At 51.1% G+C, this 140,323-nt stretch overlaps 5 protein-coding genes across 6 annotated transcripts in view; 3 read left to right on the plus strand and 2 right to left on the minus strand.

Moving 5' to 3' along the window:
* Window positions 1-546: 546 nt before the first annotated feature.
* CR1 (complement C3b/C4b receptor 1 (Knops blood group)) lies at window positions 547-66,869 on the minus strand. The gene is made up of 80 exons (XM_074163525.1): window positions 66,860-66,869; window positions 66,219-66,318; window positions 65,464-65,549; window positions 64,854-65,066; window positions 64,115-64,297; window positions 63,363-63,551; window positions 61,533-61,715; window positions 61,003-61,191; window positions 60,665-60,844; window positions 60,360-60,529; window positions 60,009-60,154; window positions 58,591-58,697; window positions 56,836-57,015; window positions 55,202-55,384; window positions 54,425-54,613; window positions 53,894-54,073; window positions 53,207-53,406; window positions 52,800-52,954; window positions 50,215-50,366; window positions 49,540-49,731; window positions 48,795-48,894; window positions 46,677-46,759; window positions 45,986-46,180; window positions 40,024-40,215; window positions 39,175-39,366; window positions 37,987-38,157; window positions 37,339-37,410; window positions 36,735-36,761; window positions 36,037-36,100; window positions 35,747-35,857; window positions 35,310-35,501; window positions 34,402-34,497; window positions 32,858-33,152; window positions 32,066-32,194; window positions 30,936-31,134; window positions 30,295-30,480; window positions 29,716-29,812; window positions 28,913-28,995; window positions 27,727-27,918; window positions 27,383-27,565; window positions 26,629-26,814; window positions 26,397-26,490; window positions 25,497-25,579; window positions 24,470-24,892; window positions 24,066-24,089; window positions 21,038-21,139; window positions 18,963-19,145; window positions 18,088-18,270; window positions 17,792-17,971; window positions 17,441-17,623; window positions 16,628-16,810; window positions 16,332-16,511; window positions 16,026-16,208; window positions 15,181-15,405; window positions 14,703-14,894; window positions 14,345-14,444; window positions 13,943-14,028; window positions 12,813-13,007; window positions 11,842-12,021; window positions 11,544-11,735; window positions 11,280-11,379; window positions 11,028-11,113; window positions 9,736-9,918; window positions 9,224-9,403; window positions 8,512-8,694; window positions 8,175-8,357; window positions 7,807-7,989; window positions 7,353-7,535; window positions 6,930-7,121; window positions 6,574-6,670; window positions 5,944-6,029; window positions 5,021-5,200; window positions 4,220-4,393; window positions 3,875-4,048; window positions 3,170-3,352; window positions 2,688-2,870; window positions 1,358-1,537; window positions 1,104-1,133; window positions 900-975; window positions 547-628 (listed from the first exon to the last, which is right to left on the minus strand). Exons 1-80 carry the CDS (start codon window positions 66,867-66,869, stop codon window positions 547-549), a joined length of 12,321 nt encoding a protein of 4,106 aa, XP_074019626.1.
* Window positions 66,870-74,078: 7,209 nt separating this feature from the next.
* PFKFB2 (6-phosphofructo-2-kinase/fructose-2,6-biphosphatase 2) lies at window positions 74,079-87,380 on the minus strand. Of its 2 annotated transcripts, XM_074163128.1 has the most exons (15): window positions 86,405-86,531; window positions 86,173-86,269; window positions 85,700-85,766; window positions 85,196-85,270; window positions 85,004-85,060; window positions 84,410-84,534; window positions 83,879-84,086; window positions 83,546-83,692; window positions 82,451-82,555; window positions 81,660-81,789; window positions 80,931-80,993; window positions 80,369-80,442; window positions 78,359-78,550; window positions 76,956-76,978; window positions 74,079-76,317 (listed from the first exon to the last, which is right to left on the minus strand). In XM_074163128.1, exons 1-15 carry the CDS (start codon window positions 86,514-86,516, stop codon window positions 76,260-76,262), a joined length of 1,533 nt encoding a protein of 510 aa, XP_074019229.1. In that variant the 5' UTR covers window positions 86,517-86,531; the 3' UTR covers window positions 74,079-76,259. The 2 variants fall into 2 exon arrangements, with proteins under 2 accessions (XP_074019229.1, XP_074019228.1); XM_074163127.1 differs by lacking the exons at window positions 74,079-76,317; window positions 76,956-76,978 and adding an exon at window positions 87,305-87,380 and having other exon boundaries at window positions 77,950-78,550; window positions 86,405-86,530.
* Window positions 87,381-87,654: 274 nt separating this feature from the next.
* On the plus strand, window positions 87,655-89,035 carry YOD1 (YOD1 deubiquitinase). The gene is made up of 2 exons (XM_074163131.1): window positions 87,655-87,862; window positions 88,329-89,035. Exons 1-2 carry the CDS (start codon window positions 87,655-87,657, stop codon window positions 89,033-89,035), a joined length of 915 nt encoding a protein of 304 aa, XP_074019232.1.
* Window positions 89,036-97,149: 8,114 nt separating this feature from the next.
* Window positions 97,150-104,588, plus strand: C24H1orf116 (chromosome 24 C1orf116 homolog). Its single transcript, XM_074163129.1, is given in 6 exon segments — window positions 97,150-97,184; window positions 97,288-97,364; window positions 100,389-100,404; window positions 100,406-100,508; window positions 101,878-102,055; window positions 102,483-104,588. Coding segments are annotated over 6 exon segments (1,629 nt in total). The 3' UTR covers window positions 103,703-104,588.
* Window positions 104,589-134,162: 29,574 nt separating this feature from the next.
* PIGR (polymeric immunoglobulin receptor) overlaps window positions 134,163-140,323 on the plus strand; it is a 7,084-nt gene continuing 923 nt past the window's right edge. The window contains exons 1-9 of the mRNA XM_074163126.1: window positions 134,163-134,248; window positions 134,504-134,829; window positions 135,722-136,051; window positions 136,685-137,008; window positions 137,473-137,787; window positions 138,745-138,892; window positions 139,439-139,557; window positions 139,888-140,013; window positions 140,159-140,217. Coding sequence (XP_074019227.1) covers window positions 134,163-134,248; window positions 134,504-134,829; window positions 135,722-136,051; window positions 136,685-137,008; window positions 137,473-137,787; window positions 138,745-138,892; window positions 139,439-139,557; window positions 139,888-140,013; window positions 140,159-140,217 — 1,833 coding nt within the window. The remainder of the gene's footprint in view (window positions 134,249-134,503; window positions 134,830-135,721; window positions 136,052-136,684; window positions 137,009-137,472; window positions 137,788-138,744; window positions 138,893-139,438; window positions 139,558-139,887; window positions 140,014-140,158; window positions 140,218-140,323) is intronic.

Here is a 140,323-nt window from a genome sequence, read left to right on the forward strand (position 1 = left end):
AAAAAAAAAAAAAAAAAAAGAGCTGTCTACAGGTGCCATTTTGTAGTCAAAGCTGACGATGTTCAGAGTGCTGCCAGCAGTGGAAATTCATTGTTACCTGCAATCGATTCAGCATTCACCTGTAAGTAAAAATGGTGCTGCAGTAAGTGTAAAAGCAAGCAAAAACCCCCAAAGGCCCAGTTCAGTGCCCTTTTCTGACGCTGCTGCTCTCAAGGTAGATTTGTAGAGATCAAACTCTCCTGTAATCCTTACAACCAAACCAGCTTCATGTCAGAAACAAGACACAGGCTGGGAGTGACCCGGGAACACCATCTGTTCAGGTTATGGAAAAGGGAACACACACACCAAGGGTGGTGTTAGAAAGAAAAATAAGACGTTTATGTAAAAACCAACAGTATATTTAAACCAGTCTTTTATTCAGGAAAAGAAAGCATCTTGCCAGAAGATTGAAGGGAAGGAGTTTTCTACTTGAATGATTGTATTGGAACAACTTAATTTTGCAGCAATAACTGCTATTTTATGTTGAGGAATATAAATCCATACCTTCTATGGAAGACATGAACGTTTCTGTTCAGCTGGCTGGTTCAGAGGGGTTTGGGAACTGTCATTTTCATAGGTGTGATAGTAGCTAAGTGGAAAAAGAAGAAAACAGTGAGCTGTGTTGGTTTGTGAAAGAACACTCGGGTTGGGTTCCTCTTGGGAAGAGTCCTGAAATGAAACAGCATAATCACACCATCGATTCCAGGTTGCTGCGCCTTGTTCAGGTTGTAAGCGTGAGCTGAAGATAGAGAAACACAAGACCTGGGCACACTCGGATGAATATTTCAAGTGTATAAAGCGTATAAAACTTGGGACTTGTCAACAAAGGACATGGATGCGCACCCAGAAGACCGCCTTACCCTTGCTTCTGCTTAGAAATAATTTTCCAGACGATGCCCACGCCCAGGAGAAGCAGGAGTCCCGCAGCCGCCACTCCTGAGGGAGAAGAGCATGTTATTCTCACTGTATGTAAAGTATTCAAAGTAAGCAGAGGGGAACGGTGCCACGGAGGCCGCTGCGTGAAGTTAAAGACCCGGCCACAGAAATGCCTCCGAGCCCCTTACCTAGGCCTACGGACCCAGACTTCTGTGACCCTGGAGGGAAGAGAAAAAGAAAAATCAGCAAATTATTCTAACAAAATACAGTGTTTCTCAACTGGCGTTAATCACTTTATCGATAATTCGAGGCCTACAATATGGAATTTCTTTAAAACCACACCATTAGATACTTTCTTATAGATCTACAGAAAGACATTTGCGTGTTTAAAATGCATTTGCACGTTTCTGTTTGGCCTTCGCCTCGTTCCCATTGCCCTCACTCAGTTTGCAGGCTGGGACAGGAGGGTCCCAGCTGAAGTCCTCCTGGCACTGAATCCAACTGATGCCTTCCAGCGTGTAACCATCATCGCATTCCAGAGTGATGTTGGTCCCAGAGCGATACGTGCTTCCTTTTATGCCTTTCTTAACACCTTGAACTTCTGGGAACACACATCTGATCTCTGAAATTAGAAGTAACAAAAAAAAAAAAAAAAAAAGACCTTTAATGAGAGAGAATATAAAATACAAGAAATACAACTGTGAGTTATTTTAGATATTGTTCTTGAATTCTTTCAGAATGTAACCAGGGATTAATTCTTATTCCAGACAGCAATTACTTTCTTTGTGGTGTCTCACTCCCGCATGAGGGTATTTGTGAGATCAGCTCCTCCAGACTGACGTGGCAGATGGAAAATGGGGTGCAGTGGGGGCACCCTGGGAGAGGCCCGACAGAGAAAGAGATTTTTCCGATACTGGGCTACCAGAGCATTTGGAGAAGGAAGGGGTAGGAGGGAAGAATTCTGTGGGACCTTTAGAGCTAACTGCCTCTTGCCCACTTCTAGTCTGTGGAAGTCCTTTGCCCTTCAAAGATGTCACCAGCCATATTATTTATGAATAATTTATTAATTAGTCCAGCTATCTAAGCTATTTATACCACTGATTTCAGTGAAGTGAGTTAGTTGCTTCAATGTGTCTAATCACCTTTGACAGTCCAAGGCCAAGAATTCTGGAGGAGCAGGTTCTCGGTGGAGACCAAAGGGGTAACATCCATGTGTAACTTTCAACCTTTGTTAAACGTTTGGGTTTTTTTTTTTTATATATATTTATTTTTACTTTCACACATAATAGTTACTAAGGACGCTTCAAAACCACAAGAATGTGGAATGGCAGGGAGAATTTTTCTGTGAGACTGCTTCCTTAAAGAGCCTCTGATTTATTGACATAAGCATTGGGTACATTATTTCCTCTCATTGTTATCACAGCGTGTTTCAGCTCCTGAGTCACTGAGGTGGGGGCAACTCCACTGAGGAAGCACCCTGTGTGGATTATTAATTTATTCCAGTGAATGTCCAGTTTTCTGTGCAGGAACACCCACGCTAGGAATCTTGTGACATTTGTGACATTGCCTTTAGTGAAGTTTGCCGGTGACTGACCTTCACCATGAGCTGCACAGAGGGGTCAACTCACAGATCCAGGGGCATTTTCCCAGAGGGGAAGAGTCAGGCTCAGGGGTAATCTAGAGACCGTTCATCAGAGACAACTTCTCTGATATAATCACAGAATCACAGAATGATTTGGGGTTGAACATAAACAAACTAAGCACTAACACACCTTTGCACCAAGGAGGAGGCTGGCTCCAGGTTCCCGACAGCGTGCAGTTGATGAAAGCATTCCCAACCAGGGAATAACCGGGATTGCAGCTGTAGGATACAGATGCTCCATAGGAAAAGTTGTCAGAGATGTTGCCGTTGAGCTTCCCGTTGGCAATGCTTGGAGGACGGAGACACTTCACAACTGGAAGGCCTGGGAGAGACAAACAACAGTGTTGACATGAGGATCCTGATGGAGTGCCAGGGAGTAGCTAAGGCACCCTTCCTTTGCAGCCTCGATTGTTCCCTTTTAATTTCCGAAGGCTCAACCCCTGATTTTGTAACCTGTAACTCCATCAGGCTTTGGAAATGGATATAAACCTGATCTTGTTCTTATCGCTTGTTTTGTAGTAAAAGACTGATTTAGTCCTTATGCAAAGCTTTCCCTAAGGCAAGTCATGTTAAAAGTCCCTTTTTTCTTTGCTCTCTGCAACAAAAACACACCTTGACAGAGCGGAGGAGGATGGCTCCAGGTTCCAGACTGTGTGCAATAGATGGATGCTGCCCCAATGAGAGAGAAGCCAGGCTCACAGGTGTACCTTACAGATGTTCCAGGAGTGAAAAACGCTTCTGCTGGGCCACTGTGAAACCCGTGGGTGATGTCTGGAGGCTTGGAGCAGAGCGGCGCTAGAAAGAGAGAAGAGCAGATCAAAACAGGGCTCATAGAGGCAAGAGGGGAAGCTTTGGGGCAGCTGGGGGGGGCTGAATGCTCACCCCCCCAGCACTGAGCCAGCCCTGCCCAACCATCAGCACTGGCTTCACCCCAAATCATCCATAAAGCATATGGCATCATATACATTCCTTCTTGCACAAAGAAACGTTGCCCAGCATCATCTTTCCTCGTACATGAGATAAGAAGGGTGGTGAGTTCATATCTATAAAGGGAATTCCACACTTGTAAGACCACCTTGTTATGGCATCCGTCCAGGTTCCTTGTGGCCACAGAGCTGGCCCAAGCTCATTTTTAAGGTGTTCATACTGAGAAACCGAGGCACAAGATACAGCAGCAATAAGAATGGGAAAAATTAGAATAGATGGGTCTTCAGATCTAAACACGAGACTCTGGATTCCTCTCACCTCCTGAACATCTGACAACACACTACCAAGAGCGATATGGTCAGGAAGGATGGGCAGCTAAGGACAGATGACACACACTTTCCTCTATCATGGGATCCCATGTGCCCCCAGGCTGGCACTGGGGCTTGTGGAGCTCTTCAGGGATGTTATCAGTGTTGCATTGGGTTGTAATGATGTCTCCGGGCCTATAGAGGGACTCTAAGCTCCTGGCTTCTCCATTCCCAGCTCCCACAGCCAACACCGAAGGTATAGAGAACCCTCCAGACCATGAAACTTATGCAAGACAGAGGGGAGCGTTTGGCCACAGAGACCTCATTCTTTCTTTAGTCGTGGAGTTTGTTGAAGCAACGGCTTGTTTCAGCAAGTCCTTGGCCAAATACCACTACACGTTTAATGCCTTTAGAAAGCTGAGAAGATAAGGAAGGGGACGGCTCCAGACTCCGTATGTTGTACAACAAACAGGCTTATTCCTGATGAGGGAGAAGCCGTGTTTGCAGCGTTGGTGCACAAGTGCTGCTGCATCAAAAGTGTCAGAGAAACGACTGCTGTGTTCCCCGTTAGCAGTGCTTAGAGGAGGCAGAGACTTCACTACTGAAAGAGGAGAGGGAGAAGGTGAGAAGGTGATATTAAAGTGTAAGACAAAGTGATGATAAGAATGTAAAAAAGTGCAATTAAGCCTCTTCACCGCTAAAAGCAGGACAGGTTGGGAGGAGGAGTTAGTGTTTAGTAAATCTCGCCTCTTCTTACGATAGACCTACCTGGCTTCCTTGGGGTATCAGGATGATTATAGGATTCTGCCACTCCATCTAGATGCAACATGAAGAGTTCAAAATATACATTTTGTTGAGCAAATACAATGCAAATTTACCTTCATTTTCCACCATCCTGCCTTTATATTTCCAGGAAAAAAATTCACTCCTCTCTGACAGTCAGTGTCCTGCCCTGAAGCTACCAAATGTCTCACTGTGAGGAACTGAAGAGTACATGGATTATGATGAGAAAAGTGCAAATCATGCTTCTACTTACAGCATTACCCAAACCCTGGCTCATCTCCTGTGCGAGAAGAGAGGCATAAATAAAAGGAACAATTTCTGGTTTCTCCTTAAAGTAGTTGGTTGGAGCAAACAGGAAAATTAAAGCCAACTTTGGCTTCGGTGATGGGTAGGAATATTCGGGGAGGGATCTGCCACGGTAAGGAGTGAGAGCGCTGACGCTTACCCTGCTCGCAGACGGGTACTGGCGGGTCCCATGTTCTGTTGGCTTGGCACTGGGATGTGCTGTGGCCTCGCAAGGTGAAACCTTGATGGCACTTAAAGCCGACAACGTCTTTGTATGTGTAGCGATATTTGAGAACAAATACGCTCCCATTCTGGATCTGTGGGGCTGGGCATACCACCTCTGAAAAAGAAATTCTTTATCTCAAAGAGGGAGCCATAGGTTTGCTGTCATTGCTGCGGATCTAAAGTCCATGCTTAACATGCCACCGCTCAGAGAGGCTTCACAGGTAGTACTTGGAGACTCACATTTCAAGAATTGAGGGCTTTTTAGTTCCTTTAGGTCCCCTAGGGGTACCACATTATTGTTACCACATTATTGTAAACATAGTTTTGTGCCTGTAACCAGAATAATGCAAATACATTCCAATAAAGATATTAAATGGTGTAAAATCCCTAAGTGCTGTCGTTCTCAGACTGCGTTACAGTACCAAGCTCATGCCTCCCAGAGCAGTTCCATCTGAAGGAAAGACTAATTGCAGTGATCAACCCCTGCAAAACCACCTTGTGGCTCAGATGACGGTACAGTATTTGGAAGATCCCAGTTCAGTTTTACTCAATATCTCACTCCTGTACTGGAAGACACATTTTTTCCTTAATTTATTATTTATGTTTGTGCAACAAAAGGGACAACTCCCTGCAGGCATCTCACAGCTCTTCATTCTACGTAACTCTGAAAGATCAAAAGCTACCATCTCGAAAATTTTCAGAAGAAACCAAGCAAGCAAAGCAGAACAATCCTAGAGGAATATTATGTTTTAAAACTCTTATTCCTCTAGGTTTTATTTATTTTAAGGAAATTCCACTTTTTAATTTTAAGGACTTCATTTGGTGATTCTAGGCCAGATCTAGTCACAACCTACTTACTCCGACAAGTGGGAGGACGCCCACTCCATGCCACATCTGCTCCAAACACCTCACACCGCCTGTGAGACAGTCCAAGCAGTTGGTGCCTGCAGTTACACGGAAAGAAATACCAGTTGATACCGGGTCATTCAGCCTGGATTTCCCACTCCCACTCCGGTTTCCTTCTGCAGCCTCCTGATTCGGGCTGGTCCCCAGGTCTTTCTGTTGGTTTGACACATGGGAACAAAGGACACCGAGTTCCTTCTTCCCAGATCCAAGAGGAACAGCATCGATCCCAAATGATTGTGGGTTAGGTTGGTCGGGTGCTAACCCAGGACTCAGACCCAAATGATTTCCAAGCTGCTGGAGCCTCCTCGCAGCACTCGCTTGGGCTCGCGGCTCCTGCTGGGTGGCCATCTGAGAAGGGGGGCTGAAACTGAAGTTTGCAAAGTAATATATTGAGCACAGGCAGGGGAAAATGAGAGATGCTTCTCCCTTTCCTGAGCAGGCAACTGGGGCGTAACTGGAACCAAAATATAAATTCTGGCTTGCTGTGGGAGAATGGCCCACGCAGAGAGAGGGCTCTGAGCCTTTACTGTAAGTTGCCCAACACCAAGCTGAGAAAACTGGGAAAGGCAGCGTGAGACTTACCCTTCGTCACACGTGTAGCTCACGATTGACCCGAAAAGGAGATCTGCCAGAATAACTCTGCCGTTCTTTGGTGCTTCTGGGTATTTACACTGTTTTCCTGGGGAAGAACAAGGCTGAGTTTACACTCCTCTCTCCCAGTTTTGTGATGCGCTACGAGACGGTATCTTAAGGATCTGTCCACATTCAGGCACCAAAGATGTGATTTTTAGAAGGCCAATAGCTGCCTAAACTATGTGACTAGTGAAGCCATGTATGAACCTTTTTTTTTTTTTTTTTTAAAGAATTGCTTTAAGAAACCCACAAATGTAGCTTAGACAATTTTCAACAATCAACACCAAAGTGACGGAGCTATTCACTTTTACAGAACGCTAGCGCTTCAGACCACGTGTGGTTTTGGAGGCATGTCAGGGTTGGGGATGCTCCGGGGTGTCTGGCGTATCCCGGCCGGCAGCTGTATCGCACGGTGTCCCCAGCGCGAAACGCCGTCAGATTTTTGTGTGCCTTAGTTAGCTCAGCAAAGATTAAGTTTGGAGGGGCTCCGCAGCCACCTATCGGGAAAGAAAACACAGGGAAAAACAGGGATATCAAATATACAAAGTTGTTTTAAAACATATGGTGAGTACGCATAGATAAAAGGTTACAAGCAAGACTGAAAACAAGGGGGAGGGACTGAAGGATTCAAAATTTTGGAAAAAGTAAGGGAAAGGATGTGTCTCAGGCCTTCAATGGCAGAAATTCCTAGATTATCCGTAAGTCCCCCCCTTGGAACCAGACAGTACCTGCACACCGAGGAGGAGGGAGGCTCCAGTTGCCAGAGTCGGTGCAGTGAATCGATGCCTCTCCCAGGAGGCTGTAGCCAGGGTCACAGCTGTAATTCACAACCATCCCAGGGGGGAAAGCTTCCAAGCCCTGGCTGCTGTGGTTTCCATTGTCAATATTTGGAGGTGAAGGACATTGCAGCACTGGAGAGAGAGGACAAAACAATGAAAAAAGGGCATGGACAGGGAAACACGCAGGAAGGATGCACACACAAAGTCACCAAAATGAACACAGTGTCCAGCATGCCCTGGAAGGACACTTAGACCTGAGGGTCTTACTGGACATGCCATCCCCCCCTCCCCACACCAGTTCTGGGGGTGGGAAGGTTTGTGGGCTCCAGGATGAGCGGAGCAAGGGGAGGGATGCTGGGCCAGCCCCGGGTGGCTGGGGAGCCGCGGCAGCAGCCGGTCCCACCTGCGCAGCGCGGGTACGGGAGGCTCCAGTTCCCCGAGGCCGTGCAGGAGACAGAGGGGTCTCCGAGGAGGGAGAAGCCGGGCTGGCAGCGGTAGCTCACGGACATGCCGCTGGTGAAGTTTGCCCCCGGCTCGGCGCTGTGTGTGGCGTGGGCGATGACGGGAGGCGGAGGACAAGGCAGCACTAATGGGGCAGGAGCAGAGAACGGTGTTTTAGTGATTTTGCCCAATGGAGGAGCTCATGTAACATGGCAAAAGACTGTCACACCTGAAGTGACATGAGTCAGACAGATAGCATCACCTCAGGGCCCTTCCAGCCCAAGGATGTCCCTGAGCACCCTCTTTCTATCCCCCCCGTGCCCCACTCACCGGGCTCGCAGGTGGGGACAGCGGGCAACCAGCGGCCATCGGGCTGGCACTTGGCTTCTCGGCTGCCCTGCAGCACGTGGCCCGGGCGGCACTGGAAGGTGACATTGGCCCCGGGACGGTACACGGCGCTCTGTCCTTCAGCCACATCTCCATTCTGGATGTTGGGGCTTGTGCAGATGATCTCTGGAAGTGAGAAGCGGCAGAGGATGGGCTGGGGAAGCGGCTGCCAGAGCTGAGGGTTCCCCCGTTGTTTTTTTGAGGTTAAAATAATTCAGGGAGGGCCCTGCGATCCCGATGCTCTCCCTTTTCACGGTGGGTAACATCATTCCCGGCTCACCTTCGCACCGGGGGTAAGGCATGCTCCAGCTTCCAGATGACAAACAAGACACCGTGGTTTTCCCGGTGAGGACGTACCCGGGGTCGCAGTAGTACTTCACTGATATTCCAGGGATGAACACTTTCACATCCTTGCTCTCATGCTGGCCATTTTTGATGTTTGGAGGGGAAGGACACTGTAGCACTACAAGGAGGGGAAAAAAGTCATAACTGGTGAAGAGGAGGTGCCAGAAGCCCCCACTGTCGGGTTAGGCAACCTTTTCTCTTCTTGCTTTCACATTAACTTTTGCCAAATAGAAGGGATGTCCATGTATGCATTATTTTTCCGTCCTACTCTCACCTATCTTCCAGCCTTCCTGTTTTTTTGAGCTTATTGACGTCAAGAATTATCTTTTTCTCACTATTTTGGCATTTACAGTGGTTATTTTCCATCTGTGACCCTGACAGCTTGCTCTGATTGTTGTTGTACAAGGTCAGACACCGGCCTGGCTCGCTCTCTCTGTGGATTCATTTAAGGAGATGAAAGCCCTACGTAACAAGGGTCTGACTGGGGATTATGAAGATGGGGGGACAGATATTTACATGGTTTTCCTTTCCCATCCTGGCGAGTGGCCCCTTTACCTCCCCAGGTGAGGCGGTTGCCCCCTGCCAGGTGCCCTCACACAGCGGGTCAGAAGAAATCAGCTCCCACCCACCGCCCCATTGACACTTACTCTTTTCACAGATGGGGACAGGGGGGTCCCACGTGCCCCCAAACTGGCACTGAGACTCTTGAGAGCCCTTCAAGGCGTAGCCAAAATCGCATTCAAAGACAACGGTGTCTGTGAGTTTGTACACGGTCTCCAGCCCAGTCGTTCTTCCGTTCTTGATCTCTGGCCTCTTGCAGCCGGTTGCTGGAAGTGAAGAGCATGAGGAACTGCTGGGACACGAAGCCCAGCCTGGCTGTGGAGGGGCTCTGACCAGGGGCAGGACCTGCTGCTGAACCTGCCCATCGCTGTCACGGGCACGTCAACATTATTGACTCTTATTCTTATGCAAAATATCATTATTTGACTGCTCCCAAGAGCCTATCCTTACTGAGTGACAGAAAGGGAAACCCACAGAGGCAGACGGAGCTCTCCTGCTCATGGGACCTTTGGTCTCTGCCTCTCGCTGGAGATCAGACCAAGAGCCAAGAAGGAGGAAAGCACCCAGGGAAAGATAAAAGAAGGCAACACAAACAGACCTTCACATCGGGGCCGGGGCCGGCTCCACGTTCCGGCGGGGGTGCAGCTGATGGAGGCGTTCCCGACCAGGGAGTAGCCCTCCCTGCAGTGGTACCGCACAGCCGAGCCCGGGGGGAAGGTGGCCGAGGGCTGGCCACTGTGATTCCCGTTGGCAATGCCCGGAGGCGGAGGACACTTCGCCTCTATGAAGGAGAAGGAAAGACAGATGAGAAATATGGACAGGGGAAGAAAAGAATTTTAAAAATCCAACCTTCAAAAACCAAAGGAGGAAGGCAATTAATTCCATTAACTCATTCGAATGAATCTGCCATTTTTGCTCTCCTACTTTCAGGGGGTGCAGCCCCCACCACAGCCACGGTCATTCCTTCTGCCACTCATGACCAACCTTGCTGGGGGGGATGGACACCCACGCACCACAGAGCCCTACCTCTCACCACGGCAATGGGGACAGACACCCTCAAGCCCTACCTCCCACCAGATGACGGGGACAGACACCCCCAAGCCCTACCTTCTCACCATGGGGACGGACACCAGCCCTACCTCCACAGCGTGGTGGTGGCCCACTCCACACGCCATGCTCCCCGTCCACCGTGGTACAGACGATGGAGGGCTCTCCAGCCAGCAGGTGGCCGGGGTCGCAGGTGTAGTTGACCACGACAGCGTAGGAGAAGGTGTCCATCGAGTGCCCGCTGTGGCTCCCATGGGGGATGTCTGGAGGTGGATCGCAGACGATACCTGTGGGCAAGTATGAGGTGGTTTTAGCATCAGCGCTGCAGCAGCACCCGGGGTCTGCAGGACACACACGGTTCCCAGGAAGGGAACCGATGGGGATGGATCCATCTCAGCCATGATGCTCTCTGGGTACAATGACCCAAATTATCCAGAGACAAACCTTGTATGGAAAAAAAAAATCACATGTGGGTAGGAAAACCTGCAGCCTCCTGTGAGTCACTTCCTTGTTGCCCATGTCTGGAGGTGGTAGGACAATTCTAACCTCCCTTTCCATCACCATCAGTGACACATGCAGAGAGAGACTGGTGAGAAATACTTACCCCAGTAACAGAGACTTAAAAATATTAACGGTTTTACCAGTTTGGCCCAGGATAAACAAAAGACCTTTGGAATCATTTTCAGAAGCATCCAAAACAAAACAGAATTAAAAAAAAAAAATGGAAGATTTTACACATACAGTGACTTGAGAAATCTTTTCCAATAAAAATCTTTGTCTTGAAAGATGTGCCACTTTCTCTTGCAAGCCATCTCCAAGGACCTTTTCTTGTGGCCTACTTACGCTGGCAGAGAGGAGCGTCTCCACTCCACGAGACACGTGTGCCAGAGACCTCGCATGTTCTCTGGGAGCCTCCAACCAACTTGTACCTGGAGTCACACAGAAGGATTTATTAATTTACTTGAAGAGTCTTGAGATTTCTTTCCAACCCTTGTAAGCGGCAGCTGAGACTTCTGACTTGGGAACTGGGTTCCTTCGTGTAAAGCTGAGAACCTGCTTCCCTCTCAGCTGAACTCACTCCGTCGCGAGACTCACCCCTTGTCACAAGTGTAATTCACTTTGGACCCGAAGAGGAGGTCTGTCAGGACAAGAGCTCTGCCGTTCTCCGGATCCCCTGGGTTCGTGCATTGTTTCCCTGCAAGGGAACGGGGGCCATCATTACCCTCAGCTGCTCCCCCACATCCCACCCGGGGATGCGGGCACAGAGAGCAGACAGCGTAAAGGAACCATAAAGCTAGAAAAATGTGAAAATCCAGCCAAGCCTGGCACTTGCGGTTTTTTGGCACGGTCAGGACGTACTTTTACAGAATTCCAGCACCACAGACCACGTCCGATTCCCAAGGCATGTGATGGCCGTCAGCATCCCCGGGTGCTGAGTGTACCCGGGCCGGCACACGTATTCCACCGTGCTCCCCACGGGAAAGACGGTCTGGTTGCCATATGGCTCCTTCAGCTCAGCAAACGCCAGGCTGGTAGGTGCATCACAGCCGGCTACCGAGAAAGAAAAGCCAGCCCCGTTGTTAAAGGAGTCGAGAAAAAGCAGATTTGGGGAGAGCAGGGGGAAGGTGAACTTTCGGAGCGATGTGTGAACACTTGCCCTGCTCGCAGACTGGCACTGGTGGCTCCCAGGTGTTGTTTGGTTGGCACTGTACCACGCTGTGGCCACGCAGGACATAGCCTGGCTCACACTCAAAGGTGACGGTGTCCTTGTGTGTGTAGGCAGCCCTTGGTGACACTATTCTCCCATTCTGGACCCGCGGGACAGGACATCTTGCCTCTGGAAAAGAAGTCCAAGTCCTCAGAGCAGGCAGTTACTCAGCATGGAGAGCTCTGCCGCCGCGAAGCCACGTAGGGGTGCGATCCCTTTTAGGACACAAGTCTGAAAATAATTTTCCCATGGATGACGTACTGCCCGCATCCGGCGATGTCAAATGCTGAGGGGAGACCCAAGCTGGAATCATAGACTGGTTTGGGTTGGAAGGGACCTTAAAGCCCCCCCAGTGCCACCCGCTGCCCTGGGCAGGGACACCTCCCACCAGACCAGGTTGCTCCAAGCCCCCTCCAACCTGGCCTTGAACCCCTCCAGGGATGGGGCAGCCACAGCTTCTCTGGGCAACCTGGGCCAGGCTCTCACCACCCTCACTGCAAAGAATTGCTTCCCAATATCTCATCTCAATCTCCCCCCTTTCAGTTTTAAACCCTTCCCCCTCGTCCTATGGCTCCCCTCCCTGATCCAGAGTCCCTCCCCATCTCTCCTGTAGCCCCTTTTAGTTACTGGAAGGAGCTATAAGGTCTCCCTGGAGCCTTCTCATCTCCAGGCTGAACACCCCCAACTCTCTCAGCCTGTCTCTCCTGCCTAGAAGGTGAGGCTGGGGATGCTGGAGGCAGTGGGGTGGTCCTCCAGCCTCCCTCCTCTGCCTCCCCTCGGCTGGGAGGACGAACAGCCCACGCAAAGCAGCTCTTGGGCACGGGGTGCCATTGCCTGGAGGTTTCCCAGCCTTTCCGAAGTGGAAGCAGGGGGGTGGGAGGATTGCACCCCAGCATTTACACCTGCACCCCCAGCCCTACCTCCGCAGAGTGGCGGGGGCCCGCTCCACACGCCGTTCTTCCCGTCCCGGGTGGTGCAGTGGATGGAGGGCTCCCCGTGCAGCGGGTACCCGGGGGCGCAGCTGTATGTTACGGATGTGCCAAAGTGGAATTCATCCAGCAGCTTGCCCGTGTGCTTCCCGTTGGGAATGTCCGGAGGCGGCTCACAGGGGATACCTGCAGAGGTGCACAACAAGGCTTCCAAATTCAACAGCAGCACCAGAGTGCTTGAAATCCCTCAGTCTGTGGGGCATAAACACTTGTCCTAGAGATGGAGGAACTGCAGTGAAGTGACCTTCTAGCTGAGGGCAACTGGATCCCGTCTCCCTGGCCAGCTATTGCTGTGACGGGTAGAAAACAGACCAGTAAGACAAACCTCTGTGGAGGAAACGCCTACACGCTTTATCTTTTTCTACTGTTTAAAAAAATAGAAAACCCCAAATGTTTATTTTGTATCACCTGCGTAAAATCCTGACTTTTCAGCTGCACACAGTGCAAAGGCACGCACAGGCAGAAATTTGTATGTCACCTTGGGTTAATGTGTACCTGGAGAATCTGTAAAATGTTTTAAAATCCCATAGCATACCAGTAAGCGTTTCTTTCTTCATATGAAAGTGTCACCTAATCAGCAGCAGTACTTAATCAGCAGAGAAACACCCGGGTGTAACTGCTGAGGTGCGGCACGGCAGCTCTTTGGGTACAAATCTGTGCTCGTAGTGACAGAGAGAGTTTGGGACCCTGGGATTCCCCTTCTGCCACCCCCCAGCGCTCTGCCTCCCCTTAGGGTTGTGCCTGGGTCTCTCGGTGTCTGACAATAAGGTGAAGATAATATTTTCCCTTCCCTTGTGTAATGGGCTTGTGATAGTCAGAGACAGGACACCCAAGTACTGCTGGAAAAGCTCCAGCTGAGACACTGCTTCCTATAACCACTGCTTTGAGATCTTGTACCTTTTCCCAGAACATTGCCACGTGACACCAAAACCTTCTGATATTTTTCATGCCCACAGAGCAGAGAAATTCCCCCTGAAAGCTTTGATGGGAAAGATTTGGCAGTCTCTGCTGGAAAATATTTACGGAATCTACGCAACCCCCCGGCGCTGGAAGCTACTTACGCTGACACATGGGAATGGTGCCGCTCCACGCAACGCTTCCACCAGAAATCTCACACCGCCTGCTGGACTGTCCGATTAACCTGTGCCTGGGGTCAGAAGGATTGAACGTTCAGCCCAAGTCACGTCGGTCTGAGTTACCACCTCCCTCTGAGCACCTGGGACGGCACCATCAGCAAAGCTGTGGCCGTGAAGAAGTTCCCTTCCTTTGCCTGACTGTTTTTGGCATGTACATGTACACATAAGATAGGGAACACCTTATGTGTTATATAGGTACAGAGCTCTATATGGTGGCTTCTGGGTAGAATCCATTTATTGGGAGTGAATGAATAGGAGGCAAAAAGGGAGACTTACCCGATAGATCTCTCCTCGCTGTTCTAAGCAGTAGCCAAAACCAGGACTTACCCTTCTTCGCAGCCGTAGATCACTGTTGACCCAAACAGGAGATCTGTTAGGAAAATAATTTTCCCATTCTCTGGTTCACCAGGATGACGGCATTGTTTCCCTGGGGGAGGAAAAAACCCTCGTTTTAGGCTTCTGTACACCACGCAACAGACTCAAATATCACTCCAGTAATCTGTCCCCATTTCCAGTTACCCCCAAAACGGGTTTCGAATAGCATAAAGTTCCATGGCTTTACTAGTCACATATTATTTGAACACCAGATTGAACACCAGAGTAGCGTTAATGTTTTTGCAGCATGGACAGACCCCAGCACCTATTCCTTCTCGAACAACGGACACCAAATCAAGGAGCTATTCACTTTTACAGAACTCTAGTGCTTCTGACCACACTCCGCTCTCAAGGCATGTAATAGTAGGTGACATTCCTGGGTGTTTAGAATATCCGGGTCGGCAAGTGTATTGCACAGTCTTCCCAACAGAAAAATCAATCTCATTTTTGTGCTCCTCGTTTAGCTCAGCAAAGTGTAACCTTGGAGGAGCACCACAACCACCTATCGAGAGAGAAAACAGACATGAGAATCGGGCAGGACAGGTAGAAGCAGAGAAACAACACTGTGACGAGGAAAGGTGTTTGGTTTGCCTTGCAAAATAGTTTAATTTGAATAGAGCCATTATTAAGCAAATACAACATATTTTCCCAAAGGATTCCAGAGGATTAGGTTCTTATTCCCAGGATATAGTTAAACCTTCCACTCACAGGGTTTAACCACATTTTTTTAACGGGGTTAGGGGACATAAAATAGTGGTGTACCCCACGGCAGCCACGTCACGGTTTACCTGGGAGCTCAGGCCTGTTTGAGAGCTCCTGGCGATGGTAGAGTCTGCGGCAGAGGGGAGCAGGAGGGTGCCAGCTGCCGTCCTCCTGGCAGAGGACTTTAGCACTGCCTTGCAGGCTGTAACCCTCGTGACACTGAAATGTCACCGTTTGCCCAGGTGCAGAGAGAAGTCCTTGGCCACCAACAAGCCTTCCATTCTCTACCTCTGGATTTATGCAGACAGTCACTGGAAATGAGGATGTGCCAAAGTGATGTGCAAAAAGGGGTGGGAACAAAACAAAACAAAACAAAAAGCCCACAGCCTGTTAATATCACAACAACAACATCTAGGTGACATCTACATAAACCTCCCCAGCCCCACCTGCCCAACGGAAGGGCTTGAAATTAGTTCATAGAATCATCTAGGTTGGAAAAGACCCTTGGGATCATTGAGTCCAACCATCTACCCTACTCTACAAAGTTCTTCCCTACACCATATCCCCCAACACCACATCTAAGCAACTCTTAAACTCATCCAAGGATGGTGGCTCAACCACCTCCCTGGGCAGCCCGTTCCAGTGTCTGATCACTCTCACTGTGAAGAATTTCTTCCTAATGTCCAGTCTAAACCTACCCTGTTGCAGCTTGAATCCATTCCCTCTTGTTCTATCGCTATTTGCTTGTGAGAAGAGACCAGCACCAACCTCTCTACAACGTCCTTTCAAGTAGTTATAGAGAGTTTAGACCATGCAACACTTGAGCTGGGATTAACCTTCTCTGAGGATCTGGTAGCAATGGTCAGAGTCTCCCTTGTGCTCAGAGCCACACTGTGACCCTCTCACCCGAGGGGACGGGCCACAGACTCACCTTCACAGCGGGGCACGGGCCGGCTCCAGTTCCCTGATGCTCCACAAAACACAGCGGCCTTTCCCACTAGGTAGTAGCCGGGGTCACAGGTGTATGTTACAAACATTCCCATGGTAAAAAATGCTTTGCCCTGGCCGTTGTGATACCCGTTGTGGACCCCCGGAGGCATGGGGCACGGTCGGACTGCAAGAGGGAGACAGAAAGTTTAACTCAGCCAGAGAACATGTGAGGGGGCAGGAGCCAGCGTGATGCTGCGTTGATGGGTTAAAGCCCTTCACAGGAGGAAGCAGTGGGCACCGCACTCACCCCTCTTGCATACGGGCATCGGTGGGTCCCAGGTGCCCCCCGGCTGGCACCGGGTCTCATAGGCGTCCTCTGCGGCGTAACCGGTGTCACAGTCAAAGTGAAGCATCTCTCCAGCTTTGTAGGTGCTCTGCGGCTTGTAGACGTTCCCGTTCTGCACCTCGGGTGTCTTACATCCGATTGCTGCGGGGAACATGGGCAGCATCCTTTAAATGTCAATGCACGGGCCAGATCCTGCAGCCGGGACACGCAGCATCCTTTCTGCCAGCCCCACAGCCAGCAGCGCCGCAGCCACCCACCTTCGCAGCGGGGCAGGGGCTGGCTCCACAGCCCACCCTCCGCGCAGCTGATGGACACGTTCCCCACCAGCTCGTAGCCGTCCCTGCAGCTGTAGGACACGGTCGATCCCCGGGAAAACTTGTCCAAGGACTGTCCGCTGTGCAGCCCGTTGGCGATGTTTGGTGGCTGAGGACACATCACCTCTGGAGAGGGAGGGGAAAAGCCCATGAGAGTGTCTGGGAGAGGAGATGCCTGAGAGACAGCTCAGCTCAAACCTCTGGCACATCGGACATAGGGGGAGGCACAGGGTTACACCCCAGGTACTGCCGGGGCTGTCCTGACAGCCAGCCTTTGGGTGCCCTGCCTATCTTCCAACTTCTCTGGACAAAGAAGATTGAATTGATTCATAGAAATCCAGCTGGTTTTGCCCCAAAGGCCGTGTCACACCCCGTGCCAGGTCCCCAGCCCCGTCAACGGCTGGCTCTCCGTGGCCATGCTGCTGCCAGAGCACCGGGAGGAGGACGCTGGCTCTGGAGAACCCCTTCGTGGTTGGTCTCACATGAAGTGATGTGCCAGTCCCTGGACACGCACTGGGGGGTCACCAGCACCCAGCCCCCGTGTGAGAGGGACAGCACGTGCAGCCACAGTTACAGAAATACCTCACTCCAGACTCATGGATGTAACCTCATTCTTTACCTACTATAAAACTGTGTACTTCATTAAAGGAGAGTTTACTCCCTCACAGAAGGGCTCCGTGACAACAGTCAGGGTCTCCCCTGAGCTCAGAGCCACACTAGGACCCTCTTGTCCAAGGGGACAGGTCACAGACTCACCTTCACAGCGGGGGACGGGCCGGCTCCAGTTCCCGGACACTCTGCAAAAGACACGGGCATTTCCCACCAGGTAGTAGCCGGGGTCACAGCTGTATGTTACAAACATTCCCATGGTAAAAACTGCTTTGCCCTGGCCGTTGTGATTTCCGTTGGTGATCTCTGGAGGCACGGGACACGGTTGGACTGCAAGAGAGAGACAGAAAGTCTAACTCAGTGAGAGATAGGCGTGCAAGGGAGTGGGAGTTGATGTGATGCTGCGTTGCTGGGTTAAAGCCCATCGCAGGAACGGCTCCCCTGCAGACACTGTTCCTGCAGGGCTGCCCTCGGGGAAGCAGCGGGCACCACGCTCACCCTTCTTGCAGACAAGCACTGGCGGGTCCCAGGTCCCCCCCGGCTGGCACCGGGTCTCATAGGCGTCCTCTGCGGCGTAACCGGTGTCACAGTCAAAGTGAAGCATCTCTCCAGCTTTGTAGGTGCTCTGCGGCTTGTAGACGTTCCCGTTCTGCACCTCGGGTGTCTTACATCCGATTGCTGCGGGGAACATGGGCAGCATCCTTTAAATGTCAATGCACGGGCCAGATCCTGCAGCCGGGACACGCAGCATCCTTTCTGCCAGCCCCACAGCCAGCAGCGCCGCAGCCACCCACCTTCGCAGCGGGGCAGGGGCCGGCTCCACAGCCCACCCTCCGCGCAGCTGATGGACACGTTCCCCACCAGCTCGTAGCCGTCCCTGCAGCTGTAGGACACGGTCGATCCCCGGGAAAACTTGTCCAAGGACTGTCCGCTGTGCAGCCCGTTGGCGATGTTTGGTGGCTGAGGACACATCGCCTCTGGAGAGGGAAAAGAAATTGCCCTGTGGGTCTGCTGTTTGCCATTTTGTGTGCTGCTGGGACTGTTTGGGTAATATCAGGGTAATATCCTGAGTTCTGCTCGGCTTTTGGTTCCATTTGCTCTATCAATGTATTGGTTAACAAAAGGTTAACAGCAGCACCAAGATTACAATCGCACTGCTCCCAGAGGAAATTATTAATAATAAGGACAGTCCCAAGGGGAGAACTCACAGGCACATCATGGGATTTGGCAGAAGATGCACGTTGACATGGAAGCGGGAAGAGCAGTGAGAAGCTGTGATTACTTCCCGTTCCAGGAGGAAGATGAAAACATCCCACATCTGACCAGAAGCAGAGTCACAGAAATCCCCCCTGGGGCAGCAGGTCCTGCCCTCCCGGCGCTGCCCTGGGGAGGTTACAGCCTCCTGCCAGGCAGCAGCTCAGCCCCAGGGTTAACGTCTCCCCATCCCTCTGGCAGCCTCAGACAGGACAGGCTGCAGCCACCCCCGTGTCCCACCCCAGCTCCTTTCTCCTGCGCTGTTTCTGTCCCTCTGAGAGCCAAGCTGGCAGCACTTTGGTTTGGGAAGCGAAGCGAGGAGGACAGACGCAGCCCGGCTTTGCTTTCCCCCCAGTTTTGGGAAGGCACAGGAGGGAGCTTTCCCCCGTGGTTGTCACCGCGCTGGGACACTCACCCTTTTTGCATGTTGGCAGAGGTGGTCTCCATCTGAAGTCAGCTCCGCACGTGCTCGTGCGGGAGCCCTGCAGGGTGTACCCTGTGCTGCACACGAAGCTCACGGTGTCCCCCATCCTGTAGAAGGGACGAGCAATGGACACTCTCCTCCCATACTGGACACGTGGGAACGGGCACTGGGGAGCTGGAAAAGGCAGATAAATAAATCATTGTTTGCCTACACAGCTCTCAGGCTGTTCCTGCCTGCGATGGTTGCCGTGTTGACGGTCCACGCAGCCTGTTGGTCCCTGAGCAATGGGATGTGGTGGAGGATGCAGTGGGGGCAGGTGTCCCCAGGTTCTCCCTGGGCTGCCAGGGGACCTTGCTGCTCCCTCAGCTGGCAAGAACTGGGGGTCCAGGACTTCGTGTCACTCTTGACCCGGTGAGGTCAAGAGCCTTCCGTGGCCTTTCTGCATATTTCTGACCCACAGACTGGGAAGCACATCCCCTGGGTCCCATCCGACCTGGAGAAATGTTGGCAGCACCCTCCAAGACCGACTGTGGTCCAGGGGTCTGTGCTGTGGGGACGCGCAGCCAGGCGGGGGGGGGGGGTGCAGAGCGTGGGCTGGGGGTGCCGTGCCACGCTGCCCATGGCACCGCTGTGACAGTGTGGGGATGGACCCTCGCCAGTGAGGGCAAAACCTCTGCTGCTACAAAGAACCCGGCTGTGAACCTGCTGGTGTGTGGCCAGGGGTATCTGGGGGTTGTTTGCATTGAACCCCTGGAGAGAGAAAGAGAGAGGGAGAGGCAGAGATGAGAGAGGCGGGTGGGCAGGCAGACGTTCAGAACCAAAACCACAGAGAAACAGCTTCTTCCTTACTGGGCAAATATTTGCACTAGATATGGGAATGGAGAAAGAAGGTTAAAAAAAAAAAAAAAAAAAGCCTTTCACTGATAATATCTTTTGGGTTCCTGAGTCGGGGGCCACAGCTCCCTTCCTCTGAGCTGTTGGGGTGCAGCCTGTCCCTGCCGTGCCCCTCGCACCCCCCTGAGGTTGGCTTTGCTGAGAACCACAGCTCTGCGGCACCGAGCAGCACACGCGAGCAGTGGCAGTTACTGCCACACGGCTGGAGAACCCAACGCACATACGGCAGCTGAACACATCGGAAACCAAGTATAACAGAAGAAAATACGATTTAACCTTTTTGCAAAATGTTGACTTAATGATAATTATTTTTAAAAAAAAAAAAAACAACAACACATAACCCGGCCCTTCAGAGTCACTGATGCTTGACTCCCAGCCTGTCACCGAGCCACCTAAGGCAGGAGGGTCAGCCTTCGCTCCCCTAAGATGCCAGTGAACAATTAACACGATTGAGGACACGGGCAGAAGTTCTCCATACAGTACCGACACACATCTCAAACCTTGCCGGGGCAGCCAGGCTGCAGCACCTACACTTGCGAGGCAGAAAGGGGTGAACAAAACCATACTGCAGAGATGGAGCCAAGTTTCTGTTGATTTGGGCTACCCTGTCCAAGATGAAAGGTCACCGCGGGCTACCTGCCAGGCTTTCGTGCCCTGTGGGCTTTCAGACTTGTTTGCCGTTTTACTTTCCTGCCTCACCCCAGTGCATTTCTATTTGTCACAACAAATTTCAACTTGACAGAGCTCAAACACGAGCTGTTACCGGAACGGGCTCCTCGTCTCACTGCTGTGAGATGCTGTATCCGTAACCAGCTTTACTTGGGCAGTTCAAACACAGGGGTCAAGCCCCTTCTTACGAGAACCTGGGCAGGTTGTGAAAGACTCTCCATAGTCTTCCACAACGAGGTTTTACTTCCCTTTCCCGTGGCCACTGAAGGGCACGGGGTGGCCCCAGTCCTGTCCCAGAGGGTCTTTTTCATTAGGGGGCTCAGAGGCCCTGGGATGCTCAGGGTCTGGCATGCTGAGGTCCACCTGGGACCAGTGCAGGGCTCTTAACTATCTCCACAGGGAAAAGGAAAAGGATCAGCACAGAGAGGAGAGGAGCAGCGAGGAGGAGGAGGAGGGATGTGGGAGGAAGGCCCCGGAGGCGCAGAGCTGCCGGTCTCCCTTACCTCGAGCCCTAGCCACGGTGGCCGGGAGCAAAGCGGAGCTGCCCAGGAGGCAGAGGGTGAAGGCGAGCACCATGCTCCGGTCCCCAGCGCAGACTGTGGCTCCTGGGGGACTGCGGGAAGATATGGGGACCCCAGTTCCCCCTGTTGCCCCCTACATGCGGAAGGAGCCGCAGCTGTGGGGCTTCCCAGGGCCGCGGGACAGGAACCCATGGGCTCCCCAGCACAGGAGGGGTTCAGCCACCACCCCCGGGCGACGCTGCAGGTCCCACACACCACTTCTGCTGGTGCTTTTGGCTCCCAGAGCAGGGGAGGACGGGTCCCTGGGACCCACTGGCACCCGTGAAAGAGGGGAGGGCACAGGCACAGAGGTGCTACTAGCCAAATTGTGCCCTCCATGGAGAGCATCCTTGACCAGTAGTGGCCCGGGCTCTGGCCAAGTCCCCAGGCGGTGACAGCAGCTCTTCCCAGGAACCGGGGAAGGGCAGAGCAAGGCATTCCCTCCTCCCACACACCTGGTACTGGTAGCAGCTGGGGACACGTCTGTCCCTGGGGGCCGTGGGTGCAGCCCAGCCCCACACACACCCCTGCAGCCATGGACCCAAATCCTCCCGACCCGACCCTGGCTGCCCCAGGACTCATCCAAGCCAGCATCATCCCTGGGAGAATAAAAATCCACAGACAGGACTTCTTGATGTAGGAGCAGGCGCAGCAGCCTCAGCTCCCCACCTCACATGGCAGAGAATACTTCCTAAGCCTAGAACAACAGCAAGACGTGCGTTACTCAAGTCTTTGGATTCCTTTTATTGACAGAGAACTTCTAATATTTACACGTTCAACATTTCTACTTCAGAATTGCATTTGGCCGGTTACTCTCAGATTATAAAGTAAGATTATGTACAATGCAGTTACAAAGACACTAGATAAGCCCTCTTCACCAACGTTCTGCCGACCACCCCCGGAAGCTGTCACAGCATTCAAAATTCCTTCCGTTTTGTTGTGGGAGATCACTTCAAGCTGATCTCCAAAGCAGGCGGTAAAGCATTTGGAAAAACCACTCTCAACTATGGAGTAGGGATTAAAAATGACAAACCACAACACCAAGCCATGAGGCTTTACAGTTGTGTTTTTTTCCATCTAGGCACTCACATACCTTACCGTAAGAGATATATAAAAATGACCAACAATCTGCAAGTGCTTATTCTGCAAGACTGGCTTCCGAAAACAGCCTCTCACGGTGCCCCAGTGACAGCAGGAGAGAGCTCTGCGGGGAAGGGAGAACTTTGTGGGTCTGTCTGGAACAAGACTAACGTGTTGATGGAAATGGCTATTTGTGGTTTTCCCCTCTAATTAGAGGCATGTTCCTGTTAACAGGAAAGCACTGGTGAAAATGCAGAAACAAAAAGTTTGTAGTAGACACATTTCGGATACTTCCCATTCCCAACTGCGCATCACGAGAAGCTCTGATGGGTCATTTACCTCTGCAGCAGACAAAACCTGAAATCTCAAAATCTTGCTTTACCAGCAGCTAGAAGTCCTGCTGTCTCAAGCTGGATTCAAGCATGAGCTGAATACAAGTTTAAATCCAATCACAGTTTTGTTTCCCTTATAAATAGGATTCCCAGGAAACCTTCAAATCTTTACTTCATTTTCCGAGATGCTACATACCTCGTTAGCTTATTAAATAATTTAGCAATGCTGAGTTAAAGCCAGGAGAGGACGTGAACACCGTAATGTGAGCTTTCTATCAGCCAAACAAATCAAGGGCATTTTTCCCGCCCGTGTGTTTGATTTAGACAAGGCAAGTGAGGTCCCATCACCCGAGCTGTCCCCGTGGCACAGCCTGGGGACAGCAACGCTGCCCCACTCACCCCCGTCCACCCTCACCAACCATCCTCACCACAGCGACGAGCTGGGTCAGCTCAGACAGGATGAAAACAAAGTGCACAAAAGACACGGCGTTTGTGTCCTGTTCCCCACAGAGGAGTAAATTAAGGCTTGACGAGCATCTGCACCTACTTTGGGTGCAGCATCAGGAAATGTCAGATTAGTAGTCTTCAGAATAAGGCATTTAATTTTTTTTCTCTCTGCTAAAAATTTCTGATCTGCATGGATTGATATTTGCACAACGGTTCAGACTTGCCTTGAAGTAGTGGCTAGAACTGAGCTTTTACAGGAACATTTTCAATGCTTTCGGTACCCACAGATAATACCCAACTTAGGCATCCTGTTTGTATCGAACTTCATTTTTTCAAGTGAATATCACTCACACAAAGACATTCACCATTAATCCTGTCGGCAGCAGCACCGCTTTCCACCTCAGGACGCTTAGGAAACCCCTGACTCCTGATCAGGACCAGGCAGAACATGACTTTAGTGGGGCTGAGAAGCTGGAGGTGGGGAGGTACCCGAAACGTAGGATTTTCTCGAGCCTACTTTATTGCAGCACGAAGGTCTATTGGCATCATTGCGACCCAACACGGGGATAACAGCGGTTGACTTGTGAAGAGCATCTTCAGGTCATCTTCCCCCGGGGGTGGCAGAGAGCCGCCAAGCCCCGTGCACGGGCTGCTGGGCCCGTCGCAAGTCGCAGCCGCAGCCCGAAGTGCAAGTGCTTTGTCATCCAAGGGCAGTTGTCGCTGCTTCAAGGCCAATTTCACAGGAGACAGAAGCAGTGCTCTGGGATCGGGTCAGTGTGATCAAGTCCAACAGGTCTGCAGGTGCCTCCCCGTTCCCCAATCTAGATGTTCATAACCAGCATCGCCAGGAGGAGGGGGAAGATTCCTACAAGAGACAAATAAGAAGCTTAAGTCTTCACTCCAACCAGATCTAACTGTCTTCTCCCTCCCTGGTGCCCTTTTCCCCCCCCAACCTTTTCACAGCATCATCTTAAAGCAAGAAAAAAATATAAATCTGACGACAGACCGTGGTGGATGGCTTTGAAGCTTATTTCAGGCAGAACACACAGGAGCCAATAACACGACAATAGGCGAGAGCATGGTACGGGGGCTCAGGAATATGTTTTACTTACCGACAATGATGATGTTCGCTCCACCTGGAAAGGAAGAGAGTTGAAATGTGAAACTCGGGGTTCAGCGCAGTAATTCATCAAACCACACAACATGCAGCATCTCAACTCGGAGCCAATGCACACAGGAGACAATTCAAGCCACACACAGAAGGGGATCCCTGCTTTGGGTCAACATGCTCAGCCCAGCTCCACACACATTTATCTGTTAAAATTCAGATGTATTTACCAGGACACATTTCCACCGCCTGCGAGTCTGTGCCGCAACCTAAAGCCTCTTTTGGCACTAGATTTTAACAGAAGCTATTTCAGGAAGCATCGAAGGCTTATTAGCAGAATGAGCTGATTTGAGGATTCACAGAGGAAGGAACAGAGAGGAAGCAGCAAGACAGATGCAGGAGAGTTACCTCTGCATTCAGGAGTGGGCTTGCTCCAGACTCCCTGGGCCTGATCTCCTGCCATACACTGAAGAAAGGCGGCTCCAGCAAGGGTGAAGCCATCCCTGCATTTATAAACCACAACAGAGCCATGGGCAAATGTTGTGCTCTTGGTGCCGTTGTGTACCCCATTGTCAATTGTAGGTGGTTTTCCACAGAGAACATGTTCCACAGGACCATCATCTCTTTTGCATTCAGGAGTAGGCTTGCTCCAGACTCCGTGGTGTTGATGATCCACGATGCAGTGAATAGAGGCGGCTCCAGCAAGGGTGAAGCCATCCCTGCATTTATAAACCACAACGGAGCCATGGACAAAGTCGGTGCCCTTGGTGCCGTTGTGTACCCCATTGTCAATCGTGGGGGGCTCCTCACAGAGACCGTCTGGGCGCTGTCCTAGGGGAGGAACACCAGCAAGAGTGTCTGAGGACCTCTCCTAACTGAAAAGGTGAAGAGGCGTACGGGGAGAAGGAGGTGCAGCCAAACGCCGAGCCTCTAGCAGCAACTGAAAATAACTTTGAGTTTTCCTGCTTTGTGCTGGACCTGAGTTACTGCCCGTTGGCCACAGCTCCGGGGTGTCCCCCCCAGCAGTGCCTAATGAGGCTAAAAGAAATGTTTCAGCCATTTCTACCTTCACATAACACTATACACTGACTTCATAAATCCCCCTTTCAACGTTATACTACATTGAGTGGACTCAGTTCTACTATCCAATTATCTTCATCTTTTCCTGGTAATTAAAGAAAGAAAACTTTCCTCCTGTGACTGTTTTTTTTTTTTTTCCCCCTATCATTTCTGCCTTTCCCTCACTTCTTCCACTTTGCCAGCAAAATTTCTGAATTGTATGAGAGTATCACACCTAAGGCCTCACAGCATGAGTTAGTACTGAAATCATTAATTTTACAGTTGATTGAGTTAGGAAATACAAGTAAGAGCAGCCCGAGCCCACCAGCAAGGCAGCCTTATCTTAATGGCTCTGCGCAGGGATTTTCCCTCTTACTTTCACAGTAGGGAGGTGCCGTATCCCAGTCGACTCCGTTTCCTGATACCACACATTTGGCAGATGACTTCTTTAATTCATACCTAAAGAAAGAGAAGAAGTTCAGTACTTTCCAGAAGACAACCCAGAAAGGGTTCTTTCCCCGCCTCCCCACCACCGCACGCAGGCGAGTTGTTAACCAGAAGCTGTCCCTGCCATGACATGGGATCTGCCCACACCAAAGCCACTAAATAAGGGCACTAATAAGAGCGGAACTGAAGCCGCTCACTGCATCACCGAGCACACGTGTGTTGCCATGTGCTCATCTCACTGGGGACGTAATCTCTGGCTAAATCAGGGCTACAAAGATGATGAGGGGCCTGGAGCATCTCTCTTACGAGGAAAGGCTGAGGGACTTGGGTCTTTTTAGTCTGGAGAAGAGAAGACTGAGGGGGGATCTGATCAATGTTATAAATACTTAAAGGGTGGGTGTCAGGAGGATGGGGCCAGTCTTTTTTCAGTGGTGCCCAGGGACAGGACAAGAGGGAATGGGCACAAACTTGAACAATAGAAGTTCCACCTAAACATGAGGAGGAACTTCTTTCCTGTGAGGGTGGCAGAGCCCTGGAAGAGGCTGCCCAGAGAGGTGGTGGAGTCTCCATCTCTGGAGGCATTCAAACCCCACCTGGACACGTTCCTGTGGGACCTGCTCTGGGTGGACCTGCTTTGGCAGGGGCTTGGACTAGATGATCTCCAGAGGTCCCTTCCAACCCCATATCATTCTGTGATTCTGTGATAATACCTGGTTTCACTGGAGATTGCACTGGAAAACCCGGGGGGGGAGCGGGGGCAGATGTTACTGCCTGTGATCCCCATCGTCTGACCCCCAAGTCGGTCCCATTTAAGCAGGGATCCACTCACCCGGGATGGCAGGTGAATGTCACAACGGTCTCAAACAGGAAATTGTCTGCGATCACATCCCCGTTCTCTATCCTGGGAGGAGAACATTGCTGCCCTGGAGGAAAAGAAAGCAGCATGGGAATTACTTCAAAAACCCCGAGATGGGCACGACCCACATTTCAGAGTAACCTCTGAAGCGTGTGCAGGTCACTCGCACGGTCCGTCAAGGCAGGAGAGGAGCAGAGACACTCACGTGTGCAGAAGTCTGAGTCTGCAGACCAAGTTGCATCAATCAGGCAGGTGACAACAGAGGACTTCCCCTTTGCTGCAGTGTAGCCCGGTTTACAGCGATACGTCAGCTTCGTTTCAGCAGGGTATCTGTCACCCGCAGACCCCATTAGCTCAGCGAAAGGGAAGCGCGGAGCAGGACCGCAGTAGACTAACAATGGGAGACAAAGGCAAGGTTAGTCATGGAAGGGGACCCAAAGGGTCTGCAGTAACACCAGAGAGCTCCCTGCTGTGGGGCACACAGCATCTTAACCTGGCTGGATGTCACCGGCTGGGACACAGGTTGCATCCAACCCACTTAGCAAACAGAAGCCTGTATCACAGCTTGCTTCACGGGAGAAAAAGATGGAGAATGGGTCACATCTCTGCCCCAGAGACGCTCCATCGCTGGCCACCAACCCGACCTGTGGGACCCCAACTCGGCTCAGCTCAGAAGCCAACATCCCCAACAGCTTTGGAAGCTGGTGAAGCAGTCTCTCGGGGGTAGAAGGCAATTTTGTCTCCCCTTTCAGTGCACTTTTGGATCATTTGCTGTTCACAAATAAATTGCTTCAGCTATAAATATCTAACTGGCCTGGGGTGCCACACCGAGGACCCAAACCAGCATGATCTGGCACGGCATGGCTACCAGTGCCCAAGGCTGGGGTGCTGACCTGCCCAACAGCTCTTACACCTTCTTCAGTAGAATTGCTCAAGGAAGTACATTTGTTTGTACTCACCTGGGTCACACGTTGGCAGAGGTGGCTTCCAGGTACTGTCTGCTTCACAAGTAACTACGCTACTACCATTCAATACGTGACCAGGATCACACTCAAAGGTCACTGTATTTTTATAGGTGTGATCAGTGCCAAAGCCAGACAACTTTCTCCCGTTCTTCACTTCCGGATTTTCACATTTGACCACTGGAAGTGAAGATAAGATGGTAAGAATATTCATTACAAGAAGGAAAAGCCGGGCAGCGACACCATTTTAGACTCAAATCAACCCCCTCATGTTTGGCAGCCCGTCAGGAGAGGGATGAGAAACAAAGGCAAAAGAATAAGGAGAGAAAGGAGGCATTCACCTTTGCACTCAGGGGCTGGACCGCTCCATTTTCCCTCGAGGTTATCGTCCATCGTACAGTGAATCTTATCATCTCCAATAAGAGCAAAGTTTTTGTTACAGCTGTAAGTTACAACCATGCCAAAGACAAAGTCTGTGTGCCCGTTAATGATCTGCCCGTTCTCAATCTCCGGAGGTGGTGGACAGGGAATAACTGCATGGAAAAACAACAGCAAGAAAATGCAAGAACATTTCCATCAAATGCAAAACTGAGGCCTAGCTGCTAAAAAAAAAAAAACAACCAAAAACACAACACCACAACACAAACCAACCACAAAAAAAATCCCAAACAAAAAAAAGTAATGAAAGCCAAAGAAAAAGCTGGGAAGCAGCCCTAAAGCAATCATCTCAACCTAAAGTCTTGAATGCATCTTTAAATTCCAAATGTTTTCCAGTTTTTTTTTTAATGGATAAATGGTAAAACAGCAAAACATCTATTGTCCAAGAGGAGACACTGCAGAAGAGGCAATAAACATGGTCTCACCAAGCAGTGTGGGACCGACCCTCACCTACCAGTGTTGGCATTTCCTACCTTCGTTACGCTAACGAGGCTGAGCCCAGAATACATTACAGCAGCAGCAAACCATCTCAACTATCAGCAGCTGATCACAGAATCACAGAATGCTATGGGGTTGGAAGGGACCTCTGGAGATCATCTAGTCCAACCCCCTGCCAGAGCAGGTCCAGGCCCATTCCACAGGACCCTAAAAAACCCCAAATAGCACCAACAAAACTCTTAGAATTCATTTCTCCTTTGAAAATTAAGAGTTTGGAGGTGCAGTCATGTCTGAAGGCTTCCCAGTCCCGGTCGAGCGCAGCTGTGGGTAAAAAAATCCAGCAACATCTGTCTGATGGAAAACACATGGTGAGCGACGCTGGATCCGCACCAGCAGGGCAGAGAGCTCCCAGATCCAAGGATAGAGCTGCTGCCAACATCCACAGATCCCTCCTTAGCATTTAATTTTCATCCCCAGCTCCAGCCAGGGAGCTTGTTTGGGGTAGAGGTAAGGAGTCGGTCTCATTAAAGGCTAATGGAATTTGCATTAGGTGCCAAGAAGAGAGTATCCCCCTGCCCTTCCCCAAACTACCAGATACAGGGCAACAGCTTCGAGAAAGGGATGTACGCAAAACATTTAAGATCTGCTTACTGTCACAGCGTGGAATTTCTTTCCAGTAAACGTCATTGCCTTTAAGTACACATTGTGAAGACGGCGCCCCAACTAATCGGTACCTAAGAAAAGAAAAGGTTGAATCGCTTTGAAAAAAATGGAAAAAATACTTGGGGAATTCAGAAAGTTGTACAGTTTCTAGTGGTACTCTCTGGAGGAGCTGAACCCTAGGGGAAAACCAGCTAGCCCTCCTCTAAAATATGATTTTCTCAATACCTAAAAAATGCAATATATGATGCAGTCAGAGGAAACTTCATACTTGCAGTGGGTGGATACAAGCTCACAGGAGCGGAAGCCAGATGGCACCCCCTCCTTCCTCCCCGAGTCTGTTCAGCCCCCGGCTGGGCAGTGGTGGATCAAAATAGCAACTTCTTTTCCGAGCAGAGCTAGGAGTGACTGACCTGCCTTAACCCGCTCTCTTTCCCTCTCCCCCCTGCTCCCGGCACCCCCAGGACACCGCAGCCCCCTCTTCCCGAGACCCTCTAACAGAGACACGGGCAGCCAGACCCACAGCAAAACAGCAAACACTGAGTTACTAATGAGCACCAACAGGAAAGGAATAAAATTCTTTGCAAAGCAGCAAAAATCAATCTGCAAGGACCATGCTCTCATCCCCAGGGATAATCTCTTTTGACAGCACGGGCAGGAGAGAGCCCGACCCCGTGGCTCCCTGCTCCAGACCCCTCCTGCTGTGCCTCTGCTTGCCAAGGAAACTGTCCCCAGACACTGAAAGCCTCCGAGTCGCCCACGGGTGCCGTTTCCCAGCCTGGGCCAACACTTACCCCTCGTTACAGGTGAAATTTACTGTCGCCCCGAACCGGAGGTCGGTCGAGTACTCAAAGTTTCCATTCGGGATCTCTGGTTCTCCGCATGACTTTCCTGTGAAGGGCAAGTGCCCAGCGTTAGTTTTATTTCCCAGCACGATAATGAAGTGCAGGTGACAGTGCTGGTCAGTGTCGTTACAGACTCCCTGACCACTTCTCGGGCATCTAACGGCCCCATGAGCAGGTACCGGCACTTTCAGAAAAGACACAAGACCCCTATTAACATCCAAGGAATTGAAAGTTAAAACAGAAATAAAAAGCACAAATAAAGCTAAGGAAAAATTAAAAAAGCCAAAGTTAATATGCTTACTGAGAAAGGAAGCTGACGAGATCAGCATTTCTCAGCAGAAAGGGGAGCCCCAGGAAGGCCAAGAGCTTATTCTCAGCTGCCCTAAAACAACAACCCGGGGTGCATCCTTCTCAGGGGGGCTGAATCGCGAGCGGGGTCTGGGGTGCAGCAGAAGGCACCTACCCCCTCCCCTCCCCCCGTACAACCCCCCTCTCTGATCCCAGGAGCCCGCCATTTGGGGAACCCACCGATGCAGAAGTCGGGGTTCTCCGACCAGCGGGAGCCAGCCTCGCAGGTGATCTCGGGGAGCTTGGACGCAGCTACCGTGTACCCCGGGCGGCACCTGTACCTCACCCTGTCCCCCTCGGCGTAGGAATCCTTCAGGGGCCCGGAAGGTTCCGCAAAGACAAACCTCGGCGGCGGCGGGCAGTCACCTGCGGGCAGGGGGGAGGAGGATGAAGGGAGAAGGGGGGGAGGAGGATGAAGGGAGAAGGGGGGGAGGAGGATGAAGGGAGAAGGGGGGGAGGAGGATGAAGGGAGAAGGGGGGGAGGAGGATGAAGGGAGAAGGGGGGGAGGAGGATGAAGGGAGAAGGGGGGGGGAAGGATGAAGGGAGAAGGGGGGGGGAAGGATGAAGGGAGAAGGGGGGGGAAGGATGAAGGGAGAAGGGGGGGAGGAGGATGAAGGGAGAAGGGGGGGGGGAAGGATGAAGGGAGAAGGGGGGGAGGAGGATGAAGGGAGAAGGGGGGGGGAAGGATGAAGGGAGAAGGGGGGGAAGAACTCACCTTATCCCTTCCCCGCGCCTCCCCATCCCCCTTTTCCCACGCCTCCCCATCCCCGGGGAACCCCATCCCCACGCAGCCCCTCTCTCCCCCCGTGGCCCCGCTCACCCCAGGCAACGCCGGGCAACGCCAGCAGCACCGCGCAGAGCCACCGTAGCCCCATGGCTAGTCCCGCTCCCGGCTCCGCGGGCCGGCGCGTAGGGATGCGGAGCGCGGCGCTCGGCCCCTTCCGGTGCCGGGGGGGTGTTCCCGGACTTGTGTCACCGCTGCAGCCCGACCGGCGTAGGTTGGGTTTCTTTCCCTCCGGCTGTTGTAGGAAACGGGACGGGGACCCCCGCGGCCGTTCCCACGGCGTTTCTCCCCTGTCCGGTAGGAAACGATGCCGCCACAACCGGGGAACGGCCAGAACCGGGTTCTGCCCCCTGTTTCCCCACCGGCCCCCTCCTGCCCCGCCGACACAGACGGGCTTCACCCGGGAGGTGAGTAACGCGGGACACAACCTCCGTGATTTATCCGTGGGAGTGTCTGCCCGGCCGGGGATCCCGTCCGCCGTTGGTCCATCCCCGTCGCCCTGCCCACGGTCCTCAGCTCAAGGCCATTTCCCGTGAAGAGATGAGACTTTGTCCTCCTGCCACACCTGGGTGGCACCGTGGCCTCGTCTTCTCGTCATTGCACCCCTCCCTCTGCGTCAGCTCGGTGAGGTTTGGGGCATGCCCGGGAGGGGGGTTACCTGGGCACCCCGGGAACAGCCTCCAGCCCCCTGCTCGAAGGAATGACCAAAGGAGGACCGTGAGGGACGGCAGCTCAGGTGTTCAGACGGGCATTGCCTCCTCTTCCTCAAAGCATTATCAGGATCGCAGCCGTCAGCATGAGCCCGCAGAAATGTCCTGTGTCCCAGTTCAGTAACAAATACAATTGCAGAGTCAGGGAACTGGGTGGCACCTTTCTGTCCTACCTGTGGCACTGCCCCTCTCTTGCCGGAACACCACTGAACTCCATCTCTTGGCAAACGCCAGTAACCCGGAAAGGCAATTTTTACACCTTCTGTATTACCGCCGTTCATTTTGTCCCCATGTCACCACAAAGCACGGAGTACGAGCCAGCAAACGCCAGGCAGGGAGCAATTGGTTTAATCCTCGGAGCTGCAGCCTGGTTTTTGGGGTAGAGAATGCAACCGGTGCAGGAATAGCCGGGATCGGCCAAGAGAAGGAAGGTTATACCTGGAGAGGAGCACCCACCTTCCCCGATACTGCCCGGGCTGGAAACGGGCTCCGCTCCCGCAGTGACGCTTTGCCTCCGTCATCGCAGTTCCCAGGAAAGGCCAGGGATGCTGCTACAGCAGCAATTATCTGAGCAGCAGCAATTACCTGAGCAGCAAATTACATCCGGCAAAGAATGAGCCTGCAAAATCATTTAAAGTGCTCTGTGAGAAGGTTTGATTAGTAAATATGAAAAAAAAAACCCAAACAAAAAACAACCCCAAGACAGGACACTAGATTGCTTATTTGATACTCCTTTTATTTACAAAACAGTTTTGCTGTAAATACTGTCGTTTTCACACTCCTATCTGCACACTAGGAAATGAACCTCAGTAGAAAAGTAGTTTAAAAAATACAAGTAAATCTTGCAAGAATGTGCACAAATAGGGTGTTTCCTATGAAATTATTTTCCTACTGGAAAGAAACGTTTACTGGATTTTAGAAGCCTCACTTCAAGAGCTGCAAAAATAGATTTTTTCATACTAAAATAAACAAAAAGAAAACTAAGCATTTAACCAACGTGGGGCTGGCTTTGAAATATGTTTGATTTTCCTGCTTCTTTACAGAGAAATTCCCGGTTGTGAAGTCAGGCACTTGACTCCAGGTTGCCTTGTTGCACTTAAAGCTTCATTCCCGACAGCGTCAGGAGTCAGTGTGGGAACTCCCCCTTCCCTCCAACCGCCGTCGGCATTTATCCTGCAACAGGGGAAAACGAGCAGTTAATTAGGGTTAGATGCCGCGTGCTGCAGCCCTGGCCCTTGGGAGGGATGCCCTTTGCAGCCGCTGGTTGGTGGCACCTTGGTCCCCCAGGTCACCTCGGCGGGGTTTTGGGGTGTCCCCGCGCAGGTCCCTACCGTCGGGTGCCTGGCGCCGGGGCTGGCAGAGGTGTGAGTGGGTGGGCGCCGCGCAGATGGGGCAGATGTGGCAGCCGGGGGTGCGGTGGGGGACGAGGTGAGCCGGGGTCCCCTCCCCGGCCAGGGGACAGACGGGGCAGCGCGCCGTGTCGCTGTGGACAAGGGCGAGGTGCAGGCGGTCGGCGCAGGGAGGGCAGACGGGACCCTGCGGGCTGCGGAGAGAGAGCCAAGGGTGAGCCCCGACGGGCTGATGTCAGGGCCCGTCGTCATTAACAATTTCAAAGGTATTAACTTTTTAAACTCAAACAAGTAGTGATTCATGAGTGCAGAACTGAAATGGCTCTTCCAGGGCTAGGGCTAATAGCAGGCGGAACAGCGTGAAATAAATGACTGTTCCTGCTTACAAAAGAAGCTCCTGAGTATTTTGTACAGGCGGAAGCACACCTCAAACCATGTTTATTTTAATGAAATATTTATTCAAATTTGCCTCCGTCAGTGATGACTCTGTTAAGGAAGCTTTGTGGGCTTGAGAGAGCACAAGACAGGCAGGTGTCGAAAGATCAGTGAGATCCAGCATCACTCGTCTGACCTTGTCCCTGCTCTGCCCCAAACCAATGCCTAGAGGTGGAAAAAGCACCCGGCAGCGGCGTGAACAGAAGGTCCGCGCTGCTGGGGCTCATACAGCAGCAGGCTCTTTGCTGCTCAACTAAAACCAGGGCTTCATCAAAGAAGACAGGAGGCAGAGCCAAGTGAGGACGGCTGAGGAGCACAAGCTGCTTCAGAGACACCCGGGGAAACCACAGCAGCGTTGTCCAAATAACCCTCCCACCAGTTTCACCCCTCTCTGTGAGCAGGCACCAACATTACGCACCCCTCCTCCCCCCCCCCATCATTTAAGCGGTTAACTCCCGTTTTTGAGGGTGCTGGGCTGTGGTACCCGCTGCTGTGGGGAGCTGCCTGCCCCGGCCGCACCGTACTCACCCCTCGTCCTGCTGGTGGGGACCCCCCGCCTGCTCCCCGGGTGCTGCGGGACCCCTTTCCCACGGGCCAAGGTGTGCGCGCAGCCAGTCCTCACAGACGGGGCAGTGGTGGCTGCTGCAGAGAAGCACCATTGAGGACGTGTGTTGAGTCTCTCCAGGGAGGCTTAAAAATCAAGTTGGGCCCCTCCAGCCTCCCCGGTACAGAGAAACCATCCCAAGCGGGATGGAAACCTGCCTCGGGTTGTGGAGCTCCAGGCACAAACCTCCCTCACTTTGCTAAAACATACGTTTCTACCCCTCTTCTGAACACAATGCAGTAATACTCAGCACAGTATCAATAAATAATTGGAAGAAACAAGGAGGTGCAGAATACCCTTATTTTCTACTCGAATAAATACAGTTCTACTCTAATCTGACACGATTTTTTACTCAAGCTCACTGTGGCATCTGTGTATTTTTAAGTGGAAGACAGAAGACAGACCTTTCATGGTCCATGGGTTGCTCGGCATCGCTCTGCTCCGGAGCAGCTTCTCCTGCATCCTCACCCATCAGCACATCTGCAGTTTTGGGAGGAGAGCTGAACACAGAGAGAGAGAGAGAACGGCCTGAAGCCGCCTGAACGCATGGCTTTCTGAGAATGACTACTCCCTACAGAACCACTTCATTCTAAATAGCAAATACTTTCTACTGCTAAAACTGGACTTCAAGGAATCAAAGGAATTCAAACTGCTAAATCTGCTCTATCCATGTAAAGATCATAGAATCATCATTGTAGAATCATAGGATGGTTTGGGTTGGAAGGGACCTTGAAGATCATTTGAGTCCCACCCCCTGCCCTGGGCAGGGACACCTCCCACCAGACCAGGTTGCTCCAAGCCCCCTCCAACTTGGCCTTGAACCCCTCCAGGGATGGGGCAGCCACAGCTTCTCTGGGCAACCTGGGCCAGGCTCTCACCACCCTCACAGCAAAGAATTTCTTCCCCACATCTCATCTCCATCTCCCCTCTTTCAGTGTCAAACCCTTCCCCCTCCTCCTATGGCTCCCCTCCCTGATCCAGAGTCCCTCCCCAGCTTTCCTGGAGCCCCTTTAGGGACTGGAAGGGGCTCTAAGATCTCCCTGGAGCCTTCTCCAGGCTGGATCCCCCCAATTCTCTCAGCCTGTCCTCACAGCAGAGGGGCCCCAGCCCTCCCAGCATCTCTGTGGCCTCCTCTGGACCTGCACCAACAGGTCCATGTCCTTCTGATGTTGGTGTCTCCACAGAGCAGAGGAGCAGAATCCGCCCCCTTCACCCTACCAGCCAGATGCTTTTTCCCCCCGACAAGAAGTGCCCCTTTCCCCCGGTACATGGACCCGTGCGAGGGCAGCAGGAGCCCGGTCAGTGGTGGTACCTCGTGCCCGCGGGGCTCCGGCCGTCCCCGCTGCCGATGCTGGCGACGGAGTAGGAGCGGGGTGCGTGGGGCTGGGCACCCAACCACTCCTCGCAGGTGGCACAGCCGCGGGGCGCAGGCTCGGCGTGGGGGGCCAGGGCGGCGTGGAGCCCTTCTTCACAGGTGGGACACACGTGGCAACTGGTCGTGTGGCTGCGGGCGAGAGAGAGGAGGGGGGAATCCCTCCGTGAAGCAGCCATCGCCTCTGCGGCGAGCGGTGTGCTCATGGCAGAGACAGAGGTGTTGGTGTTTTAGAGTCAAAAACGGCACAAAGATGTGCAGCGCTGGCCACTGGTGAGGCTCGGCAAGGGGTCTAGCTAGAAATAACGCTGGTGAGATCCGTGGGTAGGGTCAGAAGAGCAGCGCGAGGCTTGGGGCAGGTGGACAAGCAAACTTACCAAAAATAGGAATGCCACGGCACGGGCTGCTTCTCCTCACCCGTTACCTTTGGGTGCATCGGTGGATCCCTTCCCTTCGTCTTCTGCTTTTGTAAAGGCATGTTGAAAGAGCTGAAGAGACAGAAAGGAGACAATTCATGGAATAAAAAGCACCTTAGCAACATGGACCGATAGCATTAACCATGCAAATACGCGCTGAAGGTAATTGCTATCACTCAGAGCTTAAAAGGAAATCCCTGGTTATCCCTGGGGAAGTTATGACTGGGGAGGGGCAGCTTAGGCTCACTTACTGCGTTTTATTGTCTTTCCACCTCCAGATGAGCACAGCTAGAATTCCAAGGACTACCAGGAGAGCTCACAAAGAAAGAAGAAAAATTTTAAAAATAAACAACAAGTTTGGTACGTAATTGAAGTGAAATACTGCAGCTTGGTAAAAGACCGGCAGGAAAATTCTCTGCTCTGGGGCTGCCCATCACCCCCCCGAGGCTCCCTCTCAGCCAGAATAACGCAAAGACAGCACAGAAACGGCTACGTGTGGTCCATGCTGATCTTAAGGGTGGGATCCTCATTTATTTACTGCTTTTATAGACACCACCTGTTTATTTTGTATTTATTTTGAGCACGTTCACCATTTTCAGTACTTGGTCTCTTTTGCAACAAGGATGTTCCAGTCTCTTCTCTTTCAGTGCCTGCCAAGGCCTTTTAGAGCAACTTTATCAATTAAAGAGTGACAGAAGGTACAGTTTTTGGTTGGCTTCTTACAGGGGCTTCTTTGGCTTCTTTCATTTCACCCCCAGCTGATATCATGTTTTATACTAAGACGCAGCCAACTCATCCACTGCTCGCAATGCAGCAGGGACCCCCGGAACCCTGACACTCAGTACGAGGGGCAGGAAAAGGAATAAACCAAAACCACTGACTCAGGGTATTTAACAGCAAATAACAGCTTTGCGTTAGGAAAGCATATTTTCAATTTTAAACTACTTACCGATGCAACTAGGGATGAGGATAGTCGCTAGAGAAGAAAATAAGGAAACAGATGTTAAAAAAACAAAGCCAGTAATGGCGATAACTAAACAGGGAAGGTCCTGGACCTGTGCCCACCGTAAAATATTATTCAAACTCAGGTAACCATAAAAATGCTGAGAAGACAAAACGCTATAAAACAGTGTGTCGCGAACTGCTACACACATCATTATGCTCCTTTTGAGTCCCTCACCCCACCTCTCTCCACTGACAGAGCTGAGGACCGTAGCTCCATGCTACCTCCATCCTCAGCAATATCCAAACAGCCAGGACAACGTCAGTGGTTTCTGCGGAGGTGCTCGGCTGCAGGGAGGGAGATTCAAGCACTAAAAATCCCACCCTGTATCATGTCACTAAGGAGTCACTCAGCTGGGAGACAAGGGGATCAGAGCAGGGAACGAGCCAGTGTGAACCCCTTAGAAACTGGAAGATGTACCCCCCAAAAGGAATGAAGAGCACAATGAGAGCAGAAATGCAACAGAAAGTAGAGTGACAGGCGCCTGACGTGGGTGCAATTACTGCAATTAAAATGACCCAGAGGCAGAAAGCCTCTCCTGAGCTCTTACCTAGCCAGTTAGGATTCTCTGCTATTTTATCTTCCGAGGGTTCTGTTTGGTTTGTCGCTGCTGTAGCGCTAACTACAGAGAGAAAAAAAATAAGGAAAATCACTCACAATTAGTTTTTAGATAATTCCCCATTTATACTTAATGTATAAAAGCCTTCAGAAAGGACTAAACGTAGCACAGGCAGGTGGCTTCTGACCTGTGCATCTGCGGCTACAACAGCAAGAGCTGCGGAAGAGTCACCCAGGGACCTCCTGGTGACACAGGGGCGGAGGGGAGTCTGCTGCCCCACTTGGTGTTACTGCCTGGGTGTCGTTGGGCACTAGATAGAAACCCATCCTGGGGCTTAGGCCATCAGCTTTGAAGTTCCTGAAACACTTCGCTCACTGTTTAATAAAATTCTGCCTCTTCCTCGTAAAAGGGAAAATGTAAAAGCGGATATGGCCGTGCTCATGTTGTTCTTCAGTGGACCTTGGCACCCTGCAAAGCAGAGACCTGCTGACCACCCCTGCCGAGCGCTGGAACCAAACCCAACAGGAATGCCCGGCCAGACCGGGGCCCTTCCCTTTATAAGTGAAAGGAATTAGGACTAATTAACTGCACAGCAAGAAAAGCTCCTCGAGAACAGGGTAATTATCCAGCAAGGCTCACCCCTGCACTCGGGAGGAGACTCGCTCCAGACGCCGCTGACGCTGTTCTCCGTTGTACAACGGAGAGACTCGTTCCCTGCCAGCCGGAGCCCAGGGTCACAGGTGTAGGTCACAACTGAGTCGTACAGGAACTCCTCCGTACCGGTACCGTTGTGCTTCCCATTGGGAATCGCTGGAGGCGGAGGACAAGAAACAGCTGGGGGAGAAGAAGAAAAGGGTTCGGGAGGTGGCACCTGGGATGCTCACAGGCTGGCATTGCACCAGTCGCGGGAGCAGGGGCTGAAATGGGAGCACTGGCCACCCTCTCGCCACGCAGTTACTTTTAGGTGCTGCCCGCCTGCCGTCCCGCATGCCCAGGGCCAGCCGCAGCGCGCAGGGACACCGAGGCCACTGGGTCACTCATTTCTGCCAGTCTTTAGGGCAGAAGGCAGCGGCGATGCTAGTGGCGAGTCCCTGCGTTCATCACGCCCGCTGTCTCCTTCCCAGAGACACTCCCCGGTCCGAACTTAGTAAAATCAACACACGATTCGGTATTTCTGAGCTGGAATGTTTGCTATTCCCAGTCCAGCGCTGGAGAACCTCACTCACCGTGACAAGCTGGGATTTGACTCCAGGCGACTTCAGCTCCCATTAGGGAACACGAGACGTGACGCGACGCTCCCTTTAACGTGTACCTGCCGGGGGAAAAGCCACACCAACAAATCTGTTGGTTGTCACCGACCAAGAACATGTCACCCCAGAGAGGTACCAAGGACTCGACAGCCAGAGCCCCTTGTCCCGGCTCACACACCAGTGCATCCCAGTTGCAGTCTGGCCAGGCAACTGGGAGGCCGTGGGCCGCTGGCTTCACACTCACCCACGATCACAAACTACCTCTGCTTTTGCACCAAACAGATAATCATTTGTAATAACTTTGCCGTGTTCTGGATTTGCTGGAATTCCACAAGATTTCCCTAAAAAAGAACAAGATTATCCTTAGGACACTACAAGGACAGGGAAAAAAACCCACAGCCGTACTTTTTGTGACAGTGTGGCAATGCCAAACCAGGCATCTGGTGGTATTTTATGCTAAATGCCATTAAAGAAAAGCAATCCTAAAATACAAATCAGAGGCGGCACTGGGAACACAGCGCTGCGGGTGCAGCTGCGGGAGGACGTTGGGGAAGATGAAACGACGTGAGACACTCACTCTGACATAGCTTGGGAACTTCTGACCACGTTAAATTGTCACGACAAGTGCTGGTGGGGAGCTGGTCCGTGATATTCTTATAGCCCGGGCGACAAATATACCTCACCGTCACATCAACGGGATAAAAATTCTGTGTTTCATCTTCTTCTGATATTTTAGCGAAGGGCACCCGTAGCGGGCTGGGACAGCTGCCTGGCAACAACAAAGACAACCAAAAGCGTACAGTTACAAAGCAAAAATAACAATATTTTGCATTCAAATACATATAAACATAAATCCAAGTGATGATGCACAAGCCCCTCCCTAAAAACGTAGATACCACAAATATTCTTAAGGAGGTGATGGGTAATTTGTGCAATTCAAAAATATCCTAGGTGACTATTTAATGGAAAAAGACTTTAAATGTTAAAAGTTGCTCTCTGTCAATCGTTCACCAGCGCAGTGCTCGCCTCCCCTGCCCGTTCCCTTGGTGAGGGGTCCGAGGTGGGGAAGTGCAGCCAGTTCTCACTGCAGAGGTTGGCGAATTCCCGGTGCCAATCCTTCCCCCTCCGTTAACTCCTGCGTCGGCAGCCAGCTGTGCCAGCTGTGCCACGACACTCCCGCCCCTCTTTCCTCTGCTTCCCCCAGCTATTGGTTTATCTTTATTAACACACAAACACCGTCACCGGGCTCCAACGGGCTACGCAGAGTTAGGAAGAAGGGACAGTGAGAGATTCTCTGACCAGCGACTGGATGATGTGTCACTTCGGATGGGGAAACCCTTAACACAGTGATTGCTAAAGCAGCAAATGTTTTCCCAAGCGGCGCGCATCTCTAAGCAACTCGTTTCGGAGAAAGTGAAATACTTACGGCCGCAGAACTCCGTGAGGCTGGACCACTGGGAGTTGGCAAGGCACTGCACGGTATCCGACATCAAGGGCCGTTTAACGTAGCCCTGAACGCATCTGTAGGTGACTTTGTAGCCGACGCTGAAGCTCTCCCGATGTTTGGTGTCCTCCGGGGGCTCCGCGTGGCTTATATCAGGCAGTGGCCCACAGTCACCTATAGGAACATCAACCCGGCTTTGGCGGGGCTTCTGCTGAAGCTCCCTGAGCGGGGCACAGCCCGCACGCCCCTCCGAGCCGGCAGGCAAGTGCGGCACACGCACCCCACGCCAGGCACGCGCAGCGGAGCACACGGAGCCCATCCCCGCACGGAGCCCACCCCACACAGACCCCCCACCCCATCACCCCCATCCCTCCCCGAGGGCTCACCCCACGCCGCGGGCAGCAGAGGCAGCAGCAGCAGCAGCAGCGGCGGCAGCGATCGGCGGCGCCCGGAGCCCATCGCGGCGGCGGGGCGCCGGCACCGGGAGCGGTGGGGACCCGGAGCGGAGCCGGCACCGATGACCGATCAACCGCCCGCCCCCCCGCCCGGGGACCGCAGCCGGGGGCTCCCTGCCTCCGCCGCCGCCCCCGGGCGAGCGGGGCCACTCCCGCAGCCCTTCCCTTCCCAGGGCTTGCTCAAGAGCAGGGGTGGGAGCCGCGGCCACGCGTGGGCAGCGGGGGGGGGGGGGGGGGGGGAAGGGGGGTGGAGAGAAGGGGAGCGGGGGGATTGCGGCTGCCGGCCGGCTGTGCGTGTGTCCCCCCCACTCCCCGGCTGCGGGACCCACAGCCAAAAGCCCCCCAGGCCCGCACCCCTCCCTGCGGGCTCAGCTCCGGGAAGTTTTCTGGTGGAAGTCTTTTATCTGGGGCTGGAAGCGGGAGTGGGAGTGGGCTCGGGGATCCGCTCCTGTCCGCTCCCACAGGCACGCCTGGCATGCGGCGGGGTGCCGGGGGGCCCTCCCCACACCCGCTGCCTCAGCCTCCCCTTCAAATCACTCCCTGCACCTTCCAGTAAAGACACTCCTCTCTCCAAAGCGGCCAAGTCCCAAAGGAAAAAAAAAAACCAACAATCCAAAACCAAAAAGGGCAGCAGGTGGGTCCTGCCAGCTCCAGCTGCGAGCCCTGCAGCACACCCCAAAGCCCGGAGGGGCAGAGAAGGTCCCGTTCAGCCCCCAGCACTGGCTCTGCTCCGTGGGCGGACAATACCTGCATCTCCATGTACCTCCTGCCATCTCCACCAGCATCTGGCCCAGGGAGCCCAGCACAGCACAGCTCAGTGGCACCAGCTCCCCAAAAAACATCTTCAGACATCACCCGCCCAGCCCTAGGAAGTGACCTCCATGAAAAGAGGTTATTTTGTGAGAAGAGAAAGGAAGAGAAGAAGGGAAGAGAAGAAGGGAAGAGAAGAAGGGAAGAGAAGAAGGGAAGAGAAGAAGGGAAGAGAAGAAGGGAAGAGGCTTTCCTCCAGCCTGAGGAGTGCACGGGAGACCAGAGAGCTGTAAATCAGCCCCACATTGAAGCTGCTGAAAATGAATATAATGAAAATAATAAAGCTGCTTCTGTTAACACCTATGCACAATACAGTGGGGATACCAGCATTTCCACTGTAACTCTCCCAGTTAGACACAAAACTCTCTGAACGAGACGCTGTGCTGCCTGCAGAGGCTGAGGGACGTCCTCGGGCCCTGCTGGGCACAGGAGCCATCTGCCTGGGCTCCCTGCCCGTGTGGGAAAGCAGAGCGGCTCTGGGATCCCTGGGCTCGCGGGAAGAGCCACAGGAACGGCTGTGGCTCTATTTGCTGCCCCTTCCCGCTCTGCTGAGCAGCGCTGCCAGTAAGGGACATGTATCACCCCACCCCGAGGAAAGGGCAGCCAGCAGCAGCCTGCCTGCGCCTTCCTGCCTCCCTCCGTCTGCCTTTGTTGTCCAGGAAAAAGTCATGTTTCCACTGAGAAACTCAGTTACCTATTTTACTTCCTTTATTTCCCTTTCCAACACAATTTTAGCTCCAAGCATATGGAGCAAAAGCATTTGCAATGAGGCCAAGAGGTGTTTTCTTAAGGGAGGAGTCAAGCAGCCTGGATAACGTACAGCTTTAAAATACTTACTTGTGAACGTGTTGGCAAATCCCATGGAGGGGTCTCAGCCATGTATTTTTACAGGTCACTGGTCAGCTGTGGTCTGAATTGGAATGGTGGCTGCATAATACAAAAGGAAATTGCTAACAGGAAAAAAAAAGTGCTTTAAATGCTGGGGAATTCTCTGGCAATGGCTTAGAGCAGTGACCTCAGCGCGGGATGGCGAGAGGTTGAGAGGTATTTGGCAGAGTTTCTGTAATGTCGAGCCTCCTGGGGGAGCAGCTCCATTCCTACGTCAGAACCAACCACTCGGTGAAATTCCCTTGTTACCAGGGTTCAGATTAACCCCTTGAGCCAGGCTGCTCTCCTCCTGCGGCCACGCAGGAGACATCTGGACCTGCTGAGACCATCAGGCTCAGACCAGCCCGTCCCTCTGCCACCCACGTTTGCTGTCCCATTTTGCCCATTATCGCCCCCGTAACGGACTGAGCACCGAACCCTCCCAGGCAGGAGCTGCCCCAGCAGCTGAGCCCAGCGATAGCGGGTCTGTGCCTGCTCAGCCGGACCCGCCGAGGGCGACTCGCTTTATCTCGCTCCGACATCCCTTCTGTGTGCTGCAGAAATCGGGCCGAGCAGACGGCAAGGGCGGAAGGGAGGGTGCGTAGAGAAGGGAGCCCGACCCGGGCTGCGCTGTGCCCCCTGCGCTGCCAGGCTGGGACTGGGATAACATGAGGTTTTCAGCAAAAACAGGGGATTTCTGTCCACAGACACCTGCCCTCTGCTCCCTGCCCGCTCCTGCCACCCCCGGGCAGGGCAGCAGCCTGGAATGTCACCCACAGCCCCCAAAGCCTTTGGGGACTGCCCGGGCTGAGGGGGCAGCCGCAGCAGAGGGGCTGCAGAGCCCCACACCAGGATGGCTAAATAGGATTAAGGCAGATACGTATGGCTCCAGCTTTCTTTTTAGACCACTTACTAGAAACAGGCACACTCCCAGACATTACTGCATGGATTTTCTTTCCTTTTTTCTTTCCCCCCTTTTTTTTTTTTTTTAGAACCAAGTTAAACTTGCAGAGGAGGCATTTAGGAAATAAGTAGAGTGCTGATAACTGATTGAACAGCAAATCTCAACATCATCAAGATACCCCTAAAAGCTGATACCTTCCTGAAAAGAGCATAAAATATGAAAAGGGAACAGAAGGCAGCTGAATTCACAGGCTACCCTTTATAAACAATTACCATTTATTACTAAATGTAAATAAAATCCCAGGAAGGGAGCTTTAGGATTCTGTATGGGACAAAGACGGCAAGAAACCGACAACATCAGCCTGACATTTCCAGTTTCTCTGTTGCAGTCTGGCGACGCTGTGGAGGGTGTTTGGCTGTCACTTCTCGGTGTCTCCGCACTGCCGATGTGCTCACAGCCTGCAGCCTCGCACAGCTGCCTTCCTTCCTCTGGAAAGCAGAAGTAGCTCCTTTACAGTACGAGATTAGTAGGTACCCGGACCACTGGTGGCTCTTATCTTTCACGTAGCCTGAACAGAAATGTAAACTGCAAAGAACGTCTGTCTGATACCAAAAAAAAAAAAAAAAAAAAAAAAGCTCTTGCTAAAGAAAGCGCTTAAAGTACTGAAGATACAAAGATCAACATTCAATTTAGCATGTGGAGTGCTATGACTTCCTTAAAGAAATGAGCTCACAACTTTGCAAGACAGGGAAGTCACTATTTTGCTTTCAGCACAACTCTGCTGGCAGCTCACATGGGTGTATCTGCAACCGGACCATGCACAGCCAGAAATTCACAGTAAATTAAGGGAGCAGCTCAGCCCAGCAGAGATTTGGGTCTTTTACAGCCTTTCCTGTGAGCCTGTATTTACAGGGATTGTTATGGCAGCAGGTTGGCATTGCTAGGACACACAGAAACGTGCGGTTGTGGAAACACCGAGTCAAACAGGTTGTAACATAGCTGGGCTGTGTCAGAAATTCTGCAGAAGGGCTGGGGGGGTTGTTCTGAGAAACTGCAGCTCCCCACTCCCAGCCTGAAAAAGGCCGGTCAGATCAGTAACTGGATTCGGGATGTTTGGAGGAAATTACTGAAAGAGAGAAAATCTCTGTCTTTCCTACAGACACTTCCACAAGTGCCCAGCTGTGCAGCCCCCTTACCCTGCCTTTAACCCCACAAGTGGGATTATCTGATTGATGTTTTAACAGTCCAGACAAACACCTTGGGGTTTCGGTCCCAGCCATCACCCCAGCAGTTCCAGCGGGTCAGAACAAACCCCACCTTTGAGAAATGATGCAGAAATGGGGAAAATCCCTCCCGGCCACACTGCATCTGCACGGGGACATTTCTGGATCCGGCCTTAAGCACCAGCCTTGTCTCATTCGTGTAACGGCCCCGGGCTGTGCGGGTTCACACACAAACCCCATCACAATAGGGGTGACAGATTTTCTGGTGTGATCCCAAGAGACGTGGCTCAGGGATGGGCAAGCTCGAGAAACGCTTTTCATCCAGTCTCCAGCTGGGCAGCGAGACCCTTGGGTGGGTATTTTGTCTTTATTACTTACAATTGCACACTTATGTTTCCCACCCAGACGCTCTTTCCAACACAACTGGACACTCACCCTTCTTATGGGTAAAAGAATCCTTTGCAACGGATGGGGAACCTGTTGTAGCAGCACTTCTGCCACGTCCGGCTCCTCCTGGCAGCCCACGACCTCGCTGGTGCGGAACAAGGTTAGCGTTAGTGCAGACAGCAAGGACAGAAGCCCCCTTAAGGCTACGTGGTGTAAAGTTCTCTCTTGCTTTTCAGTATGGCAAAAAATGAGTTAAATAAAATCCACAATAACGCAAGGGCAAGGAAGCGATTGATAAATGAAAATACACGTCATACAAAATGAAGCTTTTTTAAGAGGAGGGGGTCAGTGCAGTCAAACTTGAGCTTTGAACCAAACGCCCGATCAGCAAAAGATATAAATTACACAGAGAAAAGTTATAGAAGAATGTGACAAAAAAAAAAATCACTCACTTCCACAAAATGATGCAACTTTAGACCGTTTTATGTTTTCAAAGCAGCTGGCTTGGGGGAGGATGCCAGAGATCCCCACGTACTTTGGAGGACACAGGGATCCTTGGCTGGTCCTAGGAGAATGGTAGTTTTGGGTTTTGTACAAAGGTACAACAAATCTGAATGCTGAGGTAGCACAGCTCCGTGACACTGAAGAGAAACGTGAAAAAAATGAAAGCTCCAGGTTTATAGGACTAGGAGTAATCACGGAGTCCCATTGACGAGTTCCCCTGAACTCCAGATGAGCCCCCAGGACTGACCTGGTGTCCTGGAGAAAGAAGGAGAGAAGGAGATGGTATTTTGGAGTGACTTTTTATAGAGTTTGAGCTTCATTTCCCACGTGGAAGCCTTCTTAGGGGGTTGGATGGCATTTCCACGGGAATCTGAAAAGAAAGAAAATCCCGGTGTGAAATTCATCAAACGGCTTTTTCATAGAAAAGTGGTGAAGGAGCAAATTAAGTTGGGGAACGTGAGACTTAATGTACAACCATTTCAACTCACTCTGGGAAGGAGGACTCCTTTCGTTTTCTTTTGCTCCGAGTTTGACAGCTGTTCTTTTCTCTAGGGTATAAAGAGGACGTATTGCTCGGAGCACTGCACCTTTCTTGCACAGACCATTCATTCCTCACTCTCTTTGGCGGCACTGCATTTTATTTTTTTTTTCTCTTAAAAATTGCAATATGACATATGCCTGACATGTCCTGTACTGGGCAACCACAGTACGTTAAGCTGGTGCATACTAAATTTTTCGTAATAAATACTGAACCCAATTAATACTCAAATAATACTACACTCCAGTGAAAGCACCTTTGCATTCAGGCACGGCTCCGCTCCAGACTCCGTTTGTTTTGTCCCTGCTGGTACAACGGATGCTGGCATTTCCAAGGAGCTGGAAGCCAGGGTCGCAGATATAAGTCACCGTTGAGTTATATGCAAATTTTTCTACACCTTCTCCATCATGCTTTCCCTTGCTGATTCGAGGAGGTGACGAACAGGTAATTACTGCAGGAAAGAAGGTCAACGTGAGCATTGCTAAGAGCTTCAGTAATAATGAAAAAGCAAAATGTTTCTTGAGTCCACCAAAGATTCTTGAAGAGAATAGACTTTTTGGACACCTGGAGATGGGCAACTAGCCCTGACTCCTGTCTCCATCATCCCCCTTTTGTTTCTGAAGAGTTCCTGTTGTCCTGGCTTTCTCCCTCTCACTCCAAGGGTCACAAAAATAAACAGGCAACTTGCCGTGTCCTGGCTTGTGAGTCCTGGAAATCTCATCCCCTCCCCTTTCACTGCTACCTTAGGTCATGAGAAAATATGTGGATCTTGTGGGAACAAAACTGCTGAAATACAGTGTCAGCAGCAAAATGGGCATTTCTCAGCTGCAGCGTTGGTGATAGAACTGCCACATAACATCAACAAAAACAAAGCACAGAAACAGGTTTAGATTAGACATTAGGATGCAGGACCTACTGCATCAAAAGTAAGGTTGAACTAATCTTACATTCACAAGTTGGAAGTTTACTCCATTCAACACCATTTCCTTTAAGCTGACAGTAGATGAAATGACTGCCATTTAATTTGTACCTAGGTGAAAACACATGAGAAAAGAAAAATACGTGTAACTATCCAGAAACTGAGAACAACTTCTTTTCCCCAGTACCAGCATGATGAAGAGTGTAGAAAAGGCAGTTTTAAAGCAAGCAGACGTGCAGGTACGCGCTGGTTAACAGGAGAGCCCCTCCACCTTGCTCTCTGCCGGGATCCTTGTTAATCTATTTTTAGGCGATTCTCTGCTTTGACTCATTGCAGGATGGGAGAAGTCGTAGCTGGCGGCTGAGAGCACACGCAGCGAATGCCAGAAAGTGCTGAGCCTGGATGTGGATTCCCACGTGGATGCAGTGGGCTCGGATTTGCTGCATCAGCATATTCCTCCCTGCTTCCTGGCAGCAGCCAGCGCTGGGATTCAGGCAGTGGCACCCAGCGCCTTTCCCCCGCCAGGACGAGGCGAGGAGCTCCCTCTGAGCCCACCCAGCATCTCTAAAGGCAGCTGCCATCAGCTGGACCTGCTGGGACCCTCGGTGCTGGTGGCAGAGGGCAGGGTGCCCAGCCTCCCTCGGTGTCACCTCCTCCTTAGCACGTGGCTTTTGGGTTGTAAGGGTGTAGCTGTTTTGCTAAAGCTTTGCCAGGAAAGCAAACGACAGCAGACAGCTGGTGTGTACCTGCTCAGCTGCTCTCTGCAAATACTCAAATATATCCAGTACGTACATCAGAGGCAGTGAGGGGCAACAGGGATCTACATTCCATCAAAATGCCGTTTAGATTGGCCTGCTGGGAGCTATCTTGTTCTTGACAGCACCAACAGAACATCTTGTTCTGACAGCACCAACACCTTCCCCAATCCCTGAATTACACCCTCCTTTTCAAAAAAATTCATCACGTGGGCATGATTGATAGTATCTGATCTTGGTTAGATGGATAATGTTATCCCTCCACCCTGATGTGTATTTCCAAAGATCAGCTGCACCCCAGAAGGGTGGGGACACGCTGTCAAGTCCATCCTAAGGGAATATCTGGAGGAAAAACCCCTCTGTTAGATTCGAAGCAGCTGCAAAGGCTGGCAGAACAAGCCAGATGATGCCAGCTATCCCCTGCTAGGGATGGAGGGAGGGATACCAGCTGGAGACTTAAGAGCTTAATTTTGCAAGTCAGTCTGCTGCATATGTGCCCTGATTGAAAGCAGGCGGAGAGCCTGAGTCAGCTCACTGACCCATGGAAAGTGTGCTTCATTGCAGTTTTCTAGCAAAGCATCACAGACTTTTAAAATTCAAACATAACCCCTTTTTATTCAATATATCTCAAATATGTTAAATTGAAATTATTTTAAGTAACCTGTGTTTAAGTCTATAGTTATAAACTGATGGTACAGCCAGCCATGGGATAGATACCCCAGGGCAGTTAAATTTCCTCTGGATGACACTTGAAGGAAAAGGCAGCCATAAATTCAGGCCCTTCCCTCCAGCTGTGTCTTATCCTTCCCAGACCAAAGCTGTAATTCAAGTGGAAAAACAGACTCACACTCTACACTCGGAGCAACACCGTAGGATTGGTGTACAGTGAATCACAGAATGATATGGGGTTGGAAGGGACCTCTGGAGATCATCTAGTCCAACCCCCTGCCAGAGTAGGTCCACCCAGAGCAGGTCCCACAGGAACGTGTCCAGGTGGGGTTTGAATGTCTCCAGAGAAGGAGACTCCACCACCTCTCTGGGCAGCCTCTTCCAGGGCTCTGCCACCCTCCCAGGAAAGAAGTTCCTCCTCATGTTTAGGTGGAACTTCTTATGTACAAGTTTGTGCCCATTTCTTCTTGTCCTGTCACTGGGCACCACTGAAAAAAGACTGGCCCCATCCTCCTGACACCCACCCTTTAAGTATTTATAGGCGTTGATCAGATCCCCCCTCAGCCTTCTCTTCTCCAGACAGAAAAGACCCGAGTCCCTCAGCCTTTCCTTGTGAAATCCCAGCCCAGCCCTGTTCATTGCACCGGATGGAGTTTCTGTTCCAGCACCGGCACTGGTGGTGTACTGGTGCACTGGAGCTCGGGCACGGCCCCACCACTCACCCGTCTTCGCAGGACACGTTCACTCTCGCTCCGAACTGGAGGTCGGTGAGAACCAGCGTCCTGCCCCCGGGCAGCGCTCCCGGCTCACCGCAGGACCGTCCTGCCGGAGAGCGAGGCCGGCGTTAGCGGGGACACACGGCCATGGAGGAATAAAAAAGGCTAAATAAGGGACAGGCTTAGAGGGTTATACCCAAAGGTACCAAAGCGTTTTGTTTCCCGTGTGTCCCAGCCGGGCTGGTGGGAGCCAGAACCGGCCGCGGGTGAAGGTGTGGATCCCCATCAGGGCTCTGTGCTCACAGCCATGAGCATCTCGCAGGAGGGCAGGGGGGAGCGTGGGAAGAGATATTTCCATCTCGATAGACTGGCAGTAAGTTACTCGGCTGTGACAAATGCATTGCTGCCACCTCATCTGTCTTAATATTACATGGATTTCCCCCAGAAATAAGCTTTGTTGTCATTTTGGAGTTCAACGCTAGGATTGCAAATTGGCATTTGCCCTGTGCACGGGCCGTGCCCCGATGTGAACGGATCAAACCACATCTGTTTACCCCAGCAGGAAAAAAAAAAAACCACAAACAAACCACTATTGATACCCCTGCTGCTCAATCCTAAATATTAACGTCAAGAAGTATCCAATCTAATTTTGCATTAAGCATGTGTCTGTTGGGATGATAAAGCCCCGGCTGCATTTCAGCCACCTGACCCGCTCCAAACTCCACCGCTGCTTTTCCCAAGAGATACTCACTCCGGCAGAGCTCCGCAACCTCCGACCACGCCAGGCTCTCAAGGCAAGTGCTGGTGAGGGAACTTTCCGAGGTGTTCTCGTAGCCGGGGCGGCAGATGTAGCTCACGTTGGTCCCAACAGGAAAGAAATTAATCCTCTCGTCCTCCTTGGTCAGGGCAGCAAACCGCAGCCTGGTCGGGGCAGCACAGCTCCCTGGCAGTCAAGGAAAGCGCCTGAAAGAGCCGCCCGCCAGAGGCACACGAAATAAACCTTGGAATTACAGAAATGCTCTTGTACAGCGCTTTTGGAAAGCTCCTCGCGTTCATCGCAGGTGACTCCTGTGTTCCTATCAGGCTGCCATCCTGCTGAACGCATCTTTTGCAAAATGGAGATGAAGATGCATTAACTGCACAGGCAAAGCTGTTAGAGGGAAGTAAGAAGTCTCATGCGTGCGCAGCCGGGGCTCGGGAGATGCACGAGCATCCTGGGCTCCAGCCACCGTCCCACTGACCCCCTCGAAGACAGGCACAGACCCTGCACCCATCAGCAGCTCTGACCAAGGGCAGCCAAGGGAAGGGGCTTTGGACCTGGCCAGGAGAGGTGGTGCCATGGCAGAGCAGCTGCCGTAAGGGACAGAAGTTTTAAGACGAGAGAGAGAGAGGAAGGAGCCGTGTTTCAGAGAAGGGAGGTATTTACGGCTGCAGGGCTCGGGCAGCTGTGACCAGCGTGCGCCGGGCAGGCACTCCACCGTGTCCGACCTCCCTGGGATTTTGACGGTGCCCTTGATGCACGTGTACGTCACCCTGGATCCAACGGGGAAGCTGCTGGCGTGCTCATCGCTGGACGGTCTGGAGTGTGTCATGCGGGGGGGGGGCCCACATTCACCTGGGGCAGGAGAAGACCTTCTCAGGTGAGGACTCCATTCCCTGGCCCCTTCCCCAGCCCCAATGAGCATCCAGGCTTCCCTCTGGGCAAAGGCATCAGGCAGGGCTGCATCCGTGAGAGCATCCCAGAGAGCATCCGTGAAAGCATCTCCGAGAGCATCAGGCAACGGGTCCCCAGGCTTGAGGGTGGTGGTATCACTCTCCTCAGCCGCTGAGCAGCAAGGTGAGACCTGGGCAGGTCTCTCTGGTTCTCCCCACGCATCCCGCATCCCCGTACTCACTGTGAGCCACAGGAATGCCTAGGAGCCCCAGCAAGGCCAGGAGCAGCGTGCAGTGGCCAGACCCCTGTGCCATTGCAGGTGGCCCGCAGCTCAGGGTGCCTGGGCGCTTCCCCCGTCCTGGTTCTCCAGGCTTCATTGCAGCAACTTCTGTGCTCCTCCGTCGAGCACCGTTGGCTCCAAGGGGCTGTTTCTGAAGCTGGGATGAGATGCAGCACGGCAGACACAGCCAAGCCTCTGGAGCAGTGGAAACCTCTCCAGAACACCCAGGGAGCTAAACCCTCCAGCAGAGACACGGAGAGCAGCCAGGGGTGGGGACGACTGTCATCCACAGCCTCAGGAAGAGCCTCCAGGTCCTCCTGCCCCACCAAGGGATGGGGGAATAACTCAACCCTTTTGTTTGACCTGGGACTGGCAGTGAGCACTGACTAGCACAGCTTTACCAAACCCAAATGCTACCGGAGCAGAAGAGCCCCCCCCCAAGCCCCAGCCTGTATGCAGGGTAGGAAAATGCCTACTTAGTCATTTGCTGGCAGGTAACGCAGCGCTGAGTTTCCATAAGCAGAGTTAGCGAAGCAAAAAATATAAGCATTGTCCTTTCTGTTTGTTAATTTTTTTCTTGATTGCCTGACTCATTTGTAATTAGGAATGGGTGTGAGTGAACATCTGTGCACTGACTAACGCTCTGAAATATCCCGTCTGACATCAGGCACAACTACTCAAACACGTTCTTAGATACATGTGGGACGTAACACCCAGTTCTTATGCACGCTTATGGGTTTCGAGCCTCACACAGGGAGATGAGACACTTTGTGATTGCAGTCCCGGGGGAGCGAGGTGTCACATCAGGAGGGTGCCGTCCCGCTCTTCTGGTGGCACAGGGAGAACCGGAGTGGGTCTGAGAGTGCCTCATTGCAGATCTCCTCACCGTGACATGGTGAAGCCCAGGACCAAAGCATCCTTCTGCCTAAAGATGGGAGACACCACCTCTTCTTCCCTGGGTTTTGTGCTTTAGGCTCTAGTAAGTTTTAAAGCGACTCTAATACTCATAGAAGCTTGCATCTGGCAATGATATACTGCTGCAAATTGCTTGTGCAGGAGAAGATGCTCCCCCTGCTCCCACCCAGCCGGGGCAGCACCACGCTGCTGTGCTGGCTGTGGCTCCCCAGCACCCCGAGGACCTGCCAGGGCTCGGCTGTCTATCGGAACGACCTTTGGACCATGCTGGAAACGTGCCTGATGTACAGCCAGCGTGACAGACTACAAGACACCCATGGTTGCATCTGCATCTTTATTGCAATCCTGGAGGGAAGGAGTAATCGCTGCATCACAGAGCTCTGATCATCGCTTATGGAGTAATAAGAACACTCTGATTCTCTACACTTAAACTTACAACATCTATTCTTAGCATTTGCCTGCCAGAAATAGGGACATGGAAGATGACACCACCGCAGATATCTGTCGATAACAGTGCTGAGCCAGAAACCTGTTGCCTGCTTTAAATCCAGGGACAAGGGAAGAGAAGCTTTTACAAACGCACTTCTTATACATAACTGCCCTCAGCCAGATCAATAGAGATCACCAGCAAGATTAACAGGAATCGGGTAGTTAAATGCTCACTTCACTGCTGTTTCTGACTAGAAGCAGCACTTAATGCTGTGACAGGCTGAGATTGGTACGGGCAGGGGCTGAGGCATTGCACTAATCACCGGCTGGAAGACCCCAGCAGAAGCACCTGCGGAGAACCAGACACCCATCTCTGCTAGAAGGTTACTGCCCTGGACTTCGGTCCCTCTTCTCTCAGCACAGTTTATTCAGTGACTCACAGTAGGTCAATTTAATTTCTTACTGTGCTTCCTAAAATAAGTTGTGGAGCAACACGCTTGTTAAATATCAAATCGAGCTTGTCAGATTTAAGGAAAAGAGCAAAAATCTCTCTGTGCTGTGGCATCTAGCATGGGAAAAGCAGTCTCCCATACACTGGTTATTATTTCTCTGGCTATAGGCATGCAAGCATGAACCGTAAAGTCACCAGGAGCCTTCTTATATATACTGTGACTACACAAACTTTGTGTTCACCAAAGGAAAGGTGATCATTACAGTGCATCACAGAACTCACTTGTTCAAGTTTTCTAGTTCCAGCTTTAGTTTTTTAATCTCCAGAAACAGTTTTTCTATTTCCAGTAGAGTTTTCACTTCTGCTATAGGCACATCACACTCAAAGACCGTTCTAATGTAACGAACCTCTTCACATACATCCACGTCACTTTGCTTCTGTTAAAAAGTAAAACAAAGCAAACAAACCCCAGAAAAAAAGCACGTGAGATTGCACTGCAGCAGATGGAGAGCCACCCACTCCTCAGCTCTGAGCCTGAACGTCTGTCCCGTTTGCCATACGCTGCCCCAACGCAGTCTGCATCCCCCATCGGTACCATAAAACTAAAGATTTTAAGTTCAAACAGTTATTTTTTGTATTAGAAGTCAGGCAGCATCCATCCAGGATCTCAGCCAGATTGTGGTACTTACACACGTGGGCAGTGGCGTCCACTTGCCATTAGGCAAGCATGTGGCTGTCCTGGAATCCTCTGAAGCCAGGTCTCCATCCTCTGAAAAGCGGTATCCAGGAAGGCATTCAAAAGCAACAGTTGTGTTTGTTTCGTACCACGTTTTAACAACCGAAGTGTTTTTCAGCCGTCCGTTGGCCACGTGTGGTTGTGGACAGAGAACTGAAAGGCAAAGCCACAGCAGAAGGCAGCTCAGCGGGAGGGCTGTCGTTATGTAGGTAGAAAAAAACCCTAAGAAATCTGTGAAGACTGAGCCAGCGCAGGTGAACTTAAATCCGCGGAGCTGTGAAAGCAAATATTAAAGCACAGTTACTTCCCCAGGCCCTTCGAGAGGGGAGGGAGAAGGTCTGATCAGCCCCAGAGAGGTGTTACACGTTTGCTGTCTTCTGACAGTGTCTCACCCCAGGCACCCCTATGCAGGAGCCTGCACATGGACATTGGTCGGTAAGAATGTGCACTGAAGAGAAAGTCAGTGACGATGGTGTCTCCTGGCCTGTCTCAGAGCCTCCGTTATACAGGACTGTCGAGAAAAACCCAGCTATTTCCTGGTAAACATCAGCTGTTTCTTCTGCAGAGAGGGGAAGGCAGTAGGGGAGCCCCGAGGGCAGACACAGCATCTCAACGCTGGGACCCCGGGTCTGGTACCCACCTGGCTGGCAGGAGGGCAGGGGAGGGTGCCAGGCGCTGTCGGCCAGGCACCGGCTCTCGGCATCGCCACGGAGCACAAAGCCTTCCTCGCAGGAGAACCGCACCTCTGCCCCGTAGGGAAACGTCAACCTCTGTGGGGTCATCCTGGCCCTCTCGACTACGGGCTTGGGGCACCGGACCACTGCGGGGAGAGAGAGCAGCGGTGGGTTTGGCTGCTGCCCGTCCCCGGGGACAACGGGGAACCAGGTCAGGCGGGGCAGAGCCGCTCTCCTTGATATTCTCGGCATCACTTTTACACTCAAACGCAAGAATTGATCCTCAGCTGCCTGTTGCAGCCCCCAAGGAGACCCCACCAGTCCCTGGTGTTCCTGAGCAGCTCGTGGTGCTGAGACCTTCGCACAGGAGACAGAGGAGCTGCCTGGGCATTAAGCGGCTCTGGGTTTGGAGCTCCTGGACCAGGGCAGAGGCTTAGCCCCAGCATCATTCCCAGCTCCTGGCGCCAGTTTGATCCCATCCGGGAGAAAGGACTCACCCCTGCACTCCGGGGCAGGTCCACTCCACGCCAGGTTCACCCCGTCATCGGAGGTGCAGTAGATGGACTCGTCCCCAATGAGGGACAGACCCTCTGCACAGCTGTACTTCACTTCTAAGCCGTAGGGGAACTGCTCTGTTCTCAAGTCAGTGTGCTGCCCGTAGGCGATTTTTGGAGGGGGACCACAAACTACGAGAGAATTGAGAAAGGAACAATTTAAGATTTTCTTCATTCGTGCAGGGAGACAGAGAAGTGCAGGCCAGTAACAGGAGAAGCCAGTTCCCGATGTTTATACTTAGGGCTGCTCTCCTAAAGTCCTCCTCACTTTTCACCAGTTTTGGCCCTGGCTCTGCCAGTGTTCCCAGACTGACCCAGCCAACCATCCCAGCACAGCCCCAGGACCTCAGTGTGGGCATCCTTCCCCCCACTTCAGCCGACCTTCTCTTATCCCCTCCTCTTTCCCATGAGAAATGATCCTGCTCATAAACAGGGGCAGGGAATTGTATCATAAACCCCTTAAACAGTCCTCAGAGGAACGGCTGCAAGTCCCATTACTCAAAACATTTAATCAATTACAGTTTTGATAGAAGAGGAAAACCTTAAAGCCATGTAATGCTGGGACTTGGACCCCTGCTCCTAACACCATCTTCTCCGAGAAGCGATGCTGAGGTTACGCGATTTCCTCACTGCTGTTCCCACCCGCTGCAGAGATGCGATTCCCGGCACCCACCATGCTCCCTCCGTCCATCCCTCAGCGCTCACCCCATCCATGCTCACCCTTGTCGCAGAACGGCACCGGGGGTCGCCACGTCCCGTCAGCCCAGCACTGGATCCTCCGGCTGCCCCTCAGCACGTACCCGAGGTCACACTGGAATTCCACCTGGTGCCCGAAGTTGTATTCGGCTTTCCTGGGGGTGGTCTCTCTCCCGTGGGAGATGGCCGGGCTGGGACACTGAGTCTCTGAGGAACACCCGTGTCAGAACGAGCCTCCATGGTTTGGCTCAGGAGGGGAGAGCAGGAAAACACGGGAGTGTTTTCCCACGGTGGCGGCTCTCTGACCCAGAGAGCCTGCCGGGTGGCCTGTTAAAGCCAACAGACTTCTCTAACCAGACCCGGCACGCTCAGGGATGGCAATTATGTGGTACCAACAATTTCTCTTGGAAGGCAGAATGATCTGAGCCCTGTGATTAGCTATAAATTGTGCTGAAAGGATGGTATGTTACGAACTGCATCGTTGTTTGAACAGCTAAATAAGCAGCGTAAATTGCAGCTATTTCTTTTCAGCCACGCTACCCTTTGAAAAGCAAAATTATTATTAGTGAGAGCCAAAGCACGGCTCAGTAAAGTCCCTGTGGCACAGCCCCACACAAAAACGATGTTATTTCCACATCGTTAAATTGATGCTTTGCTGGAAAAGTGAAGGAAATGGCGTACTTACTCTGGCAAAGCTCTGGGATCACGGACCATGTGAAGTTTTTAAGGCAAGTAGTTACTGGGGAGACTTCGGGGAGCAGAGTGTACCCGGATCTGCAGAAGTAGGTCACAGTTGTCCCAACTGGAAAGGCGCGCTGAGGGTCTCGGTCGGCATTATTGACGGCAGGAGGGTAGGGACACTGACCTGGTGCCAGAGCAGGGGACAACACGGACCCTCAGAGCTGGGGACAAAGCTGAGCTGTGCCCTCGGGGAGCCCAGCCTGCCCCTCACGCAAGGGCAGGAACCCCAGAGAGAAGCAAGGGACCCTCAGCATCGCTGTGGGGTACGGGGGGGGTGAACTGAAAGGGGAAAAGGATTCACCAAAGGATGTGGTGAATCTAACGAGTCTTTATTCTTGCGCACTTCTGCATCTCGCTGGGGACACCTGCAGTGGGGGAGGGACAGCCCTGCCACGGTACCCAGGGGCGGTGACAGAGAGGAGGGGAGTCAGAGAATCGTTCTGGTTGGAAGTGACCCATAAGATCATCAAGTCCAACCGTTAACCCAGCACTGCCGAGTTACCGCTCACCCACGTCCCTCAGCACCGCATCTACACGTGTTTTCAATATCTCCAGGGATGGCGACTCAACCCCTCCCCCGGGCAGCCTGTTCTAATGCTTGGTAACCCTTTTGGTGAAGAAATTTTTGCTTATATCCAATCTAAGCCTCCCCTGGTGCGACTTGAGGCTCCTTCCTCTTGTCCTATCGCCTGTTACTTGGGAGAAGAGACCGACCCCCACCTCTCCACACCCTCCTTTCCGGGAGTTTCAGAGACCAATAAATGAATGGTGGACTGAATCCAGCCACCAAACATCAGGCGGTGCAGTCAGTTGCACTCCAAGCCCTCTCCTGCCAACACTACACATGCTTTTAGTGAAATACAGGCAGGGAATTACACATGGGAGGCAAGGTACGGAGAAGAGAGCTCTGAGCCTACCTAGGGCGCAGGCGGGCACCCGCGGGTACCATCTGCCGTTGCCCAGGCACCGCAGGGTGGTGGAGCCACCCACGGGGATGTAGCCGGCATCGCACTGGAGCGTGGCCGTGCTGCCCTCGGTGAAGTTCCGTGCAGGTTTCAGCTGCCCGTGCGTGATGTCCGGGACGGGACACTGAGCCTCTGTGGATCACCAAACAAACAGGGCTTTTCAGGGTTATTCTTACGGTGAGAAACTGTCGCTGCTCCTCCCTCTGGTAAGAGAAGACAAATCAGTTTAACAAATGCAGCAAGTGAGGCAGGGAAATGAGGGGTTAATAAGCCTGTTTGAGCAGCCATGGTCAGTAGGGCTCCAAAGGTGTAGCGTTTCCATTGCACACAATAAAACACTCTTTCTGCCCTTTCCTGACAGCACTTGCTCCAGCAGGTTGGAGAACAACTCCCCTGTGCACTCAGGAGCGGGGTGACTCCAGGGTGCTGGCACCCCATCTCCAGCTTTACAAGATGTTCTCCAACAACTGCACAACCTCTGTCACACACGTACACAACGTCCCAACAAAACACGATCTTGTCCAGCTACTGTATCTCCCACAAGAAATATTTTGGGGCTGGTCACAAACTGCAACAACAGAGAAAATTCAACTAAAGGCAGCTGTAATGGGGATTTCCTCACGCCTTACAACAGATGTGGGCAGGTCACCAAGACACAGTGTGCCTGTGCTGAAGTTCATAGCCTGGAACAGCAGCATCCCAGGCCCCGTGCCGGGACAGTGATGGTGATGCTGCCTTGGGTACTGATCCCCGTGGAAAGAGCGTCTCCGTACACATACGTGTCTTCCCTGGTCCCCGCTTAGGTGTCGGCACCCTGTTGGTAACGTGGAAAATGGACTAAACACCGTGAATTTAAAAACAAAACAAAACAAGGGTGTAAAGACGGCGCTGGCAGCCGGGGGGCAGCAGATGCCTCTGCAGGGAGGCACTGGGGACCCTGCGCACACTGGAGAAGTTTCTCAAAAGGCCTGTTTTTAAAGGAACTGTCAACTTCTATTCAGAAACTGCAGGTTATTCCCCTTCCTGGAAACGTTACTCAGCACCCCCCCCCTCCTCCTGTACTGAAGCCAGTCTGCGGGATGCGTGACAACTCGCCACCTACCTTCATCAGCATGTCTACAGGCTGCCTCAGTGCTCAAGCATCAACCTTGGTACCACTCAAATTGCTAACTGTGACCCTTCCAATTAAACGGTAAAAGCTATTACCTGTCTAATTGACTCTCTCCATCTCACCACCATCTGCGTCTTTGACCGTAGGGACACCCTCCAACCCTGAGAACAACTTCTCAGCCACCGCACGGATGATGGAGGCGAAGGGTGATATCTACTCCCCGAGACACAAGCTCTGAACTCCAGACCAGGAGAAGCTCTGCAGACAAGGGACAAGCTCGTAGCCTCCGAGCCAGCCGTGCTTAACACTGGTCCCAGGGAGGATCCGTACCCCAACGCGAGACTTCAGAAAGAGTTGGGAATTTTGGGTGGCTCTTTGCAAGTATCTAGAGGTGCAGCTGAAGAGGAGAAATGGGCAATTAGCAGCAGCCACCGAGCTCAGGTCACCCTTACAAAGAACATCGGGCACAGAAAGAGGTTAGCAGTGACTTCAAGAATGAGGCAGATGAATTCTCCCAACCAAATCGTTACGTATTTGATCCGCAAGCGAAGCTGAGCCACGGCAGCAGAGGGAACGAGCAGGGGAGCGACACTCACCGAGGCTGCCAGCCGGCTGCAGCACAAGCACCACCGCTGCCAGGAGCTGCCCCAGCCCACGGAGAAACGCCGGCATGGCGGGGAGAAACTCCGGCATGGTGCGGGAGCTTCCGGGGCAGCACTGTGGGAAGGGGAGAGGCTGTCCCTGCCGAGAGCCCGCCGGGGAAGGGGAAGCAGCTGTGGGAAGTTGGGGACAGGCCACACAAGCCACGCTGACACTGCCACCCCCCCCAGCCCTTCTGACCTGCCCGAGGCGAGGGCTGCCCGCTCTGAGCTCTCTGGCGAGGACGGGAATGCTGCTCTGCCTTCTTCCCCGGCGAGGACAGCGGGAATAAAGGTGTTTTACAGCTGGAATGGCTCTGCAGCATCCTGGCCTCGTGCCTGAGGCGCAGGGAGCTGCCGGTGGGTGCTGTGCATTCGCTTTGCCGCACACCCCTGCACTGTGCCCAGGGAACAGCAGCCCTCCGTGCCCAATCAAGCGCTGATTGTTGAAGCTCCTCTTTCCTTTACTATAGATAGGGCAGAATTATTAAAAGCCAGACACAGCTGTCATTGCAATTGCAGCTTTATTATAATCTGGTGGTGAAGGAGTATTGGTCCGATCACAAAGTGCGTGTTAACAGCGCGCTTCCCCTTTACTGGACATCGCAGGAAAACATTCAGCTGCTTCTTCCTTTACACTTTTATTCCCAACAACCACTCTTGGGGTGCACACAAAGAGGCGGTGAGTGGCACTGCCGTGGCCTCAGATACATCCTCTGTCCCACTTGGGAAGAAAACCTGGCCCTTTGGTTTTGCTAGAAGACAGGCTTCGAAGTTTTCCTCATCACGCCTGCTCTGAAGGTCACAGCTAATTAAGCAGGTAAGTGCTTGCTCACGATAATGAATGCAGCATATATGATGAGAGCAGCAAGGGGCAATACTGGAAGCTATTCCAGAAAATACCACTGGAAGATATTCCAGTATTGCCCCTTGCTGCTCTCATCATATATACAATACTTCAGCGCAGCTGAAGGGGTGCAGCAGTCGTGGGGCGAGTGCGGGGCCGGTGGCTCTCGCCGTGATGGTCCCTGTCTGTACGGCGCCTGCTCAGCTCCGACCACGGTTTACTCTCCACTCAGTCCCTTTCCAACCGCACACTTGTCAGTAAAACAAACATAGCTAAATGGAAAGCTTTGAAACGTATGAAGGGACGTACAAACCTAACCCAGTGAGCTCTAACAGAATGAGCCAGAAGTCGTCACTTTCTGACTCCCCCGTATGACCAAAGCTGTTCCTTGACTGATTGGTAAATTTTGTTCTGGCTACTTAAGTATTAGCACAAATTAAGAAGTCATAAAAAAATCCTCAGTCAGCATGATTATTCAACACGCAAAGAGGACGGTTCCTACGATACCAGCGATGACAGTCAGCCGTACGCTGTGCTTTTTAGCTCCTTTTCAAGTTTCTGGATCTCCAGGTACAGTTTATGGACTTCCAGCAGAGTCTTCAGTTCTGTCAGAGGAATTCCACACGGGAAAGCTTCCCCCCATCGAAGAATCTTCTCACAGGTATCACGCTTTTCCTTTAAAAGAACCAAAACAAAGACAGAGGGCATGAGACTCCGCTGCAGGGACCTACGTGCTGTGCACCCCCTCCTCCTGCAGCCCCTCCATCAGGCCAGCCCTGCTGGAACCAAGTAGCCACATTGCGGAAGGTCGGACCAGTGCTATTCTGGGCTCTAAATGGGGCAAGACACAGACAAAGCCTGGCCAGATGGTGGTACTCACACACATGGGCGGTGGTATCCAAGTGCCGTTAGCTGAACAGGTAGATACTGAATTTCCTTGTGAACGGCCATCGCGCTTGCAGTGGAACTGCAGAGTTTCATTCACCAAGTACCATAATTTAGGATTCCGAATCGTCATGTCCCCCTGTTTTGCGGGTTGGGGACACTGAACTGAAAGGAAAATGCATGTCAAAAAAAAATAATGAAATGGGAGGAGACAGAGGGGAAAACTCCCTGCAAATTCCACCTGTGGCTGGTGATCCAAAGGAGCAGCATCCCTGGCCTGTGCCGGGGTCTGGTACCCACCTGGCTGGCAGGAGGGCAGGGGAGGGTGCCAGGCGCCGTCGGCCAGGCACCGGCTCTCGGCATCGCCACGGAGCACAAAGCCTTCCTCGCAGGAGAACCGCACCTCTGCCCCGTAGGGAAACGTCAGCCTCTGCGGGGTCATCCTGGCCCTCTCGACTACGGGCTTGGGGCACCGGACCACTGCGGGGAGAGAGAGCAGCGGTGGGCTTGGCTGCTGCCCGTCCCCGGGGACAACGGGGCAGAGCCGCTCTCCCTGATGTGGGGTGGGTTTGGCTTAGCCCCAGCATCATTCCCAGCTCCTGGCTCCGGTTTGATCCCATCCGGGAGAAAGGACTCACCCCTGCACTCCGGGGCAGGTCCACTCCACGCCAGGTTCACCCCGTCGTCGGAGATGCAGTAGATGGACTCGTCCCCAATGAGGGACAGACCCTCTACACAGCTGTAGGTCACCTCTGCGCCGTAGGGGAACTGCTCCTGCCCCAGGCCAGAGTGCTGCCCGTTGGTGATTTGTGGAGGGGGGCCACAGACTGTGGAATAAAGGGAATTGATTAAAAAATAGAAACGTGCAGTTATCATATTCAGGTGAGAATCAAAATTGCTTCTGGGAAATCAGTACAAGAGGTAACTTCATGTCTGGAGGGCGGCAGATTCACATGAAGTTGCTGCCTGGCTTCTTGCCTCTCACACCATCTCTCAAGGCTCCCACTTCTCTCTCAGCTCCCACCTGGGTCACAACCCCAGGGAGAAGACACCTCAACGCCTTCAGCCCACAAACTGGTGATCATCGTCCTGTTCCCCAGAAGCAGACGCTGGAGGCAGGTCTGTCTCTGATGCATGAGTTTTCTTCTCAGCGCTGCGTTACACGTACCTTTATCACAGAACGGTAACGGGGGAGCCCAGCTCGTGTCAGCCTGACACACTGTCACGTCCCGGCCCCTGAGGGCATAGCCCGGATCACACGCCAGCCTCAGCTGGGTCCCAACTGTGTAGTCATTTTTGCTGTTATAGACCACCCTTCCGTGAGCAGTATCCGGCTTTGGGCATCGAGGTACTAGAAACAAGGGAAAAGAAAGAATATCTTGTATTTTCAGAATGAACTCAGTGAAGGGGGTTTCTATGGAGAAGAGAATCATCAAGAACATCTGAACCCTGGGAAAAAAGGTGACTATCACCCAGGTGCAGGTCTCAGAGCTGCCTGTGTAATACTAAAGGAGTTTCTGCTTCTACAGTCAGGTTTTTCTGAGGCTGTTGGGAAAGGCTCATGCTGCAGAGCTGGGTCCGTGCCTGACCGAGCCTCCTCTCGGGGCTCTCAGCACCACGCACCGTTATCCCAGGGGCTGCAGCCCCGGCTTTCCCACCGAGCTGCACTCCTGAGGATGCTGAGCACCTCACAGGCAGCGTTAGGGCAGGACAAGGAATCATCCATGTTCTAATGCTGATTGCCCTTTGAGGTGGAGCAGGCTCTCTCCTCCTGTCAAGGTTTTCCTGAGTTTTGGGGCTCAGGCCACTTCCAGCAGCTCGCTGATATTGCTGTTGTGCCCCATTGCCAGGTTATTCGTTTCAGCAGTGTCACTTTTTTGTGCTGTTGCATTTTCTTCTGAGAGGGGAAATGCATTGAGAACATCCTTCTGCCTCCAAGCCTTGTGTCAGCAAAGCAGCCCAGCTGTTGGCCAAAGCACAAACCACATCCCCTTCCAGCTGGGCAAGTGTCTCCCAGGCTTCTCAGGAACCTCTTGGAAGCCTCTAAAAGCTCCCAACACCCCACCTCTGCCAAAACCCCGTACTTTTCCCGCAGCAATCAATCAATTTGAATCTTTTGCTGCCTATTTCTTCCAAGTTAACACAGGAGGACCAGATCTGGGATACAGTGGACCAAAATTCTCCTTGGCTAATACTACCGTTATCTAATGTCAGCTGTAGATTTTTCTGGGAATGTCAGCAGACAACTACTCTGTACAGAGTGACCCAAACCTTTGCAGTGAAAAAAAAAAAAAAAAAAGCAGTCACCAAGCCACCACGCTTCACCAGCTCTCGCCTACCTGGAGTGCACTCCACTACTGCTGGATCCCATCTACCATCAATGGTACACCGAAGCATGATGCCTCTGCTATGGCCTTTGAAAGCAAAGCCCTCGTTACACGTAACTTCCAGGCTGTCTCCATACTCATAATTTTCTTTCGCTTCCCATATATATGAGAGCCTTCCATTCCTGATGTCTGGATTTGAGCAACGAATTCCTGAGAAATGCCAAACATGAGCAAGTGTGAAACCATGGCAAAGCCACCTGGCCGACAGCAGATTCATCATAAACAGGAGGGCGAAGGATTTTTAAGACACAGACACATCGCTAAATCTGCCCCAACAGGGTCCCTGTGTGCTCCTGGGGGTGTTTGCGAGGGACTCTGCAACCACAACCTCCCCGTGGATGGAGCAAGGAGTCCTCGACAGCGCAGTGACTTTTTACAGGGGTTGAAGGGACTAGAAAAAAATACTGGTAAATAAAGGAGAGAAAACCCTGTGGCTGGGGACCAAATCAAAGGAGCTCGAGAGTCACAGCAAAGACCAGAGACACACCAAGCTGGGCACCCGGAGCGTCCCCCCGCTCTCCCTCACAGCACCACAGCACATACAGTTTCTTCATTCGGGAATAATTTTGCCAAATCCAAAGGGTAAGGCAGCCGAGGGAACACACACTTACTTTCACAAGGATGCGGAGTTTCAGACCACGTGAAATCCGGCAGACACTTAATGTGCCGCGTGGTTTCTCCCGGGCTGAACTGGTGGCCCTCCCTGCACTCGTAGGTAATGACAGTCTCCACGGGAAACAAATTGCCAGCAAGTTTTGCTTTAACAGCATTAGGCACATCCGGAGGGTCGTCACAGCTGCCTAGGAAGGAAAGTGCCGTTTAGGGACATTGCCAGTGATAAATCAGCGAGACCCATAACGGTGTGTAACATAAAAGAGAGAATTTTGGGAAAAATCATGGGCTCACGTTGTTCTCTCCAAGATGCACTTAATCACCTGAATTCAGTAATGCTAAAGAGTGAATGCAAAGGAGACAAATGAGAACATCTGAATAATTTTGGACTGCATAGTAATCTTCCCTGTTACAACAACATGTAATTTCTAATAAAGTTTATGCTATCTGAGGCTCCCAACAAACTTTAAAATAAAGTGCAGTAAGGTTAATTTAGGCCCAATCCAGGGTTAATCAAAGGCCCTTTGAGTTCTACTGAGAAATGCTCAGCAGCCTGAGTGGGACAAGGCTTTAGCCTCTACGGCCCCAAGTCATAAATTCCGAAAGTCGCCTTAGCGCTGCAGAGAGATCGGGGAAAAAAAAAAAAAAAAAAAAAAAAATCAAAAAAAGGTAACTCTTTCAAGACCTAATGAAAGGGTGGGCAGAGGTGGGTGGGAACTTCACGGAAGCAGCGCTGGGTCCATGCACTCACTGAGCTGGCAGAGGGGCAGCGGGGGGTCCCAGACGCCGCTTTGGCTGCAGGTGGAGGTGTCGCTGCCGTTCATGGTGTAGCGGAAGTTACAGTCGAAGACGACGGTGTCTCTGTAGGTGTACTCGGCCCGGTACCCGCTCAGCAGCTTGCCGTTCTCCACGCTCGGAGTCCCACAGTCCACCACTGCGCCAGGGAAACGCCACCACTTAGGAAATTATGCTCGAGAGGGGAGAGTAGGGTACGAAAAACATTCTCGCAGCATAAGATGCATTCACCAAAAAGGCTGAAAATGGACATGATAAGGTAGCAGGCCGACGTGATATTTTTGGACTCCTTACTCCATATTACAATATTATTTTATTTAATTTCATACTTTTTATTACAGCAAAGGATAAGATGAACATAGGAGAGGCAGCAGGCATCACAGCAGCTTTCTGAGTTCTTTTCAGGCACTATGTTTTACACAGGCTGGCAGGCGGGATGCACCGCCTGGTCTGCGAACGCCACTAAAATCCCACTCCCGTCTCCCCTGGTGACTTGGTGACTGTGAGCAGCCACAGTCCCTGCCAGGGAAGACCCTAAATCCTGTTGCTGCTGCCAAACGGAGAGGGGCTCATCTGCAAGAGGCAATTCCGGCACATAAAGGAGATTGTTTAAGGAAGAGAAGGCAGCAGAGAAGGAGGGATGGCCGGGTGCTGCAGGGCCCCGGTGAGCCTGCAAGGATCTGGGAACATCTCACCTCTGCACTCCGGGGCTGGCTTGTTCCACACACCGTTTACGTTGTCTGTGGTTGTACAGAAAATAGAGCCATCTCCCACCAGCGAGAAAGGCTTCTCTCCCCTCCTGACAGTGTGGCACCAGTAAGTGACGGACACTCCGTACTCAAAGAGCTCTTTGTCAGCTCCGCTGTGCTCTCCATTAGCTATTTCTGGTGGGGGTGGACACGGTATTGCTGGGGACGAAGGGGGGAGAAATGCCAGAGAGAAGGAAAAAATATGAAAAAAAAAGAGAGAAGCAACTTAATTTGACTTTGAACCAAAGATCTGGTAAAAAAAACCTAAAACACGAGTTGCCAGAAGGGTCAGAAATTAAGGGTAGGTCTCAGGGGAGCTGCGCCAGCCCACAGCCAGCAGGGCTGTGTACCGGTCCTCTATGCAGCTGCCTTACTCTCAGACAGAGAATAAATATTTCTGCAGGATGATGCAGGAAGAAAAAAAACAAAGGAAAAATGTCTTTCCAGACTCCACCATGCATCGAACTGCTGAAATCCTCAGCAGGGCAAGGCGGCTGCTGCTTTACCCCTCCCCAGTAACATTTAACCTGCAGATCAATTAAGGAACTCTACTTACGCTCACAGATGGGAATATCTCTGTCCCATGTAACAGCCTCGTTTCTAACCACACACTGAATATGAGAACTTCCAACCAGTCTGAATCTGTGTGAAACAGGGGAGAGGGAATTACTTGACAAACTCAGTTTTGATGTATTACCTATAACATCACCATCAAGATAGGTTTGGCTCCCTTATCATAATTACAGCTGATCAGAAATTTGCCATCGATCTCTCTTTTTTTTTTTTTTCAATGACACACTGGTTTTTGACAAAGGCATTTTTTAAATTAAAAAAAAATATTCATAGAATCATAGAATGGTTAGAGTTAGAAGGGACCTTAAAGATCATCGAGTCCCAACCCCCCTACCACGGGCAGGGACACCTCCACTAGAGCAGGTTGCTCAAATTACAAATATTACATGTTTTCTAAGGAAAAACATCTACTTTATCAGCCAGCTGTAGCTATCACTACAGCTCTGAGTTCAGTATTGATGTCTTTTCTTCATAAAGATACTGAAACATGGGAAATGGTTTAGAAAGGGTCAGGAGAGTGAACTTGGGTTTGGGAAGAACTGCCCCAAAGTACGAGATTAAGAAAACTCAGTCAGTCTTGAAGCTCTCAAAGGAAAGCTTAAAAGCTATTTCGATGACAGTCTGCAATTACCTACACTGGTAAGGCTCGGGCCAGCACAGGCTTTAATTTAGAGGGAAAAACTTCAGAAAAATCACGAGAGAAGAAGAGGACGCGTGCCCTGAGTGCCCCCGGCTTACCCAGTGTTGCAGGTGAAGTTCACAGTTGAACCAAAAACGAACTTTCCTGCCAGGATGAGTCTGCCGTTGGCCGGCTCTCCAGGGTAGGAGCACAGCTTTGCTGGGGGACAACAGGAGCAGAGTTAGATCTTATTTCAGTGTCTTGAAGAATGGGGAAAGCGCAGCAGGAAAGCAGAAGACTCCTCCAACACTGAGCAAGGGGATAGACCAGAGACCTCCAGATTTCCACTCCAACCCTAAATTATCCCATGATTCATGATGCATCATGACCTGCAGCCAGGGTTACTGCAGCCTAAGAGGGGCTTTGCAGTAACCCTGGCAAGCGTGACTGTTTCTTCCCAGCTAAAGGATTCTCCTACTACAAGCCTAAGATACTTTTTTTTTTTTTTTGAACTGAGAGTTACGAAGTGCCTGAGCAGAAGAACATCCTTTGAGTCGGCAACCAAACACAGCCAGCATCAAAGCAGGTTCCAGCTTTTGCCATCGTTGCCAGTACTTTGCGGACTACAACCAGTGCTTCGTGTCAGGTCACTCATCCCCCACCATCCCAGGAGGTCACTTCGGTCACTGCTCCAGCACAATGAGCTGACGGCATCCCCGAATAAAGAATAAAATCAAAAGTCAACTGAAAATATACTCACGTGTACACATGTCGTGCGAGCCTTGCCACTTACTGTTCCTTCCACAATAAAGACTGTTTGGGACATTAAAAATTTTCTTGTAACCTGGACGACAGACGTATTCCACCCTCGAATTAAGGGCAAACGTGGTAATGCCCTTGTACTCCTCTTTGAGTTCTGCAGACAGGAGACGCGGCGGAACGTCGCAGGTACCTACCGACAGAAACTCCATCAGAAAAATGCTCCGAGGAAAAGCAGTCGGAGTTCAGGCCTGATTTACTCTACAGGTCCAGGCGAGGACACTTTTGGTGGCCTTAAAACTCCTTAAAGCTAGAGAGAGGGGGGGGAAGCACAGTCTGTGACTGGGAATGGCCGAGGCTGGGAGGGCATCACCCCAAAAGGTCCTGTGCTCCTCACACCTCATCCAGCAGTTTCAAAGGCTGGTCACGAAGTCCAGATCAACTGTTTCCTCTCCCCAATTAGTATAAACCATTGCACCCTTTTCAGCTGGGAAAAAAATCTACATCTGTTTTACACAGAAAGGAAAAAAAAGGCAAAGGAAGACAGATTCTGATCACAAAGATTGACAATGTTCTCAAAATGCAAAGGCAATAAGGAAAAGAGAAGGATCCACGTTTTGTGAACCCAAGGAGAAGGTTTTCCTTTGAGGGGTCTTAGATTATCCCCAACAGACACCTTCACTTACTCTGGACAGCCACGACAAGAGCAGCGGCGAGGGATAACCCAAGGAGAGCGGCGCCATCCCTCTGCCTCCCCGGCTCCGAAACTGGCATCTTTCGTTATTCCAGCCTCCCTGTCCGGAGACCCCACAGAAGTCACCACATTCTTTTTCTAGGTCAAATACCTGTAAAAATAGCAGGGGAGGGGGGCATTATTTACACTCAGCATAACCATAGCTTACAGGGACAGGTCTCATTTCTCCATCCCTAAGCAGTTCCCACAGCCGTGGCTGGGGACCAGAAGCTGCAGGAGATATTTCAACAGCTCCACTGCCGGCTCCTCTCTGGCCAACGGGACAGAGACCCGGCGAGGAGGACCTGGGGCAGAGCTGGGTTTGGGTGAGGAAGGCTGGGTCCAGCTGAGCAGACCCAGAGACGTGAAAACACAACGTAAACAGCACAACCGACTGCAGATGTTAAGCAATTCCCACAGGATTTATTCCACTAGTCTCGTTTATTTGCATTTTTGAGAATGCAGCATTTGATTAAAATTTTAAAATAAAAATAAATAAAAAACAACAAGAAAGGCTACCAGCTCCACTCAAACCAAAATATAAATACTTACATAGCTTGTCAGATTCAACTTAAAAACACCATATTGCCAACACAGTGTTCTTCCCAGCCAACCACCCAAATTAATATCTGCAGGGCCATAAGCTTATCTATGGCTTCTGGAAAAGAGTCCCCTGAAACTTATCTTATGGGTAAAGCATCTTGTTTCTGTAATAAATCTCTTGGAAGCAAATTCATAGTCAGATGAAGTCCTGCTGGAGCCAGTACAGCCCCCTAACAATAAATTACACGCAGGAAGACAGAGATCGAGCGGTATCTAACCCAAGAGACACATCAGTTCTGTGCAAATAACATTAACTGAGTAAAGCTATAAAGCATAAAAGTCATTCAGGAGGCTGAAATACTTTGCAAAATGCAATTTAAGTATAATTTGGACTAACCTGGCACCCCTAGAGATCAGCAAGAGTCCTCTTTGACTTTGTTACCCAGGCTCATCATTTACGAGCCGAAACCCTCCCAACATTATGTACACTCCAAGTGTCTGCCTTCCTCCTGGAAATCAGAGTCTTTCCTGATGCTTTCTGCCCTAAACCTACCATTTCCCGTGGCTGCTTCATTCCACTGGCTTTCCTTCAATCCCTGTTACAGCTCTTAGTTTAATTTGATTTATTTTACTAATCTTTGTGCCTGCTAGAGCTGCGGGAAAGCTCCAATCCAGTTCCCAAGAGCAACATCACCTACAGCTGCATTGCTCGAAGTCGTGTTACCTGGAGGTCTGGCAGCAGGAGATGGAGAGACCCGGCTCTTGTTTGGCTCTTGCAAGACAAAGTGATGGTTGTCCTTCTCCAGTCCCTGGGTCCAGGCACCGCGGCGCTGAAGGAGGAGTCACGATACGCCTACACGCTCAGATATGGCTCCATGCAGGAAAGTTTGAATTCTGCAGAAACCGGAGTTATGCCATTGACCCATAAATCATTAACTCCTCCTCTGAGCAAGAAGGAAGTAGTTTATTCAACCCACAAAGCAAAACACTAGAAAACTGAATGCAACCCAAGCAGATGTTGAAATTGTTTGTTTTCTGCGTGGAGCTGCCAACTCTTTGTTGAAATGATCCTTGCTGAGCGGGACGCTGCCCCTTCCACCCTGCGGCAACAGCACCTTGGGCACGCGATGGGGACCTTCTCAAGAGGTCCTGCTTCACCTGGGGCATGTCAACCATGAGATCCTCCCTTCTGACCACGAAATCCTATGGCCAGCGCTCAAAACATGGTTTCTTCAACCAGCTCCACCTAATTCCGCTGAAGCAACACCAGCTGGAGCTCAGCAGCACACAAGCTCCTGGGGAGCATCACTCAGAGCTGACCACCCAGGTCCATGATGGGAACCCAGCTGCCCTTCATCTCCGTGAAAGCTCTTCCCGAATCTGGCTGTCGCTGGGGGGTCATTTTCCAGTAACAAGAGTTTTGGCAGAAGTTGTAACCACTTGCTCCTTTTTGCACTTTGGCTGCGCGGCTTCATCCAGGCTTGAATCTCCACCAAGAGCCCGGCAACGGCCTTTTTACCCCGGGCTGTGCTTCTCGCAGGAATTGCTTCGTTCTGCCAAATCAGGGCTTTTTTGCCAGAAAAAAATCTACCACATCCCTGCACTGAATGGGATATATTACCTTTGTGAAGTTCCCCTGAGTCCGTGCCAAACCGCAATGAAACAGGTTTAGTTCCTGCTCTGTAAAACGCGGCAGAGGGCTGCCTGCCCTCGTCCCACAAGTGGGGGCTCGCTCACAACCGGCCCCTCGTTACTCCCGAGCTGGCTCTGACCTCCACCAAGTACGCACAAGAATCCAGTTAATCACAAACACAAACTCTCTTGATTTCTTTTCTCCCAGATGACTCGGAACAGGCTGATTTATGTGCCAAAAAAATCAGCAGCTTCCCCGCGGGCAGCCGGGAGGTCATTTATCACCAGCATGGGGTGTGCAGGGCTGCGAGCATCACCTGGGGCACAGCCACGCCGAAAGCCACCTCCTGCTCCGACGGCTGCTAAACACCCCCAGGACCTCCTTGACCCACCACTTTTAGTGGGATAAACAGCATAAAAGGGGTTTTCCTTGACCACATCTCTTCAGGCTGCGGCTGGAGAGTCCCTTTGGGAGCGGCTGGTTTCCAGCTGCAGATGCTGGAAGTCACTTTGAGTCACACCAGTTGCTCCTCTTGGTTGGTTTTTTTTTATTATTATTTATTTTCCCTGGAAAAAGATGTGCTTTAGAAAAAAGTGTTCCTACCCTAATAGTTCCATGGATAACGCAACAATCTGAATTCTGACAGCTCCAATAAAAACACCCTTTCAATTGATGAGGGAAGGGGACGGCAGCCGTAGCTCCGGGGTGCAGGATTCACCGTTTCCAGCCCAACTCCCAGAAGCCGGGGACGCCTGCCCTCCCCTGCAGACCCACTTCCTCCAAACACTTTCCAGAGACTCCCCGAATTCATAGAATCACAGAATCGTTTTGGTTGGAAGAGACCTTGAAGATCATCAAGTCCAACTGTTAACCCAGCACTGCCGAGTTACCGCTCACCCACGTCCCTCAGCACCGCATCTACGCGCCTTTTAAATGCCTCCAGGGATGGCAACTCACCGCCTCACAAAACCAGCACACGATAGATAGTTATAGCAAAAAATAATGGAAAGTAACAGAGAAAAATAAAATCTATTTTCACTTAAAAACCTCTTTATTGTAAATAAAAGCTCATGGGACATTTATGCTCAAGAGCAGAGTACGCAACATACAGCACAACTTTACATACACTGCATTTACTTAAAACCTAAAAGAAGACATTAGAAAGCAGTAACACAGCAAAATTGAAAAGCAGACATATAACATCCATCTCGGTAAACACCGAACGGAGAGCTGCAGTTTGCAAACAGTGTTTGGAGACAGAGGAGCAGCGGGAGAGGTGGCGGTGGCACCGGCTGGGCTCGGAGGAGCGGGGCTGTGGGTCTGGGACATTGTGGGGGAGGCAGCTCCTGGGAGCGCTGGCGGTGAAGCCTCTGCTCCCAAGGCTGCTCCTCAGCCCCGTGGCCGGGCTGGGATTCCCAGTCACCCGCTGCCGGGAAGGGGACGCCTGGCAGAGAGGTGGCAGCTCCAACGTCACAGCCAGCGTACACAAACTCAAGCTACCCAGCCTGGATTTAAGCCTTTTCCTTCACTCTCCGCTCTTCCCCACGGCTGGCAGCAGAGATGGAATAGGCTTTGCACAAGCGATCGTTTTTCTCTAAACCGACCCATAACGCTGATGGGGCAGCCAGCCCCTGGACCAGCAGTGCAGGTCCCACGGTGGCCCTGCCACTGCTCACAGAAGGTGACGGCGGCCACCACCACCTCTGCTGATGGAAACGGATGGAAAGTCAGGGAATACAGAAAAAAAAAAAAAAACCCCACCAAAAAAACCCACTCTGAGGGGCCCACCAAGCCCACTTCACACCCACCACCTCCACCCACCCAGCCCAAGACGTCGGCTCCGGGAGGACACAAGCCTCTGCTAATCCTCAGTTCAGGTACATTGTGCAACCGTTGTTTATTCTGGGGTATTTGCCCGCACGGTGCCACGGAAATCAGGTGATTTCAAGGAAATACCTGGCACGGGGACCCGCCAGCCCGGCTGGAGCTGGGGGGACGCGTGGGCTCACTGGCATCACCCCAGCCTGGCCACCCCCAGGGCTTGGGGCTCGGCAGGACCCCGGGACCTGTCACGTCAGGTGATTCACCCACGGGGCAACAATGATCACCACGAATCTGCTGCTGCTCTGCTCTAGACACCTGTACTTACACCTTTCCAGAGTTGAAATGCAGGAGGAAAAGGGTATAGGGCATATATATACACACCCTAGATACAGGGTGTGTGTATATATACGTATGTACATATATATATATATATATATGTACACCCATGCGACAGGAATAAGGGACCCACAGCCACCGACCCAAAACTGCAGACCTGATCTTGAGCACTGATTAAAAAGTTACGACAGCCAACATACCAGCAGCTACGCTCCCCAACCCCGGCAGGTAAAAATATATATTTTTGTCTCCTTGCAGCCACTAGCTACTCAACAATACAAATATAATTAACTCCTTAGCAAGTTATTACCAGCATATTGTGCGTCAACATCCTACAGTACATTTCTACTCCTTTTTTCCCCCGCAGAGCTGGAGGTTTCTCCGTAGGAGCAGCTGGGCTCGACAGGGAGCGGGTTTGTGCGTTCGGAGCGTTACCGGAGAGTGACAGCGAATCTCACCGTGCAACAGGCTATAAATCTCTTCCTTCAACACAGTTTATTTTTTTTCCTGGCTTATTTCTAAGCACTGTAAGATTTAAAAGCGAAGAGCGTACAGCTCTTGCAGAAGGCTGCAGCAACCCTGCTTCCCGGCGGGAACAGCCCGAGGGACAAAACTAATAAAATTCAGTTTCTCACCCACTGAATTTCCTCCCTCCGCGGTGCAGTTGTTTTAGATCAACACACGCTTCTGCTCCTCCGAAATCCAGAGGGGTCAGGACTAGTGCCTACGCCCTCCCTGTGGCCCCCTCTACGTCAAGCCTTTATCCAGTTAAAGTTCTGGGAGTGTTTAAAACAACTGGGTTTGAGCCCAAAATCCCCAGGCAAACCTCAGGCTTCCAGGCTGCTGAGCTCCTCCGCAGCCAGGGCCAGAGGGTGGACGGTTCTCAAGCACAGATCCCTGCTGTGAGTATCGCCGTTTATTTATACATTTAAAATAAGTAACCTGGGTCCCAGAAGTTGCTCCTATAAAATCTGGAGTCACTGGAAGCAGCAGGCCCAGAAGAGCCTCCTGGCTTTGTACCCAAATGCTCCTTTCTCCACCCAAACCTGAGGATTTTGCCCTTAGTGCAAGAACGGGAGGAGTGTGGCAAAACGGAGTTTGGCAAAACACGAGTCAAGATTCGGGGGAGAAAACTGTAAATTTGGGGTTTTGATGGGGATTTAAGACAGAGGCAGCCGTCACACGAGCTGCACCGCAGGGAGTCTCACTAAACACTAAAGCAGCTTAAACTCTGTTAAAGGCAGCGTTACCCACCAGTAACGTTCACAGCTTATTTATAGGCAAGTTTAAAAACTTGTCGTGGGCCTAAAATTTGGTACATTAAAGAGACAACTGGCAACAGTGACGGTGTTTGAACTTGGAAAGGGTAACAGTTCAATAAAAACTTGGGGATTTGGTCTGATAACACGTCTTCCGAAGAACAGCTGCTTTGGCGAGAAAGGATATGATCATTTCGTCCTCACGTGCCGCGGTTAATTTTGCCACGTAACCCGGAGGAAAGACGCAGGACACTATTTTAACAGCCCAGAAAGCCCTGGGATACACTAGCAAACCCGTAGTAAAAGCAGGTTGGAAAATCTCCGTAATAAATCTCCATTGACAGACAGTTTCAGAAAGAAAAGAGACAGACAGACAGACTCTAAAAAACCCACATTTCAGAGGAGAGTACTGGCCGAAGCGCGTGGCTCACTGTGCTCCGGGGATGTTCCAAGTCCGTCCGCAGGGCTCTTCCCGGCCACGGGAATCCCAGCCGAGTCCCGGATGAGAGCGCAGACCTCTACACCGTTAACCCGGCCATGCTCTGCGAACAAGAGAGAAACGGGACGGGTTACACCGAGGGCAAAGCAGGAGAGCAGGGGACAGCAGAGCCCAGCTCGGCGCTGGGGACGGACGGACAGACAGACACCGTGGCAGGAGGATCCGGCCACCTCCACGAAGTCATTCTACGTGACAACAGCCATCTGAGGATTTACTTATTTACTCCTCCCTGAGGAAATAACGAGCCGCTTCACATTTTGCATCCGCCTTTATCCCCTCGCAAAGCCCCCCCCCTGAAGGGTTTCCCAGTCTCGCCCCAGTTCCACACCAGCTCAGCGTTACTGGAGTACCCCGTGGGATGGGAGGCAAGAACGAAGCAGACCGGTTGCTCAGGGTTACTCGCTTTTATTTATCTTCTCCATAGGAAAATACACTTCCAGGACAAACATAAAAAAAACTTTACAGTAATCATTTTGCACGTTAACCAGAATAAAAACTTATAGCTTTGATAAAACTCCTTCCATTGCCTCCCCGAGGGTCCGACAGAAACGCACTCGGGTCAGTACAGGTGAATTATGTATTTACAAACGCACAATCACACAAGTTAAAAACCTGACAGCCGGGATTTCCTACAGCTGCTGCTCATGCAACGTCTCAGAGCTCAGAAAATGCTCAGAAGGGCTCCGGTGCGGTGCCCGCTCCGGGGCTGCAAACCCCTCGGCAAATCAATAGGGACAATTTGCCTCGTTACCCAACCAGCGCGGTTTTGCAATAAAAAAAAATGGCCCAACATCAAGCCAAAGTACTGACAATTGACAGCAGGCATCAACACCTAAAAATCCAACAGCCAGGAAATCCAGGCCCTACATATTTTCTACTTGTAATTAAAAAGAAAATTAAAATAAATATCTAAAAAGATTTCCCAACAACGACACTTCAGACGTCAGCACCAGCAGACAGAGGCAACCCGTGAGAGCTGCTCACAGGCCACTTTCTCAAGCAAAGCCCCAACACTAGGAAGGAAGATGGTTTGTACTGGAATCAAGGATGTTTGACCGAGTTCCCTTCATTTATCTGCAAACGCTCCCAGGAAGCCCGTGTTAGAAGAACACTTGAAGCGCAGCATTTAAAAAGCCATTTTGCAAAGCTGGCATATACATTCATTCCCTAAACACATTCCCTAAACAGCTCCTTTAGGCTCAGAGTAAAGGCAAATCCAAAGGGATGAGGCATTGATTTTTAGCCTACAGATAATTTTCCTCCGATTTGATTCTAAATCAATATTACTCAGTATAGGAACAATGATTTATCGGATTTATCACAAGCTCCTCCAGCTCGGGTTCTTTCTCCTTTTTCCCTTTTCCTTCAACATGAAGGCCTCGGAAGCCCAGGGAAACAGGCAACTTTAGGGGAAACGTGCCTTGTTTGCATCGCCACTGGCTGGACGGTTCCCACGTTGGCCATCCCAACGTGGGAGATGCTCTACAGGAGCACCCCAGCTCGATGCTTTGTGCGCTTCCGCAGCTCTGGCAGGACAGTCAGTAAGGAAAACCAGGCAGCATTATTGGAAATGCTGTCACAAACTAGAGAAGAGGAGACAGAGGTGTGTGGCTCCAGGATCAATCCCACACCTCCGTGTCCTGACATGTGCGTAAATAGCGGTGGTGGAGAGAGACAGAGCAGTCGCATCGAGAAAAAAACTGTTGGAAAAGCTTCACTGCAAGGTCAAAGTGCGAATGAAGTAAAAAAACTGCACATCCAAAGGGCCGCGTACATTCAAGCGGGAGTTCCTCAGGCCCGGAGGAAGGTGGGCAGAGGCAGGAGCTGAGCCGCATCCTGCGGTGGCCAGACCTGCGCCCCGTCACCGCAGGGACCACCCTGCTGGGGGAATGGGGACACCTCCCCAACCAGACCCACATCCCCGTGTAACGCCTGACACCTGGGAACCGAACCTGCTACCGCTTTACTGCTCTTTTGCCCCAAACCCAGCTCTCCCTTTGACACCAGAGCCCCAGGAGTGAGAAGATCTGCCCCAAGCCCCAGGAGCAGAGGTGAGGAGGGAGCAGAGCTTTGCTGAGAGCGAGAGCGGGTCAGACACGACCCCGGCAGCCCAGGCACAGCCACCCAAAGCCTCCGAGGACATGGCTCGTGCCACCTCTGAGCCCACCCTTTGGCACTGGCACCCCTGGGTGCTCCCATAGGGGAAACCCCCCCCAAAAGTGAGGGTCACCCCGGAGCATGAGGACAAGCACGGCACCGCGCCGAGGATGTGGCACGGGACCATCCCTCAGCCCCACAGGGGGACCTGCCGTGCAATACAGCCTGGCCCCCGAGAGACCACCGAAATGGCAAAAAACTTTTACAAAACCAAAAAAAAAAAAAGTCATCAGTGCTGGATGTACTGCACGAGGCGAAACACCTGGTCAGCCAAGCGAGGGGTCGCAGCGGGGTCTGCCATGGCCACCGGCAGAGCAGGGGCTGGGGCTGGGCCTCGGGGACGGCGGGAGCGGGGCGAAGCGAGGGCATCTCTGGCCTTTCTGCGCGGGGCGGCAGCCACGGTCCCATCCCTGCCCCTCACTCGGTGGCCGAGAGGGAAGGCAAAGTCTCGTGGGGGACGCCGGCTGGTGGCTCCCTGGAGAGGGGCGACAGACAAGGACATGTTCTCCCCTTAGTGCAGGAGAAAAACAGCCCTGGTCTCTTTGCCCCCACGCAAAGATGCTTCCAAGGGGTAGTGACAGTGAGGACTTGGCGACAACTGCCACCGACACAGGTTAATCCATCCAGATGCTTCCCAAACATGCACTAAACCCACCCAGCTCCCTCCAGTCACGGGGAACTGGAGCCGAGTGGTTGCAACCCACTGACTCCTGCAAAATCCCCTCGAGAAGGATTGTCACCACACCTCATCCCAGGCGGGGAGGGACCTGCTCAGTACGAGCGATGTGGCTCAGCCCAGCACAGAGCACTCCCACCTCCTGCTCCAGGGATGGAGCAGGCTCGGGGTGACACACGCTTTTGCATTCAGCCAGCACAAGCGTGACACACCAGTAAGTCCAGCTGGAGCCAGTGGACCAGCAGCCTCAGCCCCCGTAACTTATTCCTCCTGCACTGAGGTCCCCCTTAATGACAGGTTATTACACGGCAAAAGACTTCCCTCTGCTCCATGCGTTTGTCTTTCCCCAGAGCCGTTTCCATGCAACATTAATCAAGAGAAGTCCTACTTACTAAAGCACAAGAGAGTACATACAAGCTGCTGGCAGTGGTACTCACAGGAAAGCATTTCCCCCTTGAGGCTGCAAAGGAAAAAAGAAAGAGCACAGGATAGCTCATAGCGCGTTTTAAAGGCGATTTGAAAATAATAGTAGGAGATTTAAAAATAATAGTAAAAGCAGCAAAGCAGATGAGGAGAGAAGTGAAGCAACCCCAGGGGTTTCGTGTCAGGGGGCTGAGGGCAGGCTGGTACGACAGCAGGAGCTGACACAGGGCATGGACATCACGTGAAAATGTGCTGCATCACCCTCCTTTCACTCTCTGGCTCCTTGCTCTGCTAACGGGGAGGAGGAGGAGAAGCAGAGCTGGGCTCACCGAACACCTTGGAAAACATTAACCTCTAAATTACCCAAGATTATTTTGTTTTTAAACAGCTTCGGTAACGCTGGCTGTCTCTGCACGGGGAGCCCAGCCAAGACCTCGAAGGGAGCAGCCCGCTCTGCCCGCGGTCTCCCAGGCACAGAAAAACTCCTAAATTAGCAGAGAAACAATTTTAAATGAGCAAAGAAACAAACGGGGCTTTGCCTCCAGCACCGATAAGGACCCATGTACTTCTAAGCTAAAAGAAACACCAAGCACCAAAACCCAAACCACTTTAATTTGGGCACCCAAAGAGCCCAAATTTTACTCAACGAGGTGCTGCCGTCGGGATCTGCAAGGAAACGGGCACCAAAAAAAAATCACGGACGCAAAGATTTCCTACCCAGTCACTCTGGGGCGAGAGCAACACTTGGCTGCAGCACGGAATTGGGACACAGAAGGTATCTGTGACTCTTTCCCGATCAGTTTTTTGCTGGAAAGTGAGATGTTGCCCAGAATTAAGCACCCTACCACAGCCCTACTGCACTGAGGGACACTTGCCTTCACGGCACCCGAGTTTTAAAGTCTCTGGCACCACAACTCTAGTTTAATGGGGTGACTTTGGGGCTTGGGGATGGTTTTTTGGTGGGTTTGGGGGATTTTTTTTTTTCTTTTTTTTTTTTTTTTTTTTTTTAAGGCAATCTAATCCAGAATGATTTGACAGGACAAGGGGTAATGGTTTTAAATTGGAAGAGGGGAAATTTAGATTAGATATCAGGAAGAAATTCCTTACTGTGAGGGTGGTGAGACCCTGGCCCAGGTTGCCCAGAGAAGCTGTGGCTGCCCCATCCCTGGAGGGGTTCAAGGGCAGGTTGGAGGGGGCTTGGAGCAACCTGGTCTGGTGGGAGGTGTCCCTGCCCAGGGCAGGGGGTTGGAACTCGATGACTTTAAGGTCCCTTCCAACTCTGACCATTCTGTGATTCTATGATTTTCACACGGGAACAGAGATGGTGCCTAAGACCCTGGAAGGGTCTGTATTTCAGGGAGGGCCACCGAGAGCCGCGGGCGACGGTGACGAGTGGGAGCAACAGGGAAGGTACCACCTGGACACCAACTTGTAGCTGCGGCCGCTCGGCCCCATCTCGAGCTTCCAGGGAGGGGAACGGCCCCAGCAGGTCGAGAGGTTTGCTCCCAACGCTGTAATGTCGTGGGCGCTTTACCGTGTCCGCGCTGGCCCGCGGCGTAAAGCTGTTTCTTCTCATCCTTACGGGGGTTTGGTTGGCGGGAAGGTTGCTCTGATCCCAGACGGAGGGTGTCGCGAGGAATGAAAAGGGGAACCACAGTTTAAAACCACGTCGCAGACCAGCACGCACCTCCGGCATCCCCCCCCCGCAGGCACCCCCAAGCTCCCGACAGCCGGGGCTGAGGCTCGGTCAACCCGATGGTAAAAAAAAAAAAAATTGGCCCCGACTGTAAAAAAATTAAATAAATACAATTATTTGGAAACTTCCAGCAGATACTCAGAGGGTACCAACACCACCAGGTCCTGCTTCCCTCTGAAACAGGGTCCTGGTGCAGCCCCCCCAAGACACAGCGGCATCAAACGCCTCAAAAATAGCAGCAGAGGGATGTGCCCGTTCAACAACCCGTTCTGTCGGTTAATTCAGCTCAGAGTCTGCTAAAAAAGCCTGCTTTTTTAGCAGGCTTACTTCCCTTGGGGAATATTTTGCTTAGGTAGCTTTGTTTGTTTGCATTTGTGGTTTATTTTCATTTTCTTTTTTTTCTCCCTGCAATAAATTCAGGGGGGGGGGGAAATAAAATAATAAAATAGAAAACTTTCCCTTCTTTGTGTTTCTTCTCCCCCAAAGCAGCTGCACTGCCCGAGAGAAGCAAAGAACAACAGAAACAGCCTCCGACTTCTCCGAGAGGGCAGCAAGGATTCCAACGCTGGCGTCGCACGGAAGCCGCAAAACGATAAATGCTTGACTGGAAACCACCAGAACGGGGCCAGCCACAAAAACCTTCCCCAATATCCCGAGTTTAGCATTTTGCAATCAGCTGGATTTAGCTCTGCGAACCCTCCGGCCACAGAGGCAGGTTCCTGGTTTCTCACCCCCTGTTTCTGCTCCCTCGGCACAGGGACACGAAAATAACCTTATCCCAGGCAATCAGCCAACAGCTCTTTATGAAATACAGTGACAAGAGGCAGCTAAAAGCCGAAATGTACCAAAAGAACTGAAAATGTGATGCACTTTGATCTGCCATGAGGTAGGGAAGTGGAGAGTTGATTCGTGCTCTTTAATTGGGGGAGTTAATTGCAGGGAATCGCTACGCACCATTCCCCGACGGAGCAGTCCCTCTGCAAGAACAGTGCTTGTAAAAGGTAACAACTGAAATAGCAGCAACTTCCACAGATTTAGCAGGTAGTTTTGGGCTTTGCTGAACAAGGTGGATGGCCAGTTATCTCAGTCATGGCAGAGGTTTATTTATTTCATGAATAAAGCCAGGCAGAGCCTGCAGCGTTCCCACTGCCGCTGCGAGCGGATGCCCAGGGCAAGGGAGGCAAATTGGACCTATCTCCTTCTGCTCTAATATCTACAAAGTTTAGGAACACCCCAGTCCTGCCCTGCGCCAAATACTTGTAAAAGACACAAGAAATCTGCAGAGACAAAGGAAAAACCTCCCCTTCTCCCAGCCACCATCCCAGAGCCCCCGAGAACCGCCCCAGAGCCCAGCCCAACCTCGTCTGTGGAGAGAGAAACCCATCCAGACAACGAGAAAAAAACCACTCTAAACATTTTGGCAAGTCTTTTCGAAATGACTGCAATTAATGCAAACGAGCATCAACAACAAACAGTTCACTGAAAACCGAGAAGGAGACCTGGAATTTAAGATGTCCTAAATTTGCCCATTCTGCTTCCTAGAACAGCTCTGGAAACTCTCTCTCCCTGGGAAGCACGTTAATTCAGCCTACAGTTAATTCTGCTTTTGGGCCTTATTCGAATTTCTGGTCACCGAAAGCACGCGGCCATTTCTCTCAGGTGTTTAAGTGTTTCAGTTTAGGGATTTCTTTTCGAAAAGGGAAAAAGCCGGAGCTGCGCGGAGAGACTTACTGAGTTCAGGGAGGGTTTGTCGCGGTGGGTGTTCACTGCTTCCACGTTCAGGGTGATCGTCTCCACTTTACAACCTTTTCCAAAATGAAAGAGAAGTTCGTATAAGGAAGGGTAATTTATTTAATAAACATTTTTTTTTTTTAAAAAAATGAACCAGCTCATAAATATATAACAGTTCACTCTAATAACACAATTTTACTCTTTAAGCACTTTCTGGGTTTGACCTTCCTGCAGAAGCGCAGCCCTGTGTAACGTGCGCTACAGGTTTACACAGAAAAGCCATTTTTGAACTCACTCATTTTTTAAATCCAAGTTTGGAGGCACCAAACGGTGAAATCCACAATCGTCACTCCTTTAGGAGAGGCCACGGGGGAGCATCCCTGCACCCACACATCTCTCTGCCCCCCCCCAGCCCTTCCCCCTCTCCACTACTCTGCTTTAATGCACATTAAAAATATTTACAGCAAGTCCAGCCGCTGCCACACAGGGACACAAACTGGCAGCAGATTTGCACACACTCACACAAACCAGGGGGGAGGGCGGAAATAAAGACAATATTTACCGTACGCCACGGGTGTGAGCTTGAGGATGGTGTGGAGGGGGCAGCGCAGGTAGGGCAGCTCATCTGGGACGGAGAGAGGTGTCACGGGGGGGGGGTTATGGATGTCCCACTCCTCCTCGTCCCAAGGTGAGACACAGCAAATATTGGACACCAGCCCCACAAACGCCCAGTGTCGCCCTGAGTCCCCCCAGCACCTTCCCCAGACCTGCAAGACCTCAGTCTGCCACGGACCCAAGGGAGTTTTATTTCAAACTGTATTAAAAGTTTTATTAACTTTATTAAAAGTCTTATTAATTTTATTAAAAGTTTTATTAAACTGCAGCGCCGCTCACTGGAGTTCAATAAAGCAGCTTGTGGCAAACTGGTCCCAGCTCCCAGTCCAGCATGCCATGGAGGGATCAGCCAGTCCTCCCTCGGCATCACAAAACAACTTTTTTTTTTTTTTTTATATTAAAAAATCATCCCCTAGAGATGATGTAACCGCTACTGGTGGAAAAAACCAGCACCCGGATTTCTTGCAAAGAGAGCTTCTCACCCCATGGAAATGTAATGGTTAAAGCTCTTCAGAAATGTTTTCTTTGGGTTGTTTTTTTTTTTTTTTTGCTTTTTTAAGCGGCTCTTCCGTTGCGAAAAAATCAAACCAGTAATTACAAGCCACCCTCCCAAAAAGCTCTGTGAAGGAAGCAGCGCGAGAAGCCAGCCCCTGCCATCCCGCGGTTATTTTTGTACCTGCACTCTTGTCAAGAAAATAAGCCAACAGGCACCTCATAACCGCCTGGTGGGAGATAACGAGGACGTTGCCTTGCCGTTCGAGCTCCATAATTACCGGCTCCAGGCGCTGGACCAAGTCCTGGTAGGACTGAAAAAAAACAAAACGGGAATTTTTCAAGGGGTTTTGTCAACAGTGGCTTAAAGCAGAAGCAGCAATTAACACAGCTTGGCGCTGGGGAAAATATCAGTTAAAATATGACGGCACAAAAGTTATGGATGATCCGGTAAATACAGGGGAAAAAAAAACAAATGGCAGAAGGCGAAATTTAATGTCAACAACCCTCAGATTACAGGAGGACTCAGATTACTGGTAACTCTTAGCGAGTGCAGTAAGAAAAAACAAATAAAATAGTAAATTATACATTTTAACACGGTTGTGAAGTAAAACCAGAGATGACTTCATACCACCCCCATAATCACTTTCTTTCCAAGAGGGTTTTTCATAGCGACAGTTCAGGCCTCGGCCAAAGGGGCGGGATGCTGAAACCCCTCTGTGTCGGAGGGAGCACCCAGGGACTGGGCAAACGGCCCAATTAATATGATCAAAAGGCATCATTTGCACACACACCCCACAACGAAGGAAACCAATAAACCTTTCCTCTAAGGGAGAGCTGGGAACCCTAATGTTTTCAGTTTCTCATACAAACGTTGCCAGAAAAAGTTAAAATTAAGTAAAGTTCTTCAATTCTACACGTAGGCATTTGTTTTATGAACACTGTATCTTATTGTTCTTTCTGAAGGGTCTTCACCTCTCCTCCAGGATAGCGATAAAGGTATTTCTCTTGATCCCTCAAGGCAAATTCCTCTGGATACTTGGCTTCAATTTCCGCGTAGGTCATTTCTTCACAAACCCCCTGAGGAAAGAAGAACCTGTTACTCCACGCTCCCTTTCACCAGAGGTACAACGCCGCAAAACCAGCAAGGGGCCCAGGTCAGAGATCCCTTTTTGTGACGAAAATTTCAGGTGTCACGCCTGACGCAGCATTTGGGCACTGCGCGTCCAGGGTGGTTTGCAAAGGATGGGCTTTGGGTTTTATTTCAAACCCCCTGTTCACCAGGGATGAAAAGGAGCACGCATTTCCACAGCAACAACCCTGTGATTTCTTTTGCCTGACAGAATCAGAGCGGGAGCAGTGACCTTTGTCCACCCAGGACGGTGTGACAAATGTCTGGGATGCTCAATGTTATTTTCTCTCTCCACACCAGCAGGAGATGTTCACAGCAGCTCCAGGGTTGTCAGCCTGTACCAGACCATCCATGAAGATGCTCCGAGGGCTGGAGCCCCTCTGCTGTGAGGACAGGCTGAGAGAGTTGTGGGGGTTCAGTCTGGAGAAGAGAAGGCTCTGGGGAGACCTTGTAACAGCCTATCAGTCCCTGAAGAGGGCTACAGGAGAGATGGGGAGGGACTCTTGATCAGGGAGGGGAGCCATAGGATGAGGTGTTAACAGTTTAAAACTGAAAGGGGGGAGATGGAGATGAGATCTGGGGAAGAAATTCTTTGCTGTGAGGGTGGTGAGAGCCTGGCCCAGGTTGCCCAGAGAAGCTGTGGCTGCCCCATCCCTGGAGGGGTTCAAGGCCAGGTCGGAGGGGGCTTGGAGCAACCTGGTCTGGTGGGAGGTGTCCCTGCCCAGGGCAGGGGGTTGGAACTTGATGATCTTTAAGGTCCCTTCCAACCCAAACTATTCTGTGATTCCCTGATCCTGAACCTCACGATGATGGCTGGAGCACATTATACATGGACATGGTTATTAACAAACAGGAAATAAGTTTAACCTGATGGATTTGTTTTTAAAAATTATTTTCCAGCTAGAAAAGCTGAAGGCTTCAATCAGCATCTCACTCACAGCATCGATCTCGTTGAGAATCTTCCACTGCTCATACGTGACCCCCAGGGACTCGGCCGTCTGGATCGTCCTTTTCAGCTGGCTCGTCCACACCTTCAGGTCAACGATTTCCTGCTCCTCGATGAACTTCTTCAGCGCCTGAGAGAACTGGAAGAGAAGCCGGGAGAGGTCAGGAGGGAGCAGGAGCCGCTGCCGCCGTTAAAAGCATCGTTTCAAGGGCTGTGGCTGTCGCGGCAAGATCCAGCTGCGGGGCTGCCCCTCGCCGAGCCCGGCTCTGGCCCCGGGCACACACCACCAACAGAGACGGCAACCCGGCTGCTGCCAAACACATACCTGCTTCCCGCGCGGCGACAGACCAGAATCCCCACCAATCTTGCCAACAAGATTATATTCACTCTCACCATGTCGGCAAAGGTAGATGGTGCGCGGCTGGACATGAATGTTCATTAGGTAATAGACGATTTTACTCTGGATGTAATCCTGGACTCTGTTTACTAGGAACCGCTGTCCCACATTGATCACTTTAATGAAGGAAAGATCTCTGGAGTCAACATAAAATAAGAACACCCACACGACTGGTTTTAAAAATGAAGCACGTGCACCTGCGGGTGTAATCTAGCTATTTCTCCACTAGTAAAGGCATCAGCACAACACTGGGTCGCTCCAGCAGACAGAAGAACTGCCGAGCTTAACCACGGAGCTGCATTACGCTAGAGAAAAATCCTCTCACATCACTTGGGACACGAGGAAACCACCTTCACACGAGCAACTGTGCATCGCAGCATCCCCGGCCAGAGCAGAGCAGCCCCGAAGCAAAGCGGCTCATGTGGGCAAGGACACAACGCACCCCAGGGCTCTGCTTACTTGTCGTACGCGTCGGGATCAAGAGGCTGGTAGGTGACCTTGTAGCACTCGATCCTCTTCAGGAAATCATCCATCACGTTCTCCCGGTTCCTCTCCGGGTAGTCGGGGCTGGAAACTTTCACCTCCTGGTCGACAGACAGCGGTGCTTTGTGAGAGTTAAGCAAACTCCACGCGGAGCAAAAGTAACACTGAATAAGGTTATTCTTCCCTTTTGAAACAAGCGAGCATTGTCTGACGCTGCCCTGGGGAAAAACCTGCTCCCGCAGAGGAAACAAAGGGGGAGTCTGAAGGCGCAGGAGCCCTTGGCCCCGCGACAGGCACAGCTGGCTCGTGGCTCGCTCCCCCCGCCAGCCACTCGCCGCCCGGCGAGGAGACCCGCCTCAAGGTCACACACTCCTCGGCGTCATTCCATTTCCACATTCTCACATAACTAACTGCATCCTCAGCTTTTATAACCCCGCGAACGTTAGCTGCTTGTTTCCAAGATGAAATATAACAGCCAAGGCTTTGGCAGACGCTGCCGGGGCTGGTGACCTTGCACCGAGCTCCCCCCGGCAAGCGCTGCCAGCCGGGCCTGGAAAACGCCGCACGCACCAGGATGTTGGCAGCGATGACTTCTGGATCGTCACAGACAGACTCCACAAAAAACACCTACGAAGAAGGCAAGGAGGCACGTTTCAGAGCCAAGAACTCCACCCAGAATCACCCGTCGGGAGCTCCTGCCCCAGGGAGCAGCAGTGCCCTGGGTGCCGCAGTCAGGCTGCACATTAAAGGCAGAAGCACTACCTTGAAAGCATTTTCCTTCACGAAATTTAAAATCAGGTCCCTCCTTTCTCGAGTCGTGTTGGTCGCATCAAACACCTACCAGAAAATGAGTTAAGTAGCAGTGAGCAGGTTTATCTAAAGCTTTTAAACCAACCCCAAAAACATTTGGGATTATCATCAGGTCCCCAAATGCCCTGGGCAGCGCTGAGCTACCCAGATCACAGAATCACAGCATGACACGGGGTTGGAAGGGACCTCTGGAGATCATCTAGTCTGACCCCCTGCTAGAGCAGGTCCCACCCAGAGCAGGTTGCACAGGAACGTGTCCAGGCTGGGTCTGAACATCTCCAGAGACGGAGACTCCACCCCCTCTCTGGGCAGCCTCTTCCAGACCTCTGCCACCCTCAAAGTGAAGAAGTTCCTCCTCATGTTTAGATGGAACTTCCTGTGGTCAAGTTTGTACCCATTTCCTCTTGTCCTGTCCTACCCAGATGCAAAAACATGTTTAGCCAAGAAAAGCCTTACAGCTATTTGCCCACACTCCTCCAGGAGATATGTCTTCACGTCTTCTAGGGCCACTAAGGCACATCGTCTGCAGGAGAGAAAGGGGTATCATCAGAGCCGACGGAAGCGTTCAGATGACAAGGCTTCCGACCCATGGGGGAGAGATTCAAACATCTGCCCATGGAGCACCCGCCCTATTTTTCCAAGAGCCCTGGAGGCTCTGCAGGAATCAGAAGGCATCCATATCTACAACCTACTTCGTATTCCATCCATCACTGGGCGTTTACAGCCCTGCTCTTTGAGCCAGCCCAAAGTCCAGGGCAGGACGCCCAGCACAGCCCCTTCGGCAGGGTCCCTGCAGGGGCTGCACTGCCTCCCCCTCTCCTTCCCGGGTGTTAAATGCTATTTTGAGCTCCTCAAACACAGAGCTTGCTGAGCCCTAAGACTGACCAGACCACCACAGGTGGGTTCAGCTCCCCCCGATGCCGACTCACTTGCGGATTTCCATGGCTTCTTTGTTATCGTGCCTGAAGAAGTCGTAGGACTTGTAAGACTTCACCGCTTCCCGGCGATACACTCCTAAATTAAACACTTCACACACACGCAGACAGAAGACAGGCATGTGAGACTGAGGGCACTTTGCCAACCTCACCGCGGTTGGCAACCTCACCTCAACCTCAACACAGGCAGAGCCATCCCCACGGCCAAGCGCCCCCCCAAACACACCTTTGGTGGGCACCCCGATCCAGTTGAGGTAGCGGGTGAGCTTCTTGGAGACGTAGGTCTTGCCGCGGGCGGGCAGGCCGATCATCACGATCAGCGTCGGGGAGTTGGTCATGTAGGATGCCCATGCTGCAAAGAAACCCACCCCGGGGGCATCAGCAGCTCTGGAGGGCCCCGGCGCTGGACCCCCATCCCAGGGGCATCAGCAGCTCCGGAGAGCCCCGGCGCTGGACCCCCATCCCAGGGGCATCAGCAGCTCCGGAGAGCCCCGGCGCTGGACCCCCATCCCAGGGGCATCAGCAGCTCCGGAGAGCAGCGGGGTCAGGAACCGGCCCAACGCCAAGGGCATCCGTAACGGGCTCGTTAGAGTGTCCTCCCAGCTAATTAACCGCTGTGAGCGGCGGCTGGACCACTCTGCGGTCTCCCGGGTGCTAGCTAATGAGGCGGATTAGCAGCGGCACACCCGCTGCGCCTGATGGGGCTAATATGCGTCTTTTAGCGTTAAAAATATTTACCGATGGGACAGGAGCTGCCAAGGGCAGCAGGAAGGTGCTTTTAACAAAACGGTCACGTTCTCCCGGCAAGGAGCCGAGGCGAGCTGAGGCAGCGCCCGGGAAGGGCGGTTTTGGGGGAAAACAGCCCGGGCGGGGGGCGGTGAGGGCACCCGGGAGGTACGACAAGGGGGGGGCTGGGGGCGAGCGGGGGCGGGCACCGGGACGGGCACCGGGAGCGCGTCCCCGCGCGGAATGGAAACGCGCCACACGGAAGACGCGCGCTTTTTTAACCGGCACGAGCAGCGCCATCCCCCTAATTGCTTATTTTTATTATTTTTTTTTCCCGAAATACATTAAATGCGCCTCTTCCCCCCCCCCCTTTCCCCACCTCGCGGCCGGGGTTACTCACAGCACTTCTTCTCCCCGCCGCGCAGGGCCCCGCTCCTGCCCCGCCGGGGGTCGCCGTGCCGGGGCGACGCCGACATGGCTCCGCGCCGCATGCAAATCGCATGCAAATCGCATGCAAATCGCGCCGCCGGTGAACGGCGCTGCGTCACAGGCGCGGGCGCGCTCCGCTATGCAAATGAGCCGGCATCTGCCGGCCGGGCGGGAGGGCGGGCGGCTCTCTGATTAGCCGCCCCCCGGCCAATCATGGGGCGCGGCGGCAGGTCTCGCGAGAGTGGGCGGGAGCGGCGGGGCGGAAGCGGAAGTAGCCGTCGGTCGGCGGGGAGGCGGCGGCGCGGGGCGGCCCCGCCGAGGATGCTGCGGCTGCGCTGCAAGGCCCGGAGCGGCACCCACCCCCTGCCCGGCCTCACGGCCCACTCCCGCCTCCGAGACATGCAGGCTGCGTTGGCCGCCCTCACCGGCGTCCCCGCCCCGGCCCAGCGCCTCCTGCTCGGTTTCCCGCCGCGGAGCCTGGATCTCAGCGACGGCGAGCGGCGGCTCGGCGACCTCGGCATCCACTCGGGTGAGGGCCGGGCCTGGGCGGGGCGGGCACCGGCGCTTTATGGCTTCTGCTGTCCGGCCGGCTGCAATTACCGTAATTAAAAGAGGCTGCGGCCCAGCCCTCCCCTCGTCAGCCGGCTGCCGGGCCGGTTCCTCCTCCCCGGGGGAGCTGTCAGCAGCCGGCTCGGAGGGACGCCTCGGTGGTGGTTTCGCTCGGGTCCCGGGGGTGCGGAGGCAACAGCGCGGGGCTGTGGGGACGGGGACCCGGGACAGGCCCAGGTGAGTCTGTCAGAGCCCACTGCGGAGGCGTCGTGCTACCGGCTGCGTTGGCCGAGGCTGTTTTCCATCAGGATACCGTGCTGCCAGGGAAAACGAAGGCGAGCCTTTATAACAACAACGATACAGCCCTGTGGTCCTGTTTTAGGAGCATCATCTTTAACTCCCATCTGCATATTTCTCTCAATTCTTCCTCCGTGTGTGTTTGACAGGCGATACTCTGATAGTTGAAGAGGATACGTCCAAACCCAAGACCGACTCGCCCGTCGTCGCCAAAAGAACGATGTCGAACTCGGTGAGGGAAGCGGCGCCGGTGCTCGTGAGGAGGGTTGTCCCGGCAGATAACTCCTGTCTCTTCACCAGCGTGTACTACGTGGTGGAGGGAGGCGTTTACGACCCGGGTTGTGCCCCAGAGATGCGCAACCTCATAGCCCAGATAGTGGCCAGTGATCCTGAATCTTACTGTGAGGCAGTTCTAGGGAAAACTAACAGGGAGTATTGCGACTGGATCAGAAGAGAAGAGACTTGGGGAGGAGCCATCGAAGTGTCCATTTTATCCAAATTTTACCAGTGTGAAATCTGTGTGGTGGACACGCAGACAGTCAGAATCGACCGTTTCGGGGAAGATGCCAGTTACACTAAGCGGGTCCTTTTAATTTACGATGGGATTCATTATGATCCACTTGAGCGTAAAATCCCCGACTCGGACATTCCTCCCCAGACCATTTTCTCCACAACTGATGATATTGTTCTTGCGCAAGCCTTGGAGTTGGCGGACGAAGCCAGACGGAAGAGGCAGTTTACCGACGTGAATCGCTTTACGCTGAGGTGCATGGTGTGCCAGAAAGGACTAACTGGACAAGTGGAGGCCAGAGAACACGCCAAGGAGACTGGACACACCAACTTTGGGGAAGTGTGACATCTACACGAGGAGGGTTACATCGACTACCTCACCGACCCAGAATAAAATTCTGGATTTCCAGATAAGCTGTATGTAAGCATAAAATTCCGTTCACAAAAGCTTGAAAAGCATTATTAACTTAATGATGGCCAAGACGCACAGGTTTGTTATGGGTAGTGACTTTTCCAATGGGTTTGAAATAGGTTTCTTCTCGCATGCTAATTTATAGTACTTTGGCAGGTGGTATAGACTGGCAGCTACAGCCTGATTTCTGAAATAATCTCTCGTGTGTGTGATCTGAGCAGACACACAAAATCGGGCTCGTTCAACACTAGCGTAAAACCTTAGCCTCTAAGTTGCTGAATGAATCTCCCTGTATTGTGCTTTCAGAGTAATTAAATTAATCTAAGGGTTTGGGAGAACACACATATCAGCATTACTTCTACTAAGAATTAGACTCTGCACGTACAAGCAGTTCTCGCAGGGGAAACTGCTCATTTGGTGCACAATTTTTAACGGCAAGAGCGTCTCCAAAGCTGCCCTATACTATGGTACCATCAGAAGTAGACTCTATTGTTTGTGTGAAGTCATGGCTTTAGAGAAAGAAATGGCCTCTAAGCTTTAAGATAGCCTTCTTTAAATTAATGAGTAGATGGTTAAGTGTTGAATAAACTTATTAATCCTCCGTAGGTAGTTTTTAGTTGCTTGAAAAATAACTATCAACCCCCCCGGTGTTTACACTGCATCAGAAGGTAGGCATGTTTCTTGGAATACTTGGGATTCTTCTTCATAATAGTATCTGGCGAGGGAAATACAGTAGTTAGGAAGTGACTTAATTTGCATCTGTTAAATACACTTAAGCAGACTTTACTTGGGTATAGCCAATGTCGTGGCCACAGTGTTACTAAGCTGTACCAGATTCCAAATACTGTAAATGAGCACTTTAAGGTATAGTTCTCACTCTGCCGGTAAAAAGTTTTGCCCTTTTTAAAGGACAAAGTGCTAACCCAGAAGGGAGGCTTGAAGTTTCTTCATCTGCATTCTGCCTTAATGTGTTTGATTTGTCACCGATGACTGTTCAGTAGCAAGACTTTAATTCTGATAATGAAGGGTGCAGTTTAATTTTCAGAACAAAATAAGCTGTGTGAACTGCCCTACTTCTCGTACTGTTCAGAATCGGGGATGTTGGAATTGTCTCTTACCTCACAGCAGGGTCGTGAGGCTTAACAGTAAGTGCTTTTGAGGTCTTTTAAAAGGTGCTGTAAAGGTGCATATTACTGAAAGGGATTTTTTTTTTTTCTTTGAAATGCCTGCAACACATGCGTGTTTTATTGAATTTTAAAATACTCTTAGCCTGCTATTCTTCTGTTACTCTGTTTTGAGGTACCTTCCTTGCACTTTTACAAACGGGGAGCAAGAACGTGCATCTTCAGCCTGAGGCAGAAATAAACCCACTTTCCAAGTGGAACCCCAGATCTAGTTTTAAAGGCCTCCATTTGTTACATCTGGCTAAACTCCTGCTGCAGCAAAACCTTTTCTATAAAAAGCACGTTTCACTGAAGTTCTCAGCAGAGGCTCCCAGTTGGACCTTGAAATACAGGAGAGTCTTATTGAAAATGGAACATAATTACATAAGTAAGTGCTTTGCTGAATTGCGGCATGAATAATTAATCAAGAATAGAATCACCAAGAGCACTATGGACCAGGTTTCTTTTAAATTCAGTATTAAGATACACATTAGCGCTGTTGGGAGTTTCCTATAGAAAGCCACTTCGCTTCCAGTGTTAAACCCCACTTTGCTTTTAGCCTGTCATTAGAAAAAAAACCAAAACACACCAAAACCCCACCATTAAAACCAGCCCTCTAGAAGCTGATGCTTATAAACCTAAAGAAATACCTGAGAGTTCAAAGGAACTTGAAGATTACACTGTGTTTTAACTACTTGAGATGAAATACTGTCTAGGAATGAGACCAAGAGACTGTCAGTCCTGAGTCGTACTCGCAGCTCTCACACCGAGACGCCTGGGACAAGGAGCTCATCCTCACCGTTTGCCATCTGTAAAATGGGCATAATACCTACCTCAGAGAGGTGCGAAGGTGGCTGCCTTTGGGTGTCTGAAACATGGAAGATGCATATTTATTGTCTGCCATGTTTGCAAATGCATTGACTTTGGGGAGCTACACTTAGATTTGAGCTTTGTATCCTGGATGGATTTCTGAAAGTGTGTAAAAAAATACTTTTGTTGGTATTTCTCAGTTGCAGTATTTTTAAAATTAGCTTATTTAATCCGGAGTGTTTAGCTTTGCTGTATCATGGTTGCATTGGAAATCTGCTGAGAGAGCATCAGTTCTGTTTGAGGGAGATGTGTCAATATCACTGCTTGGATGTTTTCTTTTGTTGCCCAGAAAATAAAATCTCTTTGGTTAAAAAAAAATAATCAACTGAACTGTTGTAATTCATCCTTATCAAAGCTCCCACCTCTCTGCCAAAAAGCAAGCAAGCTGTGGGACTGACTCCGAGTCCAAAAGCCGTATGGGATTTCCCTAAACTCTCCCAAACAGAAAGAAACCACATAATTTAAAGTGTAAGATATGGATACATTTAAGGTACGACTCCCTTGCTTTTGTAAATGGTAGGGTTGGGTTTTTTTTTTTTACTGTCTGTTACCAGCTTTTGCCTGCTCTTAATGACACAATTATGGAAATAGCACAAAACCAGTGTCCTGGTACTAGTAGGATGAACCACTGAACGTCAGAGATACATTTGCACTGAACTGTTAGTAATTACACAGCAAGATGTTAATTACAGATGTTTTAGAGCAGAGGTGTGGGATGTAGGTGCAGGTACTGGTGGGGAGTTGTGTCACCTGCCCAGACCTGTCCAGAAAGCCTCTAGGAGATGAAGGTATGTGTGTCCTCACCATTACTCTTATTCCCATTTAAAATCACTCATTTCCTTGCTGAGCGGGAGCTCAGTAACCACACGGGCCCTGGAAGCTGAGATTGTTGCCTTGAAGCTGTGCTTACTGGAAGCGTTTTATCGATTTATGCGGTTCTGGATCTTCAGTTAAAGAATTCTAGCTTCCTGGTGCCCATCTGGCCCTTCCACCAGCACCAAATTCCTCCTTTAATTAAGGAGAGCCTCGCACGCTCTAATCATGTGGCCTTTCACAAACATGTTATATTGTGCGAGGAGATAAATCCCGTGGTTACAACAGCACTTTCAAAGCTGGTCTGAGTTTACACGTTGAGCTGATGCTGAGCAAGGCCTTTCACCGCAGCCGGCAGCGAGTTCCCATCACGGCGACACTTTCTAAAAGCCTTTAGTTCCCGACGTAGCTCTGCGGAGCAGCGTCCTGGTGTGTGTGTCGTCAGCACGGATCAGTGGCTATGACACAGCTCCTTAAACACGAGCCCTGAATTGCAAAAGTTGTTGATGCCCCAATAAATGTGCGTGCCTGTCCAGCCCAGTCTCCCTTCTTGAATTTCAGGTTTGGGCCCCGTTCACTGTTGCTCCCCGGTGCATTTTCCGAGTCTCCCCATCGAGGCAGCGCCGCCTTTGAGGCGTTTCCATCCGCTTTCCATCCACCTCATCCCCTTTTTCCCCCTCCACGCTCAGTCACGGCGAGAGGGACGTGGCCACACAACACGTTCAGGATGAAGCTTCTTCACTTTCAGCTTGTTCGGCAATAACTTTTTTTTTTAATATTAAACTATTTTCTCTGTGTAATTATTGTCAGGTATCAAGAGGAAAAACTGCAAAGAGGTTTTTACATACCTCCTGAATCTTTTATGCATTTAAATATATAAATCATTAAGTAGACAGGAAGATTCGGGCTCAGTAAGGTACGTATCTGCTTCATGGATGTAATTTCCTGAAAGACTGGTCTCAGGAGTAAATCAGTAATATTCCAAAGGAAAAACTGAATTCCTCAGTTCTGGATAAACTTACGTAAAAAGAGCAGTTGCTGGGGAGAGGACTGAGAAAAGGAACATCTTGTGACACGGTACAGAATCGGTGTCTTCAATCTGCACCTTTCCGCCTGCAGGGTCAGAGCAGAGGCCACTTGTGACAGTTTGGGAACAGCGTCTCCTGTGCCCGTCCCGCTTTCCCCAGAGCCCTGTTCCACAACGTCACCGCGCTACACCCGTCACCCGCCCCGGGGCAACAAAGCCACCGGGAGACTGCGCTGGCAACGCGGGATCCGCTCATTTTTATAAGCGTTTTTGATCTAAGCAGCGTTACCTGTTTGCCCTTCTCGACTTTTGAGGGAGCAGCAGGAGGGGGCAGGCGCAAAGGAAGAAAACCCCGAACGTCTCTGCCGAGTGCCTTAAACACAGCAATCCCTGGATCGGTGGGGATTCTGACAAACCAGCCTGACACTGGGGAACTCTTTAATAAGAGGAGCAAAGAAAAAAAAAAAAAACCCCAAAATTCTTTAATAAGAAGAGCAAAGAAAAAAAAACCCACCAAAACTCTTTAATAAGAGGAGCAAAAAATTTCCAGCTTGCTATTTTGAAAATTACAACTCTTTATCATACAAATTAAATGTCTGCCCGCATTTTAAACCCACCTGCATCCAGCTGTAGAGCTGCCATCGGGCTTTGCTCTGCTCCCGACTGGGCAGGATAAAATTCCTTCAAATTGGCTGAAATCCATACCGCTGTTTCACTCCTCTGAGTGCGAGCACCCAAATGCTTTCTCTTACAAAAGAATGCAATAGGGGAGGTAACAAAATTGGGTTCTCCAAGATTGCAGTGTCCTGGTCTATTAATTTTAATTAAAGCCTTGGGGAACTGTGTTATGCCTTGAGAGCTGACTCCTCATTTCTGATGCAGAGTTAATGCTACTCAAGCTGGGGAAACGCGTCCCCTCAGCTCCCTACCTCTTCTTCGCAAGACAGGGATCATCGGTAGGGTTCCTTGCTCGGTTCCCAGCCTTATTAAGATTTAATTATTTCTCTAAACTGCTGTGTAACGCTAGGTATTAACTACCTAGTATTTTCCATAGTTGATTTGTCAGCATGTCTGCTGTACGCACAATTTGCTCGAAGGAAAGTGTCCGACGGTCCTACAGAGTCAGAGAAATGTCATTACGTTCACAGGTTTCTTATCGGTGACGCCGTACGGATGCGTTTCCTTCAGGGCCAGGACTGAATCATTTGTCTTCATTTGTTTATGAAGAGGGTGAGGCACAACGGGTCTGTTAACATGCCAAAGTCCTTTCACAGCGCTGCGGAGCTTTCTCTGCATCATTTGACTCCTTGCATATACTTCGTGCCACCTATATGAAATCACGCTTTATTTTGGGTTGTAGCTATTTATATTCATTGGAGGAAGAGGAACATGGAAAAGAAAGAACAGGTTCATTCTGGGCAGCTGATTCAGAGGAGCTCAAGACTTCTCTTAATGGATCATGACATTTTCCTGACCTGCTCACAGCCCTGCAGGCAGCGAGCTCTACCTATTCCACTGCACAGATCTAAGCCCTAAGCTCTCAGGACACAGTCGCCCTGTCCCAGAGCAGTCACTCATTCACCCCAGGTTTCCTAGAATCACAGAATGATTTGGGTTAGAAGGGACCTTAAAGCCCACCCAGTGCCACCCCCTGCCCTGGGCAGGGACACTTCCCACCAGACCAGGTTGCTCCAAGCCCCCTCCAACCTGGTCTTGAAACGTGGGTTTTCATATACAATGAGAAAAAAGCCCTGGGTGTGATTTGCTCCCTCTCTTAAAAGCAGGTTCAGAATTAAGTACAACTTGACAAACCCAGCGTGAATCCAACCCTGTTTAAATCCCTGCACCTCCCAGCATGAGACCACTTAACGCTTCCAGGAGCGTTTGCACCAAATCCCACGCTCAGGTCTGCGACCACCCCAACATGCCACGCTCGCCCCCCTTACCTCTGCTGCAGGCCAGGGGAGATGGGGCTCCCGGAGCCTCTGCCTTCTTGATTTACTCATCAGCACATCCCTTCCCCTTCCCCTTATTAACTGGGCACAGCTGGGGCTCTGCCACACTGATGACAGCCTCTGCTTTCTCCCATCCTACTACGGCTTTAAACACCAGATGTTTCCACTTCCCTGTTCTGTGGAGCAGGGAACACACATTGCAACACAGCCTTTTTCTAAAAAAAAAAAAAAACGACCCGAGAAAAATAAAATCATAGAATCACAGAATGGTTTGGGTTGGAAGGGACCTTAAAGATCATCGAGTTCCAACCCCCCTGCCCTGGGCAGGGACACCTCCCACCAGACCAGGTTGCTCCAAGCCCCCTCCAACCTGGCCTTGAACCCCTCCAGGGATGGGGCATCCACAGCTTCTCTGGGCAACCTGGGCCAGTGCTTCACTACCCTTACAGTAAAGAATTTCCTCCTAATATCTAATCTAAATCTCCCCTCTTCCAATTTAAAACCATTACCCCTTGTCCTGTCACTACGCTGAAGTCACTGAAGCGTGACGACTTGAGTGAATCTGGTGGCTGTATCAATTTGGCAAGTTTGCTGCGGGGTTTCTGCTTGGATATTCACAGTTGTGCAGTGAGGAGCACCTTGCAGAGCAGGTACCAGCCTACGCTGGGGCGGGGGGAGCAACGGCCTGAGTGTTGCTTATCAGAGAGAAAAGCTATAATTTTACCAGAAGAGCCCAAAGTCAGGGTAATAACGAGTCACTGCAGCTCTTTCAGCTGCTTCTGCAGCACACCCCAGGCAGATGGGGTGCGGGGGGTCGGTGTCACCCAGTGGTTCAGGTGGAATAACTGGGCTGTTCTTTGCCTTCCCGCAGAGAACGGCAGCAGCGGTGGCACCCCCGTCCCCAGAGGAGGGGACGCTGCTGAAGGACGTGTCCCAGCAGCAGTTTCTGAGCTGGTGTCGGTGTGAGTGAGGAGGGCGACGGGTGTCTTGGGGGCTTTGGCTTTACCCAGGCTCGAGGACTCGACTTCAAGCTGCCCAGCGAAGAGAAGAGCTTCCAGCATTAGGGAGAGGGGGAATGAACCTGCAGAGGGGCTCAGCGCCTGCAGGGAACGATGCCAGGAGGGGTGAAGGGGGGCCACAGCCGGGCAGGAGGCGCAGAACAAGCCACAGAACATCCCTGACCTTGGCACCCCCTCCTCTAACACACGAATAAAGCTTAGTGGTGAAGCTTCCCTTCTAAAATGGCTTTTTACCTGTCTTTACAAGAATCTTAGAGCGTATGGCAGGAGGCGGCAAACTTTTGGTCCCTGGCAAAGTTCTGGTGCTGTGCAAGTACATGCTTGTTCTAGTAACGACCTGTTTTCACTGCTGAGAAGGAACCGGGTCCTACCCCGAGCTGAGGGACCTGGTGCACAAAACCACCGAAGAGAATAAACCAGTTGTGGGGTAATGCCTTCAGCAGCACCCGGCGCAAACACCTGGCAAAGGGCTTAATTATTATGTACAAAAGCGCTTTGGTCAGGGCTGCGCGCTGGGCTCCCGCGCCCGTCAGCGAGCAGCTATGCGGCAGAACAGGCTGCCGGATTAAGGAGTCTCCAGCGAAACCCGTGCTGAGGACATCAGAGGACACCGGCCGAGCCGGGAAGTGAGGCAGTGAGCTGGGTGGTACCGCGCAGAGCTGCCCGCAGCCTCCCGGGCACGGGCTGCCTGCGCTGCCTGCGCCTCTGCCTGCGCCTCTGCCTGTGCTGCCTGCACTGCCTGTGCCTCTGCCTGCGCTGCCTGTGCTGCCTGTGCCTCTGCCTGCACCTCTGCCTGTACCGCCTGTGCTGCCTGTGCCACCTGCACCTCTGCCTGCACCTCTGCTTGTGCTGCCTGTGCCTCTGCTTGTGCTGCCTGTGCCTCTGCCTGCACTGCCTGTGCTGCCTGTGCCTCTGCCTGCGCTGCCTGTGCTGCCTGTGCCTCTGCCTGCACCTCTGCTTGTGCTGCCTGTGCCTCTGCCTGCACTGCCTGCGCCTCTGCCTGCGCTGCCTGTGCTGCCTGCGCCTCTGACTGTGCTGCCTGCACCTCTGCCTGCGCCTCTGCCTGCCAGCAAAGCCGCTCTGGCAGGGCTGCGAGAACACACGCCACGCAGGGACCCGGCTGCTTCAGGTCAGCACAAGAAGGTGTTTTGGGGGCTTGGGGGTGCTGGCACCCCAGCCCGCAGCCTGGCAGGGGTGCGGGATGAGTTTCCCTCGCCCCGGTGCCGCAGGCTGCAGGTGAGGGGCCGGGGGCTCGTCTGCCAGCACCCACCGAGCGCCCGCACAGCCTTATCTCTGCCGGGCAGGTGAGTTAATGTGTAACCCGGCTCTGTTTGGTTAGCCCAGAAAAGCAAAGAAGTCCTGGGATAGGCACGGCCGGGACAAGGATCTGGGCAGCGTGGAGTGACGGACGTCCTGGTAAAAAAAGAAAATAATATCATCTTCTCTCTTCCTTCTCGTCCTTTGCTTTCTGTCCCGTTCCTGCTGCGTGGGCTGTGGGCGAGGGGCTGAGCCTCTGCCCGGGTGGGACGTGGGGCTCCGGCACCCGCGGGGGTACGGAGGCGCTTTCCTTTGGAAGGGGAAAGTGGTGGAGGTGTCACAGGAGGTGGCACCAGCGAAGATGGACGAGGTGGTTTGAAGGTGGTGGCGGGAGAGAAGCTGGGGAGACCGAGCTGCTGGCAGGGAGAGACGGGGAAAACTTCTGCTGGGGACAGCAAACAGCTCGGGCAGCTGCCGCCTGCACTTGATTTTCTTGTTTAAATACCTCTGCTGCCATCGCCTCCTTTCGCCCCGAGGTGGGATCCATCCCGCTGTGCGGCTGCAGAGCAGGAGCCGCTGGGATGAGACTTGCAAAGGGTGTTTTTTACTTTGTTTTATCTTTCAAGCTGGCCGGGTCGAAGCCCTTTGCCAGCAGCCATGAGGCAGGGGGGGTACGGCTGCTCTGCCTCGGACAGCAGGAATACCGCGGTTCTGTACCATCGCTGGAGAGCTGGGATAGAATACTTGCAGTAGCACTGGGCTTAAAAGAAAGTAGCCTCTTCATATAAAGCAATTAGCATTAATTGCTACCCAGCACCTCTTTGATGTCTGAGGGCTCAGCGAGCTTCGTAAAGGACAGTTATAGCAGCTGTCACACAACCTGCGTGAACCGGCCTTTTGTTTTAGATCAAAAGTAGTTTCTTCTAAAATCATTTTTAGTGGGGGAAGACATATACACCATTGAGAAACAGGTTTTCAAGTGCCACGTCTTTTAATTTAAACGCTCAGGCATATATTTTAGTTTGTGGCTGAACTTCTGTGTTATTCAGCAAAAGGAAGGAACAGCAAAATTCTTCTGAATCATAAAAACTGCGATTTTTCAGCACTGATTTTTTTTCCCCTTTCCTGAGTCGGATAAACGCGTTAGAGCCATAATTGCATCAGAGAACTAGTGGGCAGGAAAATGAACTTCTTGTTTCTGTGTAGATCCTCTCCGGCCTCCGATGAGCTCCGGGTGAACTTTGCTTCCCTGCGAGCCGGGGCTCAGCGGGCGTCAAACCCTGGGCAGCTGCTTTATGTTTCTGCAAATGCCGCTTGAGCCAGAGCAAATTATTTTTTCCAATGATGGTGAGCATCCTCATGGAGGAACTCTCTCTGTCGAGCCCCCTGGTTGGACAGGGGACAGGGGACGCTGGCACCGACCGGCTGCTCCAGCTGCAGGGGCCAAGTTCGAGCAAGACTTTCAGTTCCCCAGGAGGGTTTTGCTCTCTCGGATGCGTGGGGCAGGACGGGAGGTGCTGAGGAGCATTGCAGCAATCCTGACTACACAGGCAATAAATAGCCTCTTGCTGCTTGGAAATAGATTCATATTTTACATTCCAAATGTTGAGGTGCACAGCAAAACCCTGCGGCTTGCAGAAGCCTAAAAACCCCCCAAACTCAGACGATATCTCTGCTTCCCAACAGCTAAAAGCTCTGGCTATAAAGTTATCCAAATGCAAAGAATCAAGGGTATTGCTGTTCTAAAATCACCATTTACTGAAATGAAACTTAAGCAGCAAATAATGCAAAGCTGAGACCGAAATATTAAACTCCTCCTGCGCGGAAGGATCGGATCTGTCAGGGTGTGGGTGTTGAAATCTAATTTTTGTGGCATATTCCAATTACAAAGGAATTCTTTCAGGGTCTAACCCTCTGAACAAGCAGCCAATTCTGCTCACTTATCGCTAGATCTAATTCCCTGATCCTGCTACAAGGAAGAAAAAAAAAACAACCCAGCAGCAGTGTGTTCCAGCCAGGTTACAGCACAAAGGGCTCCTCTGTCTTCTGATGAGCAAATCCTCTTGTGTGGGTCCCCCTGTGCTGGAGGGGGTGTTTGTTTTGCCGCACTCCTCAGCCCAGTTCTCTCCCTAAGAATGGGCGGGGAAAACACGTAATTGGTGGTGGCAGTGAATTTTGGAAGGTTAATGCTTTACATCCAGAGGTAATTACGCCTTTTGTAGGCTGCTCAGCCTCTCCCCGCAGGCAGCACCGCTCTCTCGGCCGGCCACCCTCTGAGCATAACTGTCCCCTCCGCCACTGGGGACGGTCTCGCTGTTGGGAACCCCGATGGCAGGTTGTTTGTCAGGCAGCCGTTATGGTGTTCGGGTCCCGTGGGTGCCGAGGGTACGGGCTGCATCCAGGGGAGCATCAAAGATGCATCACTATGAGCTGGGGGGGGGGGGGGGGGGGGGGAAGGACACAGCTTGCTTACAACACCCCCGGGGTGGCCGGAGACACGGGCCATGGCTGCAGCCCGGGCACGGCTCCCAGCCCTGCCCTGCTCCGTGCAAACCACGCCAGGCGTGTGCCCAAACACACCCAGGCGCACCCCGAAGGGCCAGGGCACCTCCCCACGGCCATGACACCTCAGTGGCCCCCCGGGCAAGGGTGGCAGAGGAAGGTCCTCGCCAGGAGGAAGGTCCCAGCGGAGCACGGCTGTGACTAAACCGCCACGTTTGGGGCCAGCGTGTTGGGGAGATTGCGAGCCCTTCGGTGGCGTAGCTGGGAGCGGAGGGTGTGGAGGAGGGCAGAGGTCCTGTTCGTCAGAGCTGGGATGGGGCTTGGGAATGGGATCGCTGCTGCCGGGCTTACAGCTTCTTCCTTCGCTCAGGAACCTCCTTATCTGCACCTCCGAGATGTTTAGATACCCACCAATGTGATTCAGCCCTGGGTAGGCGGTCCAGAGCTTACTCCATTTCCTATTCCTTTGGGGAAAACTTCAGTTCCAAGGATGCTCTAAAAAAGTCCAGCTGCCCCTTTTCCTGGAGAGAACAGCCTAAGATGGAGCTCCCATCTTAGTTTGCATCCATCCAGCAGCTTCACAGCGCCCCTGCCCTCCCTCCGGCTGAGCCATCGTGCCTGCATCGCCTGGAGGCGGGGGGGGGTCTTGCAGCTTAACCCCTCTCCTTTCTTCTGCTTCAGCTGGGATATTGCCCCCCCGCAGCAGGCTGTGATATGCCTAGGAAGGAGCTGGGGATGGCTGGCTGCAACTCCGGCAGCTGCGACAGCATGGTCAGCACGGCCTCCAACCACTCGCAGCGGGTAAGTGACCCTCTCGTGCCCACCCTGGGCACAACTCGCCCCTCTCAGCAGCTGAGAAAGGATTTTGGTCAGATCTCTGCTCAAAACCACCCTCCATCAGGGTTTTGGAAGCGCCTGGGGGCCCTGATACAGCATCATGCCGAGGGCAGCGCAAGGACCAAATTAATTCCTGCCCCGAAGCACTCCCAGGCTTTGTGCCCTGCCACGCGTGTGGCAGCGATCAGGAGCCTGAGCTCCTGCAGGGTCTCCTCGGGGGAATGATACCCAGAGCCCAGGGCTTCCGCCTGGCCCGGAGCTGTGGAGTCAGATGGTGCAGGCACTGGGCAGGAGGAGCCCGTTGAGTTCCCCGGTGAGGGATTAGACCAGTTGGATAAACTGGGTCAGACTGGCTCCAGCAAGGGTGACTTCACCTGGAAAAGACAGCGAGCCGTGCTCCTCCCGGCCGACAAGAGATTAATTTCCTAGTTAAGGCAGAGGTGAGTGTGGACCATGGGTGGAGATGTGTAATTTTTCACTATCTGTCCATTAAAGCTTGTATGTCTCCAAACACTGATTCCAAGATTGATGGACTAATTACATCCTGTCTGACTTGGAGCATAATTGATACGTGCAAGTGCAACGCTCAGTCCTGAACAGGTTTTCCATTTGATGTATTGCAAACCAGAACCAAACCCTCTGAATTTATTAGGGATGGAAAAACTGGTTGCAATATTGCATGGTAAAAGATTTGGATAGGTGTCTCTCTGCAAAACAGCTCCGCCTGGGACAATTTCTCCTCTGTGCTTGTTGATCTGATGCGCCCTTCATCCTTCCCCTGCACTTCAGGTTTTTTCATGATATATTCCACATATCACCTTTTAACCTGGCCCTTCCACCGCAATCATCTCTGATTGACTTGGGATACAATAAAAAAATTAAACAGGATCTTGGTGGGGTATGAGTGGGAGGACAAGGAGAGGGACCACCACCCACAGAATAAACCTTCAGTATTTATGATACTTAGACAAGCTTCTAAGATCCAGCATAGATGTCTGTACCCATAGACCACCCATGTTACCCATCTGCTCATAGTTCAAAGTAAATGAAAGAACTAAAAGATAGAGGCCAAGTTTCCAAGTTAAGAATAACCCATCTTCTGATGCTCATAGTAGGGAAATATAAACATGGCCTTAAGTAAATATATATATATTTTTATAGGAAGTTGCTTCTTTTTCTGTCAGTACCAATTTTTGAATAGTCACTGGCCAAGCCTCCTGACCAGGAGCTGTCACAGGTCTCTCCTCAACTCTCAGGGCTGTGAATAATAACACACCTGTTTCTCCTACCTTCCCTCTTTTCTCACCCTCTTTCCTGCTTCTTTCTTTTCCAGAGTGATAACAGTTATGACTACTTATCTGTGGAAGAGAAAGAGTGTTTGATGTTCTTAGAAGAAACGATTGGCTCACTGGACGCAGAAGCAGACAGTGGGGTCTCTACCGATGAGACCGACCACGTGGAGCCCTCCAAGCAGCCCAGGACGTGGCCTAAGAGAGACTCTATTCCCCGGGGTAAGCTGGAAACCCATGTTCCAGCCTTGTTTGCAAAGGGACTTTCAGGCAGGGTGCGTTCCCTTGGCAGGCAGGGAGGGAGCATTGCCCCAGTTTTATTCACGTGGTAGGCTAAAGCCAGCTTGTGTTTGTCACTCGTGGTGAGTGGTGGCTGTAGGCAGCGAGATTTGTGGGGCACCAGCTGTATTTTCCCAGTTCTCACACGCAGGAGCTGCCTGGCAAGGTCGGCAGAACCGCGGGGCAGAGCATCTTTGCTCACGTTCTGAACGGGGTCACACAGGTTGACAAGGCTCCTCGTTCACCGCGTGCTCTGTCAAAGCCAAAGTATCTGACTTGCGTAGCTGTGGTCGGGCTAAACTGCCACAGTTCGGTGTCCCGTGTCCATCTGCAGAATGCTGCCTGACTTCACATCTCTCCCTTTGCCCAGATTTGGAAAATGGGACTCCCTGTCTGAGCGCAGGTCCGCAGCACGCAGCCGAACAGAAGAGCGGTAAGAGCATCTCCACCTTCTCAAGCTCAGCTCCAGCAGCGGTTCCAAGCCCAGGCTATTACAGTCTTCCAAGGAACATCACCGTAGCAAACACACAAAGAGCAAACAGAGCTTCTGAGAGCAAAGCGACTGTCTACATGGTGGAGGACCCAGTGCCAGTAGGTAAATCTTCACAGGACATGGCCAAGGAGGACAGGCTTGACCAAGCCAATACAAGAAGCCAGATGAAGTCCCTGGAATCTTTGATCATCCAACCTCCAGATCCCTTCCAGGATGACCTGGTGAGCCACGAGTGGTCACGGAGCAATTGCTCAGCCAAGGAGACCACGACTTGGACATCATGGGGCCAGCCAGAGAAATCCACATTGGAAGAGACCCCTCAGGACCCAGATGCCAGGCGCGGGCCTCCAACTGCCCCCAAGCCACGGAAATTGCCACCAAATATTATCCTGAAAACCAGCAAAAACAACCCAGTGCCACTCACCACGGAGCCTGGCCAGAAGGTAAAAGCACCACCACTGTCCTTGGCCAGCTCTCAGCCCAGCTCTGCCAGCAATGCTGCTGCTGAAAAGGTAAATTCGGGGCATCTCGACCCCAAAGAGAGGGAGAAAGCCCGGCGGGAGGCGTTGGAGAAGCTTGGACTGTCACAGGACAGGATGGACCCCAGCACCCACCTTCAAACTACCGTGCAACCCCAACCAAGGGAGATGCCATTCCATGTCACTGGCGAGCCTGAGGGACACCGTGGGGCAGTGGAGAGGTCGGTTCCAGCTATCCGGCAGATGAACTTCAAATCCAACACCCTGGAGCGCTCCGGCGTGGGACTGAGCAGCTACATGACCAGCACCAAGGAGCAGAACGTCAAGACCAGCAGCTCCCTGGGCAAGATGTCCTTCATCGAGCGGCTTGCCCCCAGCTTCCTCAGGAGCAGCCGGCCCCGGCCAACATCCATGGTGGCAGGGAAGGACTTTGCTGGGCTGAAGGAGCTGGAGAAGGCTCAGGTGGAGCCAGAGAAGAGCAGCAAGCGGCGATCCCACCCACTGCAGAGCTTCCCCAAGCCGCCCCGCTCCAGCGTCAGCGTGAAGATTTCCCCCAAGGGGGCAACCGATGAGAACCGGCGAGAGGCACTGAAGAAGCTCGGTCTGCTGAAGGAATAGTCCCACGAGCCATGGGGCTGCTGGAAAAGGGGCTTTTCATCCTGGATCCATGTGCCTTCACTGCCTGCCCTCAGGCAGCACAACCATCAGCATCTTCTGCTGTGATCTCCTGCCCCAGCATCTTGGGAGCGGCACCACGAGAAGTGTTTGGAGCTTCACACCAAATAAAGTAGTGCCCCATGTACATAATATTTTGTATATAGCAAGTGTATATGAGCTATTTATATAAAGCATCACTCAGCACATGGATGGGCCATATTCTCCTACAAGGTCTTTAATACATTTGGGGATTCATCACAACAGGGAAGCCATGGAATTGGGGGTTTGGCTTATTTTAAAAGGGGTTGCCTGTGGATAAAACCTCTCTGGGAAGAACTGCAGGACTCTGCTGCTCCTTTAGCATTTTGTGTTTTGTTTTGTTTTTTTTTTTTTTAACTTTCTCAAAGCCTCTAAGGCCTGAGCACTCACCTGCCCCATGAAAGTGCCTCCCAAAAGCCACCACTGCCACCTACAAAGCTGTGGGACCGAGGGGCACTGGAGGGGGTTCAGCAACACCCCCCCATGCACGAGTGCTCCTCGTACAGCGCTCGCGGGTGAGGGGCTGCACAGGGTCCCACTGCCTCCTCTGCTGCCCCGCTCTCCCCTCCAGCCCGGGTTAGAAGATGCACAAACATCCATGTTCAGCATGAAGTGAAACACAGACTGTATCTCAGTGGCAAAACCAGAAATGCTGCCCAAAACAAGAGAGATGCAAATCTGAGACAACGCTGTTTCATTCCCTTTCGAACTCTCCTCGCATCTTTCGGACCCAGCTGATGCTGTCAAGGTGTTATGCTGAATGCCTTTCATAACAAAGGTGGTTTATTTCTGTAATAAACTTGTATATGATCAGAAAATGACTGTGTAGTGCAGATTGATGTTGAAGTTAATGCTCTGGTAAAGCTCAATAATAAGTTTTAACCTTCAGTATGTCTTGACTCGAGAGTGGGACCCAGATAGGGCACTGCAATTGATGAGGTCTGAACCAGAGACTGGGCCTCCTGCACCCCAGGACCCACAGGAGGTGGGGGTTTGTGTAAGTGCTTCCAGTACAATAAGCAAAGTCTTCCCCGGCACTGCTGGATGGGGACGGGTGACATGGGACCTCCTGCTGCTCCAGTCCATCCCTTCCCACCTGCACCATCCCCTGGGGCTGTGGGGACATCTCCCACAGCAGCCGTGTTAGCTGAAAAGCTGCACTAACAGATTAGCTCAAAAGGATAATTTCATTTCCTTCACCAAAAATATCTTTCGCGCAATCCTGGCTTTCAGCGTTGGGCATCTAGAGACAGACTCTGCTTATAAAGCAAGGGCTGTCGTTCCCAACAGCCGATTTAATTCCAAACCAATGCAGGCTTTCTTCAGAGAGAGGGGCTGACCCGTGGAGGCAATTGCACTAAACAATTTACTGACGTTAATTAACTGCTTGCAGCATTAAGATAAAGTTGCACTCGGTCGTTTTCATCACTGACCTGGCAGCACAATCAGCTTTTCAAGACGGCGTTGTGAATGTTAAACAGGCTCCCTCTGACAGGACCCGGAGCCAGGCTGGTCATTCCTCCCCAAACAGGCACGGGCAGAGCTTTGGTTTCACGCTGACAGAAGGGGAGGGCGTCCTTCTGCAAGAACTGCATCATTTCACACACCCCCCACGCCCCCCCAATAGAGGTGTGCACCAGCAGAGGGAATAGCACTGACCCACATCAGGAATCCGAGGAATGCGAGAAAATGAGGTCCGATTAGCTGCACTTCATGGAAGCAGGGAAATGCCTGTTTGTAGTTCAGCCATTAACTAAATGAGTCCCGGGCTGGCCAGCAGCGATGCAAACCCGGGCATCAGGGAGGAGAGCAGGAGAAGCCGCAGGGGCTGAGGTCTGACTGAAAACCCAGCAGGTTGCTCAGCCAACACCGCGTTGCACACGCATTGGCTCCAGGAGGCAGAAGGAGCCCGGAAGGTTGTTTTTGAGCCCAGCCTGAGTCTGGTGCCTCTTTCCATCCCTGGCAGCGGCCACAGGACTGGCGAGCTGCTGCGTGGCTGCACGCCGTGGGGACAATGACAGCCCACAGCCCCTTGGCCACCAGGTGGGGATGGCTGGAAGCCCAGCGCAGCCGGGAAGGGAACTCTGCCATGTACCTGGGGCTTTGCCAGCGGTTTAAGGAGTTTGGGGAGGGTTTAGGCGGGATTAATGTTGTTTGCACCGAGAGCTGAGCAGGGCACAAACACTGCCCTACACAAGCCTGTCCCCATGCGAGTGGGTCACAATAAACATGGCCAGAGCTGAGGTCCAGGTGGCCTTGGGAAGGTGCCTCTGGGCTAACACAGGGCCAGAGAGAAAGGGGGCTGCTCTGGGCTCACAAACTGGGTGCTCGCATCCACGCCGTCCCGCTCCCCTCCTCCCCAGCTGCCTGCCTGGGGCCACCCTGGCAGAAGCAGGAGGCAGAAAGAACAGCTTGGTTTTTAGGAAACCACTCCCAGATGCTGCAAAAAGCTAAAAAAAAAAAAAAAAGCCATAAAAAGAGGTGTCCGTGCTCCCCTGCCAGGGCAGGACCCGTCCGTCAGCAGCAGGGCTGGACTCGGGGTGGCACCGAGCAGGGTGTCTGCTCTTGCAAAAGGTCCCAGCCCAGGAGTCACAAAGCCCGCAGGGATAAACACCTTCAGTTCTAATGGCTGCAGACGGATCTAGCCTGTAAAAATGTCATATTTTGCTCGCAGGATTAAACAGCAACGCCCACTTTTGGAGTGGGGCTTGCCCACGGTGAGTGATTCAACCCCCAGGACCCAGCGGCAGCAGAAGCACTTCACCTAGTGAAAAAAACCCCAGAGATCTGGAGCTCATTCGCAGAGTAATGACCCAGATCTCCTGTGGCTGTTGCTTTAATTTGTTCTCTTGGGTTTCCATTTCACACAAACCAGGCCATGTGCACATCTCCTGTCAATGAACATCACTCTGCCCCATCATAGCTTATTAAGAAATCTTTGGAAGTGAGATTTCTGCTAGGAAATCTAATCAAAACTTAACTTTCCTGCTTGATGTGTGTCACACTGTAGTATTCCCTGGTTTTGACTGAATAAGCGAAGGATTGGGAAAGAATCCTTTGTTTCCAAAATGATTTGTTCTTAAGAGAAGTTAAGGTTCTGTTCCAGACCAAAAAAGCTTTGAGAGAGACCTTAATGCCCTCGACCTTTCTTATTGGATAAATGAGGTGAGATTACCTTTGAGACCGCAGGAGTCGTGGATCTGCATTACGCAAGGGATGGGCAATAGGACAGTAGCACGATGCTGGGATCCGCAGTAGGTAACAAGGAGTGGTCAGAGGAGAGGAGCATGTGGATGAAAATACGTTAAACTACCCTCATTTTCATTATACAAGGAAGGATGAGGAATAAAAGGCAAATGAACTGCCCACATATTGCTATTCCTGCTAAAACCTCAAAGTCCACACAGGTTTGGAAGAGAATAGGGAGCTCTGTCCTGAAAAACTTCTCCACAGGCACCAACTGAGCTTTCTGTCTCTGTGATACTTCTATACAGTGCTGGTGGATGGGACAGGGAAGACAGAGCCCGGCCCTCCCGGGAGGTACTAGCAGCCCTCAAGGAAACAGCTTCTGTCTCAGAACAGAGAAATCTGTTCTAGAAAGGCAACAGGCCACAAAAGATAGAGCTACCAGGTGTCTTAGAAGAGCTGGCTTCAGAGGGCTGACCCCTCTGCTCAAAGCTTAATCTTGTCTCTCCCCCTCTTCTTCCATTTTTACTGTGCTCTCCCTGCCTTTAATGTCAATCATTTGCACTTGAAAGCCCACAGCCCGAGGAGCCCAGCTGGGTGGGAGCCTCTCCTGCTGCCTGTCTGCACACCAGCCGGGCTGAACCCTGCAGGTTCCCACAGGCAGCACCAGATATTCCCCTTTTTTTGTTTGCAGGAGGAGCCGGGAAGCAGCATCGCTCCCAGCAGCCCTGCATTTAGTCACCCAGATAATTGCTCCCCATCACCGGCCCCGCTCCCTCCGTGCCAGGCAGCAAGGACCACGGGGAGCAGAGCAATCCTGCTCTGGTGTAACCCATAATCCACAGACTCAAAGGAAAAGATTTACCTTCATTCCAGCCCAGCCCGCATCTCTCAGCAGCAGAGTTTCCAGTAACAAGCCGTTCCTCAGCCAAGCGCCCGTGGGATCCCCCCCACCACCTGATGCAGGAGCAGCCAAACCAGCCCCAGTTTGCAAACTGGCAGGAGCCTGGGCAGGAGGATGAGCTTTTCTTTTATAAGGGGAAAAGCTGGTGGGCACTCAGAGGAGCTGTGGGCTCTGCTCCTCCAGCACAGCTGACGCGAGGAGCTGCAGCGATGCTGCTCTTCTCACAGAGAGGCAAGGAAAAGGCTGCTCCTGCTTATTAATGCCTATTAATTCCTATTAACTCCATTTGGGGGTGCCAGGGAGGTGGACAGGAGAAAAGCAAGAGCAGAAACAAAATCTACCTCCAGGTTCAGCCAAACTCAGCCAAGTTTCCAGGCTCTTGTCTGGGTACCTCCGAAAGCAGACTTCATACTACTTAATTCTGGGTATAATTTGCTTGATTTGGGCCTGGAAGGCAAAATCACAAGAGACCCCATCCAAGAAAACAGCCAAGGAGAGAGATCATAATATTTCAGAAGTAACCTGAAGAGTGGGTAAATGCACCCTCAGTGCCTTAATGCAGATTATACAGACTGTGTTTATGCGGTGCAGCAATGTTAGAAAAGACCCAAAGAAAACACTCAGCTTTGTTTTTGCACGGTATATTCACCTCCTGCTTAACTATCAGTCCCACACCAGCTCAGACATATCATTTCCATGTCTACATGAGCCTGTCAAGGCCTACTATCCCAATTAAAAGCATCCTTGCACACAGCTTTCATTATAAAGATCAAATTCAGGAGAAGTGGTTTGTTAAATTCTGGCGGTATCAAGGAAGAGCAGCTGTACTGGGCCACAGTCTCCAGGAGAAACTGGTCTTCTGAATAATTGACTTTGTCACTGTGCAGCAGCTTCAGTGGGGGCGTCAGCAGGGAGCCCTGGAGCTGGTGTCCCGCGGGAGGTCGGGAAGGTGGGTTGGCTACTGACCCATCTCCAGCTGGAGAACATCACCCCCGGGCTGTGAGAGCCAGGGTCACGCTGGAGCCGCTCCAGTGCTGTGAGAGAGGACTGTAGATGTCCAGGGGCCAAGCCTTTTACTGCAGACTCCTGCTGTGTTCCAACGGCCAGGGTTTTCCCTGGGTTGGGTTTGTTTTGCTTTACTTGCCAGTGATGCAAATTTACCTGGTATCTTAAAACCAAACTAGACCCGGAGTTCCTCGTTCCTGCTCTTAAAATCCATGCTCCGGCTCTGCCGCAGCAACCACCGGTTCGGGCTCAGTGAGCCACCGGTCTGTGGCAGGGCAGGGGGGTGAGAACCCTCCTGCTGCTCGCAGATCTCACCTGTGCTTTATTTCCAAACATTCTTTAACTTTGAAGCCCAGCAAGAGACAGAAAGGGTCACTGTTGCTCCTTGCACAGGGCTTTCTGCGCAGAGGTGACACTGCCCTCGCTGGTGTTTAATCAATAATTCCTACGGGCACCGCAGAGCGAGCGGCGGCTGTTATGATTTATTAATAACCACTCTGACTGCAGACAAGCCCTGCTGAGATGCTGACAGCGACCTCCACAGCTGTGCACTGGTGAAACACATGGGTGAGAGCACCGGTGCGATGCCCGATGCTGCCCGGTGCCCGCCTGGGCTGGTCGCAGGGAAGAGATTCACCGGCCAGAAGGTGCTCGTTACAGGCAGGAAGAGAAATTTCTTTAACGAACATAGCCCAGAAAAACAAATGCTGTAATTTGTCTGCAAGTTAACCCTCCTTTAGCAGCAGGAGAAGGTGCAAGGTAGGGGTACCTCCCCCAGAGGGGTCATTTCCATGTGCTGTTTCCCTGCCGGAGCCATCTCCTCCTCCCTGCGAGCTGCCAACTGCTCCCGGCTGTTTGTCGGTCTCTTCTCCCAAGTAACAAGTGATAGGACAAGAGGAAACGGCCTCAAGTTGTGCCAGGGGAGGTTTAGATTAGATATTAGGAAAATTTTTTACACTGAAAGGTTTATCAAGTACTGGAACAGGCTGCCCAGGGAAGTGGTGGAATCATCATCCTTGGAGGCATTTAAAAGATGGGTCGATGTGGTGCTGAGGGACATGGGTTCGTGATGGATTTTGTCAGTGTTGGGTTGATGGTTGGTCTCTTCCAACCTGGATGATTCTACGATTCTAAATGATGCTGAGAAAATGGCCCTGTTGCTTCCAGTTCTGCTGCCCCTGCTGAATTTATTTGCTTTTTGTTTGGTTGTTTAAAGGAAGTAGGGTCCCCAGATGTCCCTGCTCCAAAAGCTGGGGTCAGCTTGGGACACCTGAGGGCCTTCTGCAGAGACTAAGATGGGTGTTCCCTCGCCGGATGGGTGAGGAAGCAGCGCACGGTGCCGCTGTGGGTAAGGCTGCTCCTTATTACCCCTTCAAATCAGCTCTGTCAAAGGCCACCTGCCTCCACCCAAAACATCTTGCCACCTCATTGCCCTTCAGAGCAACTCCGGGACATCGTACCTGGCCCGACTGGCTCCTCTCGGGAGAGCTCGTTTGACAGCAATCCCGCTGCCTTTCATCTCTCCCTGCTGAGGCAGGAGGTCCCCTCCTAAAAGATGTCCCTTCTCGGGGTGGGTTGCCCGTTTCTCCCAATTCTTCAGTGATTCTGCTCCTTTCTGTCTGCACGTGGGCTCGTGGAATTTGCTGGGGGAAGTAGCAAGGAGCCCAGGGGATGCCAGACCCCACGGCTCACTGCCTGGGGGCAGCAGGTTTTGTGCACTCATGTGATGTCCTTCAGACCTCGTTCGGGTGCACAAAACCTGCTGCCCCCAGGCAGCGAGCATCACACGGGTCTGGCATCTCCCCCCTCCCTCCCCCCCAGCAAGGAACACACTGGGACAAGTGTAACAGTGATGGGGAAGGGTACATCAACCCCAGCAGTGACACTCCACAAGGACATACACTCCTCGTGCCCACCAGCGGGATGCTGCTGTTCTGCCTCCAACCCCTCCTGCTTCCCTGGTGTCCTTCCCTCCCTTCCAGATGTGCTCATTATTTTCACCTTCTCTTCCAGCTGTTGGCTGAGTGATGGCTTGTTCCCCTTTCAAAAATGAGAAGAAAATGCAGAATCGGAGCCAGGTCCCTCCCCGTACCCAGAGAGTTGGGGAATCCGGAATCCAGATGAAAACCAGCAAAACCAACTTCCTGGAAGAGCCATTTTCCAGCTGTGGCCTGGAGACTGTGGGAGGGGGGTGTGTGTATGGGGGGGGGGGGGAGGGGGTGTCCGGTCATGAACACTAGCAGAAGGTGGCTCAGCCGGTTCCTTCATGCGAGCAGCAGATCCGTGTCGCCACCCCGGGATGCGCGGCGGGTGACCGGCTGCGACACCGGCGCAGACAGGGGGTGGCAGTGCACGCCCGGAGCTCCGCACCCGCCGCTCGGTCCTTCGCGGGGTGGGGGGGGACACGGACGACACCGGGGAAGGGCGGGGAGAAACGCTCCAGGGGTGCTGCTGGGGGGGTGTGTGTGTGAGTAGGTGTCCCACCCCGGGACACTGTGGATGCAAGGCTGGGGGGGGGGGGGTTGCTGCTGGCGCTCTCCCGTGGGGTCAGACACCCCCTTACCCACAAGGTAAATGCAGAGGGATGGTCCTTTCCCCGCCTGCCCGCATCCAGCTCAGACCCCCACCCGGGGGCTGCGGGTGACAGGGATGGGGACAAGGCACAGCTGCCCACGCTCGCCCAGCAGAGGGGACTTCATCTTTCCCAGTGCTAAAGTCATAAAAATAGTTTAGGAAAAGAGAAGCAGGATATGTGCTAATTAACCTAGTGCCACCGTTAAAATGAATTATTAACAGTGCTGGGGAGGCAGTAAGGCTTAACCTTATCGGAAGCAATAAAACGATTACGAGAACAACCTTTGAGCACACAAAACGCTTCCCAAACCCGGGGCACAAATTTGCGCCCAGACCCTTTGGTGCGTCTCCAGAGCTGAGGTCTCCCCGTGGTGGCTGCAGGTCCCCCAGCGCTGGGTCTGCCTGTCCTCCCCACCCCATCAGCGTCAGCTTTGCCCCCAATGGCAGCACGTGGGGTCCTGCGGTGACACTGCTGCTGGGCTCCAACAGTTGCCACCCAAGCAGGGAGAGATGGGGTGACGAGGCTGTTGGAGACCCTTCTTGCCCCAGACTGAGGTTTTCCTGCAGGACAAGGACCACCAGCTCAGCTTTAGTCCTCAGCTCAGCCCTGCAAACCCCTCTCTGCCTCGCAGAAGTGGCATCGGCTCTGCTTCTCCCACAGGCCCTCGAATGCAAATCTGCAGAGACACCTCTGAGCGCCGAGGGAAGGGGCTGCACCCCAAACCATCACCTTACCATTCGGCATCGCTGGGCAGGGTCTCCCTGGAGAGGGGGTTTGTCGGGGGGTTCAGACTGAATATTTCAGCCACATTTGCAGCACGGAGAAACGACACCGAGGAGTCTTAGGTGTTTCCCACCATCAGTTTTGTGTATCACATTTTATTGCTAATTCAAGGGCAATCCTATTGCTTTGCTACCGATGTGGTAATAAACATCCTTAGATTAGTTCTGCCGAAGCCTAATCAACATTGAGAAGTTTATTGCACAGGCTTAGTGCAAAACAACAATTACTGCAATATAAGTAATCACAGCATGATAAAGAAAGCAAAACTGCTTAATAGAGACTTATCTGCATCCAGGGAGATTCCAAAGTGCTTCCATGGTTGACTTACACAAAACACAATCTGTCTTCAAAGGATGCCTGCACACAAGGAGGGGAAGGGCAGGACCTTCGGACCCCACCAGGTCACACAACAAGGTTGTTCCTATCAGCTCTGCCGTGAGCACCCCGACCCACACGCCACTTCTCACACCGTCAGCGTTACCCTGCGAGCCCCGGCGAGAGGCAGAGCGCTGGGACCAGCCCAGGGCTTTCTCAGAAGTGCCACAGGTAGATCTCCTTCAATCAATCAATCAATCAATCATTTTTTTTATTCGAAGTTAAAAACCAGACCAAAGTCCCTCGCAATCACCCAACTGCTGTTATGCCTACAGAGTTTTGAAATCACTATCAGCACATCTACGCTTCTCTCGATTAAGATTACTGGGTTAGCGCAAAGGGGAATGGTGTGTGCCTGCGTGAACAAACTGCCCTTAGTTCCATCCTCAGGCCCCGCGAGGCAGCGAGCAGAGTTCTCACAGAGCCAACGGTAATTGCTCATGATGAACGTGCCTCAAACACGCCTGGGTTTTGGTTGTACCCGGGCAGAGCTCCGCGTCTGGTGGGGGACGATGGTGCCTTTCCTCCGGCAGCACAACCCACCAGCTGACAAGTTTTAAGTACGCAATGGTTAGAATGCAGCAAGATTAAAATTAGAGATAAATTAATCACCACAAAATGACAACTTACTGAGTGAGCTTGAAGATATTGTCAAGTAAAGACCATGTGCCTTCGCGATGCACCTATTTGATTTCCCAACGTTGATCTGTTTACCTGATTGGCAATTCAGCTCAGGCCAGCCTGCAACAATCAGATATGCTAATGGGAGAAATTAATTAATAACTGAAACTGCCTTCCCGGGAACTACAGCAGGAACCTGGGCAAGTACTTATCGCTGTAAAGCTGGGCTGGTTTGTGCTTCTTGGAGAACACTCAAGCCACGGGGGCCACCAGTGCCCTGGGCTTCCCAGCACCAGTTCCTTCCACTTCCAGACCTGGCAGGGGTCACACTGGAGGAGACAATCGCAGTGAGGGTCACGAGATGATCTGTGGGCTGAAGCCCTAAGAGCAGGGACTGGCAAAAACCAGACAGATAAACCAACCCTTAAGCAGGAGCATAAACATTCATTTTACAGAACTGTGAAGGGCTACCAGAGCTTTGCTGGTTACGAACGTGATGTCCTTGTGGAAGAGGTAAAGCAGGAATTACAGGGAAGAGAAAGATCAGACTAAAAACCCCTATTTGTTGGTTAAGCAGCACCTGTACCAGCATGGCATCCTCTACTGCTTCATTCTCATTGCAGGGATTGCTTTGTAACAGACTTTGAAGCAAAACCCATCATTTTGTCTTGTATTCATAAAACATGTGGGACCAAAAGACGGGCATGAGCTGGGTGAAGCATTCAGGTTCATTCAGACCACAGGAGTTTGAGGAAACATGCACAATGTTCTTCCTTGATGTGAAGTTCTGCCTGGAAGTGGTTCACAGCAAAGAGCATGGTACTACGGTTCTTTAGAAACAGTTACTTTATGTTAAAACTCTGCCAGTTTTCTGCAGGGCAGGGGAATTCCTCTCAGACCCTTGCAATTTCTGCTCTTGGCCTCTTCGCTTTTTATTTTTCCTCTTCCATGATGTCACCCCCATCATTAGGAGGCTAAAAATGACCATTTTGGAGTTCTGTACTCAGTACATTGGTGGCACCTCTACTATTCCTGTAAGCATTTTGACCATCTCCCATTTTCTCAGCGTTGCACATCTAGACTTAAGAAAATTTTTTGTGCATCCATTTTTAAACTCTGGACATCAAAATATTAAAAAAAAGAATTAAACCCCAAGAGCTGAGCAAAGACCAACTGAACCGCAAAACCCACTTTATTAGACTAAATCCAAACTGGAGGCAGAGCAAGAGAAAGTTTCCAGCAACAGAAGTGTCACAATCTAAGGTAGGTGATTCTCAATTTACCCTTAAAATATTATTGTTTGGAGTACAGTACTATTGTGCAGCAATTATATAAGCTACTTTGATTTCAGCTACGATATGCAAGAGATCTGAAATTTAAAATAATTATTTTTATAGCCATAAATGTACTATAACTCATGGTGAATTTTTATTTCTTTTGTTAAAAAAGGTAGTGTGTTTTTTTTTATTATTATTTTTAAAGCTATAAATTAGATTACTGGCTTTTTTGCCAAGAACACTGACAGAAGTGATGTGGACACAGTAAGTTCTTATGCAAACCCACACAGAGAGGCTCTGCCCTGTTATGCACCAGCAGTTACTGCACTTGGGATGGTGGCAGGTTAATGGTTTAATCAGACAGGTGCAGAAAATTGATCATATAAGCATTTTCACAACACAAAATTGAAATGAAAACAGGAAAAAAACCCCCAACCATACATGCTTTACTTTTTAGTAAGGCTTGCATTTCTGGGATTTATAATTCCAGCTCTTTCTTTTCACTTTGTGCCTTTTTTTAAAAAAATAAATATGCCCATTTTCTGGTTATAAACAGCAATAAAAAACACCCCCTCACCTAAAGCCTAAGATTAAATGAAATGACAACTTAGCTGGCAGCTCTGTCCTGCAGATAGGAAACCAAGCTCCCCCTCCTACATCACTCTGTACAGGCATTTTCACACAGACCCCACGGAGAGCTCGGATGAAGCAGCTCAAAAACCCACCAACTCTGCAAGAGCGGACACGTGGTGAGAAAGACCCGACTCAATGTGCTTTATTTTAGCTTCCGTCTAATCCATGGGTCACCTACCTGTCCCCAGAGCTTCCTGCACATCAACCACCACCTCGTACCTGCAAATCACACCGTTCAACACCAGCAGATGCTGTGGGTGACCCAGGGGAGGCAGACTGAGTGCTGGAGGAGCTCAGATTTAGTGCTAGGGCTCAGCTGGAGTTATCCAAGATAACTGGATAAGTTTTTCTCCTGGAAAAAACCCAATCTCCTTGTCAGCAGCTTGAAAACTCTTCATGGCTATCATAGCAGGCACAGTTCATGCTCTCCAGGGCTCTTTGCTAACAGGGTGGGAAAATCATAGAGTGGTTAGAGTTGGAAGGGACCTTAAAGATCATCGAGTTCCAACCCCCCTGCCACGGGCAGGGACCCCTCCACTAGAGCAGGTTGCTCAAAGCCCCATCCAGCCTGGCCTTAAACACTTCCAGGGATCAAGCATCCACAACTTCTCTGGGAAACCTGTTAAAAGGAGTAAATTAGGGGTGTGTATGAAGTATTTGTAAGTGATCTTAAAGGACAGCAGCTGTGCAAGTGTGGCACCCACCTCCTAACGAGGCAAGGAGCTCATAGACACTTCACATCTCTGTTGCTAATGGATTGATGCTGGGGAGAATTTAGCACGTTAATGCCAGCCCGGGGTACATCTGCTTCAGAAAAGAGCCTCGTTCACTCAGATGCTAACCTGAACATCAGGATCACGTGCCAGCACATGGTGAAAGTTTGGCCTCCAGCTGGCAAACAGGCAACTGCTTCATTACATTTGGTATGCCGGGACCTCTCCCCCTGTCCCTAGCCCAAAAATGAGGAAAAGAGGGAGTGCACTGGCTCAGCTGTAGTGGTGTACACCAGAAAAGATTAAATGGGCACATGGATAATATTTTCCCTGATTTCTGGATGTAAATAAGATCTTCCACCTCTTCAAGGCATTTTTGTTAACTCCTCTTTGCTTCAAGCCCACCAGATTGTTGGGCATTATGGCATTGCATAAAACTCATTATTTTTTAACTGTCCACCCTCCCGACAAAGAGATTTTGCACAATTTCAAGTCATCTGTCCCATCTTTGTCCAGCTGCAGTGAGGAAACTGCTCAGGCTCTGTTGAAGCCACCGCAGCGTGAAGCCACCCAGCACAGAGCTGGGGTGACCCCAACGTCCTTCTTGCTGTTTGCTGAGGACACAGAGAACTGTTTTGTGCAGATGTGGTCGGCCAGCTGTGTGCAGGCACACACACACACACATCTCCATGGCAGAGCTGCCTCTGCGGCTTCAGACACGGGGAAGAAGCCAGAGGGGAACCTGCCCGAAGAGGATGCTGTGCCATCTGCACCACTGCGGGAAAGGGAAGAGCACGTTTCCGCAGCCCCGTCACACACTTCCCACCAGTGGAGGAGCCCCGAAGGGCAGAGCTGGGGGGGGATGAGCTTGCAACCAGGAGTTTTCAGCAGGGGGAGATGCATATTGTCCCCAACACAGAGTGGGGACAAGCGCCTGGTGCAAGGGCTGAGCCCATCTCCCCTCCTCTGCAGCACGAAGGGGTGCGGAGCGGGCAAGGAGTGGGCTCCCGTGGGCAACCAGCCCAGCAGTGCCCAGCAGGACTCAGCTCGCCACCGTGGCAGGTGGGAATAAGTGTCACTATGGCACTGAGCTTCTGTCATTTCCTTGTTAGTGTTCCCTGAATGCTTTGAAGTGATTCCGATGCACTAAGAGGTATGAAATACAGCACGTGATTTACGCCTGCCGAGGGTTTAACTGCAGTGGGGGCAGGCAAATCTCAAAGAAAGAATTTTAGTAGAGGCTCTTTAGGGTAAAACACTGCTGTAATCAACAGTCAATTTTTAACTCAAACAAGGAAGTAATCCCTGTCTGAAACAGAGACACCCAAACACTGTTACTGTTTAGATCTCTGAGAACGGATAACCACAATCTGTACAAAGATAAATTGCAGGGAAGAAAAATTCAAAAGGAAGAAAGACAATGGGGGCGCGGCAGGAAATGCTGAAGGATGTTGGCATTCCTGAGACCTGCAGCGTGACCCATTGTTTCTTCAGCTGAAAAAAAGAAAAGGAAGAAACGAGAAGACATGACTTGCTGTCGCAGGTCGGTCAGCAGACGGCTGGCCAGGCGGTGGGGCAGGACCAAGTGCCACGTCCCATGGCTACTGCTGGTTGCCCAGTGCCGGGTTTGGCAGCCACCAAAGCAATCCTTGAGTGCCTCTGTTGGTGCACACACTCGTGGGGGTCACAGCCCAGCCTGGTTGCCCACAGTAGTCCAGTGGGGGCTGTGGCTTGGCCACTGCTGTGCCCTGACTCGGCTGTGGCACCATGACTGGTCCCTCACCAGCCAGACTGACCCCCGGCTTTCGGCTGCCCAGCAATGCTTTTAGTACCCACACAACAGAGGATTTAACACAGGAGTGTGCCCTTCAGAGCACTATTAACACCTTTTTTTCTTTTTTAATATTCCCTTAGCTTTGGGCTAGGCCATGCCACTGGCTGGGAGCCACCAGGGACGCTCTGCTCCAAACGGCCATCAGAGCCACGCGGGGGGTTTACCTTGGCAGATCCCAGCCACAATCTCTCTCTCTTCTGTTTGATAACACAGACCTCAGCAAAATCCCATCCCCAGCGCGAGATTTTTGGAGTTTGCCAAGAGAACATTCGGGAAGGCTGGACATGGCCATTCTCTTGCTCTTGGCAGCTTTGCTGCAAGGTGAGTCACCAAGACACCGAGTCTCCAGCCTGGCCAGTGAGGAGAACAGGCAAAGCTGGAGCTGGGGACACAGGTACATCCTTGGCTAAACCCCTGTTTGGACACTAAACACTAGTCAAACCTCCCTGCCCACTAGAGACTGCAAAGAGCCAGCACAGCGTGGTGAGAGCAGGGAGGAGAATCCCAGCTCTCCATCACTCAGCACTGCAGAGGAGCCACTTGTGCCTGTGCGGGGACAAGAAAGTTGCCAGATCAGTTTGTGGATGCCAAAGGTTATTCTTAGATATTTGCTGTTAACTGCTGCCCTTAACATTTAGCTCCAGGCAGGACTGTCAGGGCTCATGGGGATTTGGGGCATCCTGTGAGGGGCATCGAGGGTTTCCCGATCTGTGCCGTGGCACAGGGCAGTGGCTCTGCACCACCAGGTATCCTTAAGCAGATAATGTGGCACTCAAGGAAAGTAACCCACCACATCCAAAATAAACTCTGAACTTTCTGGGCCAGATTTCCCACTGGTGCCACTCAGAATCACACCCCAACTTGAAGGAGCTATGCTGGTCTCTGAGTAACCAACTACTGTTTCTTTCTTTCTTTCCCCAAAAGAGCCAGTCTCAAGCACCTTGTACGGCTCTAGGTTTCTGATGGGCGAGGTTGGAGGATCCATCACCCATCAATGCTTCTACTCCATCACACCAGCCAACAAACATGACCGAAAATATTGGTGCAAAATAGCAAGAAGCGGAGTTTGCTACACCGTCATTTCCACAACCGGTTACATCTCGAACCACCACGCGGGGCGAGTGTCTCTCGAGGACATCCCCCAGAACGGTGCCTTCACAGTGACACTGACGGAGCTGAAGAAGAACGACACGGGGACCTACCGATGTGGCATCGGCACCAGCAACAGAGACCTGTACGTCAGCCTGAACCTGACGGTTTCGGAAGGTAGGATGCTGGCAGGGGAGAGGGGGGGGCCCACTCTGCTGGCAGCCCCACTCATGGGGAGCGGTCCGGGGACGGATGCTGGAGCATCAGTGTACAGCAGGCATGTCGACTTGTTCTACCCTGTGCTATTAACCAGATATTTACAACAATGGGGTATAAAAGTACCCAGATTTGGCCAAATCAGCTGTTCATATATGTAAACAGGACCTCTCTCCTGCCTGGCTGGGGGCTGTGTGCTGGATGGTGCTGCCGTGCTCTCTCCCTACAGATGCCGTCAGTCCATCAGGACCGATTGAGCTCATCCATGGGGAGCTCCGTGGCTCTGTCACGGTCCTGTGCCCACCCGGGGACACCCAAGGTGGCGAGAAGAGGTTCTGGTGCAAACTGGGGAGAACCAGCTGTGCTCTCATCGCTGACACCGATGGCTACGTGGGAAGGAGTTACCAAGGACGAATCCTTATCACACCTCAAGAGAGCTCTGGAGCTTTCAAAATCTTAATAAATGACTTAAAAAAAGAAGACTTGGGGCTGTACAAGTGTGGGACGGGAAGGCTTAGCGGCTGGGACAGCCAGCGGATGGTGGCTCTGCAGGTGACAGCAGGTAGGTCAGGGTGCTGGGGGCTGTGGGTTCCTCACTGCCCTGGATGAGGACCATGGAATGCTAACAAAGTCCTCTCCAACCTGCAGCCTCCACCCTCCCCAGGAGACCAAAATTTCTGAGCGGCACAGTTGGAGGCTCATTCTCCTTCCAGTGCCACTATGATCCCAAGGGGAACTACGAGAAGAAGTATTTGTGCTGGTGGAAGGACGCTCGCTGCTCACTCCTCGTGGATACGGAGGGATTTGTGCACGAGTTGTACAAAGGACGGATACAAATAGCCAGCGGCCACCAGGAAAATGGGACTTACATGGTGGTGATGAGGCACCTGAGAGAGGAAGATGAGGGATGGTACTGGTGTGGGGCTAAAAACAGGCACACAGAGCACACATCTGCTGTGAAGCTGCTCATCGAGAAGGGTAGGTGGTGGGACGCCTCGGACCACAATAAATCCCTTTTTTAAATCATTCTTTCCCCTACCCCTTCATGGGCACGGGAGGAATAGACTCTCCTTTGTACTGTGCATAAATATAGCAACATTACAAGAAACTTATGTTTCAGCTTTATGTTTTGCCATACATTTATTGGCAAGTAAATCAGGTGATGGTAAAGGTTTTCAAAGGCAGGGATGTAAGCTGAGCTTCCAGAAGAAATTTAGTTTGTTTGAATTATATTATTGATTATTGATGATGCAAAGCCCCAGCATACGACACCCTGATCCTAGCAAGCACAGCGCAGAGACATGTGCTTTGCTCTGAAGATAAGCTGAAGGTTATTTGGCAGTTTTAGAGACTGCAGCCTGTAAATACAGAGATCCACATAACCGTTCAGCTGGCAAAGACAGAAATAGTGGGGTTAAAGCACGAACGTTTGCCAAGTATTAGTGGATTTTCATTAGTACTCCCAAGCTGCTTTCTGTAAGACTCAAAGGGACGTAGAAATGCTTGGGCTTGGTCATATCATGCTGCAAATTCTTTCATGCCGAGATACAAGATGAGATGTGCAAATCTTTGGTAAATCTAACATGTCTCTGCAAAAAGATGGCTATCCAAGCCTCAAAATATTTTTCTCCGTAGAAACCTCCTCTTCAAAAGACCCAGAAACATCCACTCTTGTGAAACCCACTTTATCATCTAGTCCAGCCGCCTACAGCACGCCCACGCAGAGGAGCATCACGGGCCTGACGTACGTGATGGGCACCATCGCTGAGAGCACCAGCACCCTGCTGCCCGCTGTCCCCCCCGGCACCTCTGGAACCTCCCCAGGAGAAATCTATCATGAGAGGTAAGGTCACGGCCACACTTCTCATTGGCACCACCTCGGTGGTTTATGACCTGTCTGCCCTGTTTCCCGGGGCCCCACACAGGTTGTGCTGGGGTTGCAAGTTGAAAACACCAGTAGGAGACATCAGTAATTAGAAAAGCAGAAGGCAAGGTTATCTCGTGTCCATCTGTGGCATCTTTGAACTTGTCTCTAAATTTTCTGGTGCTGGTTGGCCCTGTAGATCAGATGCCAGAGTCAATAGATGTGCTCCCGTCTGTTTTCCTTTGCTCAGGACATTAGGAAACATCAGGCTTGAGCAATAACGCTGGTGAATCAGTAGCTGCTGCCTTCTTCACCGCAGGCGTTATCCAAGTCCTTATAGGCAGCCAGCAGCCAGGGTAGTGTTTGGGTGCCCTGTGTTGCACAAGGAGCTATCTTTGGACAAGGTTAATCAAAAGGCCGTGAGCTATTTTGACCAGTAATTATTCCGTGGTACGTCTCTACAGCAAGCCCTGGGGCTCACCCCAGCGCAAGTGGTTTTCCCGGTGGCTTTACCTCCTGTGCTTCCTGCTACAGAGGATGGCTGCGAACGGCCCTCGCTCCTCTCGCCCCAGCCATGGCCACCATCCTGAGCCGGGTGAAGGGGTTTGCATCGCTGGTGCAGGTGCGTCGGACACCGCAGTATCAGTCGTAACCGGAGACAAACCACAAAGTCCACAAATCCAGCTCAATAACCTGAGCTGTCCCCCCGTGCAGAGCTCGTATCTGCCCCAGTGATGCCCCATGAAGCACTATCCTCTCCATCCCCACTCCTCCCATCCCCTGCCACCCAGCCAGAAAGTGGAGGGGGGAGCATGTCACCAATCACAAATCATGCTCTCATATAAAGGGTCAGATTTTGCACCATTCCTGGCAAAGTTCTGTTTGCCTGCAGAGCTCAAATAGCATTTATACCATTTTTGCAGAGACAGCACGTAGACACCCTCCAACAGCATCAGTCTCTACAACAACTCGCAAAGAAAGAGTATGAACTTGTGAATTTAGCTCATTTTCATTTTGGAGGGGATAATTCATCTGCAGCATAAACCTCACACACTAGAGCAGAGGCAGCTGTAGAAATTAATTCCTCACAAGCCGAGCTCCATCCAGACCAAATGATTTCACCTCTACTTAACTTTATTGACTGCTCCCCTTTGATTCTGTTCAGGGTTTATAAGTCCTTTATAACTCTCTGGTGTAAAAAATGCATGAAGGTACTTAAAAATCCAAGCACTCAGAATCCAATTTAATTCTGATGGTTCCTCTTTCCAGCTCATCAGGTGAATCCCCTCTGCTCCCAGTTGTGTTACCAGCTCTCATTTTACTGATTTTAATCACTATCACCATTCTCGCCCTGACCAAAATCAAGCTTCAAAAGGAGAGGGGTAAGTTGGCCGGGAAACACCTTTCGGGTCGCGGTGGTTGTTTTTGTGATGGCTTTGCAGGTGATTTCCAAGAGCAGGAACCTGACCCACGGCAGATTTCCATCTCTGGGGACACACATCCATGCCCTGAAAGGGCAACCGTACTTAAAAACCCACAATGTCCTAGTGAAGTTGCTGGTTTTATTTTATTTTTTTTTAAATATGTTTAACCAAAAAGCAGATGAAGGAAATGGAAATTCCTGCTGAAAACAGGGTTGAGCTTTTGTGTATAGAAGATTTACAGCTTCGCGAGTGCTCGGAAATCCTGAAGTATAAAGGGCAGGGACCTGCGTGGTATGAGCGGCTACGTGCCAGGCGGCTTCTCGGGGCTGAATTCAGCCTATTTAGTCCAAAGCTGACAAAGACTTGCCCAAAAAATCTTTGTTATCACCCGATTTTCAAAAATATATACATATATCTTATTCTATAACATACCTTGTCCCTAGAGATAAATCTAGGGACAAAAACCTTCCGTGAGGACAGTGGTAAGTGGAAACGCATTTTCCACAAGAGTGAAAGTGAGAAAAACAATGGGCCTAATCCTGTGTCTGTTAGGACATGGCTCGTCTATTTAAATAGACGTTAGAGGTTTTTTTTCCATTGTCTGCATGTTTTTTGGCTTTAAGGAGAAGAAAGCAGCGCCGCGGGAAACCTGGAAGCAGCACGGATTCGGTCTGACCTGAGCCCAGCGAAAGAGCAAAAACTGGAGGAGACCCCGAGCCCAGAAAAGGCGCAGGGTGCGGGGCCCCTGGCAAACATAGGTGGGTGATTCCTGGAACTGGCACTGCAAGGGTCGTCTCCCTTGATAGAAGAGAATAACAAGAAGTTTTAAGCAGCAGATTTGCGGCTTCGTACGTAAAATACCTCCCCCGGATAGACAGCGGGTTTGCAGTCCAGGAATTATTCATGCTCTGATGCCAAACTATCACCTTTATTCCTTACCAAGAAACGTTGAGCCACAGATTTCAAAAGACTTGGATTAAATCCTATATGAGGTTTATAAATTTATTACAGACTTGATTACAATTTTTGCTTACGCATAGTAAACTCGTTATTGCTCTTCCTGCTTACTTGTTTCAATAAAGTCTGATTTGCTTATGATCTCTTGCATTATTACACAGAAGCAATTTTTGTTCACTGTGTTGCAATCACACCAACTCTTTTGTCCTACTCCTGTAGGATAAGCTATGCCATCCTTGGAAGATTCAGGATGAACAACTCCTGTGTAAGAGTCTATGTCTTCTGGCAAAATATAAAAATAGCACCTCGGAGTATTAGTGCTGTAGAGAGAAGCTCTTGCAAAAAACATCTGAGCAAATATTTTAAAGTATATCCAATTTGTGGGATTCCTATCAGTGAAATGCACTCTTCTCCCTTAAACAAAAAATAAAAAAAAAAAAAAAAAAAATCAAACTTAGTGGAATAGTGGTTCAAAAAAATTGGTGATGACATTTCATATTCTCATTACTATGCAATTAGATCCAAACTTTCTGATCGTATAAGCAGGTGATAACATTTTAAAGTCGGATAGTTGCAGAGGGAAATAAGCGATTGTGACAATTTGCACCCTCCGGAATGAACAGCCTCTCTGTGCACGTTTCTGCTTGTGTTTCTTTTCCCCTTGGAAACTTCCACTGGCTTGATCAGAAGCACATCTACAGACACCGTGTTTTTCAAAGCTATTTAGAGAATACACCGTAGACATCAAAAGAAGCCTTCGGAGTGACTTTAAAACCAAGGCTGTTAAGTTTGAAATCTAGAATAATTTGTGGAGAGTGAGACAACCCGCTAAAGCTATACAAGTCTCCCCACTGCCTGAGATTTTACTTTGCAAAAGAGGAGCTGTATGAAGGGTTCTTGCAGTCCTAAATGTAAAGAAAGGAAAGAAAAGGGTACACACCCCACCTTAAAGCCTTGAAAATAAAGAATGGACATTCCGTAAAAAACTTCTAAAAATGAGAAGGTAAATGGGAGGTTTCTAATTGTGCTTTTTGTTTCTCAAATGTCTGGTCGGGGTAAAGCCCGGGATAACGCTCTGCTGAAGCCGGGCAGGAGGTGGACTCCAGCAGTTCCTCCGACCCAGGTTTCTCTGGTTTTCTGTTTGTGGGACTCCCTGAAATATCAGACCCATTTAAAATATCAAATTTGGCGTGAAACCGGAAAAAAACCACAAAATCACTTGTAAAAGTATTGTAGAGGCGCAATGTCAGGTCCCAGCTTTTCTTTTCATTTTGTTTTTTGTTTTATTTACAGCAACCCTATGGGGAAAAAAGTACTTTTCAAGGTGACCAATGAAGACTTGAGGCAGAACCCCCTGCCTCCAAAGCCCCCGCATACATGAGCTTGGAATTTTCCCCACGGAAAGCCGAGGCACAGTATAAACTGCTGAGTACCCAGCACCACTTGTTGCTTTCTGCCCCTCTCAGAAGCCGAACACCCCGCGTCGGGAGCCAAATCCCCACAGGGATTGTAGAAGAGAGAATAAAATAATGCAGCTGTAATCAAGCTATTTGTATGCCACCCTGACCGTCTCTTGTAGACAGAGCGCCCCAAGGGAAAGGTAAAGCTGGAGAGGGTGGGAAGGACCCTCATGGCTGCAGGTTTGCTCAGTGCTAGGCAAAAAAAAAAAAAAAGACGATTTTCTGATATTTTTAAAAATCCTTATCCCGTGGGTCATTTTGTAACGTGTAAACCATACCTGACTTCAGTCTATCAAAGACACGCAAATTCTCAAGTGTTGTTTTTCTTATGTCTCTTCTGCAGAACTATCCACAGCCTCAAAAACGCTGTGGATAGTTTTTGCTATCGCTAGATAGCAGAAACGATAGCTAGCTAGATAGATAGGAACGCTGCCCAAACGCAGCCCAGACCCAAAGAGCAGCTTTGGTTTGAAGGCTCAGATTGCATGTCATGCTGCAAACTGTGCTTTGGCCCGAAAAAAAAGAGCAAGCTCAGGGCTGTTTGTTTTCTGGAGATGCCAAAGTGCTTTGGAACCTGTGACTTGGCAGGAGGACACTTCCTCCTTTGTTAAAGCAAGTAAATGTATTTGCATGAGGCAACAGATCGGTTTTACCAGAAATCTTAAGGGCAAAGGCAGTGGTTTGGTTAAATAAAGTCTTTATCCACCATGGACGAACTTTTCCTCCTTGAGATGCACAAGCGGTTGCAGGTCCCCCTGGCTGGTTTCTACCAGGGCTTTCCCCACCCGTGGCCATGCCACTGTCCTCCTGAGTGTCCTCCACAAGCCCAGGCTCTTTGAAACACCTCTCCAGGCCAACTACAGGACCGAGAGGAGGCGAGCGGGGCAGCTGACACACTGGCACCCAAAAGGAAAAGTTCCTGGGAGAGCGGGAGGTTTGGGAGGGCAAACACACCTGTGTCTATTGTGGCCAAGCAAGCACAGCCCCTTAGTCAAAGAATTAAAAGCGATGCCAAGAGCAGCCAGAGAAGTAGTTCTGGTGGGAAGGAGATGGATTGCAAGGGATCAGCATTTCTTCCCACCTGGGAAAGATGGAGGCTGTTCTCTCAGTGCAAGAACCCCACTAGATCACCCTGTGCAAGCACAGCAACAGCCTTCCGCACCTCAAAAGCGCCTTCCGCACCTCAAAAGCTGTGCATTCATGGAGAGAAGGGAGCTCGACACCCTTAGCTAGGGGAAAGGTACTTCTGAGGCTGGCTTACCAACTGACAAATTTGCTAAACGTCCCGACTCCAGGTCAGGATCTCTCTGCTCTCAGGCACGGCAGGAGCACTCGGAGCTGCCACCCCGCTTAAGCTCAACACCTTTCACCGAGAGTGGATGAGAAAAGCTTGATGTGACCCCCTAGTTAGAAGAAATTACTGCTTTTACATCATTAGTACAAGGTAAAGCAAGTTAATGATTCATCCCACATAATACAAATACTTTCATCTTCATTAATTTTACTTTCCCCTACTGTTCCATTTCTGACAACCCCACACTTCACAGGGAGTTTGCATTTGGGCCCCTGACACACCTATAGCAGGAGAGCAAAGAAATGAGGTTGAAGATAGCAGCAAAGCTCTGGTTGATTATTTTTCGTTTTAGAGAGCTTACAACATTCTTGGTCTGCACAGACAAGACCAACCCTTGCCAGCCTCCCTCAGCAGGAGTCCAGAGACTCCTGCTCTTCCCAGGAGGCTGAAGGGAGGCTGAAGGGCTGGAGAGAGCAGGGAAGGGAGACAGACCTGCTCTACCAGACCCCAACCAGGGTCTTCTTAGGGACATTGGTTTCCAAAAAACATGCGACAGCTTAAAAAAAAAAAAAAAAAAATCAAACCAGAACCCCACACCTGATCTTGTCCTGGTTTTGCCCTACAAAGCTGTTCCACGGTTGGGTGGGGGTTTCATAAGACCAGCAGCCAGGTCAGTCCTTGCAGCAAGGAGTTCTCCTGCCCGGGACAATGGGGAATGCTGTCACAACTCAAGGGGATGCTGCAATGCCAACAAAGAGGAGGGGGTTGGCTGGACCCTTGCGTACTCAATCAGACTCAGACCCCATAAGACTCCCCAGTGTCTTTGTGCCACCCATCTTCAACCCAAGGAGTCACAGCTGCCCTAGATATTTGGGTCCTGTCCATGCAGAAAGCTGTCTCACAGGTATCCTGCTCCCAGCAGAGCAGAAGACCTTCCATAGACCTCACCCCAAGCAGCCGCTCTTCCCAAAGGAGGCAGAGGTGACCATGACCCTGTCCGGGAGCCCACCCTTGGGGTGTCTCTTGTGCAATCGGGAGGTAAATAACAACCTGCGCCCTCAGAGGGACAGCAGAGCTGGGATGGGCATTGCCTTCCCTGCTCTCCCGGGGGTGGTGCTCACCTGGCAGGGTTTTTGGATGCTATTCCTTTAAGGCACAACAGGTGGAAATGCAGGGCTAGAGGTACGAGGAGTATTTAAAACAGCCTGACACTGCCAGAGTCCAGTGTCCAGCACCAGGAGGGAGGCAGAACACTGGCAGGAGGTCCTGGGGTCAGACACCAAGTCTGGGAGCAGCCAGTCTCGGAGAACAAGCAAAAAGTACAAAATAGTCTGCAGAAGGAACTTGGAGTGTAAGTAATGCTTCTTTGTTGTCATTCTGAAACACGAAATCTTTCATACTACCGCTTTTGAGACGGGGAAGGAGAATAGAAGTCTTGAGACATTTTTAAGGACTCTTCCTCACACGTGTGTGACAGGAAGCAGCAGTTCTGGAACAGCAGCAAATAGGGGCGCAGGTCTTGAGGCTGGGGGGACTGATTTATTTAAAAGAAGGCGAGCAGCATAGGATCAGTCTTATAATGGTTATATTTTCTTCTCTGCAGTAGATTTTTAATCTTTCCTTTCTGGAAAAAAAAAAAGGCTAATTATCACTACAATATTTGCATTAAGTTTTAACATAGAAAATAACAAATGTTAGTAAATATTACTGTAGTAATCTGAGCTGTTGCAAATTAGTCTCTGGTCATTGCAGTCTTTTGAATCACATCACAGAGATAACCAGAAGGATGCGGATTTTGAAATTTAAGAAGGGAATTGTTATGGTTGTGTCCTAAACGAGCTCTGAAGAGCTATTGAGTTTGACTGGAGCGTGAATGGGATGTATATGGTATCCTAAAACTGACACAAGAGAAAACTAGCGGGTTCTTTTCACATTTATACCAACTGCAAAGGGGTGGGTTTCTGCACACCGGAATTCACTCTCTGGGAAGGAAACAATTCTTATAGGCTTTTTAATACATTTCATCTGAAGTACAGAGAAATACCAACTCCTAATTGTGCTGCTGGTAACGATACTCACACAGGCGCCATCCACCCGCCCCGCAATTGCCATGGCACAGACTGGCTGTACAGTAAGTGCTTTTGGATCACTGCAAGTTCCTGCTCCTTGCAATATTGATAGTATTGAACTAGAAGAATAGTTTAATAGTGTTGAAGTTGGTTTCACTTTCCAGCCCAAGACACAAGAAAAAAAAAAAAAGTAAGACAAATGAACCGTGATACTCTTATCTGAAAAGCAAGAAGTTGGTGCATGGGGTATCTAACACCTTGAAAGAACATAAAATTAGATATACCATACACTAACTTGTGACCTAACAGCTTAAAGGAACAAAAAAATTAAGCCAGCAGTATAATCTCATCCAGAATTTCAGTCACTGCTGTGGAGAGCTGGCTGGTTATTCTTCTTCATTTGTTTTCCAGAATACATTCCTCATATAGGACACTATTTAAGTGGCACTCACAAACTTTCTTAGCTAGGAGCGACACTAGTACTGCAGAATTTCCTAAAAAAAACTGCTGATTTCTTAGTAAATCCTGATAATCTTCAATAAGATCCGCCTAGCTGTTTCTGCTCGCCGCATCACAAGCTTAACCCCTCCTACCGATTCTCTCCATATTGTAAAGGAGGCATCGGTTTGGAACGTGAAACATTTCTTTTCTGTATGGGTTTAGGTCAGCCTGATCTTTTATCTTAAAGTTGATTGCTCATTCAAAACTCCATGAAAACGTTCCACCCAAGGGAATTTGTGGTTTTTCTCCATCGCACTCCAGCAAATAAAACTCACAATAAGGCCACCCATGCAGTGATCTTGATGGGCAGCCTAAAGATGTAGATAATTCCAGTCCTGTGCAGCAAGAAGTCTGTGGCTGTGCCCACGGTGTTCATGGGTCTTGCTCTAAAGGGATTTGAGGGGAAAAATATTTACTCCATTCTGTCTGTTCTTATTTCTCATAGATTTGAGTAACAGGACTACAAAACAGGACTCCTAGATTAGAATTACAAATGTGGCAACTAAACCTTCATGTTTCATTGATCCCACAGCATGTCCTTGACACTGGTCATTGTTAAGAGCAATAGTTAATAGCTAATGGATTGGACTGTGCTGATCCCTGGCAAGCTGTGTGAGGAGTGTACTGGTTTCTCAGAGCTCAACCCTGCAGCTGAGTCAGCATAATTTGGGAACTGAACCGTGGTATTCCATACCCAACAAGAGCAGTTGCTTGCTCGGGTTTGCATAACTGTGGGATCAGGTCTTGATCTCTTTCAAATCGTTATAAACCTGAAGATATTGCTTGATAGGACAGAGAGAGTCACAAAAGCACCGTGGAAACCCAGAGAAGGTCTCAATGAATGATATTTAGAAGAGCTAACCTGGTCCAAGAGCACTTTCTGCTGGAAACCTGAAAGCAATATTTCAAAATTTAGGCATATGATAGTGCTGGAAAGGAAGGTGGTGTTCCCAACCCAGGACAATCCTGCAGGGCTTTCAGCACTGGGGGAGCCAGGGAAGAATCCAACACACAATTGACTGGGAACCCCAGCCCAGAGAGGTCTCATACCATAGCTGCTCCAAAGCAACCTCCCACTGCCCTTCAAAAGCACCATGAACCACTTCCATAGAATCATAGAATCATTTTGTTGGAAGAGATCTTCAACATCAAGTCCAACTGTTAACCCAGCACTGCCAAGTTACCACTAAACCACGTCCCTCGGCACCAAATCTAAATGTCTTTTAAATACCTCCAGGAATGGTGACTCAACCATTTCCCTGGGCAGCCTGTTCCAGCGCTTGATAACCCTTTTGGTAAAGAAATTTTTCCTGATATCCAATCTAAACCTCCCCTGGCGCAACTTGAGGCCATTCCCTCTTGTCCTATTGCCTGTCACTTGGGAGTTACTTGTAAAAATCCAAATTACAGAAACATGTTATGAGTTGTAATGAGTTTTTACCTGTCATTATGGTACAGGTATACAGTTGGGTTTTATTAATGCTCAAACACTTCCCAGGTTTCTCATGCGCTCGCTCACCTGCAGTCGCACTTGGTGGGTGTTCCCAAGCTCTTGGTCATGAATGTGGCAACTCAAACCAAGCATGGAAATATGTGACTGGGAGAAAGTCAATGTCATTCACCCAGTAATGGCTAGATATTCTGTTTCAAAGCATATTACAACTAAATGTTTTGATTTGTTAGTATTAATCCTGCTAATGATTAGTCTACTTTGTTCTGGTCTTGTATGATATAATTCTTTGAAATCCCTGTTGCATTATACACACAAACACACCAGCACACTGCAAACAGCTAGAGACCACAGAGCCACCCCCGCCTGGCAAAGTGTCCCAGATAGGATATTGCCATCACCCTGGTGCAAAGCATCAGAATCAGCACCATTTCGTGCATGGACAATGTGGCACAAATTGTGTCCAGGTTCCTCTCAGCCTCTGTGATCCCTCCTGCCTCCAGCTCCGCTGCAGGCAGGAGCTCCGACAGCAAAGTGGGCTGCAGGCACCAACCTGCACAGTGCCACAAACATTGGCTACCAAACAAGGTCCTGGTGACCCATGTGGTGTGGTAGGACCAGGTTTCCCCTGCAGGAGAGGTTTCCAGTGTCCATCAGTCCATGGGGACATCATGGTCTCACGCGCTCAGTCCTCCCTGCTCTGAGAGCGATCAGAAATCACACGCAGGCACCCAGATCAGTGCCTGCAGGAGGGGGAAGCAGGGGATGTGGACATGCAGAGGGGAACCCAACGTGGCAACTGAGTCCAAACCAACCACATCATGCAGTCCCCAAGAAAAGGGGATAGAGGATCATCAGTTGTCTGCAAAAAAACAGTGCAATTTCTTCTATATGGGGTGACCAAATGAACCTCCTCCTGGAAAGCTGTGGGAGCACTGTGCAAGCCTCATGCTTAGTGCCAACCACCAGAGCCCCACCAGGACTTAGGGAAACCCCTCAGGACCAGTCATGGCATCGCTGCCCAGGGCGGATTTTTGCTGGTGCTGCCAGGCACAGGGGGCACATACTGATGCAGTTGTGCCTCTGTACATGAAGCCCAAAATGAAGCCTCACCTCCACTGCCAGCTCCAGAAAAGATTTCACCAATACAAAACAAAGGAGCACTATTTTTTTGCCCACTTTCTCCACTCCTGAAAAGTTGAATAGAGCAGTGAGAAGGTGCAGCTGAGTGGCAGGAGGAGTACAGGCTGGGCGCAGGCATTTTTCCCTTTCCAGCACTGGTTCTCCAGCAGGCACCAGCCCTGGGCACGCAGCAGGGTAAGGGCACTGCAGACCCACCAGCACACTTGCCACAAACCTGCTTCTCAGCTGCTCTGGAGACAGCACACATGGCATTTCCCTCTGCTTTCAAGCCTCTTGACTCTTCTTGACTCCCCCTGCAAGCCTTTTCTGTTCCGTCTCCTCTCTCCTTCCAATTCCCCCTCCGCCTTAGGAGCATGAACACAAATCACTTGCACAACCACTTACTTGCACTCCTTTTCATACGATCTCGGCAACTTTTTCTCTTCCCTGGAGCTCTGAGGTCTAGACCTTGTGCTCTGACTAGAGGCGGCAAATCCAGCAGCAAATCTTTCGAAGCAAGAAGGAATTAGAGCTCTTTTACCAAAAAGCTTGATGAAATTCTCCTCCAGCATCTCAAACAGCATTTGCTCATTGCAGAGCGACCAGCAAAGCTTGTTTGTGCCATTTCTGTGGGCTCAGAGCTGTCACTCTCGCAGTGTGACACGGTGCCGGCAGCAGAGAGGGGGTTTCCAGCCATCCAGCTCAGTGGATCCGCATGGAAGTACAGCGCATTTTTACATAACCCGTGTCTGTGCTTGCTCAGACTTGCTTTATGTGGGATTTCTGTCCATTCATTCCGTGAGTGGGGGGAGGTTTTAACCACATCTGAGAAAACAGGACTAGAGGCAACCCAGAGCTGCAGAAATTGGTCACACAAGCACACAGGAACCGTTGTTCTTGTGCAGGCACAAGTGCACACACGTCCTCGGTGGCAGAGAGGCAAAATTTCTTTCCTGCTTTAACATGCACATGGAGACCCTGATGCCACCAGTCTTGCATGCATCTTTGTGGACACAGCTACACCTTTGTTTCACAAAAAGAGGTCTTGGTAACCCTTCCCTACCTGACAAAACAGTGTTGCCCCTAACCTTGAACTTGCCGATTGCTTTGGGAAGGAATTAGGCTAACAGATTATTCCAATTTTGCCAAGAAGGGGAAAGCTGAGCTGGGATCCTGCTTGCCTTGCAGAGAGAGGTGGGAGGCCAGTGAGGTGACCATCAATCAGCCAAAGGAACTGCTTTTAGCACGGGACAAATATCAAGGCCCTTTTTGTGCCATATTGTTTGCTTTCTGCTGAATATGTTTGTCTTGCTGGCTACTTCTGGGATATCTATGAAAGAGCATTTTTCATGCTCAGTGAGTTAATTATTAGCCATGGACAAGTGGCCACTGAGCAATTAGAAATCACAATACAAGGAAGAAAGCACAAAAGAACACCTTTCATCTTAACACGGAAATAAAAGACTTTTTCTTCTACTGGGAATTACCCTTAATAAAATTGTGTCACTTGACGCCCTGAAATCAAATTCCTCTGAATGTTTATAAAGACTTGGCACCTATCATCTTCTCTAGAACTAGTACACGTGTAGATCAACAGCCACTCTCAGGAAATGCGCATTCCCATCACTGCACCAAGGCAGTGTCCAACAGCACACTCAGTTCAGGCCAAAGACAACAGTTTTAAGCAACAGAATTAAGAGCCTTGGCTTCCTCTGAGCTGTCACTCAGTCCTAAACAAGGGGCAGGTCAGAAATATCCTGAAGACTATGGACACATTTCAAGAGCCCTGCAGTTTGGTTTGACATTCCCCAACAGCCATCGTTTTGAGTCCTGGCCGAGGGTTAATTTGGGTGCAGTAGGTTTGTTGGATGTGCAGGTGGGACAGTGCTTTATTGGCCTAAGTCTGATTCTTGGAGGCGTGGGGATGAGGGGTAAATCCCTGCATCTCACTAACTTTACCAGCAGCTGAGGAAAGAACAAAAAAAAAAAAAAATGGAGGTGGAAATATTTCCCTTTTTCTCTCGTGTGTCCTCGAAGAGATCAGGGAAACAAAGAGCAGTAATTAAACACTGGCTTCAGATGGGAATTCTGCTCTATGACATAGGGAAGAAATTTGGACATAAATTTTTTACAATAGGGGTGGTAAGACACTGCCCAGAGACATTGTAGGTGCCCCATCAGTGGAAGTGTTCAAGGTCAGGTTGAACGGGGCTTTGAGCAGCACAACCTAGTGAAAGATGTCCCTGCCCAGGGCAAGGAGCTGGACTAGATGATCTTCAAAGATCCTTTCCAAACCAAACCATTCTGTGGGAGCAGGTTTGTGTAAGGAGTGGTTTTGGCACTTGGGCTCACAAGGGAACAAGCCTTCCTTTCACTGCATGAACAACATCGAAAGAAAATATAGACCCCAGCTATTAAACTATTAGAAGTAGCATTATCTTCTGGCAAGGGTCAAGTTAGCAGTTGAGCTCTGGGTTGCCAGGTTGCTGATACCTGCCAGGGATCAGCGCTTTTCCACCATTTCTGGACTTCAGCCTAGTGGTGGGCTGTTCTGATTTACAAACGTAAAACCAGGTATAACTTCTGATTTTGAATCAAACTTCTTCTGGTTTGGCCAAAAATCGCTTCCTACGCTGTGCATGGAGAGGCTGTTGCCTGCCCCAGGGACGCTCTGCTCTGATGGAGACATTGGTGGCTTCTAGGCATTGCATTAACCAGGTTTGTCATAAGAACAGCTCCCCTCATTTTACAGAAGGGAAGGTTGGGGTGTTGGGATGAGACCCACGGGCAGTCACGATGCCACGCAGCAACACAGGCAAGAACAGAGTTACCAGCTCCCTCTTTCCCATTCCCATCCCATCGTTTGACAGAAGCGATTAAATCCTGTATTTTTGCCTCCAGCTCAAGTAGCCACAGCTCTCATATCCTTCAGGCATGAGGATTATTACATCACTTGATGATTTAACTTAAACATTTTGAAAACGTGATTATTCACCAACTTCTGTGCTTTTTTCAGGTAATGCAAGAAAAATGACTTCACTAGCATTCATCTTCCTGCTCGCCCTCCTCCCAGCCCAATCTTCAAGCAGCAGACACCTCCCCAAGGCAGCAAGTAAGTGTCACCTGTCAGGGACACGGGTCTTGTGGGTGGCCTAAGCCCAGAGGTGGCATCTCTGAGTGGGGAGCAGGGTTCAGGGAACATCTCTCCCCCATCAGTGCCCACCACTGCCATGGGACCTGTCAGACCCATGATGCTGCTCAACCCAGGGTCCGTGTTTGCCCTGGTACACCCGTCCTGTGCTGCAGTCCCATATGGTTGTGTAGCAGAGCTGACATTTACAGCCAACGTGTTTTCCTCTTGCAGTTGAGAGCCCTGTGTTCGGACCACAGCAGGTATATGGGCTGCTCAAGGGGTCAGTCACCGTGAAATGCTTCTACCCTCCCACCAGCGTGAACAGACACGACAGAAAGTACTGGTGCAAGGAAACAGCTACAGGCTGCACGACCATCGTCTCCACCAGCGGCTACACCGCTCCAGGCTTCCAAGGCAGAGTCTCCATCATCGACTACCCACTGGCAAAGAACTTCCAGATTAACATGACTGAGCTCACAGAGGCAGATGAAGGCACCTACCAGTGCGGTATTGGTATCAATGGCAGAGGGCTCTCCCACAAAGTCAGCCTGGATGTTTCTGAAGGTAATTACAGTCTTGGGGCTCCTTAAGCTATTATTTTCTTCTACTTTTTTCTCCTGTTTTTTAATAAGGCTCCACAGATAGTGTGTCCAGTGTCTAAGAGCTCGAGATGCTCCAGGTTTTCAGGAAACAGCAGTTTTCATTTTCCCCCTCTCCTCTTACAGAATTTATTTTTTTGACTAAAACTCTGGCATAAAAATCAGATTAAACGAACCTCACCTTAAGGTCACAGACATTGCTTGGAAACTGCTGACATCTCTCAGCCACTGAAGTTTATGGAGATGCATTCAGTCTGAGGGCAGCACTGCCTGCCCTTCCAATGTACCCTCCAACCCATGGCTGTGCGAGTCATGGAACAGCCCTTGGCTGTGGTCAAGCCCAGGGGAACACGGTGTGCAGGATGACACCCCACAGGCACAGAGCATGGTACAAACTCATGGCACGTCCCTTAGCAAGAAGGCTCTGGAAAAAACCCCGCTATAGAGCGGGCAGTGAAACACATTTCAGGACTGAGGTCTCTATGCTGTCTCAGACATGGGACACGGCTGGGTAGATCATTACATGTGAGGGTGGTGGGACCCTGGCCCAGGTTGCCCAGAGAAGCTGTGGCTGCCCCATCCCTGGAGGGGTTCAAGGCCAGGTTGGACGGGGCTTAGAGCAACCTGGTCTGGCGGGATGTGTCCCTGCCCATGGGAAGATCTTTAAGGTTCCTTCTAACCCAAACCATTCTGCAATTCCATGATCATGCTCTGACCAGGAATGGCACATGATCATATAATATAGCAAAGGACAAAGAAAGCCTATGCTAAAAAAAGCCTTTGAAGGTACAAGGGAGTCACCCACAGTTATGGGCAGAGCTGGCAGTGGGCAGTGACTGCTGTCTCTGTATGCACAGGTCCACATGTACCCGAGGGGGCTGAGCTCTTCTACGTGAAGCTGCACAGTACTTTGACCGTGTTCTGCAGCTTTGGGGATGAATATGCAAGCGCGAGGAAATACCTGTGCAAGATGGAGAAAACCGGCTGCCAGAACGTTGTCGATACTCACCAAAAATATGGTGAGGATTATTTTGGGCGAGTTTTGCTGAGCAATACGAAGTCTGCGGGCTCATTCAGCATCACGATAACTCAGATGGGCTGGGAGGACTCTGGCTTGTACGTGTGCGGGGCTGGCACCTATGGGGAGAGCGGTGTATCCAAGGAGCTGGACGTGCACGTCTATGAGGGTGAGTAAGCTATTCCTGGTGGGTTTTTTCCCTTTATCTGTGCTTCTCTTTAGCAGCATCACTAACAGTCTCACTTTAACAAGAACTTTAATTTAATTTCACAGAGTGCTATTATCCCGTCCTCCTATCTAGATAACTAACTGGATAGAAAGAAGTATCTGTAACATACTAAACCATCGCTAATAACGCTTGTATCATGATTTAACCTTCCCAGCAGTGGCTAGGTATCTTCCCCAGCCTGGCTAGTCCAATACTCCAAAAGGCAAATTCTGCCTACCAGTTTGAGACAAGCAAATGATCTCTTCAAGGCTTAGTTCCTTAGATCTCAAGATGAGAGATGTAGAAAGGAGAAGACCTGCCCTTCTCCTAGCAAAGGGAGCAGAACTTTGACATGTCAGTACAAAGACAACCACCGCCCAGTGGATTTGGGAAAAAGAAAGGCCTGACAGACCCTTTAGGGTTAATTCCTGGCAGTGCCAGGACAGTCCCCTACTGTCTGCACCCCTGAGCTTCACCTTGCCTTGCTTTAGCCAAAACAGCTTTGTTTGACCTGATAATATTTATTCGCTTGGGAGAGTGCCACAGGGGCAAAAGTTAGACTTCTAGAGCTATTCATTTCATTTTTATCTCCAGAGACAAAGGTTCCTCAAGGAAAGCCCACAATATTTGGAGTAAAAGGAAGTTCGGTAACTTTTGAATGCCGCTACGAGCCTCTAAGAAGGTCCTCAGTGAAGTACTGGTGCAAGTGGAGAGAGAACGGGTGTGCTAAGATCATAGAGAACACCGGGTTTGTGTATCCCACGTATGAAGGAAGAGTGGCCATGTACGACAACCCACAAAACAACACGTACACCATCATCCTCAACCAACTGAAGGACAGTGACAAAGGCTATTACTGGTGCATGACAGACAAGGAGAATGAGCAGCAATCATCAACTGAGCTGAAGATCATAGATGGTACGAGCTCGCTGTAAGAACCTGGGACCTAACACTCGTGCATTGGCAGTTCTCTGCCTGCTCAGTAGGTACAAACCACAAAAGAGCAGATCTGGCTTTTCAGGAAGAGAAAAGTACATCAATGTGAGGTCCAACCCTGGCACAATGTTTCACCTTATAAAAGTTCAATCTCCCCACACCCCAGTAGCTTTAAAATGGAAACACAAGGCTTCAGTTTTATGGGGAAGTGTTGATAAGAGTTTCTCATGCAAGTATTTCTTAAGCCTTGCAAAAAAAAATACCCCAGCTTTCACCCAGAGATGCACATACAGCATTGTTAACATTAATTTAGCAATGTAAGGAGCACTGTCCTTCAAAAATGCATCTCCTGATTCACCATCTCTAGCAGCACCACTACCTGTTGATGACCATTCCCACCACTGAAACCAGTAACATCAGTCTTGATGTTCTGTTTGCCCTCACAGGACAACCTGGATTGGAGGGAAAGAAACAAGTGGAGGCGCAAGAGGGTTCACGGGTCGACTTAACTTGCTCTTATCCATGCAAGTACTACTCCTACCAGAAGTACTGGTGCAAGTGGAACAACACCGGCTGCACCCCCATGCCTGCTTCTGACCGAAGGCAGATGGGGATGGACGTTAGCTGTGACACCGACAACAAGACGGTGATCCTGACCTTTGACTCGGTGGCAAAGACAGACCAAGGCTGGTACTGGTGCGGGGTGAAGCGTGGCAACCTCTTTGGGGAAACCATGGCAGTGTACCTGGAGGTAACTGGAGGTGAGCTCTAAGGCAAAGGCGGGCAGGGGGTTTCCTTCTCCTCGGGGCTGTGAATCAGGCTGCCTTCTGCTGAGGGAAAAGTCCTCTCCACATCCACTAGGCTGCAGCACCTCAAAACAGAAGTGCTCTCATCCAGGCAGCCTCCCAGAGAAGGTGCCAAGATCACTCTGATTTTGCACAACTTTTCATAGAAGTTTTCATCCACTCACTGGTTTTTGCTTCCTGGTCATAAAAACCCCACCAGTGTAAAAATCACCTCCTTCCACACCATTTTTACTTTTTAACCCGGTCCTGACTAATTATTGCCATTACAATTTGTAGCATCATTTAAATTAAGCAACCTCTGACACCTGTCAGGTGAAGGGCTGCACCGAGTTTGGAGACGCACCTTGCTCCAGGGAGCTTATTATCATAATAAACAGGAAAATATTAGGGAGCAGGAAAGGAAGGGCTAACACCCACTCCCCTGGGACAGAAAGGGGCTTAGTCTCAGCTTTGGCACAGTATTTCGTTTTTCTTGAGAAGGAATATTGTCAGAAGCTGAGCAGAAAAACGTATAGCACTAGATATCCCACAATCAACCATCGTCAGCGGATGATGGTCAAAGTGAAACCAGAGAGAAATAGTCTTATTTCACTGCCTTTGGTGGGCAAAGAGCTAGAAATAAAAGCAAACCAAGTATTCAAAATTTGCTCAGGAAATACTAGAGGCAGAACTTCGAAATGCAAGACTTCTCAGAAGTGTGTAAGGAGAGGGAGCCCGCTTGAGACTTCTGCAACAAATTATTTGAAATAAGATTGTTTCAGATCTCTAAACCCCATTTCAAAGAGCCTCTCACGTACAGCCAAAACCCGCTGCGGTTCCACATGCACCAAATACACCCAAGTAGTTTCTGCGTCAGCGTCTCCGTCCTGCCGCTTGCGCGACTCACGGCCTCTTCTCCCCTGGGAAATGTAGGAAGCGCTGCCAACAGTGGCCTTGACCTCCTGGACATCGCCGAGCCCCCCAGCCACGCCGAGCCCCCCAGCCACGCCGAGAATGGTTTTATTCCCCAGGGAAGGTCCCAGAGCGGCTCTGAGGTGCAAAACGCAGCTGCCTCGGGAAGGTTGGTTCCCTCCAAGCCTCTGGTCATTTATCATATTTGTGAAGTTCCTATCAGCCCGTTGCCGGTGCTGTGTTTGCACACTGCGTGTGTGGCTTTGCAACAACAACAAAAAATAATCTTGCCCTCAAAGAACTTAGCTTAAAACATCAGAGGAAAAGAAGCAAAAAGTTACAGCAAAAGGCAAGATCTCTTGAAATTAGTCTCTAGCCCAAATGAGAAAATACAGTCCCAGAAGGGAACAATTAGAGATTCCAGGTACAGCAAAACTAATTGAAAATACTTCTGTCAAGATTAGGGAGCTTTCCTTCACACGTTTATAACCAAGCTGCTGATGTAGCTGGTTTGGCACAAGTTCTGTCCTGCATTTTTGTTTGTTCCCCTATGATGTGCTGGGATACAGCTCATTAATTAAATCACATCACACTCACTCGTATTTATCATAGATTTTAGACTGTTGGAAATTCATATACATTATTCGATCTTCAATAATAATAATAATAAAATGCATTTTGCAGCTTAATGATACATCTTTTCCCTCCACTCCAGCTCTGATGAAAGCCACGGCCCCAATACACTTGTTTTAATCCTGAGCCCTCTTGGTGCTGTGCTCCTGATCCTCGTGGCAGTTTTCGCCGTTTTTAAATTCAGGCAGCTGAAGAGATCTGGTGAGTCCCTGCCCTTTCTCATCTCTAAGAAATCTCAGCGATATTAAGACAAAGATGGTACTTTGTGCCCGCTGCTGGGCTGAGCTGCTCCCCTGGTGCCCCCCGTGCGATGGGGGGAGCAGGGACCCCATCTCTCCCGCTGACCCCATCCATACGGCTCCAACACCCAGCAGGGAGGGTGCCCGGGCTGAGACAGGGGTGAAACAGAGACCACCCCTCCGGGGGCTTTGGGTTCTGCATTGCCCGGTGTCTCCCTGCACGGATGCGGTTGGCACGCGGATGCGCTCGCACCGGCTCCGTGCGGGATATCGATCTCCTCCCTCTTCACAGACCTGGTGTCCGTGGGGAGCTACAGGACAAACATCAGCATGTCGGACTTCGAAAGCGTGAAGGAGTACGGCGCAAGCAACAATGCCTGTGTGAAGGAGACCCAGGAGACCCAGATAGGAGGGGACGGTAGGTGGCTGCCTGGGGGATGCTCTCCAGCCCTGTGGACAAGGGGTGCTGGGAGGGGGCTTGCAGAGAGACCCCACAAAAGCCACAGAAATACCTGCCCAGGGATGACCCCCACACCCTAATGCCTCCCCTCCTCTCTCTGCAGAGTTCGTCACCACCACGGAGACCCCAGAAAGTGCTGCTGAGACAAAGAAAGCAAAAAGGGTAAGAGGAGGCAGGAGAGAGCACACTGACCTGGGAAACACCACTGCAGACCTCCAGCCTCTGCCAAAGGGGTTGCCTTCTCCCGGGGGCCTTATTTATACCCAGG

The sequence above is a fragment of the Numenius arquata genome, chromosome 24 (assembly GCF_964106895.1).
Source record: "Numenius arquata chromosome 24, bNumArq3.hap1.1, whole genome shotgun sequence".
NCBI lineage: Eukaryota > Metazoa > Chordata > Aves > Charadriiformes > Scolopacidae > Numenius > Numenius arquata.

What these genes read in the sequence shown, in the direction of transcription:
- YOD1 (XM_074163131.1), top strand. Translation starts at nt 87,655, where the DNA reads ATGCTGCGGCTGCGCTGCAAGGCCCGGAGCGGCACCCACCCCCTGCCC. An exon ending in CGACCTCGGCATCCACTCGG is followed by an intron (nt 87,863 to 88,328) that starts GTGAGGGCCGGG and finishes TGTGTTTGACAG; the next exon opens with GCGATACTCTGATAGTTGAA.
- CR1 (XM_074163525.1), bottom strand. An exon ending in CATGATAGAGGAAAGTGTGT is followed by an intron (nt 3,353 to 3,874) that starts GTCATCTGTCCT and finishes CTCTCTTTCTAG; the next exon opens with CGCCGCTCTGCTCCAAGCCT. An exon ending in GCCTCCTCCTTGGTGCAAAG is followed by an intron (nt 1,538 to 2,687) that starts GTGTGTTAGTGC and finishes TTCTAATTTCAG; the next exon opens with AGATCAGATGTGTGTTCCCA.
- PFKFB2 (XM_074163127.1), bottom strand. Translation starts at nt 87,380, where the DNA reads ATGTCGGCGTCGCCCCGGCACGGCGACCCCCGGCGGGGCAGGAGCGGG. An exon ending in AGGAGTGTGGGCAAATAGCT is followed by an intron (nt 85,271 to 85,699) that starts GTAAGGCTTTTC and finishes ATTTTCTGGTAG; the next exon opens with GTGTTTGATGCGACCAACAC. An exon ending in TTCTCAACGAGATCGATGCT is followed by an intron (nt 82,556 to 83,545) that starts GTGAGTGAGATG and finishes TTCTTTCCTCAG; the next exon opens with GGGGTTTGTGAAGAAATGAC.